General features: G+C 41.3%; 3 protein-coding genes across 3 annotated transcripts; 1 reads left to right on the top strand and 2 right to left on the bottom strand.

Moving 5' to 3' along the window:
• Positions 1-19,500: 19,500 nt before the first annotated feature.
• EIF4E (eukaryotic translation initiation factor 4E) lies at positions 19,501-45,610 on the bottom strand. Its single transcript, XM_075709830.1, has 7 exons — positions 45,512-45,610; positions 36,059-36,165; positions 33,801-33,896; positions 31,668-31,731; positions 29,596-29,709; positions 26,875-27,014; positions 19,501-24,820 (listed from the first exon to the last, which is right to left on the bottom strand). The coding sequence occupies exons 1-7, from the start codon at positions 45,527-45,529 to the stop codon at positions 24,706-24,708; spliced, it is 654 nt and encodes a 217-aa protein (XP_075565945.1). The 5' UTR covers positions 45,530-45,610; the 3' UTR covers positions 19,501-24,705.
• Positions 45,611-56,695: 11,085 nt separating this feature from the next.
• METAP1 (methionyl aminopeptidase 1) lies at positions 56,696-84,250 on the top strand. Its single transcript, XM_075709824.1, has 11 exons — positions 56,696-56,809; positions 67,629-67,680; positions 70,000-70,112; positions 71,440-71,500; positions 72,679-72,770; positions 73,440-73,523; positions 75,052-75,190; positions 78,604-78,735; positions 81,289-81,432; positions 83,830-83,895; positions 84,065-84,250. Exons 1-11 carry the CDS (start codon positions 56,696-56,698, stop codon positions 84,223-84,225), a joined length of 1,158 nt encoding a protein of 385 aa, XP_075565939.1. The 3' UTR covers positions 84,226-84,250.
• Positions 84,251-89,173: 4,923 nt separating this feature from the next.
• LOC104030471 (alcohol dehydrogenase class-3) lies at positions 89,174-101,371 on the bottom strand. The gene is made up of 9 exons (XM_075709825.1): positions 101,360-101,371; positions 96,755-96,856; positions 95,654-95,795; positions 94,936-95,023; positions 93,908-94,127; positions 93,066-93,326; positions 92,176-92,311; positions 91,109-91,247; positions 89,174-89,210 (listed from the first exon to the last, which is right to left on the bottom strand). Exons 1-9 carry the CDS (start codon positions 101,369-101,371, stop codon positions 89,186-89,188), a joined length of 1,125 nt encoding a protein of 374 aa, XP_075565940.1. The 3' UTR covers positions 89,174-89,185.
• Between the last annotated feature and the right edge of the window lie 11,625 nt (positions 101,372-112,996).

The following is a 112,996-nucleotide window of genomic DNA, read 5'->3' as shown; positions in this document are numbered from 1 at the left end:
AGCAAAACAAGTAAAGTAATTTTAATTTTAAAATGTACCTCTCTGTTGTTTTGAACTCAAGGATACAAATATATCTATAAAGACACAATGCGGACCTAGTAAGTACAAATAATGGATGTGAAAATGTGAAGAAGAGACTGATAAGGGAAAAAAAGTGATCTCTTCAAGAAACAGATACATACTCCTTTTTCCTCTTCTCTGCTCTCAGGGAGAACATCTGCCTTTTGAAGTAGGCCTCCTTGCTATATATAATGTATCAATCTGCAGCCATCAGGAAAGTTGACATTTTTCTCCCAGAAGTATTAACCTTTTTGAAAAGACTGACTGTCAGCAAAATAATTTTTCTTAAAGGAAAGCTAATTTTGCTCAGGACAGACATTTCTGCCCCAAATCACAGTGACATAAATGGCAGTGTCTAAGTTTTACAAATTTTATGTCACCAAATTCACCAGATATGTGATTCCGCCAGATTCACAAAATATGTGGCTGCTGTCATGACTTCTCAGGACTTTATTATGCTATACCCCAGTCTGAGTGATGAACTGTCAAATGTGTCACACGTATGCATACACCAATGAAATAAAAGACTCAATGGAAGTTGTATTACACATGTAATGGAATGGAAAAAAGAACAGGAGTGGGGAGCTTTTTCTTTCTGTCTTGGAAAACATCTATCATTTTCTTAGATATTAGCACAGCTCTTTCAGTACGTTTGAAAAGTTTGAAATATTCATCATAAAAGTAAAGTTGCTAAAAGCATCAGCTGTTTAAAAATGTTAAGCTATAACGGGGGTGGCCAGAGAGCTTACAAGGAGCCCATTGTTCTGCTCTGAGCACTGTCACTCTGAGCAGGGAACAAAACCGAGAGCTGGACAAAAAGGAGGTCCAGCCATCTAGTGGTAAATTACGCTGATGTGCAGCCTGCTGAAGTCTCTCTTCCATGGGGATGCTCACAGGCCCTCCATGTGCTCTGTGGAGGGAGAAAGGGACATTTCCCAAATTTCAATAGGTGCAGGACTCAGCAGCAGTGAGACATCGAGGGAGCAAGCTAAAGTGCATAGGACCCTGCAGCCAAACTGGGAGGAAGGTTGGCAGGAGAAGTAACCATATCAAACACAAGGTCAGCTTTTGCTGGGTTGACAAGGAAGAGCCTGCATTCAGTGTTCTACACTAAAGAAGTACACCTGTTTACAGTTGCCTGCTTACAGTGCTTATTCAGACAGTCTTTTTTTCACAATATATCTGTGTCCCTGCAAGCTTGCACTTGCCATCCTGCCTGCACCTGCACAGCTGTATTCAGGGAAAATTTTGGGCAGTTTTCCATAGTTCCATAGCAGAGAACAGCACGTCCAGAGGATATGCACAACAGAATGCCACAATATGCTCAGGTCCCACTTCACACAAGGAAGAGAGATGTGTAAGCCAAATTGTCACAAATGAAACAAGAATGACACAATCAAACAGTTACACAAAGAAACCCTTAATTGGTTTAGTGGTGGACTTGGTAGTCTTAGGTCAATGGTTGGACTTGATGATCTTAACGGTCTTTTCCAACCTAAATGATTCTATGATTCTATGAAAGCCATATACTTAGTCCAAGCTAGGATAAAACACTTATCTACAAAATTTATTGAAAGTGAACTGTTTTATATTTTCTATATAGCTACAAACTAATAGAAAAAGCTTAATCTTGGCAAGGCCTGAAGAGACATCAGAATAGTAAGCTATGAAATACTTCAAGGAAAGAATAAAAACCATACAATGCGTATGCCTGAATACCTCTCAGTATTTGGCCCAGTATGCCAGAGGTCCCATTCCAAAAGTTATCTCAGTGCTTAGACATCCATGTCTCCTTGAAAGCAGTCAGATGCAAGTCCTATGGGACCTAGTATGCAACTTGCTTAAGCACAGAGATGAAGTATCCAGCGGGATAGCCTAAGTGGTCTGGACATTAAATGACCATTAGTTTCAACATGAATTGAACCTCGGTGAAAACATGAAGCCAATTATCTGTTTATCCAACTATAGATGTAAGTGCTTTACTTACAACAACCAAGATTAAAGATACTGCCTCTCTTACATAGTGACAAGCCATTGATTTCCATCTGTGTTTGTTAACCTATGGAGTAACAGCATGATACTAAATTTCCTATTGCTACATTTTACTACAAGCTATTTTGACTGCTACTGAACTCTTGAAATATCAGATTTTGTCCAAAGCACATCCCATTCTTGGCTTACATATACATGAAACTGCATCGCAGGTTGTACTCAACTACAAAACACTGGCCAAAGTACAGTTATGGCATAGCCAGGTAAATATGGAATAATTCTGCAAAACTCCAAATAGTTACTTTGTGCTGTAAGTGAGAATTTTTGTAACTGAAAACAAAGTTTTGTTCCAAGTAATTACTGCAGCATGAACTGATTTTCGCAGACACATTTGTTCTTTATCAGAAAGCATAGTACTGGAGGGAGTACAGAGGATAATGCTTCCCTTGAGGTAGAGGATATCCAAAGTCAGCTCAGTCAGTGTTACTTGCTGACAGCCACTAGCATAGAAATGAAATACAGCTGTTTCCTACTAGAGTGGTATCAGCTACTATATCTCAAACACTCACTTCTACTTGCGTAATGTTTCTGTTACCTACAGTGGATAGCTAAAAAAGCAGGTGGGCATATCTGATTGCTACTTTGAAGTGGTATTTGCCATTGATTCTCCTACCAAAAACTGGAAAGTGGATAGGGATGCAAATTCATCATGAATGTTTTGTCAGAGTTCTGTTCTAAGGAGTGTTTGCCCATGGAGAGGTTGGATCTCCCTATGAGCAATTATGCTCATATTTCATCTGGTCTTTACCAAACATGATCTCTCACCTGGCTAACAGGAAAAATTAACTGCCCAGTGCCTGCAACATTGTGTTCCCTGGTGGAATGGCTGCCTCATGCCATATGGCTTTGCCCTTCTCATTTCACTGTTGGATCACACTTGATATTTGTGTTGAATCCTACACTACAAGACTTTCAGAGCTGTCTGAAACCACAGACTTTAGAAGGAAAATGAGCAGAAAACCTGTGCTTTTTACTTCTCTGTTTTACCCACTGGGAAGCTGAGGCAACAGGTAAACTGTAATGGACTTTCTTACAGAATCTCAGTAAATCAGTGGCCAAGTTTGCTGCCTGTTCCTGTACTCAGCAGTCAGTAAGAGGCTAGGGCAGAATGCTAGACATGAGCATCCCACTTCAAAATCTCAGTCAGCTTTTCCTTTTTTCCAGGTGAACAGGGCCTCATCTTTGGGATGGAGTAGTATCCAAATCTGCATTCCTCTGCCATACGTTTTGGATATTCATTGAAACAGGGTTAGTTTTTAAAGACTTGAAACTGGAATTTAAAAGCTGCTGACTTAAGAAAAAGGAGCCAGGAAGGAGTGCAACAGAGAAGGGATCAATGTTCTTGGGCAAAAAACATGGAAACAGCACCTCCTTCAATTTGTAAAACACCCACTGGGGTCAGGGTGGGGTGGTCTGGCAATGAGTACAAATGTACACAATCCTGCAGCCATTTAGGGCTGTCTGCACTCAGAGCACCGCTGCTGTCTTACTTTCTACCACTCTGCAGGTTGCCTGCTGCGCTCTGCAAACACACTCCTCTCCTGTGGTTATTTTTGAAGCAGCTCCTTAAAACAGATGTCCTCATACGTGTCTCTTCCCCACTACATAAATAACAGTTTGCCTCATGCTCCTGCCATCCTTCTGAACTAAATTAAAAAAAAAAAAAAAAAAGGAGGGGAAAAGAAAAGTATTCCTTCCCACTGGTGATTTCTGTTGCAGCTTTCATGGCACTGTCGCTCTGGGGCATGACCTTCTTAGGGTGAGCTACAAAGGTTTTTTTCTTTCTGACCGTCTGTCTTGCCCTTCCCAGGATTCTTCCCTCTATAGTGCCTTTCCAGCTCTCTCCCACTTTTCCTTCTCTTACCTCTGGAAGCACTGCAAACACTACAAGTCTCATAGAAACCTCCTCTTGAGTAGTGCTACCAAGGAAGGATCCACACATAGCAGTTACAATTTGTCCTCCTTGCATAGTCTTCCTGCAGCTAGCAGTACCATTGCTTGCCACCCATGCATGCCTGTTTTGGGTATCCCAGACTCTTCACTTGAAAGGAATCGTTCTTCTTAATCCCTTTGTCCTTCACTTGTCTTGGCAATACTAACATCCGCATATTCCTAAAGCAGCAAATTAAATGTGTGCAGAATGGGCTAACTTGAGATGCATGGATGCTGATGTGTTCCTGTGAATCTGACAGAACCCAGCCAGTAACACCAACAAGAAACAGCTGATGACATCACTGGAAAGAGCTGAACCAAACTATCATGCTCCCTCTTGGTCTCTCTTTAGAAACAAAGTCTGGCACATCATTGCAAGCTCTCAGAGGACCTGCTCTGCTCTCCCACAAAGCAGCAAGCCCAAACTTGGACTTCTGGCTTCCAAATAACATGCAGAGAGCAGCCTTAGCTACAAGATTATGTAACTTTTAAATGTTTATTTTTAGGTGTTGAGTCTAGGGGAATCAGCCAAGCAATCAATCAGCCTGTCCATTCCAATGATTAAAGTATGTGCTGAGTCATGGAAAAACATACAAAGTAAAATATCCTTGATAGAATATTTGGCCTAAATATCATTATCTGGTATCTTTTATGCACACAGGGACCGATTCTGCTAGCCTTGCTCGCAGAGTAGCCAGGAAGTATCCTTACAGGTTTAAAGAGAACCGATCAATAAGGTCCTTTTCATGAGCAGAGGAAGCAAGCACAAGCCAGTGGAGGTAAAGGCAGAGGAGTTACATAGGCCTACGAACTTTGAGCCCACACATGAAATCCCAGCTCCAAGCAAATCAATAGGAGTTCCGCGATTTTGGCTGGGGGTGGAGAGGTTTTACCACACACCTCATTGGGCAGCATTCCTACCAAAGTACGAAACAAAAGCAATCTGCAGAGCCAAGGGCTTAGAACAAGAGAAGAATATTTTCCTCTGTAGCCAAGGCCCTATGTACAATCACCAATTACACCACTGGAAGCTAAAACAAGAGAGTAGAGTCTACAAAATGCAACATCGCAGAGACAGTCCTGGTGGTGTAATAGCATTCCTGAATGGCTGTTGGAGCTCTGTTGTCAAACAAGGCCTCTGGAATGTCAAACAAGGTTTCAACAATTGCTAATGCCACTCAGTTGTATTTGCTTCTTTCTAGGTGACTGAAAAATTATCAGACTCTCTGCTTCCACTCCTCCTCTTTGCCTGATGTCTCTGAGAGCAAGGTCCTACAATCTTGGGTATCTGCAGAAGCTTTGTTACTGGAGGCATGGGGATTATAAACGGACTATAATGTAGGGACAGGGTTTAAATTGGACTCATAAGGTTCAGAACTTCTTTTTCTGTTTCTTTTTTATTTTTTACCGTGTAGTCTCTTTCTCTTCACAGCTGTGCTCCCCCTAATGCTAGAAAAAGAAAATAGCCTTCTACCATTCAGTGCTGTCTAAGAGGAGATTCAAAGATCCTTCACACACAGACAGGCCTTCCACACCCTGTGGAGGTTTTTAGCCTTACATTACATCTCCCAGCATGACTTGGCCAACAGAAGAAACTGAGAATGTGAGCATTGCCTGCTAGGCACAGCTCTGTGCTGCACTGTAAACTATTACACAATTGCTGTTTTAACATGGAAAATGGATCTCAGTTGTGATTTCAGGAAGAAGTCATTGGCCAACTGCTCAATAGTGGGAAAGGGAAAACTTCAGCTGCTGCTCTGCCAAAAAAAAACCCCCAAAAAACCCCAAAACAACACCACCCACCCCCACCCCCCCCGAAACCAAATCCAAACCCAGTGTGACACAAGCCTGGAGATACACACTGAAGTTACACTATAGGGTTTCAGATAGTAGGCATGTTAAAAAACGCCCCTACCCCACACCCAAACACAAAACCAAACTAAAACAATTTAGTTAGAAGACAAAAAGTAAGATCAAACATCCACAGCCCCACAGAGCAGCTGTGTTGGGGCACACACAGGCTCCAGCCTCCTTTCGCTGGCACGCAGAGCCCATGGGTAGTGATACGAATATGGTTACACAGAGCTAAAAGGACACACTGACAAAGGGTCAGGTCATATAACAAGATGACGTTTCCTCTTCATGGGCTTGTGGGGTAGGGGTGAGATCGTAGTGCAAGTCTTCAGCAGGACCAAGAAACGCTCAGTCTAGCTGCGGTACAGCATCTTCTGTCAGAAACATGGAAACTCTTAGCACATCAGTGGGGGAGTGAAGGAAACGAAGGCAGCGAAGGCCTCTCAGTGTCCCTACCCACTGCAATGGGCAGGGGCTTAAAATCTCCAACAGACCTGTTTCAATTATGACTCAAATAAATAGCTCGCTGTCAGCGCAGTATAGGAGAAGGGAGGAGAGCGCCAACAGGACATTCTATTTAGGGGAATAGGTTGGGGATGGCAGACAGTAGCACGGGACACCTGCTGTTACTGGTCCTCCACCAGCTCTAGGACATGCTTTCCCATCCCCACTGGGATGACACCTCTCTCTCCCTCCCTGCCACCGCAGCCCAGACAGCCCACAGAGCCATCCTGGCAGCTGGGAGGCTAGGCCAGAAAAACCCATCCAGGGTGGACATGACACCATGCCTCTGGCAATGGAAAGAGCTTGCTGCACATCATTTCTCTCTTCACCCTGCCACAAAAGGCTGAGCCACCTCCTCCAGTACACCTTTGAGCCCTACTGCCACCAGCTGAGAGAAAAAAAACTAGTGGTGTTTTAGTTAATTTTAAACCAGTGAAAGCTGATGATTGCTTACTAGCCTAATCCATGCCTGCCCTCTAAATACAAAGGGAAAAAATCTGTATGTTTTCCTTTATATAGCAAAGAAGAGTGGACTAGGATGAGAATCTCTTCAGGAATTATGAGTCAGAGGACTTGATGAGAGCTGTCCAGTTTGATCCTTTTTCTTTCAAACTACCATTGCAAGCAGGAGTTGAAATTCTGCTGCACTAAAGCTCTCAGCACAGTGTGGTCAGCTGTGTGCTATCAACACTCCCATCCTGCAGGCTCACTCACACATTAAAAAAAAAAATATTCCTGCATGTCAGAAGCAGTAAACTTCAAAAGCAGCAGCAGCAGCCAATGAAAAAAATCATGGAAACTTAGGTGCCCACAACAGCTGGAACAAAGGTTTAGCAATACATGCCATGCTGACTGCATCAAACTGCATCAAAAAAAGTACATGGGCAACAGATGTACTGAGACACTAAATCCTCTTTTCTTCACATTTAGGTGTATTAACTGTTTGAGTAAGGGCTTCCTCCCACCTACCTATTTTCTATCTCCCTTAATGCATGGCATTCTGCCACCCAGAGAGCAAAATACATTCACCTCCTTCTTCGGGTCACAGAACAACTCCAGCCATGCTTGAAGCTAAGCAGTCTCCCAGCTGCCGCCACTTGAGTCTCACATCAGTTGAAGCTGATTTAAAAACAGCAGACCTCAAAGCCATGTCAAGCAAAACTGATCCGTTCCTCCTGCAAAAATTACACAGGGAAAGGCAAGGGCAGGCAATAACAGTCCACAGAGCTTCTGAAAGAATTTGGCATGAGGAGCAGAGCTGTACTGAAATGAAAGCAATGCAAGGAGGCTGCTAGGTTGCCCACATCCCCTGGAGACGGGAAGGTAGCAGCTTCATCTGCAACCATTACCTGTCTTAGAAATCTGGCAATAGAGCCAGAGAGAAAAGAGCAATACCTGCACTCTGATTCTTCTCTCTCTCTGCAGATGGCAAATACTCAATTTTTAAGACTGCTTTTATGCCTTCCTGTGCTTCATCACAGCAAATATTTGCAGGACACAGTGCTTCTCTGTTTGACCTGTTCTGTCTCCTCCTTAGTCCCAGATTCTCCCTTCAGTCTCTTCTGCTTTGTAGTCTTTGCTTTTCTATTTTCATGGTTTGCTGAGAGGATGAAGGTGTTGCTCTCCTTACCTCCCTGCAGTGGTGAAACCTGACAGATTAAACCTAAAGCCATAGCTTCTCTATTGCTGTCACTGTAATGAGAAAATAGATCTCTGCTCTTCTTCTCAGGGTTTTCATTAGAGATGCATACCAGATAAACTTGTCCCACCAGTACAAAGTTGAATGACAGTCTTAAAATACTTGAGTCCCATCAAATTTAATCTACAATACAATTTTAAAATAGCATGAGTACTAGCAAAATGGCACCAGCATGACCTCATAGGTCTATATAATCCCTAAATGAAAAAGCTTATATTAATCCTACAAAATCAGTTTCTGATACAGATTGAACAGAATTAACAGAACCAGCAGCTCCATGCATACAGCTGCACTCAGTCCTCTGATGCCTCATACAAGGGGCGGACACCTTTTCTAGTACAGGCAAGGTCTTTATGAGTAACCCTTTGATAAGCATCACCCACAGTGCTCTGGAAGGAGATTGGTATCATTCAGTTTGTTGCAAAGAGCCATGGAGAGTTTCTTGCAGGCTTGCAAACCAAAGTAGGGATTCTGATGAGAATGAAATAATGAGCATCTGGGACTTGATGACATACATTGACAGCAGGAAAACTGCAGATGGACACCACCATCAGTAACAAGATGCTATAAATGTTCGTAAGGGCTTTTCTTTAAGGGTAGTCCTATGCCAGAGCAGTACTAGTCTGCCACCGAGAGCCTTGCTCCCCTACAGACATCAGCATCTTCTAATTGCCTTCAGTGCAGTTGCTTTATCCCTATCAGCAGGGCCCACAAAATTGTTTTCAGAGCAGCAGGCCAGTCAGGTTATCTGGCAGCCTTAAAACTGTCTCTTTCTGACAAATACCACATGTTCTGCTCTAGCAGCAGACTAACCCTTACTTGAAACAGTAAAACAAGCCTAGTGGTAAATAAAGCTAAAGTCAGATCCAATTAATATATCCAAAGGGAAGCCTGGTCATGCCAGGCAGCCAGGTGAGTTTGAAACCTGGACTTCCACAAAATAATACTGACAGCAGCTACAGATCAGATCGGTTATCTGCTGTACAGCCCCAGACTGGCAGGAGCCACGTGTACTGTAAAAGTGGGCCTTGTCTTTGGTTGTGAGAAAAGGTGTGATTTTACTTTATATCACCTAAGGCAAGATAACTAATGCAAGGTAGGCGAGAGAGCAAGCCAGATGTATTTTTAACAAGAGCTAACAGGATGAAACAACTGATCGGCACCATGCAGTGCTTAGTCCAGTGTGACTCATACCAAAAGTGCAAACAGCTCTATCCTTGATAGGATATGAGCTATCACACGCTAATAACATCTTTTTTCCCCTAACCAAATGTGTATCCATAAAGTCAGAGAACAGGAAGCACATCCTTCCCCTCTTGGGCAAACCCACCTAAAGACATGGAACATCTGTCACTGTGTAACTTTTTCATGGAGCCATTTCCTATGGCAGATGTACATTTGCAGAAGGCCATCCTGTGACAGATACCACAAACAATTGCTTGAGGGTTAAAAAAAAATAAAAACCACTTTTGTCTTGAGATTTCATGTCCTTTTTCCATTGGCTTTTCATAGGCATGACTGAGTTTTAACCTGACTGGTCGCAACAAGAAAACAAGCCTATCCATTCACAGTACACTCACATTTAAGTAGTACATTATATGTGTTCCCAGAGTCCCTTAGCAGCAACAGCAGCCTCCAGTACAATAATTCCTAATCACATTTAGGGAAAATTACAGAGCAACAACAAGCCATGCACTTTGGGCACAATCCCTGAAGTCAATGAAGATTTGTTTACACCTGCAAGTGATATCTGACAAAGGAACAGTTCAGATTGTTTTAATAAGATGTTATGCATAGAGTCAAAAAGCCAAAGCCCTCCTTATAGTACCAGAAACCTAAGGATCAGAAGCCAAATCCTTTCCCTTATTTGTCAGTTCAGAGGCTAGCACAGCAGGTTCAGCAACAAGCACGACTGAGCACCAGTAGTGCCTGCAGGACTTCTTCAGTTTTACTTCCTTGCTTAAAAAGATGCCTTGTTCCACTTTGAACCTTTGTTAAAGCTAACCAGGCTGAGCTGTTAGCATGACTCAGCAGCAGTCACTTCTAGTTTTCACATTTAGCTTTTGAGTCTCATGCGCACAGTTTACTGCTACATTACAGGTCTCTCAAGAAACTTTATCGAAGATGAAGACACTAAACACAGCCTATGCATTACACCTAGGTCCATAACACAGCTACTTCAATTGAATATGAGGACTGAAATGAAATGCAAACTTGGTGTATCTATAAATGTTACAGTCTTCCTCCCCCTCCCCCCAAGGAAAGTAGATTACAGCTGGAATTTTCTGTTATTTGAGCTTGTCTTCTATCACTTCTTGAAAGATTTGTATTCCCTTACCCTTGGAATGTGAAAAATGTATATTAAAGAAGCTATTATGTGGAATGGCTGGTATTTTTGTAAGCTTAAGAAAAGTTTTATTAATAGATTACAGTAAAGATATGTGAAAGAATTTTATGGAGGCAAGATGAGGGATATTCATGAAACTTAGTAGTAAAACTTGGGCACAAATAAAGCACAATTGGTTTTGGAAGTATTTCTATCTTCAAATAAATTTGTCTATGAAGGAGTTAAGGTTTGCAGGAGGCAACGGAATACATCGAAGTCTGATAAGACATTTCTTTGGCAGAGAAGAATTAACAGTTCAACATAGGGGAGTTGTAGCAATTACCCCAGCGTGAGGCTTTTACTCCTTTGCAGACACAGACTCTCTCAAACATGGAAACTATGCACCTGAAATTCAGGCTCCAGTAACAGGTCAGATTCCCTAAAAAGTAAAATGAATATATATGCAAAAGCAAGGGGTTTGTACATATTACTATTTAGCATTAATAGTAGTTCCTTTTTGCAAGCTTCACCATTAATTAATTTATTCTAGAACAATCAAAGAAAAAAAGACCCTTCCCCTCAAGCAGATCCAGTTTTTACTCTTGTGAATTCACGCTTCTGCTGTATTTCCAGGTCTGCCATTCTGTCATCCAGGATAGGCAAGATCTTAATTAGTGACTTAAAGAGCAAACAGAAAAGAAAAACAAAAATAATCAGGACATCCTCAAACATCTTTCTCACTTCAGCCTTTCTTCATATAGCACAAAGTAAACAAAACAAGATCCAGCTGACAGCATTTCTTCCTTTGAAGGTCAGCTTTAAAAGAAAGAGCTACTGCAGCTACCTCAAAAGCCTGTGAAGTATTTTTTATGGAGGAGGGAGCCTGAACTCTGGAAGAGGGCAGCATGAAGACACAGGCATGTGCTCACCCAGGGAGCCGCCCCTGAGGAAATATGCCTCATGCTTCAAAGTGAACCTTCCCTGCACCCAGGCCCAGGTCATGTTGGTGCAGTTCCCAGTCTGCAGAGGCCAGAGACAGAAGAACATCTAAAGCTCCCTTCACTGTGACAGAGAAAGATGAGTTTACACGATGAGTCATCTCTCTCCCATACCTCTTCTCTTTGACAACAGAGTTGAGCCAGCCAACACTGACTTTCCATGGCAAAATACCTGACACGAAGAAATTAAGTTGGCTTTATTTATGGCTGTTTCATTTATTAGGTCACAAGGTGTGACAGGTGCACTCAACCCCTTAACCAAACCAGCAGTAGTTTGGTACAGGCTCCAAAGGAGGCAAAGGCCTGAGCCATAGCCAGGCCAAGAACTCCTCTAGTTTCAATCTGTTCTCCGAAAACCCACAAAGGAGCAGAGTGACACAGTGAGCATCGATGCATATGAGCTTGGAATACCGATCAAGCGATTAACACATGAATAGCAGGTGGTTTTTCCAAGACTCATTTATCAAGGAACAAAGAAAGTTGTGGGTACAAGGAGTCTCATGCCTACCTTTCCATCGCATGTGACTTGACTATGAGCCAACCACTTTATTCCATAAATATGACAGCCTGAGTGAGCTGCCTTTGAGCTCTCCCTGCTAGGCAGCATGCTTGCATAGCAGTGATCTCCCCTTGAGCTGGGATGCCTCTCAAGGTTGCCTCTCAAGGCAGAGAGACCTTTTACCAACAGCAGATCTTTGGATAAGTCTAATTGGAGCTCTCTCTGAACTGCAGCTGGACTGCATGCCAGCTGACTCTTCCCTTGAGCAGGGACACCTCTCAAGGTTTGAAATGCCTTACCTGAGACTAAGAGATCCTTCCTTGCCCAAGGTGGAGAGATCTCCTACTCACAACAGATCCTCGGTAAGTGAAACATTACTAATCCATGTAGCTATTAAGTATTAATTACTATAAACTTTGTATAGATAATTCCATTAGACATAAACCCTTGTCCAAGTCTGAGACTAAGATTGGACCTAGTAGCAGCTAAGCCCCATCAGGAGTTTAGAAAGCAAGGGGGTCCACTCAACCTTGTGACTCAACAGGAGAGTCTTCCTTACCCCTTTGTCTCCAGTCTGTGTGAGTCTGTGTGAATCTGACTCGATTCTAACTCAATTTTCCTTTGTGTGTTTCTTCCATGCAGCAATTAATAAAGTGAACCTTGCCATCAAACTTATTGAACCTTGGTAAACATCTGGTAAACTTTGTTAAATTCTGCCAAATTTATCAAGCCCTGTCAAAATAGTATTTTACCTCAATAAAACATATTGCTGCTTCTCTTGAGTGAAGTGCCTTCCACTCATTTACAACACAAAGTTCCCAAAGTAATCAAGAACCCATGGGGCTGTTTGAAAATAGCTAACATAACAGGCACAAGCAGAGGCAAGAAGGTTCCTTTGTAGGTATACACCATTTGAATTTGCTTATTTTTAGCTGAAAGAGGACTTACAGCAGCAGCAAAGTGAAAAGCACATAGTAACTATGGACAGCTCTGCCAAGTGAAGTCTGGACTCAATGATCCAACTATTACCAGCATCAAAAAATAAGGCCTGCATTTGAAACAAACCTAGTGATCTTTATGAGGTGAGGTGGACTTGGAGGGGGGCAGCTGGTACTATTTTGTAAAAGTGCTGCTAATTATCAGAGAGTTGCTTCTTCTAACTCAAAATCAGATTTTCTGCTTCTGTAATTCCATTTGTTTTAAGGCTCAGTCTGCTACATGACAAGACTTTTATTTATATATATATTTTTATATATATAAATATTTATACTGTAACCATATCCTTTGCATTGTCCTAGGTGAAAGAAATTAAGTTGTTAACCAGATTTCCTGTACTCAGCGACTGAACAACCCAACAGAAGGGGAGATGCAAACTAAGCTGTAAAGAGGATTGGTAGAGAGAACATAGTTTAAAAAAAAGCAAAGATTAATATCTCCACCTTCTTTGGCTAAGTGGTAGTTCTGGCATATCTGCCACCAGGCTGAACTGGAAGGGGAGGCTCAATCTGAGATAGGTTTGTTTGTGGGAAGCTACTATGGAGGATGAAACAGATGGAAGCGCCATCTCGCAATGCATCGCTATGCTGAGAATATCTAAGACCAACGCTATAGATTTGTTCAGAAAGGGACTCACCAAATTAATGGAGACAGATCAATCAGTACCTATTAAACATGATGGTCTAGGTGCAGGGGTTTTTGCCAAAAGCTGACAAGGTGTCCCAGAGGAAAGATAACACTACAGGTCTTTAGTTTCTTAAGCTGTTTTCAAATCATCTGTCATTAGCCACTGTTGGAAACAGCACACAAAGTTAGGTCAATATTTTAACCAAATCAGTAGATAGGACAACTCCTTTGCTCTCAGCCCCAAGTTTAAAATAAGCATGGTCAAGAATACAGGATGTGCCAAAGGTAGGCAAACAGCAGAGCTCCTGGCTCCCACATGAGCCAGAATAGCAATTTTTGGCATGGAACACCTAAGTAATAAAGGGTTTTTTTTTTTTTGTAGCTCTACTAGCAGTAATGAAAGCCCTGTGTTTGGGGGATTTTTTGTTTTTTAAAATGTCTCCAAAGAATAAACAGGCCCTGGATTTCAACACATGGAAAAGTGAAGCGTATCCTCTTTTTCGTGACATTTTAGTCTCTGGAACGTGAGTTTAATGAGAGAAAACTCCTGTCAGCCCAGTCCAGTGTTATAGTTACACATAGTTCATTTTTCCTACTTACACCACAACCCATAGTAATAGGTAACAAAAATATCATGTTATTGTCCTCTTGAAGGGAAAGCAACAGTCACATCAAACTGAATGCTGAAAACTGATACCAACACTTTCAAAAACATCTACCATGGTTTAAGAGTTACCTTTCTAATCAGGACAGCTACAGTGAACTGCTGTAACTATGGCATTCCCGCCTCTTTGGACTGTGGCAAGGCACAAGAACATTTTCTGTAACAGTTATTTTCCTCTGGCGCATCTCACACTGCTAGATAAAAGAAACAAGCTCTCTAAAGGGCTCCATGCAAAAGCCACCTCATGCCACATCCCCCTGCAGCTGAAGTCTATTGATTTTTCCAAATGTGGTGTTGAAGTCCCTCTTGCTGGGGCAGGTATGAACAGCTGTACAGGAAAACACAGTGAAGGTTTTATGTGATCCTAAACACATGACAGAAACACAATACCGACTGTTGGGAAAAGGCAAGGCCCTGTTGGTTTCCACCTTGCTTCGCCTGTGCGTTTTAGCAGAGTTCCATTTGGGATACGCTGCCTACTGCCGTAGTGCGAAACATCTACCTCCACATGTTTATCACCTGAAATTTTCTACATTAATATTTTATTACTGCTTGCAGGCAGATGATAGCTGGAGGCCAGCAGCTGGAAAAAGTGCTCTTGCAAGTATTTGAATTAGTGTCCTGTTATTTCAGCCAGGAAGGAGGTGGGAACAGGCCCAGCTGTGAAGCCTTTCCACAGCATATCTGGAAATGATACACACACCTGGTGAAGCTCTCAACTATTCCTTTGTGCAAGATCCACAGCCTGCTGCAGGGAAATACATGGCCACATTCCCTCAGCAGCTCAGCTCCGCTTTGTGCATGGAAGGGAAGATGCCCAAAAGCCAGGGATGGCACTGGAGTCAGAGAGGGAGTTTGCAGTCCAGCTGGACTGGAGCTGTTCTAACCCATGCCACTGGCATACCATCTCCCTGAGGGAACACATCATCCTGCTAGATCTGCCTAGTATCTGCCAGTTTTGTACCACTGGGGAGTTCCTTTATCCAGGGCAAAATTCTTAATCCACACTCTCTTATCCCTACCCCTTTTTATAGCTCTACAGCAAAATCTAGATCACAATAGACTGTTCCCACATTGCTTAATGACAAAGCACAAAAAGAACTTTGCTGAAACAAAAAAAAACCCCAACAGGCTGAGTTTTTTAAACTGTTAACAACTGTGCTAAGAACAGAACATATGAAATGAACTTGAAGCCACAGGGTGAAGTTACTGGAAAACAAGAACTCAGTTAACTGTCAGTGTTCACTGATATTTGCAAAAAAAATCACTAGGTCTCCCTAAATGACCACACAAAAGTTTTAAGTAGCAGCTTATTGAATTGCTTCCCCTTCTACAAGATTTCAAAAACTCAATTGAATTCTCCCTCTGTAATATATCACAAGGACACAGATAGAAGACAGGGAAGCCCATGGATTCCATTTTTTACCCCAGCACTCCTCACACAAACGTGAAGACCTGGATGGACTGAGGCAGACTATGAGGAAGTCACAGAAACTTGTTTTTCTCTGCCTTTCCTACTTTCATGTCACCCAAGAGCCATCTGCTAACACTTGAGGAACACATTGCACCAATGCTGGGGCAAGCTCTGTCAGAGAGCAAAAGCCTTTTCTTTCCTGGTTGAGTACTGATGTTTACACAGGGACTTCACTGCACAGAACTGCAAGCTCTCCCCCCCTCCATTTAGTCTTCTGCAGTTAAAAGGTCTTTACAGTCAATTGTCTCAAGCTCAAGGGAGAGCTCAGACTACAACCTGGAAATACGAACTGCCCTGTCCAACAAAACCGTATCACAAACTCTGATCCCTGTCTGCTTTAGTAAGGGAGCAGCATGGGGCAAATCAGAAAAACCTGAAACACTGCATTAAGGTAAGCAACTGATAAAACCCTTATGTGCGCAATAGCCACCTCACAGAGCAGCTGCTGTATCAAACAGATTTGATGCTGATTGAGGACAAGTTGTAAAACTTGTTCAATCTCTATCATGTCTGATTTCAGGTTCAGCATCTGCCCAAGGCCCAGGGAAATGCTTTGGCTCAGCTGCCTTCAATTTGTCTTCATCACCATCATTAGTACTTGTTTCCTTGCTGGAATTAATGTTGGGATGATACTCACTGAATACTCTGGCACAAAAACTACAGTATGAGTCATCCATCCACTAATGCCATTACAAGGTATGGAACAGCTCACACATGCTATGCCTCTGAGCTGTTTTCAACCCTTACGTCCAGTAAAGGACTTTTTATTGCTTACAGACCAGCAGCTGTATTTTAACTAAGCAAAAGACTACCTGAAGTGCACAGCAAAGGCAGCCGGGAAAAGCCCAGTGCATGAGGCACTCTGGCTGGCGTGAACACGCTCTACACGCAGCTCCCCTTGTGCAAGACAGCGCTGTGCTGCTGCCCATCTCAAACAGCTCTTTCGCTACTTTAGCAAGATTGCACCAGTTGTAAAAGCACAGCCTATACTAGCCTCTGAAACATGCAGAGCAAGGCATGAAATGTTTCCTTGGAAGGTTAATGTTCTGAGGTATTTAGGCTCAGACCTGTAGAAAAGAGGAATTATAACGTTTAGGAGAAAACCTGTAGATTTATTAGTATTTTGGGTTGATCTCTTCGATCCAGCAGGAGCTGTTCCACTGCCTCAGCAGCTCAGTCACTGCTGACTACCAGTTTCACTGTCCTTCGGCACATTCCTGTGAGCCTCTGCTCCTCCTCTCTCTGCAGCTGGCCACCCCTCCAAGAATATATTCATGGATGCAACGGAAAGGGTATCACAGCTATGTGCATTCTCCATGTCACAGGTCAGTTTGGGGGAAAAAACCCTAAATAGATGCACCAGGCAGCTAGGAATCTCTTCTCTCTTCCTTTCCAAGCAAGCCAAGCCCAGCCTGCATGCAGGTGCATTAGCCAGCATGCTGTTCAAGAACTGCTCAAACATTTTAGTGCTCTGGTGTTGCCAATACAATTGTCATTGAGCACAGCTCAACAATGCTGGGGAAATCCTTAGAAGCTGTTATAAAATACTCAAAAATAGAGCCTCTCAAAACTGACACACCATAGGGAAGAAACCATGCTTTTTAAGCCAGAAGTATCCTCAAGCACAGTTAAGTGTCTGTACAAACCTTACAAACGCTAGGCCCAGCACCGCAAGGCACAGCAGCCGGGAAGGGGACAGCCAGCAAATGATCTCACTGCAAACAGCTCACACAGCCCAAGCATTTTATTCCCTTCCTGACACATGCCAATTCTGCTGCAAAATCCAGTAACTGCCTCCTTTTAGCAGGCAGGCAGGCAGACCTAGGCTACAGCTGAAGCTCGCCAACATTATAATGGAGGTATAGATGCTACAGCATTTCAGAAAAGCCAGATCTCTGTTCTTCAAACCTAGAGAAACTAGAAAAAAAAAGACAAGTAGTAGGACTGAGTTGCCTCAAGATAATTTGACTAGCGATGACCCTAAACCATACACTTCAGTGCAATTCAGATGTAGCCTCAAGAGCATAAATGAGGAAAGGTTGTTGGGGTTGTGTTCAGTTAGGAATTAATCATGTTCTGGCAGAACACCTAGAATGTCACATGAATACTCATCCTGGATTGTCTCACAATACCAAAAACCATGCCAGTGACAGGGTTAGTGCAGTAACACCAGGTGCACCAGAACCAGGAGCACGTTTTTTACACTGATTAATACAAGAATGGTCAGAGCAGATCACCTCAGAGGGTAGAACTGAAAACCTCATCTCTCAGTCCTGGACCTTACTGGAGATAACTGACAGCACCCATTAGCAAAAGCTTACAAAACACAACCAGCTTCCAGCTGAGAGATGCATCTTAATCATGGTATCCCCTCAGCAAGGAAGGGCCACCACTCCCACCACCTGGAGAGGCCCACTGCACACAGAGCTGCACAGCTGCGGAGGGATGTCTGAACAGCACCACACCTATGAGGAAACAACAGCCAAGCAAAAGCATCAAAACCCTTAGAAAAAGCCATTCTTCATTTTTCATCATTTTCACATTTCACACAAATGTGAAAGAACCATCTGCTGCTTAAGAAGCCATCTATATCCAAACAGGTTGGGTGGGTTTTTTTTGCAATACAGTCCAAAAACAGTTCACTGGTGATGCAGCTGATGACCAGTCTGCACCACTATTACAAACTCCCAGAACATTGGTAAATCCCCAGTTTAACGAAGGAAAAATGAGACAAATCCATATGACCTAAAGTCACATTTGCAAACTTTAGAGAATGTTAATTTGAGGATTTGGGGCTACTTTTGCAATAGTTAAAGGAATACCAGTTCCTTGCAACAAAGGGAATTGACCTTAAAATCACATTGCTTTTCAGCTCAACCTGTCAGTGCTTGAATCTCACCTTCAATTATTATTTCTCCCCAAAATACCTTTTAACAACCCTCATGGCCTTAGAAAATCAAATCTCAGTTCTGCCCTTTATCCCCACCTCACCCCCACCCCCCCAGTTTGTGTGTACAGGGCAGATACACCTCCACTGACAAATTAAGAAGGACTTAAGAGGCCTTTTTAAGCTTTTTTTTTTTTTTACCCAACCAATCTGGAATGCATCTGTCCCCAGATGGCAGCCTGCAGATATTTCTCCCTTGCCTTTAAGGAATTAACTTAAGGATGAATTTTCCAGGTCCAAGGAAACTCTGAAGCAGCATTTCCACCTCTGGAAGTCAGCAGTCACCATTTCCTCGCTACGCAGGAGCACTCCCATTTCAAACATGAGATGAACTCAGGCCATGTAGTGAAATCAGTTCACAGCAGAGTCAAACATCTACTCTTGTATCCAAAAAATCTCCCGTATTAAGTGTACAGCTGTGCAGTAACAACTTAGAGACAGTTTCTTTCTGGCCTTAAAGCCCTTAATGGAGAGCATAAGCAGACTAAAACCCCTCCTGCAAGTTCAAGGTACTGTCTCCAGCTGTCTAACATCAATGGGGTGGCACAACTGGAACACAGGAGCTCCTATTAGATCACCTGCAATTTCCTGCGACCTGGTACCACTATACAAACATATTTAGACTACTCTTTCCTACTGGGGAAACTATGGTAAACAAGGGAAGAGCAGTCAGCAGTATTTTTGCAATCACATAAGTTTTGTTGAGAACAAGGCTGATCTGTGGATGAGCCACAGAAGCTACACACCAACTCCAAACTGAAGAGTGAACACACATTTCAAAGCAGTACCTTACTCATTTATCTTTGATTTGCATTTCTCTACACCCCATACAGAGTCAAGAAGCTGAGACATTCGGTTCCTCAGAAGCTTTATTTTCATTCAAGCTACAGAAATAAAGTAGTACCTTCCAATTTCCCGTTATACTTTCTGCGTATTTGTATGGCTCAGGGTGAGATGCACTAGGATAACTACCCTGTACATATGGAGGAAGATAAGGCTCAAAAACTAGCTTCAGTTCAAAGAATGCCAAACCTTACCTATAAGGTTGGCTCCAATTCCTCAATAACATTAATAGGCACAACATAAGGAAAAAAAGATTGATCTAAACTACCTATTGTAAGCAAAATCCAATAATTCATTACAGAAAGTCATCCAAAGAAACCTTTTAGAAATAACAGAAGTTTTCTACTTTGAAAAAAATAGAAAAAATAGATGAGTCATTTTTGCTTTATATATGATATATTCACACACATGCTTTCAAGTATCATTTTCACTATTATCATACTTACATGGCTAGAGATAAAAAAGTGAAAATTCCATAAGCAGATTATTATGCCAAAGAAGTCACACACAGTCTTTATCTGGGTTTAGCAACACCTGGAATTCTCCACAGTATCAGTGACCAAAAAAAAGCAGTGACTAGACTCAGTGTAATTTTTCCCTTCATCAAACATGTTTTAATAAGGCTTGAAAAGTATCAGGCTTTAGAAAAACGGAGATGGGAAAAGCACAGGCAGTCATAAACCCCACAAATTCACAGCTAAGCTTGTCACAGGCTCAGTACTAGCAGGGAATAAAAAAAAATCTGAGTTATGTTTGGTTAGCAGGCAAACTGATACCAACAGACTTCAGCTAGAATGTTTTTACATTTAAGGCATCACACAAAAAAAACCAAGTTAATGCCAGGAAGCATAACAATCATCATGTGCTCAGCCACAATTCACATTTAGCTCTGGACATCAGAACCTGCTTTATTTCAAAATAGGAAGGCTAGTAGGGCATCCCATAGTCTTTTGGAAAAGTGCCAGGCAGCCACCAGCCAAGAGCAGAAGTGACTGTGGTTTTTATCACAGGGGAAGGAATTTAAGTGCTTATTAAAGGCTTTGCTGCAGTGCCAGAGCTGGACGCCTGAAAACAAGTTCTGGTAGAATACAAAACTTCAAGAGCTAAAAGGCAGAAAAGTCTGTTGAAGCAGCTACAGTGACAAGTGTCCTGCAAAGATATCAAAATGGAAAGTCTGGACAATTTAACAGCTTCTGGAGCTTTGAAATGATAATGGGGATGTCCAGCAGGTGCACTCGATAGCCAGGACTGGGACTGGTGCCACCCTGCTCGCTAATACGCACTGCACTCCTGCTCTCCAAGTCTAGTTTGGATAGACAGGTATGAAATGTCTCGGAGTGAAACAGGTATAAACTATTCCCTTACTGGTGATGTCATTTTCATTTGTCTGTTTCTTGCCCAATACGAGAAGGCACAAATTCCGCATAAAAAAAAATTGTTTTAAGACCTAACTAAAACCTACTCACACAAAAAAATTGCAGAAACCATTGACTGTTCTTAAGAGGGCAAAGTCATCTAAAAGTTAAGTGCTAGCCAGTCTGAAAGCTCTATGGGTTTTAACTAGTAAGCTCAACTGTTTGGTTTAGTACTTCAGTGCAGGATGTTCTTAAAATTAGTTGTAAAACCATTAGGCCCAGACTCAAAAGTAAAGCTTCTTGGAAACAAGGGAGGTCACATATATCAAAGGGAAGGATCCATGTCACTTTACCAGGCTGAAATGCAATGCTTTTTTGCTTTTAGTAAGGGTCCCATGGAGTCCAGAATATTTTTTCCAAGCATTTCTGCAGGAAAAGATTCCATTAGGAGGGATGGAAGTTTTGAGTTCAGTCCAAGCTTTGCTAAAAGCTACTATGCCAAGTTCCCAGAATTTGGGTAACATTGACAATTAAGTTTCCTGAGCTAGAGACAGCCTGAAACACAAGACAGTGACAGTGCAGCAGGACAAACAGCAAGTGACAATGAAAAGCATTGCACAGCCTGAGACTTACAGTATACCCAGAAGCTGTTAATTCACAAATATTCCTAATCTTTTACCCCTTCTTCCCAGGCTATATTTTGGCACAGTCTTACACCTCTTCAAACAGAGCAAGTTTCTGCTTTCTTTCCTTGCTCTGCTGGTTTTGTACCATATAAAACCACTTCTGAACAGATGCTTCAGACATTTATTCTTTAGTCTTCTCAGGCTTACTGAAACCACATTGACAATGGCTACCCATTTAGCTGGAAGCTTAATGACACCGAGTGTTTTGTACCAAAACTAGATACTTAAATTTAAACGTTTACTACTTTTTCCTCTTATGAGCCTGTGGCTGTTTTAATACACAGAATGGAGAGCTCTCAGCTTCCTCCCGTAGTATAAGAATACAAACTACACCATTATCATCAGAAGAATGTTAGTATACAGCACAAAGTGATTTGCAAGTTGGAGAAAACTAAGTTCATGGCCACTTGCTTATTCTAGCAATGAATTAAAGGCATAGGTTATATATTTGATAAAGCAAGTACGTCATTTAATTCTCACTCAATCTTCTAGAAACATAGCAATTGTTATGTGAAGAGCCTCAAAAAAAATCAACCTACTGGAAATTTTCATATTACAGTGCAAGTCAGTTGGCCGCTTAAACAGGCTCAGGCTCAAAAACCTGAGACCATAAAAAAGCCCGAGACCATTAAAAAACCCTATCAATCACCTTTCCGGATGAACAAGATGCTGCAACCCTGAACAATATTCCAGTCAATCTTGTAGTGAAATTAAAGAAAACCGATACCAATACTATATACATCGCACAACAGCACTCAGTTTAATCTCAATGCTCTTCACAAAAGGGCAGCACTACCTATGTTTCCAAATTACACTCAGTTTAGTGAGCCTTGCCCCATTGCTCCCAAATTACATGCAGACAATCTAATGTTACCACTCAGAAAACTGATTCATATTTACCTTCCCGTGCATACGAGCATTACTGGTTTATTCAGAAATATCAAAGCCTTTATAAACACTACTCAGCTTGAGGCTGATGATATAGAACAGAAATAGTTTAGAGAAATTTAGTTCAAAAAGCTTACTTTAATTGCAAAGATGATTAGCTAAAGCAGTAAGCTGGAAAACAGGCAGGGACTGCTATATTCTAGTACGAACGGCCTTACTAAACAAACCCGACTCGCTTTGCACGCCTGCAGAATCAGGGCAGGCAACCAGTTACACCAGAGTCTACAGAAACCAGCATCCAAACAGCCCAATAGCTCTCTCCACATCCAACATCCATCCTGGTTAATGACCAACACTGATGGCATAGTGTCATTAGATATAGATGCCTACTGTGTTTCCATTAAACAGACGTAAGGATAATCCAGAAGTTAATGTAATACCTTTTTGGTATAGTCTGACACGCTATTTACAACACAGATTTCTTATCAAATGTGCAAGAAAGTGTTCAAGTCTATCTCAGCACATAGAAACACCTCAGTGCCTTAATCAGGCAGGTTTAAAAGCCTGATTCAACTGAAGCTTCACTGACACAGTGACTGAACTCGCTTTACGGAGTTATCACAAAGATCAAAACCCCAATAAGCATCTGCCTTTAAGTTTAACTGAAGAAAGGCTATATAGCCCTGGCAAGGTCTTAAAGTACATCACACTAAAAAGTAAGAAATTATCAATAAAGCATTGATTTTGCTGCATGCTCTATTAAGAGTGGAAAGAAAAAGCCTCTCACTTGTGCTCCAAACACAGAGTTAACTCAATGGCCTTCAAAACTTTCCCCTAATTCTGCAAGTCAAGCAAACTTACAGCTCCCACAGCAACTTTCAAGCCAAAGAAAGTTTCATTTCATTTTAAGACATACATAATAGCAGACTACCTAGATCCTCATATACTTTTATTTTGTAGCCATGTCTCCAGCGCATTTTACTTGTACTTCATATAGCAATTATATACTTAAGGTAGAATCACTCACTTCAGCGCTTTTAGTGTAGTTCCTACCTGAAACTAGACAGCTTTCTATGTACCCTTGAATTTCTTGGTTGGCATAAATCAAAGTCAAAAGAGAAACACCACAAACCATGATCAATTAGTCCAACCACTACGAAAAAACAGTAGCCACATCAATATAATTTCACTTTGATTTAGGGTGCTATCTAATAGATTTATTAAAAGTTTCAACAGACTATAGCTCCAGACTTTATCTTTCTTGGAAGACACTACAATAGAAGCCACAGTAGAGACTGCCTTGTCACAAGAAGTACAAATACTTGCTGTATAGATGGAGAAATAAAAGGACAAATCTAGTTGTCTAAAAGACAATTCACTGTACACATTTTATTTACAGTTTTGTACACTGTCTTAATATGAATGGGACCGCTTTTCTACTTGAGCCATTTTAACCAAAGCAAAATAACCTAAGTAATACAAAGTGTTAAAATACAGCATAAGATACAAAAACAGACATACTATTTCTAGTAAGGAATGTAAATTATGGTGTTACATTAAAAAAATCCACAATTATGTTTAGGAAATCACACAAACAGATCACTGATTTGACTGAAATGCATAAATTTGTGGCAAAGCTTTGATGTTACCAAAAAAACCAAAAAATTACCAAAGAATGCACAAAATTAATGTTTATTCCACCTTTGTCATATTCCCAGATTCTTCACCAAATGTTACATGAGCAAAAACAACTGAAATCAAAATATCACTAATGTTATCAAATAGGGAAAACAAATAAATTAATCTAGCAGCCATCAGCATAGGTTACAGCACAGATGATGCTGTATAAAAAAATTGCTAGAAAACTGTATGCACCATACTCTTTTCCAAACCAGCAAAATGTTACTGCATACAATGCAAGTGTAACACAGAGTAATTTCCTGTGGGTACAGAAATGCAACTTCTTTTCTGAATACTGTGGATAAACAAATGGGGTTTTTCGTAATAGTAATGTTTCTACCAAGCTATTACAGAGTGGGCCAGGAAAACATTTATGGATTCAGGGGGGCGAAGTGTACTAAAATTATGATTGGTAATGGTTACTTCAGCCAAAACAGAAAAAAATTGAACACAGAAGTACAAGACAAAGGCGAATGAGACTTCTCACAAATCTTAGCAACACTTAGATGGAAATCAAATTTAAATGTAGTCCACTCTGCTTCTGAAGAGGCTTTGGTTCAGCTCCCAAATCTCGATTGCTTGACGCAGTCTCCTATGAAAGAATACTCAGAAGGTGTCTTCTTAAACAACAAACCTATTTTTAGTGGTGGAGCCGCTCTTAGTAGCTGTGTCTGCATGGGACTGATAACCAATCACTATCTTTGGAGGAAGTCCTAATCTTTCCTTGTATACTCTCCTGGAAAAAAGAAATAGAACAGTTTAAGCAAAGCCCTTAGGAAGGAATTAGTAACAGGACACCTGCTTTTAAGATCTGCTGACATCTTCATAAAAGATAGTTGCCTATTTAGGAACAGTTTCTAAAGTATGAATAAAGGACTTGAAACAGGATTTCTCTAGCTTACTGCATCTAAAATCAGCTTATAGTTCTGTATGAAAAATTACTTACCGTATAAAATAGGACGAGCTCTTGCCAAAAAATAATTTAACAGGCCTACACAAATGTAGAACACAGGGATTCTACTGCATTCATGTGAATATCATTAATATCAACAAGCTATATTCCCACATAGAGAAACAAAACAGCTATGAAGAAGTCATGGTCCACAATTCCAGAACTACCGAGATGATAAAGTCACCTGAACCAAATAAAACAGCAGCTCCCTGGAGCAGTCAGTTTTTATCACCACACACATCTCAGTTGCACAGACTTGCTACCTTTTCTTTAAATACTGATAGAAGCAGCAGCAGCACCACCACCCCGCTCCCCAATTCATTATGGTACTGGTCATGGGCAGCTACCCAACAGGAGCTTTAAGAAAAACCAGCTTGGATTTTACAACTTGAGAAAGAAGCAGCAGTACCCCCCTTACACACACACAGGGCTCCTTAGCATCAAGTACGAGTGAGGTACAAGCCACTAATGGCACTCTGCTGCAAGCTCTGACTAAACTACAGAACAAGCCTGTTCAACTGCAGTTTGTTAACAAACAAAACTAAAGGTTTTTTTAACTTACCCTAATCATAATGGAGCAGTTTACAGGACCATAGCTTACCCCAATTTCAACTGTTAAATAAAAGCTTGATGTGTTGTCTTTGGAGTTATAGCAACATGACAGCAGGTAGTCAACAACTTACCTTAGTCATTGTGTCAGTTTGCAAAATCGTAACTTTTTTAGTTAGCTGTCTAATGGAGTCACCTTAGTTCCTTAGTTAATGGTTAATACCATTCTAAAAATGTACTCCGATGCCTACTAGGTTTGATGTAAAGTTAGTTTCTACTAGCAGAATATGTGTACCACATCTGTGCATATTTTTAAACACTTACCTTTCCAGTCTGAACATGATTGTATAATAAAATTGTTAGTGTAAGGCAGACCCCACCAGATTCATAAAGACCCAAATGAGGAATGTGTCAAGAGAGCCACCCAGTAAGTCAAAAATGTTAGCAAGCTACTATGACTGACAGTTAAAGTTTGGCCTAAGACAGATGTGCTAAGCTGGGAAGATAGCCTATGCAAACCAAAGAAAAATACTTAAGTGGCCTACAATGATAGAATTAACAGCAGGTAATTTTGAAGCATCAATATACAGCAGAGGGAATCCACTAGCTTTAGCAATGCTTGCTAAATAGCAGAGCACAACATGCATTTTCCATAGTAGAGAAACATGATAATGTGAGATGACTATTATTGCTCACTGGAATGAAGACTACAACATGCTATTACACCTGTCAAATAATCCAGGAAACTCCTCATTATTTTGATTTGCACTTAAACAGAGACAAAAACATAGGAAAACATCTGCAGAGTTTCACAGCACATCACTGTCCAGCTTTTTCAAATAGAAAGACATCCTTGTGAGCTTAAGATTTACAATGACTTTCTTCTCTTATTTGTAAGCATCACTTCCCTGAGAAAAATCGTACTGATACTCTACCATTACTGGCTACCCACCTTTACAAACTGGTATGCTGCAACAGAGTCTACACTATCTACAGGTATTAACGACAATGCCTCATTGTGGAATGAAAAACTTCTGCCAAGATTTGTGTTCAATTCTTCATTATTTCTAAACCACAGCTAAGGTAGTGCAGCAGTGCAAAGAAGTTAGGAACATAAGCCCATACAAAAAACTACACAATTACACAAATAATCTGGCACTGAGTTACTTGAACTTGGGATACAGCTCTGCACAGACTACATTTGCCTGAAGTGCATTCTCTGTTGAGTTTGCTGGCTTTAAATGCATTGCTACACTTCATACATTCAAGACACCGATCACATTACTTACCCTATATGCGTAACAGCATCCCTGTTTTCACATTCAGTTGTCCATATTGCTATTTTATCACCCTTAGTTCTAACATTAACAACAGCACCACATACATCATCACTGTAGTCATCAAACGACTCCCCAATAAGGCACAGCAGCTACAAAACAAAGATTAACCATTAAAAGCGGCAGTTCAAAGTCAGAATCCTGCTCCATAGGCAAACACTCAGCATACACAAAGGACTTTGAGGAATAATACATGTTACTGCTTATAGCCACTTGCCATACAGAAATAATTTTCTGTTTATTGCAGTATCTTCTTGAAGTTCCAAATGTTACAAGCGAACATACCTTACTACAACTGAGTTTATCTTCCTCCTATTTTGAGTTTTCCATCTCTCCTACTGTCCCAGCAGCTGTAAGTTCTGACACAGTTGATGATTTACATAGTTTTGACTCCCACTCCATCCTCCCAATCCAAAACCAGGTAAGAATTAAAGGAGTTTATCCTTCTTTCTAACCTATGTTTAACACAGGTAGACAAATATGAAATTTTAAGTGTTTATATTCATTACCTAGGAAGAACCTGTGAAGAACTATTTGGGCAATGTCAGCTATGTGAGGTCCAACTTCAGTTCTGAAGTATATCAATTCAGAGGGCAAATCAGACTGCAACTTAGATGGAAAGTGCTATCTAATGAAGTGTTACTTCCTATCAGCACACTCAGGAAGCTTTAGAGTTCCCACAGACTCGAAAGCGGGAATCAGTCATCCAGAACAGCGTGTAATGCAAGTGCAACAATGCAAGTGTACAAGTAATACAAGATTCTCCCCCACAGGTGGAGCTTGGAATTGGCAAAGATGTACGGTACACTTCAGGAACATCAGACTGAGTTAGGTCACATTCCTGTACAATATGCTAACTGTGAAAGTGATTTTTAAAATTCTACAACTTGCAACTTGTAAAACAAGCAATTTGTAGATATACAAACCCAAGAATTTCTTGTGGTTAAGACAGGCTAATCTAGTCCATGCTGAATTAAAAATCCTTCTGCACACTGAAACGCTGGTCTCCAAATGGACGCTTGTTTACTTCACATCTGCAGTATGTTAAATACACTGCCATTATATTAATTTTCCAGAATCACTTATAACATTTGGAAATTCAACACACTTGCAACTTTTTGAACAAAGCAGGTCTTTCAGTACCCATGAGAGCTGCAAGGGCTGACTTCATCAAGGAAATACAAAAAGGACAAAGTGTGCTACCGAATAAATCAAGTATAACTACACATACTTTAAATGTTACATGTGCATCTAATTGCAGGATGCACACATTCACTGAGTAATGAAAGCCATAAATATTTAAGCCACAAACATTGAAAATATTTATCAATAGCCTTAGTACATATACATGCAAAGATGACCATGCTCAATAAACACTACAGTCAAGTACATTCGTCATGAATGCTGCACAACAGGGGAAAAAAGTCTTCTCAAATGAAGTTTGGTTTATGGTTAAGAATGGTAAAGATCATTAGATTACAATAAAAATTTGTTCCAAAGGGGAGTGATAACAGAAAAGGTTTTGATTTTTATTGGAGAAAGTTGGTTACAAATAATTACTGGAATTAGAAACAACAGTGTTGTTTTAGAGCACATATCACCTGAATATTTGGGCTCTGTGCCACTGCTTGCTGCTAAACAAAAAGCAGAGCCCTCTAGCCTTAAGTCTACATAGACTATCTACATGTTTCCCATCCATATGTAATGGTTATTAGGAGTCAGAAGAAACCATATAGGCACTCAAGGGGAGAGGCCAAATGCACACAGCAAGACGTTTACTTACTCATGTGCAGTCAAATTGCCTAGTAGTATAATGCTCATCATCCTTTCTTCAAATCACTACTACAGTGGCGAGAAAGATCCTAACAGCTCTGGTATTTTGGACACCTCTGCTTTGATCCTAAAAGCCATTTCTCCCTTTCAAAGGGGCACAATACTACTTGCCTCTCACACGAGCAGGGAAAAAAGAACAGAGATTTGGTAAGATTGCTTTGCATTGTACTGCCTGCAATCCACGCCCCTAAAACCCAGATCACACTAGTTTCTTTTAGGCCATTTTGAGTCAGTTCCTAGACAGTGCAGTTGTATCCCCTTCTACAACACATTTACTGCAACCCACATAATCTCTAGAAGTGTATCTACCATTCAAAAAATCTATTCCAAAAAGATAACAGCAATGGAAAAAAGTATTTTTATAGTGCACAGAAGATTGTGCTATTACTTGCCTATCCTAGCGTTAAGTACAGAAAGAACAAAAATAAATCTGAAACTCCCTTGTTTCAGCACAACCGAGACCTGAAAACCATTCTCTTGTAAGAGTATTGGTAAAGCAAATTGTTACACTTAAGCAGTTAAATTTGGGAGTCTCATTCAAAGTATTATTTTCCCAGTAGCTCGACAGCTGTTCTGTACATTCCATAGGAAAAGGTTAATTTGTCCTGTAGAATTATCTCTATTGCTGCCTGTTATAAGAAAGTATTCAACAGAATACAGATACATTGAGCATTAGTATTGAAAAATCATGTTTCAAATACAGCCTGTCAATAAAAACTTACAGGACACTGTGCTGCCAGGAAGTTAGAAGTCTAGTGTGGCATACAGAAAGAACACACCAGTTAAAATAATACAAATGCAAGATTCTTCAGTTGCAACTTGTAAGGCCATAGTGCTTACTGTCTCTAGCCAGAAGCGATCAAGGTCACTTCGTCTCTGCTGTTTGTTTAGTGTAATTAGCCATCGTCCTCCTCGCTTGTTTTTTTCATCTTCCCACATGGGTTCAATCCCATCCTGCAAAGAACAGCCAGAAGTTAAACCAGACTCAAGGTATACTTTTTCCTAAAGAATAACCAAAAGGCCCATGGTAACTGAAAGAGCAACTTAAGAAAAAGTATACAGTTTAAGGTACATCCCTGTCCAGAAATACTGTCTCATACCAATACCAAAGTTCCAAAACAGCTTAAAATGTGCACTTTCTCTAATGAATTTTTATTTCTACAGAAGAATCACAGCCCTAGTAAAAGTCTTGGCTACACAACATTACATAAAAAAAACCTGTGGGAACAGGCAAAGTCAAACATCCACTTTTCCCCATATGAAACCAGATAAAATTAGCAGCTACATTCTGGAGTCCTTATTTTAAGTCTTGGACTCATTGCAACATTGGCCAAGTGCTTCGCTTATGCATAAAGATTACTTCACTGAAACAGACACCCTTGGCAGTCTATCTCAATGACTTCCTGCATGCACACGGTGAGAATAAGAGGGTTTTAATTGCCAGGGTCACAAAAATCAACACACCATTTAGAAGTAAGTTGCATTCTGATTCATGCTTTACCAATGGCCCTGCACCAAATTAAATGACTCTGGATGTGCTGATCCAGCAAAGCAGCCAGCTGCCACTCCCATATCCAGCAACTACACTGCACTTCAGGAAAGTCAGTCATTAAAAAAAGCAGGTAACTGTCTAGACACAGAAATTTGGTTAAGAGATGTCTATTAGGAGAGCTGTGCTACAGAACTTTGGCTGAAAACTAATTAAGTGTTCAACATGCAGGATGGAGTGGTGTCAGCTCAGTTTAAATTTAACACCCTCACTGGCAGCTGCAGAGCTCAAACTGCTTCACCACCTTTAAGAGGCACTCTTTGAGGTCACGATTGAAGGACAACAGCAGGAGATTGCTCAGAAGCCTGCAACAGTTGCCAATTCTGTACCTGTTCCATGCATTTAATTAAATTATTGCTGACTGAGGATATGCAAACACAGAACAGACACACATACTTACAACACAAATTTAGGATTCATGCAAAAAATACATGCATGATCCATAGATATCCTAACCTCTGAAGGGCCTACAGCTTCTTAAAATTTACTAGTAAGGTTTCTCAGTCACCTAAAATACTGTTACCTTCCCAAACCTGAACTGTGTACATCACTGCCTCTTCACTACCTAAAGCTGCTGAGGTTTACAAACTATGCACACAGTCTACTGAGGAGTCCCAGCTAGTAGCTATGTTTTATAACCAAAGGAGGAACCAGGCACAAGTAATGAGGGGATTATTTACGTATTTGAATCCAGAAAGGAAGACTGTACATTAGAAGCACTTCAGAGAGGTTAGGGATTTAGAGCTGCAGTTCAGATCTCCACTCCAGCCAAGGCAGGACTGCATGTACGGTTTTCTCATCAGCATCTCCTATTCACCAGACTGAACGCTTCCTCAAGCATACTTTAAGTGTCAGTGTTGTGTACAATTTTCTATTTCATACATAAGTAATACAGCACATAACTGGTGGTGTAAAAATTAATTACAGGAGCACTGTGCATCTGGCTAGTAGTGCTCATACAGAATACTGGAGAACATTGCATCCTCCCACAGAAATCAGATGTTTTAACTCATATCCTGTCACACCAAATGACAGAGCTGGAAAATCTTTCATATTATAAAAATTATTGAGACTTAAAATTATTTGCACAAGCATCTCAAACATAAAATGAAGATAAACGTGGCAAAAGATTAAAATGTACTCTCTGTCAATGTGTTAAAGCAAGTACTTGCATTTTCAGAACTAGTGACAGCCTGATTTTCAGAACGCATGTGTTTGGGACTTCCCCTCAAAATTAACACCTTTAGGACATTCCCAACCATGTTCCTAAATATCTGAAGTGAAATATTCAGACAGTGTCTTGCTCAGTCAGGAAACCATCCATCAATATCCATAACTGAAGAAAAAACATTAGCAAACATACCTTAAAGAGCGAGTAGTCACAACCGGGCATTAAATTACTAGAGAGCTGGATATGGTTGTATAAACTATTGGAGGGGGAAAAAAGCAGAATTAAAAACTACGCATTATTTTAAGGTACAAAATTCTTAAAGAATTTAAGATATATGACCGAATAAAATACAAAAATTAAAAAGCATTAAAGTTATTTCAGAAGCAACCCTATTTCCTAAGTATTTTTCAGCAGTATAGAAGCATTAGCTTTAAGATGTTCTGGGGTTAAAGAAGTAGAATGGAAACTGGTTTATGAACACTTACTGGATTCCTATACAACAGTATTTTCCAGAAATACCAATGTTTCTTTTAAACCTAGTTCTAACAAAGTTATTAGAAACATGTAACTCACTGAACTTTCATGGCAACAAGTTCTACATGTGTGTGTATTCTGTACATATACATACATGGAGTAAGAATAAGTGTTTATTTCTAAAAGGCTACTCTCTCTGCAGAGAGAGATTTTAGGAAAAATATTCAACTTTGCTATATAATACAATGCTCTAGGGATGAAGGCTGTAGGCCTGAATTCAAACTGAAGTAAGGACTCAAAAGGCAAGAACAGATGACTGAAACAACAAAATATAAAACATGTACTCCAAATTACAACTATGCAATTCAGAGAAAAAAAAAAATCAGAGGAGTACATACTGTCTCCTCCTCTAGCAAGAAGACAGATGCTTTTTTTTTCCTGCACTGTTAAGGCCTGACTTCATAAAAAGGCCTGCACATACCACAATAACCTGCAGTCCCAAGACCAACTAACATTCAGGCATGGTCCAGCACCAAAAAGGAAATTAATTACTGTGATGTTCTAACGATTAGAAATCAGGCACAGGAATTTACAGTTACAGATTTACCAGCTTCCCTCCTTTAAGTTTACCTTAACCTTAATATTTTCTCCCCAGAACACCACACCTATTTCTCCCACTCCGACTACAATGGAGGAATAACTTCTCAATTGCTTGTGACTGATTTTATACCTTGACTGCAGACGTCTAGATTAAGCGCTTCTTTTAATTACCCAGACTATCTTGGTTATAGGAGCTCAAAAAACTTACCCTTAACCAACTTTAACAGTGAACTTCAAACAATTTAGCCTCCCATCACATACCCCAAGACTGCAAACTACTGTTCAGTCAACCACCAGTCACCCCCATAGTAGGAATGGGAAAGCTGGTTACAAGCACAGAATCCTATTCCCCTCTGACAACCGCACTGATAAATCCTTGTTCAACATTTTCAGTATCTTAATTTCTTTCCTGTTGGTGCTAATGGGTCACTGATGGGTCTCATTATTCCACTAAGAGACACCATCTCTTCCTTACTGATCACATCCAAAAGAACCCTACCATTCAATGTAGCATGAAACACTAAGAAAGATCAAATATATAATGCATTTTTTTCACCCTCAATTTCATGCCACTTCCATCTTCTCCGTATTTCATCATTACAGCAGGCAAAATCTTACAGGCCAGCTACCTGAATTTGACTGAAGCAAGTGTTTGGAAAGCACAGGCCTACCTTCAAGGGCTGTGTTCTTGCTGTTTGAGCCCAACTGCTTTTGCAGACCTTCAATTTAGAATTAAGGTAGTTTCTTCTGTAACCTCTAATGAACCTCTTTGAAGAATGCCATTAATCTGCATCAATTTCCCAAGTACTATGCTCCAGATTCAGGCACTCTTGAACATCTGAAGTGAGCCAGCTGTCTGAGAATTTAATCAACTAGCAAAATTTGGGGCCAGTGACAATCAGTTGGCTACAAGAATTTACAAATTCATGTTCCTATGAGATAGCTATTGCACAAATACATTTTCTACATGTATGTCATACACATATGAATATGAGCAGTGTTGCAGCGTTAACAGCAAGACAATGTGCGTTTAAAGTATGAAAAAATTCTCCAATCACGTTTTCTTCAAAGGTTACATTCTACCACATTCTGAAGAATAGGGTAGACCTCACCTGCCATTTTGCAAACATTTCAGATTACACCCAAAAATTTGCAGTTAATGGGGTACTTATGTTTTTTTTTTTTTACTTCGGCATAAGCTTTGCCAACATATGTCAGGATTATTATGCAGATTGAAAAATCTTTACTTACGCCCAAAAATCTTCAACAGTATCAAACTTTGAGATAAGACGAAGATTTGCTTGCCAAGTTTTGCTCTTGTCATTTTTAAAAAACCAGAGTGCCCATCTAAAGGAAAAGAAAATAATAGCATCTAGAAATTAAAGTATATTAAAAATATAATTCATTGTTTGTATTATTACATCCAAACTAATTGCAAACCTTAAGATTATCAGCAGGGAAGTCACTTTTCATCAATAAGCTGTATGAGAAACTCAGTTCTTAAGTCCAGCTCTTTGCAGATCAACAATATTTGTGTTCCTATTACAAGAATCATGGCAGATTTGATCAATCCGTTTAGGTAAATATTTTAAATAGTTCTGGAACATTTCTAAGACTCTAAGCCTCTAATTCTCAGATGTTTCTCCTTGCTGCCACTGCTAAACTGCAATCCCTTACCGAAAATAACCGATTAGTCTAAAATACCACCAACTATTCAACCTAGGAGCACAGCTCCCTTTCCAGTAATTTCCCTGTAAATGTTACAAAAGCTAATTATATCATACCAAAGCTATACATAACATGCAACTTTCCCAAGCACTCACATACTAGGAGAGCACAAATTTTAAAAAGGAAGCTGCATTAAGCTTATTAATGGTAACAATCTCAAAAAACCCACCAACTTTAACTGTTTCAAGTTTTTAAATCTGCATACATAAAGACAAGACTAAATGAAAAATTTTCCATCCCATTTTCTTCTTCATTATCTCAGCTGAGTACAAACCTACAAACACGTATTACACATTGAACCTTTCACACAAAGATGCTCTTTCTGGATCTAAAAAGCATAATTTAAAATGCTGGAACAGGAAACCTGATGAGGCATTTAACAAAACAGGCTTATTTTTCATTCTGATAGTTTCAGGAGCATTGAAATCACTCAGGTTAGCACTAGCTTCTCACAGCAGAGTACTTTAAGTCACCAGGTGTCAATCTATTGTTTTGAGACCTTTCCTGACATTTTAAACCTTGTTTTAAAAGTTTAGTATTTTCCAGTAGTAGCACCCCTACCACTTGTAAAGGAGTGTCAACATCAACTTAATCAAGGTTTTTAGAGGAAAAAGAGGAAGGATGGAAGTTGAGAGACAACAAGGGAAAATGGGATGCACACTGCATAGCACTACAGGGCAGCATGGTCTTCCACACTCGCTCAAGATTTAGAAAGAAAGGTGCCGCTTGGTAGAAGGTTCACTTTGGGGCAGCACCTACCTACCAACATTAAGTACTGAGCACTCCACATCAGCTCTTCAGCTTACCTGGAGAAAATGACTGCCTAGCTGCTCTTTTTGAAGTATATGTATTGCTCCTGGAGTAACTTTCGTGCACATTGAAAGGAATTCAACCTGTAAGCCTATAACATCTTCACTGCAGAAAGATAGTTCAAGTTGAGGTTTTCAAGTACAAAGCTGCTTAGTAAAGTCCGCATTTTCTCTATAGCTCAGTAAAAAGCTGAGTAGCAGCTTTTAAAGCTTTTAAGACATGCCTGGTTTTGCACACCAAACACCAAATTTAGCAAGAGGGATTTGATTTTTCAGTAACTTAACTATACTTGTAACTACTGTTCCATGTTTTTCTTGTTAAACAAGAAAATTTAAGTGCCCTACAGTTTTTTCTTAGCAACACATTGGTACAAATGCGCACGCTTGCACTTTACAGGGTTTCTTCTGCTGTGCCTCCTACAGACAATGAAAACGATATTACTGTAGACACCAACCACTCATATGATCAAGTCTAATAAGCTCTTTGGCCAATTAACACAGCTTCTACTACTTTCAGTTCCAAATAGGAGAAAAAAAAATGGTAAGATACGAAGGAGTAAGCTTCTAATAAGAAATGAGACTTCTTTACCACTGGGACCTTAATTGCCCAAAGTACAAGGCAGAATGGAAGGCTTTCCAGTTCTGCTTGGCAGCAACTTCGTGTCAGTCTCTTAAAACACACCAAGGAAAAGCAACAAAAGCTCTGCTTGCCTCCAACTAAAAGCAAAGCCATGCTCTTTCCAATTACCTGGCTGCATTATGAAAATCTGTAAAGATAACACTACACAAAAAGGCTCTAAATTACAATAGGATCAGATTCTATTTCCTGTGCAACCTTGCTGCAAGTATCCCCAAAAAAACTGTGAACTCTCAATATGCTGCTAGAAAACAGAAGGCAAACACGAGAACTGTAAAGCCATAGGCATTCTTCTATCTTTGGCAAAATTACAATCGTGCTTCTGTACTATTTACCTGTTTTGTAGTGGATGCTTAATATACTGTTCAGGGCTGGCAACCTCCTGACTAGGTGCTGGCTCGGTTTTCTCCTCTTCTGAAGGCTGAGGGTTGGGAGTGGTTTCCTGTTTGAAGAAAGGAGTTATTAATACGTTCCTTCTCAATTTTTATTGAAGTCATTTTGTTCTTTGAAGTAACTTTAAGACGACTGAAGCCAAGAGTTCCTCTAATTCATCTTGGATTAGGGGCCCAAATCACATCATGGAAGCACAATCCACATCCCTCTATTCTTCAACCTCTGAACAGGTCCTACAATAAATACTAACTGCACGAATCCACATTCTGCTGTTCAGTGATTTGCTTCCTGTGTCAACTGTTTCCAAAATGGTTTACTTAACATGCTTGTCTTATTTTGAAAGAGTTCTGAGAGTTATTTCAGAAATACACAAGATGCTATGTTACCTAGAACATGCACATCTAAAAATTAATTTCCAGAATAATAATTTCAGAAGGATTTTTTTTAATCAGTTTCTGACAAAGCATCATTGGAAACAGTTGTACAGGCCCTGTTTATTTAGAAAAACCTGTTATTACAAGTAGGACACATGCCTACAATTCTCAGATCTGAAATCAGCTATTACAAGCAGCTAGAAACCAAACCAGTAAGTAGTTATCTTTGTATTTGCAACGTCACTACTAACAAAGCTTCAGGCACCAAACAGCAGAATTTAAACACATATCAGTTCTCAAATTTCAAACTGAAATAAATGTAATTACACATTTACCACAGATTAGACTGATTTCAAGTATTTTTTCAAATCTCTAGAGACAGCGCTAGACATGTCAAATATACTTTTAACACTAAGAAGTGAAATAATATATCCCCTTCAAATGCAAACCCCCTCAAGCTTGTCATTCAGTTCAAGAAGCTACTGTGTCAGGTTTGAAATTCTAATGCCATTCCTTCAAACCAGGGAACACAAAGCTTTATTGTGAGGCCGAGTGTCCCCACCAGTTACCACCATCTCTCCCTGATCTGCAATTCGTGCTAGAATATTATGGAGACAAGGAATGAGGACTAGAGCTTATTCCCGACAACTAACACAAAAATGCTTGTACAGCTGACCCCATGAAAGAAAAAGCACTTCAGTAAGACAAATACTAACTACGGCAGACTCAAAGACTCTAGACATTCCTAAATGCAACAATACAAAAGCAGTACTTAAAAACTAATTTAAACTTTGTGGTCTTAAGAGACCAAAGCAATGTAGGGGTGGATTAAGTAATGGTAAAACACCTAATTAATGGAACAGTTTACTCTAGACTTCCATGTTACTCAGTTTATCATCACCAAAGCTGCTGAAAAGTGGAATGGATTTGAAGTGATAACACAAACACACACTGCTTAACCTTCAGAGTCCCAACTGGCCAACTCTTCTGATCAGTCTTAGGGATTTTCTTTTCATTATCAATATATTTAGCATTACTAAGCATGATATTATGTTTTACTTCAGAGAAGTTACACCTTTAGCCTTGAAAATAGTTAAGTATGCTTTAGTTTAACAGCTCACATAGAAAAAATCTCAGTGCAAAAGCTGATTTACATCACATTTAAGAATGCTTTCATACGCTCCCATGTTCACAGTGAAAAAGACTGAAACGTGAAGGCTAGCAGGGCAGTGACAACTAGGATAGTGCTTTGATTTACACAGTACAAGGGGCAGGTAGGACAATTTCCTGCCTCTTAATAAAACTAAATGCTTTCTGAGAATTCCCTAATGGGGAACATCACCGACCAACCCACCGAAGCACAGTGTTGAACAATCTGTCAAGTCTCCTTCAGCGTAATGCTATAAAAAGCTAAACAGATCTTCCAAAAGCTTAGTAAGTGCTTCAAATTCTATCTAGAATAAAATTTCTAGTGCTAGTCTCATGAGCACACAAGAAAAATCTTGTTGATATTTTGGAAGTAAACTAAGCACTAGGTTTTGTGATAAAGCTTGCTTTCATTCACAGTACTCTGCAGTTGTGGTATCTAATTATTTACAATTGATCTAGAAATGCTATTACACTAAAGATTTTTACATCAGACTCACTCTTGACAAATGCAGAGTATCTTCCAGAAATAATTTCAGTTGAGAATCTCATTCACATTTGCTCAGCAAATAGCTTTCAATATACAAAGAGCTAATCCTAAAGTCTACCTAGCCAGTCCTCCAGAAGTATCGTAACTATACAAACTGAAGTATCAATACAAAACTACTAAGTACATGCAGGGCTATGCCACTTCATAACTTCTAATACAAGACAACATCAGAAAGGATTAAGGTAGCACCTCCAGGCAATTAAAAAATGCAATGAGCCTCAATACCTGCCCAGTATACCGATGGTCACCCTTCACATAACTACGTGAAATTCCATTTCTGGACAAATTGAAGACACCTGAATCAGCACAAACATTTAGTTAAGTCACCACAATAACGAGTCCCTCAAGATATTTTGAAAGCTACCTAGCATTAATGAAACTCAGACTAACCATTATTTCAAGTTCCTGTCCAAAACAGTACATGACAACTCGCCTCCAAGGCCCAGCTAACTATGATCTTGACCCAGGATTATGCCACTCCCCTCAAAAACTAACCCAGCCAGAAGAGATTTCTTTTTTTCCCCCAGCACCAGGCTGCCCATCAAGGACAGGTACAGCTGTACATATCAGAATAAACCTGGGGAATGTGTAAAGTTGGAAGCAGAGCTTTCTACCACAAAACAGTTTTCTGGCTGGTCTCAGACAGAAGCCTAAAGCAGCTTGTTTTCACTACCTTTTATTTTCCACTGCCATCAAGGAAAATAGAAGGAGGACCGCTTTCATTTTTGGCTGATTAATCATATCAGCTCCCATTTCCTTTAATTTTACCTTTATCCCACTATACTGACCACAAAGCTAAAGTATTTGTACAGCAAAGTACTATTCATTATTAAATACAATGTAAGTTCACTAATTGGCATTCAAAACCCATTTCTTGTATCCAACCTCTTTCCAGCTACTGAAATTCTACCCCAAACCACAAGGATGCAGGTTTTAAAAGATTCTATAAATACAGTATGAATTAAAGTGATATTATACACATTTTAGCAATTCACACCATGAAATCTTGCCATTGCTACACAATTAACTTACTGAAGTCAGACTGTCTCCACGAGCAGTTTCTAGAATACTAAATTTAAAATCCTTCATAATACTTTACTATTGCTCATAACTAATGCATTCTTTAACCTAAAATTGACTTTGCGTCTACTATTAAACTAAGCCACCACCGGGTTTGCTGCTTTTAAATAGATGTAATAAAATAGGGTAGTATTACCAGATAAACTGGAAAGCTTCATACGGTCAATCCTACTCCTCATACACAAGACAGCACGTAATTAAAAGTGACATTTATTCACTACCCACATGTTTTTTTGATGTAGGAATCAGCTTGCAGGAGTCCATGAAGCATTTGCCTACTCAGCATTTGATGACCGTGCATATCTGCACGTTACCTGGATTCTGACACTTGCAGATTTAATTGGTGTTATTTATTCTTTCTCCACAGCACATAATGACCAACATATCAAAGGGAGGTGTGCATGTCACCGGGACAGGAAACAAATAGCACTTACAGTAAAAACTGCTTAATCAGGTTTGTCTATTGAAGAGAACAACTAGCCTGACTAGGTTTCACCAACTGTTTTCAGGTGCTGCCCAGACCACTCTTGTGTCATCTAATCATCTACAGAAGTTGTTGAGGAAGTCCAGTTGGGAGAGCACAACATTTATGTCCCAAAATGGCATAACCTAGCACTATCATGCATTCTTGGTGAAAGTTAAGAGAATCGCTTAGTGGAATCAATTAGCTTCCAAAGTTATTTTGGTTTAATGCAAGAAAAGTTTCATTTGAGAGCTTCCACTTTCTTGTTTAGGGTTTCCACCAGAAGGAGAAAACGGTTATCAGATGTCTAGGGAAAAAGCATGTCAACTATCTGCTGGTCCTTATGCTTGTTGCAGATAACTGCCACTACACTACAGTTAGGGTAACAATTCACAAGGCACAAAATCAAGAGCCATTTATTCCAAAATATTCTGGACAAAAAAGGACTTAAGCCCACCCACAAGCAAGTACTATGTGTTGTAAGAAAACAAACCAAATGATGATCTGATATGCAACTCTGAGGAATGAATATAGAGGTAAAAATCATACATAGCATGTGTAATACCAACTGGAAGAGAGGTACCAATAGCCACCCGTTACCAATTAAACAGTGTTAAATAGCTTTCCAGACACCAGGACAGAGAAAAATTTTCTAGGCCCGACACAACAAGGCCTAATACACAGCAGCCATCCTAACTGCATACATTATTACTTAGATCACCACAGATTTTTAGAAAGGCATTCACTATTAGAACACAAACATGGAACACGATTTTAAATGAGTGACATCCCACCGAATTGGAACAGAAGTGCAACACATGTACAGGAGGACAGGAACCAAAGACTGAGGTAGAAGAGTCACACACTTCCTCCATGGTCAGAGGAACACACTGATTTGTTGTTTTAGGAAATATAATCTCAGGTTTTAAAAGAAGCAAAGAATATTTACAGCCCTTTTGACTTGTGAAAAATGAGTCACATATGCTTCGAAGTACCCACCAGATTTTCAACATTTAACTCACAACCTTAAAACTAGAATTAGCAAGCAAGTTACAAAGTATATTGCAATACTTCAGTATCTTTGTGTTTTTTTCCAGCTACCTAAGCAGGCTGCCCTGTGCTACCACTCCTCACCCCAGTTTGCAGTCTGCTGCTGCCTTTGCTGCTGGAACATGAAATCTACCCATGGGTAAGATGGCTTTCCACATCTAACATTCTGTTAGTCCTAAGGCACTCGGACAAGAAAACCAGTATTTCCCAAAACTGCTGAGGAGAACAGTTCAGATGGCTCAAGGGACAAAACACCTCTAATCTCCCCGCAGACTTCTACAACATAGACACAAAAGCACTCCAAATTACTGCATGTATATTGAGCCACTCGTACAACCAAGCATAGACTTTTACATCAGCTGAAAAAATTAATACACACACAATCTTCAGAAAAGAATTTATCACAAAATTGTATAATGTATGGATACTCAAGAGGTCAGTCTTCAGTATTTTATATCTTTTTGGTTGAAAATACTCCTGGTATGCCCAATTATTGTAAAGCATGTAATGTACACAAGCTACTTTGATAAGCAGCACTGAACATGAGAAAAACTGACCACTATTTAAAAGATTATTAATTTAAACAACTGCTCTGCACATTTAGGGAGAAAAAAAAAAAGACTTAAACAGTTAAATTTTTTCTCCCTTACATCCACCATGTAAGAATCAAGGACAACTGCTGCTTTCAGGCAGCTAACAACACTTACATAGCACACTTAAATCTGTAGATCACACACTTAGTATCTTCATAATGTGAACATTTTGAAGAGGAATAGTTTTAGGATTTTAAGAAATTAGTGACTGCTGTAAGTTTCTAGGTTAAAAATAGTCTCTAAGCTTATGTTTAACCTTGACTTTAGAATATTTCAAAAGCAAAAGACAAATTTGTTTGAGGAGTTACATTAATTCACTTTTAGAACCTGTATTTCTCTTTCACAATGCAGGCTCCCTACCAACATCCCTCATTTGATTCTTCCCTCAATCCCCTCAAAATTCACACTGATCTTTACAAAGCTGCCAAAAGGGTCACATTTTCTCATCAGAATTTCCCACATACCTCCACACCTGCAGGTAGTATCAGTAAATGAAACATAACTTGGTCTCATATGCTGTTTTTATGCATTACCCTGAAATAAGCTTGACATTTTATACACTGCGTGAAATGTAATTTTTTAAAATTGCTTTCAGAAAATGTTTATCTCAAAAAATTTACAAGTTGTCCAACATCTCTCTCCTCTCAGAGGAAGCTTTGTATTCAGCCAGAAATGTAGTTTACAATTCAAAAGTTTATGATAGACCTTCTCAATTATTAAACAGCATGCGAGACACATTTATCCTGCATCATTTCAGAAAAAATGCAATAAGCAAGCAACAGTGTTCACAATACTACAGCTGAATACCATACTGATTTCAACCACAGCAGGTCACCAATTATATTACAACAGAAATACTTACTAATAGGAGTAAGTCTACAGTTGAACACAGCCTGCACTTAGTTTACACGCTGTCTGTCAATAACACAAAAGAAATACCTATCCGCCTACCTTGAATTTTAGGAGCTGTTTTGAACTTTCCAGAATTTCAAGGCCGTACACCACTATGTTTATAACCCCTTGAGATAATACTGTTTCATTTAAAGAAAGTTTTGAGTCCTACTGATTGATGATCAGCTGTTCAAACAGGCATTTTTCAAATTATATGTAACTGAAGTTTCACCCATGTACTTTAAAATGTGGAGTTAAACTCACAATTGCATTTGTGCACGTGTAACAATAACTGTCATGAAGCAAAAGAAAAAAGAACCATGATGCCTGTTTCCAGTTTGAACGATGAGGGATCAGATGCTCACGGGTGAGTTAACTTCTATGTGATTTATACACATCTAGAAGTTACAGGCTTTGTGTGGCTACATTTTAAAGTCACCTTTGGTAAACTACTGTTTACTAAAGCATTACTATTGGTTTTGTTGTTGACTTTGTGGACTTTTGCACAGTGTTATCTGATCACATTCAATCCTCAAAGTCTACAATATGAGCACACTCTAACAGGACACACTTCTGCATATTCTCACAAATGAATCTAGAATAGTCTTAAAAGAAAAACAATCTGGATAGCACAAGAAAAACTAACAGTTTTAACCTGTCAGTGTTGCAGAGGCTTAAGTTTTCCCCACAGTGGAGAAGTAAACCACTGTGCAACAGGTCTATATTTACTTAGAATAAGCTTGCTTTTCTTAGCAACTTCCATGGGACTCTTTACAGTACTCTAAAATCAAGTTTCAGTATTCCTAAAGAGTTTCAAACATTTTTTCCAGCCTCTTAATACAACTTAAAACATACATCGCATTTGAGAGCATGGAAGTACTAGAAGCATCACTGATTTTAGTAGGAGCCTACATTAAAGAAAAAAAGACACATTCAGTAGTGTTTTGCATTTCCTGAGACATTTTCACACTTGGGAAGCATCACAGATGACATCTCTACAAACTAGGTCCAGATTTTGAAGGTCAACAACAGAAAGGCTTCCCTATGATCAAAAGGTAATCCAATCCCTAACCACACATACAATTAAATTGTTCAACTGAAAAGCATGTAGGACTTCCACATTAAGCATCTATGACGTCCATCACTACGCAAGTCTAACTTTAAGCTTAGCTAAGAGAAGCGTGAGCCACCTAAATGGACAATAAACAAAAATTTTATTATTTAAATAAATTTGAAAATAAGCAAGCATAGCTGAATCAGTATTTGCTTCCTGAAGTTAAACATATTTCAACTACGGCACAACACTCAACAGCAGCATTACTTGAACTGTTGTGAGTGCTGCCCTGTCTTCCACTTGTACTGGGCTCAGCACAACTGTTTGTCACTGCATGGTGAACTGGATCTGGGAAACCAATCTTGCTGGGAAATGGCATGGCAAAATCAATTTGTTTATTTTCAGCTAAATTAAGCCCCAGATCTAGCTCAACATACAACCCCACACTTATGCAAGAACAATGGAAAGAATGGTGCAGAGACAGGCTTATGCCAGCACCACGGCCAAGAAAGCCACAAACCCATGCCTTCATAGAGCCATTTCAACTTCCAATGGCCATCAGTATTAGAAATTATTTATCACAACCCCTACAAAGTTCTGCAGTCATCACAAAACACCAAGCTGACAGGAAGAAGCTCTCACCTTCAGACATGAGGGCTGCAGCGTAGAAAGATCGGCTTTTATATAGGAAAACAAGTGTTTAACACTGCGGCTGGAGAACACAGGAAGGGTGCTGCTGGTGGTCCAGCTCACTGTCTTAACAACTGACATTCTTCCTGTTCAGAACTTCTAGTCAAGCAATTTATAAATGCTGACCAATTTCAATCTCTGCCTTGTAAGTAAAGGTGGGGTTTTTTGTTCATGGAACGAAATCCTAAGAGAAGGATCAGTGTCCCTTACACAAAAGGGTAAAATTAACCTTTATTCAAAACCAGTAATTTTCAAACTTACACACTTTTTGTCTACATGTTACAAAGCCTCTCCAAAGCACACACTGGCTATTTACTCATAGTTGGTGAGCAGCAGCAAGAAGCTAACCTTCCTTAAGTTTCTCATTTTCTTGAGACCCTAATACACAGTCTCCTGCTGTCCACTCCTCATGACACACAAGCATGTGGGATTAGAATAACAACTACACTTGGACCACTTCCAGCTGCTTCAGTTCCTTACGGGAGCACAGGCTGGGAGAATGTTTATAAAATAGAGCATAATACCATAAACACAGCTCAATAGCTAGAGAAAGAAAAAAGCACTTCATTAACATGAAAACTGTAAAAAAAAAAGCTTGAATAAAAACATCGGTTTGATCCAGAACGATGACATAACCGGAAAAAGGCAATTTCGTTTGCCACAGGCCTCGAGTCTTACCAGTCTCACCGTCTGCCCGTTTCGGCTGCCGAACTGCCGAGCAGCGCACCTGGAACTTACAGATCCTCACCCGGGATGGCGAGCCGGCGCCTCCGAATCGCAAGGCCTCTCGCCGCAAGCTCGGCGCCCGCCTCGCCTCTAGACCTTCCCCGCTCCCCGCCTGCCGGGAGGGCGCTCGCCGGCCGGCGAGCAAGAGCCGCCCCCTCGGTGACCGGCACGTCTAGCAACCCACCGGCCTCTCCGGGCGGAAAGCAACATGGCCACCCCCACCGCGCCACATGCGCCGAGCGCGGCGAAGAGCCGCCCGCCAGGCGGCCGGGCCGGCTCGCCGCCGCCCAGCGCTGCTCCTCGCCGCGCCTTCCGGCCCCGGCGTCCCCCCCTCGCCGCAGCGCCGCGGGGGCGGCCGGGCCGGGCCGGGCGGCGGGGGCCGCGGGCGGGGCGCGGCACAATGGGCGCCGCCGGCCCGCAGGCCTCGCTGCCTCCCGCCCGCCGGGCCCTGCCCGCGCCCCTCTCCCGCCCGCCCCGGCCCGGCGCCCCCCGCAGCCTCCAGGCGGGCGGCGGCACAGCCCGCGGGCCCCCGCCTCCCCCCTCCCCTCCCCGGCCGGCGCCTCCCGCTCCCCCTCCCCCCCGCTCCCGGCCCCCCGCCTGCCTGCGTGCGCTCCTCGCCGGCCTCGCCGCCCGCGCCCCGGCGCCCATCCGCCTCCCGCCCGCCCGCCCGGCGGCCCGCCGCCCCCTCGCCCGCCGCGGCCCGAGGATGAGGCGGCGGCGGCGGCAGGGCGAGGGAGGGGAGCGAAAGAAGGGCGGGAGCAGGGAATGAAACACTCACCGGTTCCACCGTCGCCATCTTAGATCGATCTGATCGCAGAAGCGCTGCGGGGAGGGGAAGGGGCGGATAAAAAACCCAGGTTCAAACCCGGTTGGCCGCCCGGCGGTCACGTGAGCCCGGCGGCCGTTGGGAGGGGGAGGGGAGGCGCCGGCCCGCGAGCCCCGGGCGGGGCGCGGGGCCTGCCGGGAGCTGTAGTCCGCCAGCGGGGGGAGCCCCGCCCCCGCGCCGTCACGTGGGCAGGCGGCGGGCAGCGCCCCCTGGCGGCCGCGGCGGGCGGCGCGGCCGGCCCCCGCCCCCCCCCCGGGGGTGCCGTATGGGAGCCTATGGAGGCGCGCGGAGCGCACCCGCTGCCTGACAGCCCCGGCGTTTCCCCTGTCACGGGCACGGGGCCCGTTCCCTCTGTCCGCGCCGGAGGGGGCGGCTCGAGAGGGGTGGTTTCGGCTGCCTCCTGCCCCCCCCCCGGGGAGGGGAAAAACCCCGGGCGCCTGAGCAGCGATTTCAAGGGCCGCGTCGCTCACCGCAGACGAGCCCAGCGTCTCAGGTGGTGCGCTTTATTTGCTCCGTTTAACTTGGCGGTTTGCCGATTCCACGTTTAATTGACCCAGACTGGACGGAGACACGGCCGGTGATCGAGACTCACCAGGCAAAAAGAGGAGAAACCTGCTCCCTCTCAAACCTCCCGGCCAGGAGGCAACGGCAGCTTGGTGTCGGGAGCGTCGGCGCGCCCGAAGCGTGAGGCCTGCCGGTGTCTGGGTGCCGCCAGGCGCCTTGCAGCGAGGTACGGAGCGGCAGTGAACGAAGCTGGCGGGTGGGATCCGCCTTCCCTGCGCGGGGAACCAGGAGTTCGTAGGATAAAAGTGAGAGGCGCTTCCCATCTCTTCCCCTCGCTGTCCCCACTCTGCGGGAAGGCATCCGTCAGCAGAGGTAGAATCATAGAATCATAGAATCGTTTAGGTTGGAAAAGACCTTTAAGATCATCCAGTCCAACCATTAACCTACACTACCAAGTCCACCCTAAACCAATCAAGGGCAGACTAGACTAAACCATGTCCCGAAGTGCCACATCTACCCGTTTCTTGAACACAAGAAACGCTCCGGTAGACCCAGCCCATTTAAGACCTCCTTTTTCCTGTGAAAGGATGCAAACATGGGAACCCACTCGACCTTCAGACACCACGTCCGACTTCCCAGGCCCATCAACAGAGCTTATTTGGGGTGTGTGGGAGAAGGGAAGGGAGAGGTGCTCTCCAGCCAAGGAAGGATCAGACAGGTTTGACGATTAAGTGTGCTGAAGCTTTGAACGTTACGAGCAAACTTCCAAGCCCTGGACACCTGGTCCGATCACCTACAGCAGGGCCTTGGTCAAAGTGTGCTGCAGATGCCTCCTTAGCTCACATGCCCCGATTTCCTTCTTGTAGCACGGGGAGCAGAAGGTGGTAATGCTCAGCCAGACCTCTTCCCAGCACGGAAATGCAGCGCAGCCTGGTTGGGACGCAGGCACCCAAATGGGGCGCAGGCTGGGCCGGCACAGGCATACAGCACTGCCAGCCGAGCGCTTCGGCTGTTGCCAAACAAGGCACCGAAGTTCACAACTGTTAGGCATACCTCCCTGTCTGGCACAGAACAGACTCTCCCCAATAATTCAGAGCATCAAGAAGTGTACTTAGCTCTAAGGACATGTCTGTACAAGGGCTGCATGGGCACTGCGTCGCTTAAAGACGGCTGCAGACGCTGTCAGCTCCCACCCTCCTGAGCACATGGCACGCTGCACTCCTAAGCAGCTCACCTGGGCACACTGTCCTCTAGCCAAATGTCTACCGCTTGGTGAGCCACGGAACATTTTGGGTTTTATCTGCCGTCATGCCTGCACACGAACTGCCATGCAGATGTGTCTTCTTCCCTTGGTCGGGATGTGTCTGAAATAGAGGCAGGCTTACATTCAGCATTTGCGTGCCAGTAACAACTCTAGAGCTGGTTTACTAAAAAGTGTTGTTTCTGGGAGAGTAATCATGTCTGTTCCTATTTGCTCAGAAGATACTATCTCAAAATACAGAATCCCAAAAGGTGGAGCTCTCTCAAAGAGAGGAAAAGACATAGATAGAAGGGCTGCCATTTTAAAACCAAGAGGCCTTAACACTTGACACTGCTGATGTTCTGCTCCACTTTTTTAAGCTGACTCAGTTTCTTTCCACCACCAGTTAGAATTATATTTCTGACCATAATAACAACTACAGGGGTTGCAGCAGCTACATTTTCCCTAGCCCCTGGCCCTCAATTAAATGAATTAGAAGTTCTGAGAAATTTATTCCAGCTGCTATGGAAGAAAACGATCGCTTTGCTGTGTGCAAATAGCAGGGTGCAGCCCTGCAGAAATCAAGCACAAAAGGAGACCTACCACAGCTGAAATTTTTGATGGTCCCACATGAGATCGGAAGGCTGTAAAGGATATCTGAATTGCCACAGCACTCCAAATTTACAAAAAGGGTCTAAAAACTTAAATGGAGCTATTTTAAAAAATAAGATCTTTAAGCAGTATAGTGAATCTGATGTTTTAGACTGCTATTCATGAGCAAAAATTACACCTGATCAGATGAACAGTAGAAATGCAGCAGTACAAGAGGGGTAACAGTACGTTTGAGCTCTAAGCAGGTTCCATGAGAAAAGGCTGTAGCAGTGCAGAATTCCTGCGAGCCTCAGGAGAGAGGCATTTCATTTTCCTTCAGAAACTTTCCTGTCACAGAAAGTCTGGTAGGGGATCTGCACACATCCGTTCTGCTTTACCTGCTAAGGAGTTCGTTAGCAAGCCGGGTGTTTTCAGGCCTTGAGACTAGGTTCATTCCTGCACATTCATGCAGTATCCCCTCTTCAGGGTGACCTCGAAATGGAGGCACAGCATGAGGAACAGAGAGTTTGTAATGATGGTGGTTAAAATGCTTACAATTCCCCCTAGAAATCTGTCTTTTAAAGCTCTCTTCCTTCAAATCACTTTCCAGAGTCAGGACAGTATTGCTCATCTCATGACAGAAGGGAAGTAAGAAGTTACATTCCTGAGAACAGAGGAAGTTAAGGGAGGTGACAGAGGGATTGAGATGCACCTTTATTCAGCACTCAGTCTTAAGGTATCTAAGGAAAGTGTTGGGAAGAGGTGAGCGAAACAGCTGTTTAAGGGAGAATTGTATTATTGGAAATAAATATTCCAGATGCTTCAGACAGGTATGCATTCCCTTATCTGCTCCAAGCAGATCAGTTACCCCTTGGAAATGCAACTTCTATGCCACTTTTCTCCACGTGTAGGTTGACTCGTCAGGGAATTCAGCACATCTGTAAGGCAGAATTTCTCTCTACAAAAGTCATGTTGACTCTTCCAAGTAGATCGTATTTATCCAGGTGTCCATTAGTTCTATTGCCCACCGTAGTTTCTACTGATTTGTAAAGGAGAGCGAGCAGACTGCCTGTCCCAGCCCGTCAGGCACCCTGTCTTCCATGGAACTCTTTTTAAAAACTGACATCCCATTTGCCGTCCTGCAGACACCGGGTATCGGTACGCTTTTAAAACTGTAGTTGCACAACACCTGTTAGCAATTCCCATCTGGTCCGAGTGGTTTCTTAAGTGTCCATTTCACCAGTTTCATCCATTCTCTCTTCAAAATCCCTTCCGTTTCCAGGATATCCACTGGTGAACACTGACTCAAGTAGTTTATGAACTTCTGTGCAACGGTCCTGTTTTCTTTGAGTACTCCTGTTAATACCATGGTTATCAATTAGTCCAGCAGACTTCAGGAAGGCTTCCTGTTCCTAAGGATTGAAGAAAGATTATTAGCTTTGATCCCTTTGGGGGGACCCAATCTAACTGTTTTCTTACATTTAATCTGCAGGAATATGTGGGGTTTTTTCTATTTATTTTTTCCAATTCAGTATTACCTCACCTTTTTTTTTAAAGAAAGCTTCTTGTTTCTAATAACCTCGTTTAGCCTGTTGTTTACCTGTGCCGTCTCCCTTTTGCCCATTCTCCCCATTCTAGGGGTAACATTTGTACAATCTACATACAAGCAACAAAGTCTCCTGTTCCTGCTGTATTTTCTGCCCTCGCTGATCAACTTTATCTTCCTTGGCAGTTCACTATTAGTAAACCAGACGAAATATTGGGTTGGTTAATTATGGAACAAGTCAGTAATTATTTGTACTCCTCTAAGATCTCCCTCTTTAGGCTTGACATGTTAACCCATGCAGATACTATTTGATTTCTAGTAAGTTTGTTAATTGGATTTGATTTAAACCCAGCTTTTCCAAAAACAAAATGGTTTTAAGGGGAGGTGAACTTCCTGTCACTCTGAAATCTGGCCGACAGATGAAAATGTTGCCTGGCTCAGTAACTCCTAGGGGGGCTGTGGTACTGTGAGACTGTTACTGGAAGAATGTTTATAGAGGTGCAAGTAAACCCACATCCACAGATACGCTGTGCCAGCAGAAAAAGTATCAGGAAGGGCTTATGGTACTCAGGCAAATAGCTTTGCTTCAGGACTTCAGGGTTTTTATAGGACCCCAGACAGGGGATGGATATGTGAATGTTTTAATAAAAAGTATCTATTGCTGGCAGTATCAGTACACAATCCCAAAGCGAGGCCACAGTCTCCAAGCCAAGAGAGTGGTGCAGGGTATCGTATTTGTTGTTTCTTTACTACTAGGAGATAGAAGAAAGCTACCTTCTATTACATTTGTTTGTAAATCACTGAATGGCCATTGGTTATAATCAAAATGTATTGGAACAGTAAATTTTCTGCTGTATTTTTTCTGCCATGAAGTTAATTTTAGTGTTATGATTTGATTTTTAACAAAGGCAGAGGGCTCAATAAAGCAATGTTTTATCTGCCATGTGACATCTCTAAAGTAAAACACAACAACTATACATTTATGTTTAACCTTTTATAATGGTTTTATAAAATAAATACTGAAAAAAAAGTCACAATAAAAGAATGGGGACATGTCTTCCCCATGATAAAACAGAAATTAAGAAAGAAAATATTTCTCCCTATGCTGTATAATGTTAAATCATGTTATGATGGCAAAATAAGAACATGATCTATTAAACTTGTACATTCAGAAAATACGTCAATACATGCATTATTTTTTGTCTGGTGACATACTCTTCGTTTTATCTATTTTATAAAATTTGGTTCCTTGTAATTCTTTACAGACTGTTTAATGTGAATACAGTAATTAATAAGTCTTCCTATTTATTTGCCTAATATGCTGCCAGATGGCTCTGATATTCCATTTTACTTGTTTGGCAACCACACACATTCTCTGACTGCCTGTTTTAATCCTGCCTTAAGTCTCTTAACATAAACAAAGATAATCCATCCAGAATCCTCTTCCTCTCTGATCATTTTATCTTCAGCTTCTTCTGCGTTTAACTTTGTATTTTATTCTCAATGAACCAAATGTACAGACCTATGTTTTATAGCTTTGAATGTCATTTTACTGAGAAGAACTGTGAATGAGTGTTAACCACCAAATGATACTGAAAGTCATACAGCATTTGGCTATTTCATTTTCCTTATGCAATACAGGCATAACAGCATAATACCCTGTAAGACAGGTATGCTTACTAACAATGTTTAATAAGATAGACGAATATAGTACATCTGAGTTCAGAACATGGCCTACCTTATTACCACGCAAATAGAAAGTAAGCATGCATTGTGATTTGGTACATGCTTTGCTTTGATTTGTGAGTTACAGAGGCACAGAGCCTCTAAAGATGACACCAGAAGTTATCCAACAACTTATAATAGCAATGAGAAGATTATGAGCTACTGTAATCTTTTCTTCGAGTCACAGACACACATAAGCAAGACCCTCAGAAGTGATGTGGCTGCCTTGCAAGTGACATAATCTTCAAACTAGAAGAAAAATCAAGATAGAAGGCACAGAGGTACCATAGATACATCCACAAAATCACATCTTTTGAAGTTCTAGTGGAAAAAAAGGGAAGGTCTGAAGTAAAGAAATGTTGAGTATCTCTTCTTCAGTAATCCTCGCACACTTTAGAGCTCTATTGGTTTTCAGTGTGAATTTAAGTAGTTGTTCGGAACATCTGTTTCATTCCGTAAAGTGTGGCATCAAAGTCAGAGGTGTGCAAGTATAAGCTCTGATGGATCTGCATACCTGTATCTCACTGATTTGAGTGGAATGGAGCAGATCACTCACAATCGGCAATATAACACTTTTAGAATCATTGTGGTTTATGCGATTAAAAATCAGACCATCTTAGTTTGATTTTGAAACCTGAAAATAAAAAGAATTTTTAGTGTCTCATACCATTGCCCATGATATCTAAAGTGGAAACAAAACACTGTTAGTATTTTACTACTATTAAGTCTATTTTTTTATGGCCTTGACTCTGATGACAAAAACTGGGTGAAATCCCTGTTGATATCAGTAACATATTCAATTCAATTCCATTGAATTCATGGGGCCAGAACTTCAGGACTTTTGTTGTGGTTCCATAGCAAAGAATAAAAACTTTTACCACCTCTATACATGTTCATGGATTCTTTCAAATATTACAAGTGGTAGAGTTTCTCTCTTTAAAGCTTGCAACTTATTGGTTAAATAGGAATGCTTTTTATAAAATACCATTTTGTTTAAAAAGATGCAGCTTGTTTTCCTTTGTTCTTGTCCCACAATAAGCAACCAGCTTCAGCTTCATATGCATATACTGGAAAACACTAAGATTCTTGGATACCAGGAGAGTGTTCCTGAATTCGGAGAGAACCGTTCTTAAATCATAGCAGAAATTTTGATCCACTGTATTAACACATATGCTGCAAGAGGCAGCACAGCTTGAACAAGCAAAACAAAACAAAAGAATGTGCAGGGTCTTCCTTTCCACCACAAATAGAGAAAGCACGCTTGGAATTAGCTTTGAATAAGCCTGCTCCAGTCTGAACTGTGGCTGTAGTGGGCCTTTCAGCAGTTTAGTTCGTATCTCTACCAATGGAAGGAGTAAGAGTGATGCAGGGGCTTACAATATATTGCAACCTCTTTTGACTTACAGAATTGGACAAACTTTGAAATCCCACTTCATTTTGCTTTAAAGTGGAGACAGGTATTTCTTTAATGCAACTCTGTTCATTTACAAAGGACGCTTATAAAATCTTCTTTTTTCCTCTGGCCATAGTATGACGATTTTGCTTTCACCGTATGTTTGTCTTTTCTGCTGGGTGCTGTTTACTACAAAGGCTCTCCTTCACTCTTATTTTTTAAGATCATGCTACGTATTTATTTCTGGCCATCTTTGAGACATTTGTCTAGGTGTGCATTTGTGATGGTTTTGCAGTTTCTCTTTTTTACATGCACATACAGACACACATAACCTACATAACTGTTGCATTTGGTATGAGAATCTCAGTAAGTGCCTGTACCATCTGGTCAAGCCATGATAGCGCGCATTTGCATGTGGTCTAGCTCCTGGGTGGTATTTTTGCATTGTTTCAGCTATCGCTAAACAAAGAGGCATTTAATTGTGTCTTCAATGAGCCCGAACAGAAGACAGCTACTATACCCAAGAGCGTCACTGGGAAAGTGCAATTCCCCAACCCCCACTGCTGCAATGTGCAGAAGCAAAGTGAGGAGGGGGAATGTGAGCTAAGGCACTCTCCTAATTAAGTAATGTCAAATTCAGTGACCATTTTCTTCCTAACTAGCAGCTGTCTTAGCTGCCAGCTGCTCTAGCTTTTTTGCAGCAGCTATCTGACCCATGAGACATTGCTGGCCTCTCCTTCTGCCCTTGTTTGCTAACCTCACGTGCTCCCAGCCTTGCATCACCTGGGAGAAGTTGGGAGGACAGCAGGAATACAGCATTGACATAAATCAAAGATCATGAATAGGCTACAAAATTTCTGACTCATGCGCCTCTGTGTGCATTTGCCTGTGACACGGGGGGACAGGCAGCTAGAAAGTGACATGAAAAGCCTGACAGAGAAAAAAGAGCTCTACTCAGGGAAGGTCATAGCAAAGGTCAGTGAACTTCCCTGGTAAGAATGAGTGTGCCACCAGATAATGGGAAATGGCAGTGGCTGGACCTCCAGGAGGCATGAATCGGTTCACTTAGCAAATCAGAAAATCAAGGCCAAAGTGGAAAACAAAAGCACTCAAATACCACAGAATCCACATAACTTTTGCTATGGGGATGATAATATAGGGCTGTTTGAAAGTAAAAACTATCACAACAACAACAAAAAAAATCTTCGGTCAGATCTTTCAGAGTTTTTTATTTTAGGTTGATCCACAAATACATTCTGTGTTCTGTCCAAAGACTGAGGAGGACAAGTAAGCAAATTTGTTAATTCCTCAATTAGGGGGCTCACTGTTCTTTAAATTACATATATTTTTAAATTGTTTAATTAATATATGCATCCTTTGCTTTTCCAAGTAATCAGGGAAACGGCATGCTTTTATTCTGCACTTCAGAAACGCAGCAAATAAATGAAACTGAGTAACAGAAGGAACCCTGTCTACTAGTTAGAATGGGAGTCCTCTTTTTTTCTTACCTGCATCATTGTCAACCACTATAAAATGAGCACAAACATATACCGACATTGTCCCAGTAAGGATACTGAAAGACACAAATAGGAACAAATTGCAAAGTTAGACATGAAATTAAATGTGAATTAAACACTCATAAAATTTAGTCAAGTATCCTAAATTATTATCGATGATTATACTGAAATCTCAACAAGAAGCAGACGATGACATTTGAGCAGAAGACAGTGGGCTAGATCAACCGGTACACTTCAGGTTTTTTATACGATGTCAGTGACACCAAGCACTTGTAGACCCTGCTTAACCAGGTAAATGATGTCTACAGCTCCTTAGGGTTCTTTAAATGGCACGAGGCAGCAACTAAAGTGTTTGAAGGTACCTGTCCTGTGTTGCTTCATAGCTTCACTTGTTGGTTACTTAGAAGAGGAGCACTGATTTTTCAGGGGCTGTACACAATTCAATACCTGCTAGCAACATGGATCATTTAAGAGTGATTCTGCCTGTCCAGTAACATTTTGCTTTAAGAAGGTTAAACCAACCCTTTAATAATGACTTGCATTTGGAATATGTAAAATCAGTGTCTGTGAATGTGTCCTTTAAACATATTTCACGGTGTTGGTGGGGAATGGGCTGCCTGTCTTCAGAATTTGGACTTAAATGTCGCAGCATGAGCTGCATGAATCAATACATAGCTATTTTCATTCGTTGAAGAAAAGAATAGTTATAATCTTTGTATTTTATAAGCATCCTAGAAACATTTCCTCATTCACTCTCATAGTATTCTCTTTCCACAAACAACAGGCGGCTACAAGTATTATCAATACTAGAGAAATGAAGGTAAGAACTGTCAGAAAGACGGGTGTCCACCTGCAGTTACACTTCAGTAATAGCACAGCATCAAACTCCTTCAGTTGTTTGGCCATGCTAGTGAAAGTGTTTATCGCACAACAAACCGGGATCAGATACTTTGTTATCTGTCACCTTGGCCCCCCTCATCAGCTGGGCTACTTAGTCACTTTTTACCAATTACATTGTCATAAGATAGCCTAAGATGTTTATATTGAACGTACTTATTCTGACAGGAGAATAGGATGTATGCTTTTGTGTTCTGGAGTTAGTAAGTGGAAATTTTCACTTAACCTCTAAGCCTAGGAGACATACACATATTTTTTACTTAAAGGTGGGGCCAGAAGACCACAGGGAATAGAATACAATTGCAGAAAACACTGAACTTGTAGTTTGGATTTTGAATCACACTCTCCAGGGAGTTATCTGGATGCCAGGAAATGAAGAGAGTATTTTGTGTACTAAGATCAGAATAAGGATTGGTGTAGTTTCATTGAAGTCAATGACACTGAAGCAGGAAGAGAGAACCTGATCCTGCAAAGTTTTGACTGAAATCATAGGCTGTGCCTGCCAGCTAGTGGGAAGACAAGATTTAAACCGAGATTTAAACAAGGAGCGGGATCCCAGCATTCATGGCTGGATCCCAGCATTCATGGCTGGATCTAGCAAATATGCGCTGTGAAGTCTTTTGCAGCTATTCTCCTACTCAACAGGCATCTCTGCATGCTCTTTTTAAAAGCAACTTCCTCTTGACTTATGAACCAGTAAGAAGTGTCTTGCAGCAATATTTAGAGATATTTTAGTACATACTGACAATAGCTTTGGCATCAATACTCAGAGAACATAAGCACAGTTAGCTTTATAGGCATGGGTGGTATCTTTTTCGAGATCAACTCATGTAAATGGGAGAAATAAAATGTATGTATTAGTCACACTTATTTTGATGACAGATAATTGGTATCTAATCTTTCTCTTTCCAGGAAGAAAACCAGCATCCTTCCTGGTTGATGATGAGCACGCCACCAGGAATCTGCAGCCTATTTTTCTATTTTTAGTTACTGCCTTACCGAATATCGAATTTGTGATGGGTTTTTTATCCCCCCCCTCGAAATGAGAGCTCAAAATAGAGCAAAAGCGTTATTGTAAGCTCCAGAGACAGCCCTACAGACCGACACCGCACACTGCAACAAAGTCGACATGCTTGAAAAATTCGGGATATAGCCTCGCCGATGAAAAAACACGAGGAGCGAAGACAACCAACTTCTTTCTTCCTGGCAGGTGTAAACGCAACGCAGTCAGCTCCAGCGCCCATCTCAAGCGAAACCAGGCAAAACACCCCGCCGCCGCACGTCAGGATCTTGCTAAGTAAGGGCAAGGAGAAGGGAAAAGAAGATGTTAAACGCTTTTCAGGGATCAGCTGCCCGACAGCGTGCCAAAGGGCCGACGGCAGGGGATGGGGAATAAGGAGTTTGGCTTCTTACCTCGTAGCGGCCGGGGTTATCCCGTCAGCAGGTCGACACCGTGCCCGGCTCTCCTCCCTGCTCTCTCTGGGAAGTTACGGCTCCTGAGGGGAACCTGAGGCGCGGGCGCCGCTTCCTCGCGTCTGCGCGGAGGAAATGGCGGGCGGGGAGAGGCGAGGAGGGGAGGAGCGGCGCGAAGCGGCCCCTCAGGGCCGCTTCGCGCCGCTCCTCCCCTCCTCGCCTCTCCCCGCCCGCCCTCAGCCGGCGGCACCTCCGGGCGGCGGCTCCTCCCCCGCCGCTCGCCGCGCCGCGCCTGTGGCAGCCCGGCAGCATGGCGGCGGTGGAGACCCGCGTCTGCGAGACGGCCGGCTGCAGCAGCGAGGCCAAGCTGCAGTGCCCGACCTGCCTCAAGCTGGGCATCCAGGGTTCCTACTTCTGCTCTCAGGTGAGGCCCCCCCGCGTTGCCGCCTCCCGCTGCCTTATCGCTGCATCCAGGCTCGCCCCTGGGAGCCCGCCTGTCCCCACGCTGCGGGCCGGGTTTTTCTCTGGCGGGCGGCTCGGAGCGCTGGCGTGCTCCGGGCAGCGCTCTCCTTTCGTGGGGAGGAAAGACGGGCGGGGTGGCGGGGACCGTAGCGCGATTTCCAGTCAGCAAATGGGACCGGTGTGCGACCGCCGGGCCGGGCTCCGGGCGGGCGGTGAGGCGGCGGAGCCAGCTCCCCTTCCCCTGCCGCCGGCCGCCCGGGCCCGGCCCTTGGTGCCCGGCTTTTACCTCCCAGCCCGGGGGGTCCCTGCGGGCTTTGCGGAGGAGGGTCCGCAGTTTGTCCCCGCAGAAAGTTCCCCCGCACGGGGGAGGAGTTGGAGCCCGGGGGGTGCCGGGCCGGCGGCCACGGGTGGGGCGGGAGCCCCCCTGCTTCTCCTGCTAGGGGTAATGCGGGACTCGGTTGCTAAAGAGCAGCCGTAGCGTTCCTGAGAGGGTGCAGGGTTTGGTTTTTTTTTCTCTGCCTGAAGGTTTGGGTGGTGTTCCCCCGCCAAAATAAGGGCTGAGTGGGACAAAATGAGACGTGCTCATCAAATTCCAGCGTGTGCATTTCTGTGTCTGCATCAGCTCTGGCTCTGGAGTTGCTTGGCTTTGATAAACACCGGGAGACTTGTTGCTCTGAAGACAGATTTTCTGTTTCCTTTGAATAGGAGCTTTTGGGAAAATGATTTGGTGCTCTTCCCCCCCTCCCCCCCCCCCCCCCCTTTTTTTTTTTCTTCTTAAATGTCTTTGGATATTTTACTTTAAAGGTACCAAATGGAGATTCAGGTTAGGCCAGTTGTCATACAACCATCAACTCCCGTTGAACACACTCTGTAGGCCTCAGCTATTCTCACTTATTACCACAGTGGTAACATAGTTTGGTCCTTAAGTCCTTTATTTAAATAGCAAGTACTGTCTGATGGCTGTTGAGTGGTTTTTTTGTTTGGTGTTTTCTTTTTCTTTTTTTTAATAACTTTAACATGCACGGTAAAACACATAGCCTAATCCTTTGAACTTTTTGTATGTGTAACTTCTGTCAATATCAGTGAGGAAGTATGTGTTTAATTCAGAGATTAATGGTGAACATCAGTGTCAGAATTATAATTCAGAGTAAAATCATTCAAGTTCTGTCGATAAATGTAACAAAATCATTCAGTCATATCAGCTAGATCAACTAACTAATTGGACAAATTTTTTTCTGAGTCAGGATGTAAACTGATAGCAATGGTTTGCATAGGATGAGGGGAAAACTTCCCACGTGCGTGTGACACACCCGCTATGCGGTTTCTGGTACTTTCCCCTGAAGTCTCCGGTGCCAGATGCTGGGAGTCAATGCTAAATTAGATCGACTGCAACTCAAAATCGTTCTTACGACTGTGTATCTCTAGTTCCCATGTGGTGCTTGTGGCTGGTTTGTAGGGTTTGCTCTGCATTTTACTACCTGTTTTAACATGTCTGATGTAAAACTCATCATAAATACATCTTCAGCATATACAAGTATTAGTTGGTGATGACAAAACCATGTGTTAACAGACCAAACAAGCCTATGTGAGGAGTTCTAGTAACATCTTCACTCCCCTCTGTCCCGTCCCCGACTCAGCTAATTTTATATAGGGTGCAGAGATTCTTGTTATCTATATATTAGGTTTAATTCTTTTGAAATATCTGCTGCTGTTGTAAGGTAAAAGGGGAATTAGCAGAAATATTTATTAGCTTGTTAAAATAGGCTGCTGGATAACTGACTACATGCTTGTAAAGCTGTCCTGCCTAGAAAATAAAATACTGAACTGGGAATCCCAGTCATCTTACTTCTGAGTGACTTTCGGTGCATTGTTCCTCCTCGCTGTCCTGATCAGTAAGGTAGGTAAGCATAGTTATTCCCCACATGTAAGGTGCTTTGAAGGTTTTGGGGCAATACGTGTTACAAAAGAGAGAAGGAAATTTATGGCAGCCTGTTTTCAAGACGTGCGAAAAACGTCAGTGCACTGAGAGGAGTCCCCGTGTTCAGCCTGCAGCAAGGACCTCCAGCCCCCCTTGGTACCTTCTGTGGGAGCCAACACGGGCTGCCCTGAGGTTCCAGTCTGCCCATCTTCTGGTGTGTGTGCGATGGAGGAGACTCACTGCAGTGCTCCGCTGCTGTCTTGTGAGCACGGGCAGGAGGGTAGGTGAGGTGCCGCTGACAACTTGTCTGTCTGTTCAACTAAGCACGTGATAGGCAAAGGAGTCTTAAAAGCCGAGAAATTTTCTCTGAACTTCAGCAGGTCTCAGCTGACAGTACTGAATTGGTTAGCATTTGCAAAACTTTTCCAAAGTTCTCTCTCTGGTGTTTTTCCTTCTGTTGTGGTATTACACGCATAAATAACTGTTAGATAAGCTAGTGAGTGGACCTAGGGTGTTACTCCACCTCACAGCACAGCCTGCATTATAGCTGGCACAGTCCTATTGCCTCTCTCCAAGGATGAAGGTTTCTACCCCTTCCATTAAGCTGGCCCTCGTTCTTTGGTGAGCTACTTCTGGGGTTTTTCGGGTTTTCTTTTAATGGAGGAAAAGCAGTTGCATTAAATTTTCTGCTAGTTTGGCTCCCCAAAACTGTGCACTGCAGGTTCAGAAAACACTAGTGCTTTAGGAGCATGCTGCCAAAAGAGCAGGCTTGCCTGTGGTGGCCTGATTTGGCATAGCCATAAAGTCAGCCTGTCCTTGTTGAATGCCACGGTATTAGCTATGGTATGCAGGTGCTTACTCTGGGCTGAGGGCAGGATGGGGGTGGCAAGCTACCTGGTGTCTCTTTGAGAGTTAAGAGCATCTGTACGGACATGCACGCTAGGTTAATTAATTTGCTTGGAAGCCTGCGATGCATTGTTCATACAGCCAAAACTCCAATCAGAGCTAAAACCAAACTTGTAGGAGTTTATTTTCTCCAATGCTAAGAATAAACAATAGAAAAGTGTGAACTACTGTGGAAAGGTAACCAGTATGGAGCAATGTGTTTGGACTGTAAATAGTAACATACAATTTGTTAAGAAAAACGAATGCAGGCGGTATAGGACTGAGAATCTCAGTGTAATAAGGAGATTGAAGAAACATTATTTTTTGTCACTGCACACAGAGAATCAAAGTGAACTTTTCAGGTAGATTGTATCAAGACAGTGATTTCCCCAGTGGATTTATCATTTGTGTTTCTCCCTTTCTCGAGAAAGGGCATTATTCTGGTCTTTTTTTTTTTTTTTTTTTTCCCCCTTTCTGTGTCAAAAAGTATGCCTCAACAACGTGCCCTGAAAATGCTTACTCTGAAGTAATTTGACATCCTCTGAAATTTCTTTGCGCCAATGCTGTTTCGTGTCTGAGTGTTGCGCACCTTGGTAACCGGGTGTTGCGCACCTTGGTAACTGGGTACAGCTGTTGAATAACAGCTGTGCTTGTGGTTGGGAAGCAGTCCAAGGCAGCCCAGTTCTGGCCTAGCAGGGAAGTTTTGAGCTGGTAATGGAAATGGGGTAAAGATGGCTTTTAGCAGTGGAGGAGCTCAGAGGTGGTGTGTTGAACCCCAGCATTATTTTTTCTTTCACTCTAAGGTGTAACGAGAGGGAATATTCTGTTGAGGGAATATGTCTGCTGTTAACCTTTAATAATTGTTTAGCCTGGAGAAAAGGAGGCTGAGGGGGAGACCTTATCACTCTCTACAACTACCTGAAAGGAGGTTGTAGCAAGGTGGGTGTCAGTCTCTTTTTCCAAGTAGCAAGCGATAGGACAAGACGAAACAGCCTCAAGTTGCACTAGGGGAGGTTTAGATTGGATATTAGGAAAAATTTCTTCATGGAAAGGGGTGTCAAGCAACTGGACCAGGCTGCCCAGGGAACTGGCTGAGTCACCATCCCTGGAGGTATTTAAAAGACATGTAGAGGTGGTGCTTAGGGACGTGGTTTAGTGGTGGACTTGGCAGTATTAGGTTAGGGGTTGGACTCAATGATCTTAAAGGTCCTTTCCAACCTAAATGATTCTATCATTCTATGATTTAGGGTAGTAAATTGGGTACTGTCACTGCCAGCTACCTTCTCTCACTGTCTTGCTTTCTCTTTTGTAGAGAGTTACTACAGTGTTGTGTGTGTTTATCATCTTAGACTGAATTACTGTATCTCACTGTACCTTCTGAATGTGGAAATAACACAGATGCCCAGCATCACATTTCAAGTGTGTTGTTCCTCTTACTAAGATGAATTTGCTGTTGTGAAATCTGCCTTTATAGATACATGTCACTTGTGTGTAAATTACATGTAGTATACATAAAGAGTTTGTGTTTAAATACAGAAACAATTTACATTTCTTCTATGCCTTTTACAAGCTGCTGAATGATAAACAGAGGGAAAGTAGTAACTGTTCTTTGAGGTGTCCAGTTACCACTTTTGTATGAGCCTTCTAACAGTAAATTGATCTCTTATTAATAATTTCGTGTTACTTTCATGAAAACTTCTCCTCTCATACTATTTATATCTGTATAAGTGTCTCGGATGAAACAGAGTAGCCTGAGGTTTTCTGTGGTGTGGACTGGATGCTGCTGTGGGGGCATTTCTCCAGCCAAATTCAGAAATATCTATTTCTAGCCACATATGGAAACATGCTCTTATTTATAAAGTCAGTGGCCTGGGCTGCGTTTTTTTTTCTTGGAGAGGTGGAGGCTACAGATCGCTATCAGAATAGTAGTCCTGACTTACTCAAGGAGAACGGTTTTCCCTTCCTGCTTTGTGTGCCTGTGTGCCAGTCCCAAAGAGGCCCAGGTATATCAAGTGATCTGGTTATAGGGTCAAAAGTGAGGACCGTGACATGGTGAAGCTGCTGCGCGTGAGCAGTGGCTGGACGTGTTTTAGGTGTTTGAAGGGAAATGATTTCTCTGAACTGTATGGTAGGCAGCAGCATCTCTCTCGCAATGGTGGGTACCCACTGATGGGGCTCTTTCCATTTGGGGTGACAGGAAATAAACACTGCTCTGTTTTCTCAGTGGGTTTGTATGCTGGTTTACTCCTTTCTGGGAGGCACGTTTTCACTGATACTCAGACCTGGGCCCTCGATAGCTTTGGATACTCAAGGTCACAGTAATTTGTGAAAAACTGTGGTCCTGAAGAGTGGTGGTGTCCCATCTCCCCCTTTGCTGTTTCCTTTCACCTTCAGTGTGTTGGGTGTGGGGAGCGGGGAGTGGTAGACCTGGATGAAACTATTTTTTGTCCTCTCTCGTGTCAGACCATGGGACATAAGTGCCATTATTTCATTCTTGGTTCACTGTTCTTTGCTGTGCCTAAAATAGGCTAGAACCTGCTGCTTGGATCCAACTGCAACACATATGGGTTTCTTTCTGTATAAATGGCACTTTGCAGATACCATCTTCTAGAAGATCTTTTGACAGATTTCCTTCACCAGGAAGCTGACATTTTTAATTGCCTATAAATCACCTTAAATAGCTGTGTCTGTGTTAAATGCCTGGTTATTGTTGAGGCACAAACGCTGAGTCCTCATAACTTTCTAAAAGTAAAACTTCAGACTCCTGTAGGCAGGCTTTCTGAGCTAGCATTCAATATACCAAAAGGATGGTCCAGTTTGAATTTCTCTGGTCTGTTGTTCCTTCGCTACTCTCAAAAATTGCTTGTATATGTCTGTAAATCTGAAGAGTAGCAAAATGCAGTCCCTTCCTCAAAGGACGGGCTCTGTCATGTGGGACCCAGGGGTCTCTGGGTGAGATCAAGCTTTAGATGAGGGAGATGGACAACGTTGCTGATACTGAGGTGCTGCATGTGGGTGCTTCCCTTCGATTTGAATCTGAAAACGCATATTCAGCTCCTCTGAAAAACTGACTAATCATTTATGCTGCTTAGGCTAGTTTGGGAATTTTGTACTGAGTTTTTCAGGCCAGAGGCTGTCTCTGTGCGCTTGTTGCTGCACCTAGAAGAATAAGGTTCAGCATGCTAAAAAGAGGCAACTGTTTTATTTTAACATCAAATGTATTAATAATTATATTCCTCAACATACTTGTATTTATGGATAAAATGTACAGTTAATATGTATTGTATCAAATATGTATATCACCAATAACCTGATATTTTTCTTAAGCTAAATGCTGTACTAAAGCTTTTTCATCTTCCATTTTGCATACCTTCAAGGTGGTTTGGTTAAAAACGAGTTCTCATTAAGCAAAACCATGTGATCTCAGATTAAGCCCAAGACAATTTTACATTCCAAAGGACACTTTTAAATTCTATTAAAAAAATTGCTCAGAATATTTTTAAATACAGTGTACTGCCTGGCAGTGTTTCCTAAATGTTTGCCCATTACAATTCAGGGTATAATGAGATGCAAAGAGACAGCCAGTCTGTCCCCACAGTCTTGATTCCAGCTGTCGTCGTCTTTTTTTTTTTTTCCTCCTTTTCTTTTTTTCTTTTTCTGTGGAATAGGTATTTTTGGAGATTCATTACAGTGGCTCTAAACGATGAGCACAGTGGACGGAGAGGGGTAATTTTGTGGAAGTTGGGCATGAGTTGGAGTTTTCATAACTGTACAGTGGGGCAGGTTTTGCATACCTGCTGATCGGTGTATTTACAGTGTCAAATGCCAGATTGTATAAAGCAGCAGTACCCAAAGGTGAAGGGGAGCCTGAAGAAGAGTATCAGCCTGGAAATCGCTGAGGGAGAGTTGGCAGAGCTAACTTGAAATGAGCTGCTACATTGCAAAGGCGGTTCAGAAACACAGTCAATGAGTATGTCTTGAATTCTGTGTTGTGGTGCCTCCGTAACTTCCTGTACTTGGGTAGCTTATTTAAAGCTAGTTTGGTTATGTCTGTGCTATATAGAGGTTTGCAGGGTAGTTATATCCTAATCTTGGTTGATTTAGCACCGTTTTCTCCTCTGGAATTTGCAGTTGGCTGTGCTTTTCTACCTCTTAATCAGGTTGTATGGATATATGAACCGAAAGAATAAGCAGCGCCCTGTTACTACTGTAAAGATGATGATAAACATAGGAAAAAAAAAAATCCTTGCTAAGTACCTCAATAACTGTTTAAAGGGTTTTGTTTTGTTTCTGTTTTTTCTTTCAATGGCTGATTAAAAAAAAAAAGCCTAAGGTGTTTGGTAGCGATCATTCTGTTCATAGTGAAAATGCACTCTACTGTAAAACAAGTTCTGCCATGCTGCATGATTCTGCCAATATTTCAACCAGTAAATAGATGTTGGACTGAGTCCTTATGGTAAAAATCATTTACAGAAATAACATGGCTTCCACAAGGTGATCTAAGAGGAATCTTTCTAGATCATAGTGCTGATTGTGCCTTTGGTTACCTTTTGGTAAATGCACAGGTTCTGGGGAACACTGGGTTGAGCTTGTCTCTAAACACAGAATCAGTGGGATTGGCTTAAGAATGGCTTGAAGCCAGAAATGTTGTTGAAGTTTTAAATATGTTGATGGCCTCTGTCTAAAAATCACAATTGTATTTTTCTTGCTGATAGAATAGTTGTACCTGAGATTGCTCTAAACAAATTGAGGATTACATCTCTGCCCCCTGCCTTTTTTTTGTCATACATTTGGCCTCTCTTCTTGTACAGTCCTCTTCAGTGTTTCCAAGTCTGTCTTGATTGCTATATAAAAAATGCATGCAATAAAAAGAAAAATGCTTTAGGTGAGAAGGGTGGGGATATTAATATCAGACATACTAATGGATAGTGTAGTGCTTGAAATGAAATCCAGGAAGCCTTCCAAGAAACTTGAAGCCAAATTCATATTATTCCTGTGTACTTTTTCCCTGAAGCTAAATAATGTTTTCAAATATAGCCATGCAAGGTCATGTGTTCCTTTTTTAACCATATTGGGGAAAAAGAAAAATCTTCAATTTCTTCATTTTAAGATTAAAAATCACCCTTGATATTTTTTTCCTCTGGATTTTGTTTATTTAATCGTTGAAAATTTTCTGTCCTGGTCTGTATATGGCATAGGAACATGGAAGAATCATTAGAGGCAGGAATGATAATAGGAAGATTGAAGTAAATGTCTCAGCAGAAGGCAGAGAGGAGAAGGCTCAGCAGAGAAGGCTCATCGAAAAGCAGAATTTTCTCCAGAAAATTCTCCAGAAAGTGGCCCAGATGGAGAGAAAGAGTGGCTTTCTTCCATGGCTTGTCAGGAAGCCTGCTGTATAGAAGGTGAGGGTGTTTGCAGTATGCAGTGGTACATCAGTAGTGCTTTGTTGCCAGAGCTATGATTGTCCAACCTGTGAGATGACAACTGCCATATTTTTATCTGGAATTGCCAAGGCAGAGCTCTGCAGGCATGTGCAATGTAGTGCTTGTGCAGTCAGTTGTTGAATATAAATAGTTTGTGTGTACCCGGTAAGTCCGGTGCTTACAGGAAGCATATGACTGATCCTACACAAAATACATGGGTGGTAGGTGGATGTTGCAGCATATCCTTTGAGTGCCTTCCAAAAGTGTCAGACCGAGACAGAGATATTAATTGATTGTACACTGCATGTGTAACAGCCTGTGCTTAACAAAAATGCTTCGGACTTGCTGTGTGTACTTGTTGCAGTTGATTGATGTGCATATAGTGCACGTGTCTGGGATGTTCCGGTGTACAGCAGCTTGTTTGGAGCTATGCTGTAGTAGTTCTGATGGAGCTGTCGTTCCTCTGGAAATAGAGGGCAAGTAAAATCTGGGAAACATGTTTGGGAGAACTCAGACATATGGCAGCCTTATGCAGGATCCTCTTAGGCTGTTTAGAGCTGCAGGAAATAAAAAGCCAAAATGGAGCCTGTCAGGTTATGATGCTGCCAGTGGTGCGGTGTTTGCCTGGTGTTTTCTGGTTATGGGCCAGCAAAGAGGAAAGACTGTTGGCATCGGAGAAAGGAATGGCATTGGAGAATACACCCCAAAATTTCATGGGGAAGGAGAGAATGAACTACAACCAGTAATTGCCACAGCTGATGTATGTCTTCATTCCCCAAATGCTCCTTTATATCCCAAGAAGTGGATTCTGGATTTGCAGACTTGGTAGCTGCTCTAAGTCCTTAGTTGTGTAATCCTTCTGCTTCAGAACAGAGGCCTGGTGTTTAAAAGGAGATTAGAACTATACTGGTGTTTTGAGTGTCCTTGAAATAGGGTTTTTAGCTTTTTTATTTTTTCTTAAAATAGGCCTTCATTAAACCCTGCTCCTTTTCTCCCAGGTCTCCAACAGGAAACAGATAATAATGCAGCGCAAAGGTCTGCGTATGCAGCAGGTTATACAGGTGTGACAGTAAAACCTTCCGCTGCTTGTTCAAAAAGCCGTTCTCTCTGGTAATCTAAAGCATTGGCTTCAAAGCCTCTTGTTGCCCAGACCATTACGTAGCACCATGGCATGTCAAGTGCCAGTCCAGAGAATGTGGCAGCTTCAAGTATATGGCATAGGAGAAGACAACAAACAACTGGTTTTGGTAATGTGGGAAGTAGCACACAACAGGGTCTCTTTGAATGTAGGCATACTTGTGTACCACTTTACTGTGGTCTTGTGGATATAATTTGATAACTACTGGTTGCAAGACTAATGAGAAAATGGAGAAAAGATGGCTCTACAGGAGTACATGGTTAAGACTGCTCAATAGCAACCGTGAAGCAGGGATAGAATGGTGTATGCGGGGCTCAAGTTTACAGATCTGTCTCACACTGGTTGAGTGTTGTATACATTAGGTTGAATCTGTTATTGGCTCTGGATGGTAGTTTTACAATGATGATTCAGCATTAGTATTGTCTTTCCTTATAAAGGAAAACAGTTTGCTTCCTGCCTCTTTCTTCAGAAATTCAACTGTTACTGTAAATGATTGGAATTAGCTGTTTCCTAATGGTTGTTTTGAGTGCACATAGCTATTGAATTAGACTTGCTGCTACAAAACCAAATAATTTCCTAATTAGCACCTTAAAGGATCACCTTTAATGCTGTCTTCTGCAGCTTTTCTACTTAAATCTCTCCTTTTTTCATGTCTTTCCTTCATCTTAGTCTTTCTTTATTCTCCAGCTGCTAGCCATTTCCATCTGCCCCTTTGCTGATTCATTGTTTGTCACATGAACTGCTCTATTTGTGCTTGGGAAGAAGAGAAAAAGACGAACTCCTCCTTCACAGTCACTCTTGTCTTGATTTCCATTTCAACTTTATTTTTTTTCATTTACTATTTCCATTCAGTAGCCCTCAGTTCCCCCCCCCCTCCCCCCCCCCGCCCTTAAATCTATTTCATTTGTTCCCCTGTGATCGTGCTGATTGGCCTCTTGCTTTCCTATGCTGGGGAAGGAGGCAGAAAGGACGCAACTAGCAGGAGGAGATGATGGCTTCTTGTAGAAGCCAAGGGAGGACCATCCTGCCCACTGCAATGCTGTAAGATCTGGTATGGAGATAGACTCTGTGTTTCAGCCAACCAGGAGCAACCGTGGAGTTTAGTTACTCATTAAAACGATAAGGGGACAATATTTAGCAGATAGGATTAGATCAGTGTGTTTCACTGTGATGGGTGTGTATGTTTGGCTATGCTTTCTGTCTATTCTGGCTCATAAGCTGTTGAATGTAGTATTTTTTATTGTTGAGACTAGCAGTTACAGTAGCATTTACTGCATGTTGCTGCAAGGGTTAATAAAAGTCAGTCTTCTAGTTTTCTTTTAAAATACAGTTGCTTCTCTATTTTGTGGGGAATGCATGTCTGTTCAGGATAATGCTACTTAAAACATATATATATATATTTTGTTTGCAATTCTAGGAATGCTTTAAGGGAAGCTGGGCCACTCACAAGTTATTACACAAGAAAGCAAGTAAGTACATTTTTTTTTTTAATCCATTTTAATATTGTTTTGAATTTGTTTTGTCCTGTGCAGCCAGCTCTAGGTGGCCCTGCTTGAGCAGGGGGTTGGACCAGATGACCTCCAGAGGTCCCTTCCAACCTCAACTGTTATGTGTTTCTGCGTTTAAGAATGGTACGGATTTTTCCAAGATATCTGGCACTGAATTCTGCATATGTGGAATTTTGTCTAGTTCCTGGTAATCTAAAGATCTATGTAAAATCTCAGAGACAGTGGTACAGAAATCTATGTTTCTGTACCCTTTTCTATTTGTATGAAGTATTCCTTGAGCTACATTGCCAGGTATATGAACAGAGAAAGAGGGATGCTGAAATTAAGGGTAAGGAGAATAATAAACCATTATTATAAGGCATTACCAGGCTTGTTCCCTCATAGCATTTTGATGTCTAATGTAGTAAAAGGCAGTAAAGTGGGAAAGGTTCTTGTGAAGTCTTTGTGGTTAGACACTTGCTGGAATGCAAGCGAGCCAGTCAGAGTGCAGCTGTTCTGTACATTTGGGGTACCCCTTTGGAAAAAAAAGAAAATGCTTTTGTGCACTGATGCAGCCATTGATAAGAGGATGTATCATTGCTAGGATTTTGCTGAGTCGGAGGTAATAAGAATATCTGTATGCCTTAGTTACAGCTGGTAGCTCTGTCACAGAAATACTAGTAGACTGGTAGATTCTCCCTTACTGGAGTACTAAAAATAATCCACGAGTTTAAAGCCAAACAAACAAAAAGAGAGAACAGACCCCAGTTCTGCCCTGCTTGCCTCTTCCCCTCCATCCTCCTGCCCATCTTCATCAAGCTGTGCTTAAAGCGGAGGTGGGATTAAAAAGTAAGTGGCATGGCAGAAATTCAAATCCTCAAGTAATTTACCTCCTCCTTTCCTAAAACCAAATAAAACTCCTTTTTCCATGATAAATGTTGCACGGTTCCTAGGTTGGAGTAGCACAGACAATTATAAATGTTTTCCTTCTTTCTGCCTTCGCAGTATAGGGGTCTCATAGTTCACACTTGCATTCTCTATCCTATTACTTTGTACCTGCATGGATATGGAACTGTCTTTGTTAGTAGTTCTAGTAATCCTCTGGTGCAGTCTTCTAATGCTGTTTGTTATCCGACAGCAATTTTTTTTATGATTCTACTAAATCCATGATCTTGTTGGCTTCCTGGATAACTGCTGAGCCCAAGCTGAGCTGGCTTGGTAGCTTCTGATAGCCCTCAAGACCTCAATGCATCAAACTACTGAAGCATCTCAAGGGAATCCAAAATATTGCTTTGTTAAAACGTTGGATTTTTAAATTATTATTTCTCAGTGGTTCATCTAAACTGAATGTCATGTGAGCAGATGGCTCAGATGTCAGCCACAGAGACTCTGAGGAACTCACGTTAGGGCTTGCTATGGCAGACCTTTTGCCATCTCTTCGTTCTTGTGAGATATAAAAAGAGAAAACAAACTTAAGTTATCAGGTTATGAGTTAAAGATTAATGCTACTGTGTTCTTTCTTAACCCTTGTCTCCTCTTTCCAAGTAAGTATTTTTCCTTTTGGTAATGCTTACAGTCTACTTGCTTCAATCCTTTACGTAAACATCTTCAATCTGCTCTGTTAGGACTGTGTTGTTGAAGTCAGTCACTGGACCACATCGGACATGAATTTCACAAGGTTGAGAGAACTCAGAACCTTCAGCAGATTGAGACCATCTTGTAAGGTGCACACACTGCCTGTCCTGAAATGCAGAAGTGGCAGCACCCGCACTCTCTCCATCCGATCTGGAGGGGAAGCAGGCTCCATATATTGAAACTAACAGTCGGATACCCTCCTTCCCACCCCAGGTCGTTTCTGTCACTGAGTGCTAAGAGAAATCACAGAAAAGGAACATTCATCTACAGCGCAAGAGTGTTAGTTGAAGGGATAATGAGTGTTTCTGTAGAAATACCCTTTTTCCCAAGAATGAAAACAAGCACAGAACTACGTTTTAGAACTACAAATGAAGAGCAACTTAATCACTGCACTTCATTTGTGCATTCAGTACTGCTGTCCTGGCATTCACCAGTTTGCTATTGAATAAAGATAGAGTTGGCAGGATGTGAATTTTGAATGTGAAAAACCTAAGGGCAATACAAAATGATAACTGCTACTTTCATATATCAGTATCTAAAACACCAGAAAGAGTCAAATCTAGACTTAACGTACTTCTAAGTCTGGACCCCACAGTTCTTACTCCTAGTAGGACTGATTTTGCTGCTGCAATTTTTTTTTTTTTTTTTTTTTTTTGTCTTTTTCAGAAGATGAAAAAGCTAAGCGTGAAGTTTCTTCTTGGACCCTGGAAGGTGACGTTAACACAAATCCCTGGTCTGGTTATCGATATACTGGTAAACTCAGGCCACACTATCCACTGGTAAGCAATAGGTGCCACTCTGTACTCCAGCACTGCTACATTCTGTAGTAACTAATGGACCAGTCCTGACCTCATTACCTCCCACGTTTTAGCTGAGAGAGGAAAGCTTCTTGAACAATCTGAACCTGATGGCAAAGACATGTATGACTGTGTCTTTATTGTGGTTCATTTTGATTTAACTTGATCGATCTCTGGTATATTTAAAATGAAGGAAGTGCCTGAGGTAACATGCATCAGTAACAGGCTTAAGCTCATACCTTTCAGCTGTGCATTTTGACATTTGTTCTGAAAAAAGCTGCTGCTAGTTCAGATGATGTCTTCTCCTAGCTGCTCCAGTAATGGAGCAGTCTGTTTCAGAAAAACTCAGGTGAATTAATTTAGAATTTAAATAAATGGTTTTATATTATTTTATGGAAATGGTTTGAAATAACCTGGTGAGTAAGCTGGTGAACAGCTTTGCTGAAGGAATAGAGGTTCTAGTAATCTCCAGCGCTGGAATGGTGAAGAATAACTGAGGTCAGTAACATCTTCAGCTGTGAAAGGTGGGTTTAGAAGACGACCTCAGTGTAGCTGTATTTTTAAATTGGCTCATGTTTGTACATGGAATAAGCCAAAGTCTTTACAGGAATAATGGCATTTTATTTACATGTGTCTTTTCTAATTGGCCTGTGCTAGAAATGCTGCCCCTGTGGCATCCTCTCTGTAGTCTTCTCCATCTGTTACAGGCTCATCAGAGAACAGGTTAACAAAGCCTGAGCCCGCGTGTGTGTGTTAGTGTCATTGGAGAAGGAGTGTTTTGGATATGTCGCCAGCCAAGTAATTTAGTAGTGTTATCGCTGAACATTTGCTTTTTTGTCTTCTGACTGCTGTAGGATTGATGCAAATGAAACTATAATAAAAAGTGCTAATGAGTAGGGTGATGATTAGAAATAACAATCTTGCTAATAGACACTAATAACCAGCGAGAGGAAGGATGTATTTGGAACCAGTGCATTTGCAGTCTGGAAGGCAGCAGAAAAAACACTACAGTGTAACAGGGATACTATGTTATAAAACCAATTTCATTTACTTGACTCACAAAAGTTTGATTTTTACAAAGCTGTGAAATTGGCTATTGGAGGTGGTGTAATATGAAGGCAATAAAAAGTAACAGGAGAATCTTTGAGAAATTAAAATTGGAACTGTTTTGGAGCGTTTGCATACTTCACAACTTTTTCTAAGTAGACTTAGCCATATTTCACTGTATTTAATTTTGCTGCATGAATCTCTGTTTTTGTAACCATAATAAGTATTCTTGCAACCTAACCTTTGACTATGATTTATTTAGACGCCAACAAGACCTGTGCCAAGTTATATTCAGAGACCGGATTATGCTGATCACCCGCTAGGTAACTTGAAACAAATCACAATTATGGAGTGTTATGTTTGCTTTCTATTTATCTTTTAATTGAAAGAGCCTTTAAAGCATGAAGAAGGTGCTAGAGAAGGGAACCTCTTCTTTTATCTGTCCTCACTCTACCTCTTCTTCCCCCACATTAACTTACTGATCTTTCAGAAATAATGGTTACAAGTATTTTTTGGAAATTCAAAGTTTGTAATGTGTTATCTTTCAAAGGCATTCAGGGAAGAAAAGAAAAAAAACCCATGCAAGTCCTAGTCCTGTGGTTAACTTCATAACGAACAGCAATAACTTGGCTGTCACAGGTGAATTTTGCGAAGTCATTCTCAGTGACATCAGTGTATCTGTTGGAAATGTGTTACAAAATACCAAAACCAAACAGAACTGCAGTAAGCAACCCCCAAAAGAAAACTGATATATCAGTTCCAGCTATTTTTGGACACAGAGGGAATACATTCAAAATTACTTCCTCATTAGTTTGTTTTCGTATTTTCCCCTTTTTATATCGGTATTGGTGCTTTGCATTTCCCAAAAAAGCTGCTATAAAGTCTTTAGAATTATTTTTGAATCTTCAGCCATTCTTTAGTTATTCTTTACAGAATGTAAATATTTAAACAACACAAAATACTGTCTTTTAGGGGGTCATTCAACTATAAAACTGAGCTTGCACAGAACTTGGTAGGAATTTACATGTTTTCATCAGCTGATTATTGCAATAGCATAACTAGAGATATTCACAAGCTTGTATAATCCTTTATGGCTCTTTTAGAATATTACTTATTATCTCCAAAGCAGCTAAATAAAAAAGGAAAAAAGACTTTTCTATGGATAAAATAATTTCCTTGTAAATCTGATTTTTTTTTTTTTAAGGTTGTGTTTTGACTAACTGGACATGATGGTTTGATGTAGTAAGTGAATGGGCATCCTAAGCATATGTGGGTATTATGCTATTGTGGAAGGCTTATGAATTCAGATTAATCTGGATAATGATGATAATGCTGTGACTTGGTGGGTTCGTTACTTTAGTCTGTGGTGAGAAAGTACATCCTTTTATGGCCATTGGTAAGCTAAGTAAGTTCCTTGATTGGACTCGTGTTGCAATCACTCTATATAACATGGTGTTTTTTTTTTTCTTTTTTTTTTCTCCTCACCCTTTTTTCTTTTCAGGAATGTCTGAATCAGAACAGGCTTTAAAAGGAACGTCTCAAATAAAAATACTCTCATCTGAGGATATAGAAGGGATGCAAGTAGTGTGTAGGGTAAGGGGATATTGGTTTTCGTTACAAAGTGTCTTTATTCTTTAAAAATCTATAGTGGTTTTACGAGTTTGTGACAGCACATTTGAGAGTACAAACTTCCAAGCCCCTTTTGAGCACTGAAAAATAGTTTGGGAAATTTGGTATTTTCTTGCTTTTTCTTTCCTTGTGACTCCCAATTCACAGTAAACTATTTGCAATCAGAAAGATGACTTTTATCTGTTTTCTGGCTTTGTTGTTACTAGTGAGATAATCTCTGGCTGAAACATTGTTACTGTTAAGAATATATTTTATAGTGCATAAATAAGAACAGAAGTTTTTCTTCTAGGGTTAGTACTAAGTAAAAACTAAAACAGAGCCCCATCCCTAACAATTTTTGAAAAAGAGCTGTTCAATTGTAATCTCTTCCTTGTGTATAAAGTCAAACTTTGAAATGTATTTAGGTGGTCTGATTTAAGTTTATGGTATTCAAGGAAATTGTGGTCCAAATCTTAACTGGGGTATTTTCAAATCTCACAAAGGTGGCTTAGTAATATAACCTATTGAAGTCTTTCTAAAGCCCAAGTCTACCCAGCTTTCCTAGCAATCTCGGTGCAGCTGTAGAAAATGGGTTGCTAATCTAGGGAGTAGTCCTGGTCTTATTTTAAATCGATACTTTTCTTTTGTTTGCAGCTTGCTAGAGAAGTACTGGATGTTGCTGCCATGATGGTGAAAGCAGGTGTTACTACTGAAGAAATTGATCACGCTGTCCATTTAGTAAGGTTATTTTATTCTTCTGGTGTTTATAAGTGCTTTCTTCTATCTTTTTATTTTTGAATGATAGTTGTGTGGTTTTCTTTGTTGTTGCATGAATTCCTTTTCTTTATTTTGGACTGTTTCCCAATTTGAAGCTAGTGGGTAGTGCAGATGTTACAGTGCAATGGTAGATTCAAAATGAGTTAGGAACTCCTGAGCCTCTCTATGTACCAGCTTCTTCCATGATTTCCACCTTCAGATTCCCTCTAAGTTTCTTCACCTGTTTTCTCGGTTAACTTCATCTAATTTTCTTTCTTCTAAACACTTTTTGCTCCACAGATACCATTATATAAAGAACATCATATGTACGCCATGGAGTTTTTTGTGCTCTGTGTTGTTGGTTAAGACGTACAGAGGAGAAAGTTTAATTATTTATGACTGGGAATCAGAACTGAGGAGTCTGAGAGAGAACTGAAACAAGATGTTTGATGCAGTCAGGCAAACTAAAGACACAATCCAGCGAAGTATTTGAAATACATGTTCAAGTATTTTCCTGGCTTAACTATTCAAAGATACTTGAATTGTGTAATTTTTATTTTTCTTTGTTGTCTTCTCTATAAGGCATGTAAACTGATAATTGAGGATACTTGTGTGCACTGTGGGGAAGGCAATGATTTTGGTACAGTTAAGTTTGTTAGAGGGCTTTCTGGCTGTTGTTCTTTCCATCTGCATTTGCAATGGTTGAGCCAAGATTGTAAGGAACTTACTCAGGTTTGATTAGGCCAGAGGTTTCTGTTGAACTGCATTAAACACTAAATTATTTGTTTATGCATAATGTCTAATAAGAAAAACTAGTAGTGAAGACGGTGTTATCCCTCCTCAGCAGTTTTTGGAAACTTTTGCATGGCAGATAGGGATATTGGTCAGTATCAACAAATTGGTACTTTGCAGTTTTAAAACAGTATTATTTTTTAAAATAAAGTTAACACGGTATTACTTTTCCAGAGTTGCTCAGTATGTCACATGGTGTGTATATGTGTATATATATATGTAAGTACATATAAAACGTATGTGTCAGTTCTACAAAAATCCCAAAAAGGTTGTTAAAGTGAGTGTAAAGAAGCAGCTTAAGGTTTTAAAGCTAGGGGTGAAAGAATGGTGCTAAATGTTATCTTTGTCTAGCTTGTGTGTTTTGCAAAAATACTTAAAGTCTTAGACTAGGTGCTTAAAAACAGTCATTGAAAATGGCTGTTTTTTTAACTGAATACATGTTGTTTGTCCTGCATTGTTTTAAACCTGAATATTTCAGCTTTGGTAGTTGAACATAAAAATGAGTAGAAACAAAATTTAAAGTAGCTTTACTTTCTTCCTGGTAAGAAATGCAAAGCATAACAAAATACTGTAATGCCAAAAAATGCTTGAAGAATCTTACTTTCAAGAGTCACTGCTTTTCAACATGTCATTCTTACTGTAAAGCTGTTGTGCATACATTTTTTTTCTTTGTACAAAACTTACTAATGTAAAGTGTAAATTGTATTTTCTAAATTAGGCTTGTATTGCAAGGAATTGCTATCCTTCCCCTCTGAATTATTATAATTTCCCTAAGTCGTGTTGTACATCAGTGAATGAAGTGATCTGTCATGGAATTCCTGACAGGAGGCCATTGCAGGAGGGAGACATTGTTAATGGTAAGTGCTTTGAAAATTAACCTTCAACATTTCTACCTTCTATCCAGTTAAACCATGCAGTAGGGTGAGGTTTCACTAGCAGGCAACATGATTGGAATAGGTTCTTAAGAGAGGCTTTTGTTCTCATTTACCAGTTAACCTCTGCTCTTTACATATGTAAATTAATGACTTCATTTAATAAAATCATTTCAAAAGTTTGGCCCACTTTAAGAGCTTTATAATTCTTCTACCCTGGTCTGTGCATTAGTATAGTGCCTGGGTATTCCACTTGTGGGCTAGGTTCCAGTTGTTCCAGACTCTATAAATAGTGAATAAAATGTATATTGAATTATTCAACTGGATTAGCTCAGTGTGAATTCTTAATTAGATAGCTCTAGATCCTTAAGATTTTGCTACAGACATGACTGTTATGATGACTGTAAAGGATCCTAGTGGTGAGGCATTGTATAGGTGCATATTAAAAAACATACCCTTTTTTTGAGCATCTCGCAGCCTAACGGTACCAGCTGCTTTTTGTTCATGGTACTCAAGGTACTTACGCCTTCTTGGGTGGTGAGGGATACTTTTATAAATTACTTGACCATTTTTTGTCTTCTCATTAATTTCTTCTTGGTTTGGCAGTAAAAATTAATGACATTTGTTTTGTACAAACATTTGCACATTTGTTTATTGCATTGGTTTCCTTTTCTCTTATCCATAAGTAAATACCCAGCATATCCTAAGGTTTGGCCTACCTCTAGAAGCAGGTTGGAATCCTTTCAGATTGCCAGATATTTGATATATATTAACATGCAATAATAGCTACTAAGTCTACAGCTCAGTGCTGTGGGTACCAGCCTTCTCAGAACAAGCCTCACGATTGCTGCCCCTTTCTAGGTCAGGTTTCGTCTGGCTGGTAGCTCTGAGCTGTAGTGTGCATGTAACCATTTGGCCAAAGCTCCTTTATCTGTTTTTAATTGATGCCTTTGCACAGGTCTCTATTGTTGCCAGGTTTTCTGGCATTGCTGGAGTCCAAACGAAGGAGCCCTGTTAAGCTTACTAGGTTGGCTTCATCTACACGGTGCCTTACCTCTCCACTATTTGCTTGCCAAGGCTGTACCTCAGCACTGCAAAACACCTTTTATAAGACAGTTTAGTCATACCTTTGTTCACATCCCTGCCCTGACTGCACTTGCCCAGGCTTTGAGCCTTCTGCTTTGTTTTGATGAGGAAGAACTGGTTACTCTTTTGTGGCTGAGTGGGTCTTGTTACAAAATGGTCCACATTTTGTGGATTGAACATGCATTCCCCATGTGCTTAAAAGGCTTCCAAGTCTTGTAGGCTTCCTTTTGGTAAGGTAGTGGCTCAAAAGTCTCTTTAAAAGAAGGAACAAAACAGGGTGCAAAGGAGGAGATAGAAAAAGTACTTTGGAGGGAATGTGCCCAGTGAACAGTAGAGGGAAGTGCCCATCTTTCTCTTTCTTTAAAGCTTTTTAGCCTGCTGGAAGCAAAAGGTGGCCATGTCAGAGTCCAAAACAGGTTTTTAGAATCATAGGAAAATGTCATCCAGAAGGTACTGGCAGGTGATGTCTAGTGTAATCCCCTGCTCCATGCAGGGCATCATAACATTTTGTTATCATATTGCTCCGTGGGAGCAGATTCTTAAACAAAGCTGATGTCTTTGCAAAGTGAGATGGTCTGGCCAAATTGGCAGCATCAAGAGAAAGTCTTGTAATCACATGGCCTATAGAGTTAGCTTTGCAGCAAGTAGTCTAGACACCGTGCTAAGGAGCTCTGATACACAGTTCACAAGAAACTTGCCTGGATAAGTTACCAGGGTGCTGGTTTCTATACAGTCTGTTGTTATGTTACTAGGTATGTATACTAGTCAAAATGTTCCAGTATGCCCACGCAGTCATGCAGTGAGTCCAGTGTAACCCTGCACATGCATGCATCCACAACAGGCGGTATTGTTTTCGTGGGGTGTTAATGTCATTCTTAAATGTTTGTCAGCAGTACAGATGTACTGTTGACATCAATGGTTTTTCCCCTACATTTTTCTATCAAGGTTCTACTGGTCTCTCTAGGCAGCTCATATATCATATTCCTAAAGTAGTTATTGCTCAGTACAGTTTCCTTCACGGCTATTTACCTGTGAGGGGGTCTGCGTGTGGATTTCTTCATGAATAGCAGTTCAATAACTATTCTCTGGTTTTGGTACTCCAGCAGCTATTAGACCTGCCAGACTACTGACAGAGTCTGTTAAACACGAAAGTACCCATTCTACCACAGGAAGTCAACTTGATGTGCAAATCTAGAATATTTTGCATGTGTTTACTATATATAATGACTATCTGATGGCAGGTTTTAATTTTTTACTCATATGCTATGAGAGGCAGGATAGCAGAATAGATGACAGTTATGTCTAAACTGGTAGGCTTTTTCCTATGTTTTGTAAAAGGACTGTTTGCAACAAGCATCTTGTATGGATGTTCTTAATCCAAAAAAGTGTATCTTTTTTTGGAATGAGTTAAACTAAAAAATATTCCCCCCTCTCCCCCCCATTAGAACTACGTATGCTGCTATTTTTCAAGAACGTGTTGTATCACTTTAAGTTTACAACCAACTTTATACACAAAGCAAACAAGTTAGAGCTTTGCTGCAACATAATTCTAAACTCCTATTGTATGTTCTTCTAAACCTCGGTTGTTTAAGCATACCCTTCTCATTCTTGCTGTTTGCCTGATGCTGAATGTTTAAATTCTTCAATTTGGAAGAAAAAAGTTTTACGCCATTTGGTGTATTTTTCTTAGTCAGGAATATTAATAGAAAGTTGCTGTGTATTTAATGTTCAAGAAATTTTACCTTTTTGGCTGGAAGCAATGGGTTTTGGCATTACAATTTTTGCAAAGGTGTGACATTAAATGTGCATCGAAATTACTGAAGTTAAAATATAGGTTAAAACACAATTACATTTTTAAAATTTAATTTCCCCCTGTTAGTGCTGGAATTAATTCTAAGAAAATATTTTAATCAGGTAGATCACCATGGAGCAAAGAGCTTCTCTTTCCTGTTTTTATATTTACCTACAAAACCAATCATAAGCTTGCTGTGTCTGTGTTACATTGTTGTGTGGTTTTTTTTCTCTTCCCTTTTTTTAAAATTATTAAATCAAACTGTTGACCAGTGAAACACTGTCTTATTAATTAATTCTATAGAATCTACAGGATAAGCATGAGAGAATTGATTTCTGCTGGAAGAGTTTACATCTGGAATTCTTCCAAAGTACTTTTATAACGTCACAATTACAATACTACGTTTTTACATGTGTGTGTTGTCCTTTCATGAATCAAGAGATAAGAAGTGAGAAATAGTGCTATTAATATTACAATAATATTACATGTAATATTACAATATGTCTGGTATTCTTTGCAGTGGATATTACTGTCTATCGTAATGGCTACCATGGAGATCTGAACGAGACATTTTATGTTGGAGAAGTTGATGAGGGTGCAAGGAGGCTCGTCCAAACAACTTATGAGTGCCTAATGCAAGCCATCGATGCAGGTAAACCCTTTGGCTAGGGCCTGAAGCATTATGGTTTTGGTTCTCCAACATGAGTGCTCATATTTGCTAATGCCCGGGAGTAACTCCGTTGTAGAACACAGAAGCCTTAGTGTGTGTCACCAGCAGATGATGTATATTGTATAATACGGTGATTCTTCAAATGGCACAGTTCTGTGGGTGGTGGTTGCAACTTTTATTTGAAATGTGGGTTGACAAGGAAAATGTAATTGATGCTGAGCTGATCCACACATGATATTTATGTGGAAACAGCCTTTTCGGACTATTAGTTGATGAATAAGACATCCTTGATCTGAGTAGTTTAGAGAACGTGAAGAACAAAGTGTGTTTTGGAAAACCAAAGTATGGCTTCCTACTTTTATAATTTGTATGGTGTTGCACAATGAACTGATAAGGTAAAACACTGTTGGAACACTTAAGCATGTCTCTTTACCCCTGCCAAACCTGATGGTTATTTCATAAAGCTAATTATGAGCTCTTGATTTTCAGCTGTGGGAGTGTTCCAGAGAAGACAGATCCATATCCTTCAGTAGCCATAGAACTTTAATTATGTTGCTTAGATATAAGTCAGGACAGCTTCATTGAGACATACAATGAGATAGAAAGGTAGCTAGAGAATGTCACGTTCAACTTAATTCACAAAGGAATATACTAAGTTCTCTTAGACAGAGAAAAGCAAACCAAAAATTTCCCAAGTCCCTGGATATACTTGTATTGTCTGTATCTTTTATACCCTGCAGCTTCTTAAAATCCCCAATAAAATTTACTCACTTCATGGCCTCTTAAGGCTGAAGTTTAAGGGGCTATATATGATGGCTTTAAACTTGCTTTTAATCAGAAGTAAATGAAAAAAAAAATATAATGAACTTACTTTGGTTAATAATTGGGAGATAGCTAGCCAAGCTGAAAAGACAAAAATCCATGTGAACAATGTCTTGCGTATCCATTGTGTGATCAGGAAAATACTGCAGAGTTGAGCTGTGAAGAATATAGATTACCTGTTTGTGGGATTACTATCCTGAAATGACCACTTTGGTTTTTAGACCTAAATCAGAATAATGCTTATCTTTGCTCTTGTATTTTATTTTTATAGCAAATGTTATATGTGTTGTCTCTTATCTTAGATATCCTGGCTTTGATGTATAAACTATGACAGAAATTCACCTTTGTGTTCATTATAATGAGATTTAAATTCTCAGGGTAACTTTTCTTTACTGACTTTTTAGACGCTCTAGCAGGTTTTAATGGGTTTTAGACATTCCCTGTTAGTAGGAATTCTGGCAGCAACTGTCTCAGCTGTTAAAAAGGGTTGCCTCTCCCCTGTTTAAATCATCTTAATTTCTTGGCGTTGGATCAGCAGAGCTCTAACTAGGAGAGATGTAGGAGAGAGAAAAACAGAGGGCTCCTTGCTGCCTTGAGATGAGTTGCTTGGTATTGCCAGGCCTGAAGGTCACAAGTATTTAGCACAAACCCAACAGATTAACTTTTCCTCTCTTCCTCACCATGCCTTTTTTTTTTGTATTTTGGGAAAAGCATGCACATTCCAGTAATCTAAATTTCTTGTTATTTTCTGTAAATTCCGCTTACTGATTTAAGTTGTAGTTGTTTACATTAGCAGAGAATTGAACTAAATGGCTTGCTTCACGTAAAGTTTAGCTATGTATGTGAACTCTGCTTAAGATGACTTCATATAACCACACAACATCTGGCTCCTGAAGGAACAGCATATATTCAGGGAGTTGTGAATGATCTTGAAATAGCATTTACATTCTTTTTTCTTTTTAGTGGCTCAAGGTTGCTTTTGGTATGCATCTTCATTAACTGATGGATGAGGCGTTGTTGCTTTTATACTATTATTACTCCGTTGTCTAAGTGCTCAAAGTGAATTTTTCACGCCATTTTCATCTATTTCAAACGCTTTCACTTTTAAGCCTTCCTAAAAGGATTGTCAAAAAAGTTAGTCTGGCATATGAACATTCTTATTTGCTGTAGTGTTGCCACTAAACATCTTGTTTAAGAGTAGAGATACCTATTTTGTCTTTCTTTTCCCCTTCTTGGTCCTTGACATATAACCATTTTTCCTCTTTGTGTGCACTTTTCACATAGTAGTAGAGAGCTAAGTGTATATTAAAATACAGTTCATACATTCATTGAAAGAAGCACTGCAACTCTGGGTTTGAGAAGTTACCAAGTACTTTGAAAGTCTTTTCTTGTCTTTAATTTCAAACTTCAACATCCTTTTAATATATGAGCACTTACATCCACGAAAGGAAGAAAGTAGTGTTCTTGTGAAGAAGTTGTTTTCTTCTTTCTCTCTCATTTTCTCTTTTGTACGAGACTGTTTCCTCCCTCTCTCCTGTTACTGCATTCACTTACATACTTGGTGGATAAAGTGATCATAGGAAGTTGCATATAGAACAGATGGCTGTACAAGCCATGAGTGCTACAGAGATAGTAGCCAGAATGCTGTTTGATGGTTGGTTATGTTGAAAGAAAACTATATAAATTTCCATCTGTATCTTTTTAATTTTGCAGTAAAACCTGGTGTTCGGTATAGAGAACTGGGAAACATTATTCAGAAACACGCTCAAGCAAATGGATTTTCAGTGGTTCGGAGCTACTGTGGGCATGGAATCCATAAACTTTTCCATACGGCCCCTAATGTGCCACATTATGCCAGTGAGTATTCATTCCCTTTGGGTTGTCCTGTAGACAAGAAGTAGTTTGCAATAAATGCACCCAATTTACTTCTTGCTTATATTCTAATAAAGTAGCATGTTGCCTGACAGCCATCAAGTTAGCATTTTTGCACTTGTGAAATAATTTTTTTTTTTTAAACTCTGGACCATAGCATGCTTTGTGAACCTCAAAGTGAATATATTACATACTGAGACAATCTGTGCCTACACTAATGGTTAGTGTTAGCTCTCATCTGTACTGGGTAAGCGCTCAATGTTTTTGCCTGAATTTCCAACTAGTCCCTTAGACATCCTTGTCTGACATGAATGGGCAAATGTTTCTATCCTTAGAAGGTCTAAGCAAAAACTTACTGCCATTTCCAGATGTAAATAAAAGGCTTTTTGAATGCTATAGATGGGTGTTATGCCTGAAGCTGGATCCTGTTATGTTTCACTTTTCTTTGAGTGTTGCGATCTGGTGTTCCTAGAAACTTCTTTGTAGCGTGTGGCAGAGGAGGAATGACACTTCCCCCAGCAGGTTCTGAGCTTTAGTTTTTGGAAATGGCAATTTTTGCCAGTAGGACTAAGAAACAGTATCCACAGAGGCAAAGGATAGAAGCTTTAGTGCCAGCGGACAGCTAAGCATAGAATAAATACTACGAAGTAGTGATAAACAGTTCATACCCACTTCAGCTGCAAAGCTCCCCTGATAGGACATTTATTTCCTTAGACCTGACAGATGCATCCATCTTCCCATTGCCTAACGAGCTTTAACACAGGTTATAGTTACAGATTATAATCCAGCAATCCCTGACTTTTCATGTCGTCATTTCCCTAAACTGTTTCGGGTTTGGTGGGTTTTTTTTTTTTTTGAACAGAGAAAATCTATTAATCACAGGGTAGAAGGGTATCAATTCCTGCTATCTACTTTTTGTCATGTAAAATGAAGAAAATCTGGATTCTTTGGAGGTGGAGGCATTTTATACCAATTAAAATGCAATCCAAGAAAAAGGAAATTTCTATCTTTCCTGGCTGTTGGGAACTGTGAACTTTTTAAATTTTTCTTTTTTTAATTGAGCCAGAATGTCTGTGCCCTAAAAGGAAGATGCTGGGTTTTTTTCTGGTATTTTTAAAATACAGATTCACCAGAAAAGCAAAGTGGAAAGACCTGAGGGACTTAAAGCCTCTTGGAGGGGAAAAAAAAAAGAAAAGCTGCTGCTTATTTCTGGCTTACTATAAAAGGATTTTTAAAAGCAAAAAGCTCATTTTTATAAGCCTTTAAATTATTTAACAAAATCATGAAAACTACAGGGAATAAAGGACAAAATTTGTTCAGATGCAGAAGACCAGAAACTTAAATGTAAGTGTTGAGTGCAAGAAATACCAGCAGTTGATGGAGATAGAGGCAAGACCTTTTCAGTAAAAAAAAGTTCTGGTTGCTGTTGTGTCCACTTGATGTCTGAGATTTTTAAAGCATCTAGGTGATTTAGAGAATTTAATAAAGTTACGCAATTAGAGTAGGCTGGGGGATGGGGAATCCGTAGGTAAGAATTGATGCAAAATGTCTACAGCAGTAAAGCAGCTTGGAGCTAACGGTTCCTGTGCAGTACTGGAGCTTGTTCCAGCTCTCACATGCTAGGCTGAGTCAGATCTAAGCTGCAGTGCCATCAAGGTGAAACAGGGCAGAGGAAAAGGGCTGGAGCCTTTCTTCAGTCAAACTACACTCCTGGAGATGTGCTGTGCATCAGTTCATGTGCCTCCACATAAACATTTTTGGTGTATATAACATCAAAAAGTTCCCGTATTATTGTCCTGGATGCCTTGAAAGTCTCTGCCTTTTTATGTTAGCTAAAAAAATATGGCATTATCACCCTGACACTACTATGACCCCATTACCCAGAGTAATGAGGGGGGCAATGTGTCTTTCATAAATGGAATCACAGGGTTACTTAACCGCTATCATATTTTGACAATTTATTGGAGCTAATGGTTCAGTGGAAACGAATTAAGAGGTTTCAAGCCTTCTCTGAATATCTTAAGTACTTCTTATTTTTATTGATTTTTTTTAATGATGTTTTTCATCATAGAAATCTGCAGAAATTCCTGCATTGCATTTGTTCAGTGTTTTTATAGAACTGGAGTTGAGCTCCAGTTGTTGGAGAGAAAGACAGCAATTAATTTTAAGCTCCTTGAGTAAATATTGCAGTGTTGGAGGATGGAGAGAAGGAAAGAAATAAGGGAAATCTTAATGTAGAATTAAAAAAGGACAAGCGAACGGGTCATCTCTGGAGGGCTTTTCTGACTTTACAGTACTCCTGCTGTATTTTCTAGGACAAGGATTCATTAATTTACTAAGATGGGATCCCTTTTTCTAACTTGCATGTTTATTTTATTGCAGAAAATAAGGCAGTTGGAGTCATGAAGCCAGGTCATGTATTTACAATTGAACCAATGATCTGTGAAGGTGAGCAATTTAGCAATAGAGTAAAATGGTTACTCTTGTTTACTATTAAGTAGTGATGGAATAAGATGCTGGTTCTATTCTCTATAGTTGATAGATTTTTTCATTTCTCTTTGGGGAACTGATACCTGTTACTTAAAAATAGTCAAAAGGTCATAATTTATGTTTTTAGGTGGTTGGCAAGATGAAACATGGCCTGATGGTTGGACTGCGGTCACAAGAGATGGAAAGCGATCTGCCCAGTTTGAACACACACTTCTGGTCACCGATACAGGCTGTGAGATCTTGACCCGGCGGCTGGATAGTATTCGTCCCCATTTCATGTCCCAGTGATATGACAGTCTAGACTGAGCAGGTGGATCTGAATGATACTTTTTTTTTTTTTGTCTCTGTACTATGCATTTTTTTAAGAGTACAGAATAGAGAGATTTCATCATTTACTTTGTTCTCAGTGATTGTAGATAAGAGGAATATCTTGAAGAACCTGACCCAGTGTCTGGAAAAGCAGAGAATAATTTAAAGAATTTCCTGCTTTCCTCCTACCTACAACACTCATGCTATATTTTTCTTTTTTTTTTTCAATTATCTTTTTAGCACCTTTCTTCCAATTAGGCCCACAATTGCTTCTGTTGCTGTCATGGTATTAGTTAGAAAAGTGTGGGTAACCTTTCCCACTGGGACTTGATATTTTGGGATCCAGGTTTTTTTCACCACTTCAGTGTGCCCTGTCTCTCTCGGTATGTGAGCGGCACCTGAGATTTTAAGCATTTGTAGTTCCAAAGACTTGCTCCTGCTTCTGCAGATACTGTTCTAATGGGCTGGGCCTTGTTTGTTTATCAGTTAAGGGGACAGAAGGGAGACAGACATGCATGTTGCCTAGAGTAGGCTACCCTTACCTTTAATTCTGTCCCCATCTCTCTGCTGATGGCCTCTGTGGTGATTGTGACTGTAGGTGACACACTGTGTTAATGGCAGGGCTTGTTTCTCTTGCTGGAGATTTGATAGTATGGGCTTCCTACAGGGAAAACTAATAAATTCTGTCTTATATGCAGCTGCTTGGAATAAGCTGCTTCTTGGCGAAGCAGTATTTGCAGGCAGTCTCCTGCTCCAAAAGCTTGGTGAAGCTGATGTATCAGACTTGCCTAGGTAAAGGAATGAAACAAGAACCAAAAAGATCCCATGATTCATGGGATCCCTGCATGTGTTAACTGTGGGGTGTTTTTTAAAGGTACATCCACAGTAGCTGTGGGGCATTGGATTTGCAAGACTTACAGTGAAAATGAGTAGATCTCTCAAAACAAGTCTGAGTGTGAGAAAATGAAACACCTTCAATGCTGTATTCATTTTCTTTTGGTAATTTTTAAACAGGTCATTTTTTCCCCCTCAGTTAAGTGAGTTTCATGCTTTTGGAAAGTCTTCGGGGGGCAGCTATGAAAACTGATCTTTTTTCCTCAGACTGGGTATAGACTGGGTAATGTAGTATATATACCCCTTTATCTTCTGTTAATGGGTCATGATGAGCTGGAAACTGTCATGTAAGGAGTGTGGATTGATTAAGCCTCTCTTCTCTCTACCCTTTCTTTTCCCATGCCCACTCCCTTTCCATCATCTTTGGTCTCTGCTGAGGGAATTTATTTTTTCTTCTGAATTGTAATGAAAAAATTTTCAGACCCCATTGCAGACTTAGTCTTACACCACTGTAATGCAAGAAATAGTTAAACCAATGCAGACATTAAATCATACAATCATGGGCATAAAATACACCTTTTACAAGGTGTCTGGTGAATTTGTTGCCACATTGGACCCAAGCATATGAGGTACGGCATACCCTTGGCTCCCCTTGGCACTGCAGAATTTAGGTGGGGGAAAGGGGTTAGTGCTTCATAGAACTGGACTCGTGTACTACCAAATACCAAATTTACCAGAAAATGTCTTCTCTGCCCTGAGTGCCTCAGACCTCTGTTGCTGTAAGAGTATCATTGCGATGTTTTCATTACCTTTATTATTATTTTTAATTATGCAGTAAAGTGACCTGAAATGATGCATATAGAGTGTGTGTGCGTGCGTTATGCGTGTGTGTGTATAGATTTTAACAAAACAGACTGTAGTACTTGAGTGGAATTACCTGTGTTGAATGAGATGTAATGTATCAAGGAGATGACTGTCCTGGAGGTTTGCCCACCATATCATTCACTTGAATGGTTACAACGGTCTTGCCTTTTCTATATGTGTGTGTATGATGGGGGGGAGGGCTTCATTTTTGGTCTATAAAATAAAAGTTGCAGCTGCTTTTAACAGAAGTAACTTTTTTTTTTTGTGATCCAAAATGAGATATAGCATTCTCAATTATATCCAGGTGTGCCTGCACTAGTGCAAGCCCTACTGGTAGATGCATGCAACCAGTTAAAAATCACCCTTAAACTGGCACGTGCCACTTGAATACCTCTTTGTTGTTGCACCAATACAACCAAATTTGACACTGCATGTTCTTAATATAGGTAATATATGATGCTATGCATTTATGCCTATAAATCGAAATCACATCATGGGAAGTGTTTATACTGAGTTCGTACTACTACAGTATTTTTAAACAAGTGGAAAGCTTAGTCAGCATCTACACCAGTTCTTTCAACATGAGATAGCACATCAGCCTGGAGAACAAAACTTATTTAATAAAAATATTGTGAAAGGCTATTTTTTCACCTGTGTAGCTGTAACTTTGCTTGAACATGACATATTAGACTTGTGCTGACTGGGATTTGGGAAATGATTTATTTTTGATTCTTAGAGAAGTTGCTATCCACTTTAAAAAAAAAAAAACAAAGCAAAAACTTAAAAATTTCATTAGAAAGTAGATTTAGAAATTGTATACGCTTTTGCCAAAAACACAATCCTGCAAGTAGTTCTGAAAAACCCTCTTATTTTCCCTTTACTATCATATAAAAGAGTGTGGAAACTCTTCATGCTGTTTCTGCAAATTGGCATGAATATTTAGGAGAGAAGATTTGATAGCTAATGTTGAATAAAAGTAACAGCATGAAGAGAGGGGACAAGCTGCATCTTTTCCATGACAGCCAGCGGAGCACATACTCATTTCATGCACAGTCATTTGGTGGAAACTTTTCGTCCATTGAAGTCCTTACAGTTGTCAAGATGGTACAGTTCAATACACTACCTTGATCACCAAGAATGGGGTACAAGCTCTTGTGTTTAGGGGTCCCTTTGTTAGCTGAGCAACTTCAAAGAGACTACGTCAAACATGCTCCATTCAGTCAACTGCTTTGCAGGACAAAGTAGTCTGAAACCTCTGCTACATCAATTCTTCAGGCTGGGAAGAAGCTGTAAGTCTTTGACCTGAGTGCTCTGGTATCACAAGATCTCTTTGTTGTTGACTTACCCTGATATTAAAAGACTAGCTTTCCATAAACACTCTAAGATGCAGATTCTCTAAAGTAATAATGTAATGCAGACAACATGATTGTATGGTCTTGATCTAGTCTGTGCAGCCTAAGGAAACAACTGTTACAGTGTATTTTAAATCTTAGATCCAGTTGGGGGGTCATTTTGCTAAGATGTTGAGCTAATATTCTATTGATACGATCCTGTAGTTACAGAGTACTCTCGCTGGAATGGCTTGACAGCGAGTTTTCTACTGAATTCTCTTATGTTCAGCCAGTGTTTCTGGAGCTACATGGTACTGAGAATCACTTCAGTGCTGTGTTGGAGGGCTCACTTTCCTGGTAGAAATTCACTTCTTATTTCTTCCAGATGCTCAAAATTGAATTCTTATGATGTTCACAGGAGTTACCTTTGTTGTTTACCCTATCTGAAATTAAGTTAGAAATGCAGCTACCTCAACTATTTTCAGAATGTTCTAGGGATATCTTTCCAGTGACAAATGGAAAAAATGTAATTATCACAGCTGTATAACAAGTGTCGTGGGGTAAAGCAGTTGTTAGTGGTGAGAGGGTATTTCTTCTAGTAAGATTACTGTTTGCATTCAGAGTTCCCTGTCAGAGTTCTCTGTAACAGTTGTTTTGACGAGGCTCCCCTAAAACATGAAACTTCTCTCTTAATCAGTGTCCCTGGTTCACCAAAAAGCACTGACTTTTTATGTATATAACTTTTCTTTAACTGGGTAGCCTTTCTGCCTCTGCTTTGCAGTGTTTTCTACTGTTCCTCTGTGTTTTTCTGGACTTGTGGCACTGCTTCCAGGTTTCAATTCAAGGAAATTTTATCCAGTCAGATCACTTCAACTGGAGTTAAGAAAAAAACCCCTGCGACTCCAAAATTAAGACTTAACCCCTCCCCCTCCAACAAACAAAAAAATCCCACAAAACCCTGAAGCCTTCATCACACGTTCCCCTGCACCTCTCAAGAGCAGACCATTGCTCTAATAGTAATGTTAGTTCCCTGCTTCAATGGCGTGATTCTGTTTCTGACTAAACAGAGGTAACAAGCCCATGTTGTTTGTTTTTGCAGTGCTGGCTGCAAAGGCTGCTTCAATTGCCAGTAAGTTTAAGGAAATGGCAAAACTGTGCTACTGAAGTCTTGCAGGACACCACTAGGGCAAATGACTAGAGTAGTCTATGCTGTCATCTTTACAACAGGCCTGCCCACAGCTACTGTAATGAGCCAAATGGGAAATCCATATTCTGCCTTATTTTCAAAGTGAACATGGGTACACCTGGACACTTAGGTCATACATCCAACCATACTCTGCTCTACGGTTGGCTTTAAGGTACAGCTGGATGGCACATCCTTTGTAGTCCTAGAATAGCCTCAGAAGCGAGTTCTTGCCATTCTCTTGGTACAGTTACAGCACATCAATGTTGCTTCTCAACCCAGCTGTGCTTATTAGCAAACTGTCTAGTGTGATCAATCCCACATCACTTGCTACTGACTCTGAAGAATGCTCTTCTGTCATGTACACACATGGTGTAAGATCACTAGAGGAGACAGTAAGACACAGCAATCGTAGTCACAGTCTTAATGCTTAATAATTCCAACACTGTGTTTAGAAATAAGCTTTTATTAAGTAGATTGAGTTAGGCACTATTGAATGTGAAGAACAAGTACAGAAATAGAAGTTCCACAACCAGTGCTAATTATATAATGCTATTCAGTGGTCACTGATTTTTTGTTATTTAATATTCAAAATGCTCACCCTAAAATACATCATCTTCCTAGTCCCAGTGAGTTTTCATTTGCTTGATTGTACCCTCTACCAGAAATTCCATTATAAAAGGACAGTTACCATGTTGCTGGCCAACTGGAAGGTCCACGTTTGGCTCTAAAGCTTTAGGACAGTTCGAATGCTTAAAATGGAAAAGAAAAAGAAAAAAAGCAGTTACCACTAAGTCCGTTTTCTCCCCTTCTCTCCCCTTCCTTTCATTGCTGACACATACCTTAACTTCTATCTCTCGTAAGAATGAAGTTATGCTTATGCCTATAATATTTATTTAAAATCCTCATTAAAAATGGGTTAGTAATGCTTTTTATCTTTGCGTTTCTTCTAGTCTCTCCCCCAGTAAGATATACTCAAAATGGAAGTTTTTTCAAACTACGTGAGTGTCAGTTTTCAGTAGCTAGCCAAGAATATTGATCAGGAACATTTACAGGCATTCCCTCTTTTGGCTGCTTGGAGAATTTTAAGTAACTTTAATTATTAGTTTCATAGGACATGCTCATGTAGGAATAAAGCATTGAACTGATACAAAAGTTTGTAACTGGAAAAGGGGACCAACTGCTGGATTAAATTGGCATAGATGCAATGTTTCCAATTGTAAAAAGTACAAATGTAGTTACTGTTAACTGACTTATCCAAAATAGGCGTACATATGAGATAAAGTAGATGTATATAACTTTCTCAAAAGCAATAACTAATACATCAGTATGGATTGAGATCAAATACAAAGACCATGCTGGCTGCTTGAGATAATTCTGGTAACTATCCGCCTGCAGATGAACCTAAATATGGATAAAGAGAGTTGCCTGCATTAGTGCAAATATTCAGGAAAAGATTTTCTTTTTTACTAGAACATCTCTCCAATTTTTCCTCTTGTCCACCTGCTGATTCTTCCCTTCATTCAAAACACATTCTTAAAAAGTACATGACCTAGTCTTCTAAGTAAGCTGGTTTCTACTCTTAGAGGCACTGGTAGTTATCTCGTTAAGAGTCTCTGAATTTCTAACAAATTACAGAACATCTCATTAAAACTCATTTAGAAGAGGCCTGCTCTTGAAAAGACACAGCAGGACAAGCTGTAACACATCTCAGGCTAAAACTGTCTAATCCTTTCCCTTTTTCTGCGTTAGATTTTAACCTGCAGATACAAGTTCTGCCACAGTATCCCCATGATGGTCCCCCTTTTCCCGCAAGCACATCCATGCCCATATCTGTACAGGGCTTTACAAGGATCACCCAGTATATCCTCTGCTAAGAATACCCTACTTTGCACTGCTTTTGCAGGTTTATCACTACTTGCAAAATACTGTTAGAAGGGCAGCAAGGCTCATCACACATCCAGCAGGTTTTTTTACCAGCAAACAGGATCACTTCAATATGTAGTGGAGTTGGGCCTCACTAGGAAGTTTAATACAGCTATGGCCTAAGTCTGCAGTATGGACAGTCCAAACTGCCATTCGTCTTAATAAAGGCAGAAACTGCTGTATGTTAAGAACTACAAACCCATTCTATGAATGTTCTACCCCTGTTCAAACTAGAGAAGAAAAAAATTTTAAAATGTAGCATATTAAAAGATCATTCCAAGTGATTGATTGTGCTGGTAATCTATCCTAAATAGTTTGAAAATATATTGAAATCTACTATTTAATTAAAATAGAGTAATAGCTTAGTGACTTGTAAAAATGTATTATTAATGTGAACTCCCCTTCAGTCTCTTTACATTTCTTTTTCTGAGGAAGAATGCTTTAGCAATGTTGGAAGCCTAAGACTGACTTGTCCCCTTTATCAGCTTTACAAACTTGTGTATTTCCCTTATACATTGTTGCTGGCTTTTTACTCTCTGCCTGTGTCTTGGCAGGTGTATAGAAGCTCAGAGAAAGTATATTTGTTTATCTCAGAATGAATGTGTGTGGTATATGTCAGCCTTTATCCTCCCTGTTTAAAACATGACAGTGGGCAGGGAACCTCTATTTTGACAGTGTCTCATCAAGAAATGTCTTGTACATCTTTCAATATTATGAACGTTACCTCTTTCCTGTATGCATCAGCTCAAAAGCCTCATTGATTTTGTCAAAAGGCAGGGTGTGAGTCACAAATTCATCAACCTTGATCTTTTTGGACATGTAGTCAGTCACCAGTTGCGGTACACTGTCTACGCTCTTCCAGCCTGAAAGACAGAAAGCATGCATTTGTTTTTCCCCTTTCCACCCACCTCAGAAAACAGAGAGGAAGAAAAAAAGTGCCCTTACACAGGCACTCGTGTGATAAATAGGAAAAGGAACTGAGATCGGTGACATGTTTGTCCCTCCTGCTCTAGGCAGGCAGTAGGTAAGGAATGCAACCTCTTGGTTGCTAGACAGCTAGGTCTGGCAAGAGCCCATATTATCCAAGCACGTAACTGCACTAACCTTTCACTAGGTATTTCAGCATTCAACATAACAGCAGCCCTCACCTAGGAAAGCATGCACAAGGCATCTCTATCAGCCCCTCTACGTATCTTTATAACCCAACCAGGTTTTGTATTACTTGGAAAAAGGACGGTGCAACAACATCATTTGGATACTGCCATGAACTTCAGCAATTACTGAATCCCCAGGTTATCCGTAGCTGTAATAGTCTCCACATGTTTTTGGTTTGACAGCAGAAAGTATGTATCAAGCATTTGTTGCTTTTTATTTTAAAGCTCTTTATAGCACATTCCTATGTTAGCCTCACAACTGGCTTAGTGATTAAGCAACACAAACATGTTTATGTGAGTTCCCATCTCCCCAAAGACTAGGTCCTTTCACTGCACCAAACTAAACCAAACCTTCACCTGGTGATAAAGCAATCCCTCTATACCACTCCTTTAGTACTGAATAGCACATAGTTATATTCTCTCTTCAAAATATGTGAGTTATCATACCAATGTGTTTATTTCTAGCCTGTCTGTAGGAATATCAGATTTAAAAAGTCTTTATCTTAAAAGTCAACACAGCATTTATGAATAGCCTGTCAGTAGTACATTTCTTGCACAAGCAAAAGCAAGGCGTTATGTTCTTCCCAGCTTTAACCCATAGTAAGTTATTTTTATCCCCATACCAAAAGAGAGTTACCTCCAAACGCGGTCCCTTTCCATGTCCGCCCAGTTACTAGCTGGAATGGCCGTGTGGAGATCTCCTGACCAGCAGCAGCTACTCCGACTATCACACTGACTCCCCAGCCTTTGTGGCAGGCTTCCAAGGCAGCCCTCTTCACAGATGGATGGGACAAAGCAGAGCGTTTATTACTAATGCTTATGCTGCCTAGACTGGCATGGGTCGCACTTCCTTTCCCCCAGTTAGTAAGTCACCACATTAATATTTAAGGAACAATAAATACACTGAAAATTACATTAAATTTTCCATCGGTTCAGACTCCTTATACTGTTAAAGATTTACTTTGCTCTTTTTATATCCCATCTGGCTTCCAGAGAAATCACTCTGAAATCCCACTGGGAGCTGGAATAAACTGTAATCAGAGACAATGTAGACCATGTTACTGGCAGTTAGGAATGCTGTTGTAATTGTTGAAAACCTAGCCTTACATTCAGTAATACTTTGGCATTTCCAAAGTTTAAATTCATTATTTGAAGAATTAGGGAAATACTGAGTGGTCCTTGAGATTTTACTGTTCATTGTACAATATATTTTATGTGGGGTTTGTTATTTTCAAATGTCAGCATAAGAAAACTCAGGATTTCAATGAACTCCCATTAAGGAAAAAAATTTGTAAATTGTAAGTGCCATTTTCAACCTAAGAAGTAGCATCTGCTTTCATTACATAATTAGGATTGGATATAAATTGGCCTTTTTAGTCATAGCAGTTATCATTACTATTTAAAAAATAGATGAGTATGGCATGTTTTCTGTAACAAGAAAGCAGCTCATTTTGCTGTTTAGCTAAACAGCTAAGTGGCAGCTAGCTATCCCCTCCCTCTACGTACTACTGTTATGCACACACTCACCATGACTCCAACATTGCCAATGCATTCAAATGAGTAGTCTACACCACCATCGGTCATCTCAACCAGCACCTCCTGTATGGGCTTCTTGAAGTCTTGAGGGCTAATGCACTCAGTAGCTCCAAACTCTTTGGCTTTGGCGTACTTATCCTTGTTAAGGTCGACGCCAATGATCCGGGATGCTCCTGCTGTTTTACAGCCCATAATAACTGCCAGCCCAACTCCTCCTAAACCAAAGACGGCACATGTAGAGCCAGGTTCCACCTAGGAATAAGAAAAGAGCCATGAGCAACACAGATAAAATCCATCCTTCCGCATGAGTGGGAAACACAGGTTAAGAAGTCTGTAATGAAGGAAACATGGAAGCAAACATATATGGCTATGAGACTTTGTCACTTAGATAAGGGAAACTATACAGAAATTTCATCCAAAAGCTCTTCAGGTACTAAAATTTTCCTTTTGCCCAAAGACTCAGCTCCCATAACTTGCCCTAGACTCATGCACACTCACCTACAAGCTCTGTCTCACCCTGAGCTTCAAACTATCATAATGACTTGCAGCAAGATTTAAGATGAATTGGAAAAGGAATTTTTATATAGCTGGTATCAAAAGGGATGCAGAATATCCTACCTGGATTTCCTCTAAAGGGCATCAGGTTTTTCTAATCTGATCTGGCCTTTATGGAGAAGTTAGAAATTCTTAGCTAAACTTCATCAGTTGAAGAGGAAGAAGAAACAGAAATTTGGTACATCGTGTTTACAGTCCTAACCTAGTCCCTAAGCTATCTGTGTACTTTGGCTCAGATACAGTTACAGAGAACAGCCAGAGGCAACCACAGCCTTTACCTTAGCGGTGTTAACAGCAGCCCCGTAGCCAGTAGAAATGCCACAACCCAGCAGGCACACTTTATCGAGAGGTGCTGCAGCATCTATCTTGGCTAGTGAGATATCGGCCACCACAGTATACTCTGAGAAGGTGCTAGTCCCCATGAAGTGGTAAATCTGCTTTCCTTTGCAGGTGAATCTGCTGGTACCATCAGGCATGAGTCCTTTCCCTTGAGTAATTCTTAAGGCAAAGACAGGGAAGTACAGTCAGAGTCTTAAGCAGTAAATTCTCTCACCAGACAGTATCCGCTAAGTAGCACAGAGATGCAGTTGCATACTTGCACCATTATTTTTTTATTCATTCCAAGAAACCCAGGAGTTCACAGAAATCATATGCCAAACGCCTAAAACTTCACGCCGTTAATTCCTCCATGGAAGCACTGAAAGAAATGGAGTTTATCAACGTGTTGACCTTGTTAGCTACCAATGCTAACTGCTGGTGCCATGGTGCCACACCCCCGTCTTCACCTCCTTCAGGACACTTCCTTGAATAGCATCTGTCAGTTATGTCACTGGGGTTTTTGTTTGGGTTTGGGAGACTTTTTTTTCAGAATGGGAGCTGGAAATTTACCTGGGAAGCAGGTGTTAAGGAAAGAAGAGCTTTCTGTATAATTCTGTACCACTTGACAGCGTTGGTGTTGACTCCCAAGAGCTAAATTCCCTGAAGCGCTTCCCTTAAGTATAGATTAAATACGGAGTCAGAGCATTTCTGTTTTCAGAGCTGTGGACACAAGCTAGCAGTTTATACCTTCACATACATGAAAACAGAGAAACAGATTTATTTAAGGGCAAAAAAGAAAAGAAATTTTAAGGAAGAATGGAAAATAGTGCATAACTGCCTCCCTAAAACACGTACTTTCCAAGTCATTAAATGATGCATCAAGAGATTTATTCTTCAAAGATAACTCCTGTCGATTACTTTTGATAACTAGAGCAGGTATACATTGAACAAATACTATACTGAGTGTCAAAATAAAAAGCACACAGACCTTATCTTTTGGCACAGATTTGTTTTAGGATTCTTGCAGAACTTGCACTCTCCACATTGGGGGATGTATAGAGGGATAACAGTGTCCCCTAAGAAAAAAAAGAAAATATTCTGTGGCTAGTTATCAAGTCAAGCAAGGCACTAGGAAAAAAATGAAGTTATTCAATTTTCATGGCTTTTATGTGAGCTTGTCTTCACTTAAAACCTTCTTTGTGTGTTAAAAACCATTTACTGTATAGAGTAGCATTGTTTATAGAGAGTGCGAGATAAAACTCTTTCCTCATGTCTGAGCAGACAGCTGATCAGAAGTTCGTCATTCCAGAACAAATAGGAATGTTACTGTAAAATATAATAATGCCAAATCTACAGTGAACATCATGATTAAACATTTTTAAGCCCTTTAATTAAACAAACAGGTAACAACTATCATCTGGGAAAAAAAAAAACAAACCCCAACCCAACCCTCTTCTAACTATATTCATGCAATTTCAAGAAAGAAATTGGTATGCTGGGCTCTCTGAAGCATTAAACCAAGAGCACATTGAATAGATTGGTGTTGCATCTCACAGACAAGAGAAATCTACACAGGCATACACCCCAGAATAAGACGTTGTATTAACTCCTGCAATACAGCATTTCAGTGGCCCAATTTGACAGTTCACCTTGTAGTAAAGTAACACTTTTAAGGAAGGAAGAAAACTTGTAAGATATTTTCTTACCCGGCTTTACTTTAGTTACTCCTTCCCCAACACTCTCTACAATTCCTGCTCCTTCATGACCCAAGATCACAGGGAAACATCCTTCGGGATCAGCACCACTCAGAGTATAGGCATCAGTGTGACACACAGCGGTGGCAACTATCTGTGAAGAAAGATATCATCTGAGGTGCCCTGAAGAACAGAATAGTAGCACAGACCTAAATATTTCCCTTTGGTCAGAAATTCAGAACGATTGCCAGGACAAACTTGCCAATCCTGGCAGCGTTTGTGATACGGCCAACGTACTTTCACTCCTGGCAAGGCACAGGAGTGCCAAGGCAAGGCACTTTTTCGTACTTTGAAAAAGCGAAGTCATGATAGTACCTCTTTTCTCATTTCCATCAATTAAATTCTGACGTTGAAACGGGTAGAAGATGACATCTGGTTTCCTAAAGCTAGCAAGTCATCTCAAAGGTGTACTCCAAGTCATCTCAAAGTAGGTTGGCATCTCAGATCTGAAGTAAATTAGTCTCTCAAAGGTAAAATGACCAGAAAGACCACACAGAACTCTCAGTACTGTATAAATCCAGTTTAAGACTTAAGCACCATGCAGAGACCCTTTCCACAGGGATATATGTCACCTTAATGTATACTTTTTTGCAGATATGGACTACTGGAAAGTCCTGATCAAATCAGAAACTTGGGTACAGGGAATCCAAGAGACCAATCACAGCTCAGCAGCCAGTAACTTATGGCCTGACTGAAGTAAAATCCAGTGTGTTACACAGCTCCAACAGGTCACAAGCTGCTGCCCTTTGAACAAGATCAAAGGTGTTCATAGCTCAGATGTTTTTTGGGAGCTTAGCCTGTAACAACTGGAACTGATCCCCAAGACTAGCCACGATCTCCAGACAAGACCGTGAAGTGAGACCAGTAGAAATTAAGTGTTTTTCATGCACAGAAGATCTAAATACCATAATTTTCGTCTTTGTAAAGCCAGCTGAGATACAAATAAACTAACACTATCCATTCAACATTTCTTCTGTTGGTAAACAAACTGTTCACATTTAATACTTAGTCTCCCAAAATGCAATGCATACAGGTAACAATTGATTTAATTACCTTGATACGAACTTCATGAGCTTTTGGTGGAGCAACCTCCACCTCCTCGAGAGAGAGAGGTTTACCTGCCTCCCAGGCAACAGCAGCCTTGCATTTAATAACCTAAAAGACAACAACAACAAACAAAGAGGACATCTGTTGTATGGTTCATTTAAAACAATTCTTGTTCAGCCAAGTGAGAAAATGAGAGAAACACTATTGGCTTTTGGAAAGAATCCCAGATCTGAAATTCATAATTGCAACACAAATGTTTAATTGCCCTACGTTTGCTTTCAGGAAGCTAAATAATAATGAGTAAAAAAAGATCTGGAATTTGGATATCATTCTCTTATTGAGCAAAAAATATAATAAACCCAGGAGTGCTTAGGAGATACTCAAATACTGCAGTGAAATGAGCAATAGGAATGGAAAGATTCCATAATAAAAATGGTGATTTAAAATAAGAGACCGGCGTTCATTTGAGATGTGTTCCTCGAGCACAGAGTATTCAAAGTTAAAAAAGTTCAGAAAGCAAACTGGAGGTCACATAAGGGTGAATTTCTGGTTCCTGATAAGGATGGCTTCTGAATACGATTTTGGCAAGGAGATGCACGTGCATGCAGCTGACATGCCAAGCCCTCCAGTGATGCATAGGGACCAGAGAGACTTTGCTATATGGTTACTGTCAGCGAGTTATTGTGCACTAACACCTCTGCAGAGCCTGCGTGGACTACTGTTAGCACGTCTTCATTCACTGCTTTCAGCACCGTGACAAATCCTGCTCTGCAACCATACCTACATGTCCCAGGAAGCTTTTCAAGCCAAGTGGTGCAGAGCCTGCATGAAAGAGCAGGATCTGTGGATATGTAAACCCAATCCTATCAACAGGTACATATGCGCAACTGACTGAGGAAATTAGCAGGCTTTACAGCCATACAATCCAGGGCAGCTTCAAGTGCTGCAAGGGTTAGCATCTGGAGTACCCTTAGATGTCAGTTTTACAAAGCACGACTCCGGGTCTGTCCTTCAGGAAAAATCGGCAAGGTATTCAAATAATCTGAATTTTGCTTTCTGACAGACACAACATCTTTTGGCAAATGTGATATGCAATAGCTTCCTGCAGGACACACAGACGAGTTGTGAAATCAAATTCAAGACCTAATCTACATAAAACCCAATGAGGAATGCTGTCGCAGACTAGACTGCTTTGGAACAGATCCCTTTGCAATCTACTCCAGAATAGCGTCCGTGTATTTTGGAATAATTCAGTTATACCAGAAGACTTGCACTGATTTTCTTCCATGCAAACAAGGTCTAAGCCATTGCTATGACAGCTGGAAATACGAAGCATTTCATAGCAGGCACTATAAACCAATAGAAAAAAAAAAGACATTTTGTGCATTCAAACTAGCTGTGGTGCTCCCGTGGAATCACTGAAAGGGGATTAATGCAAATTCCCAACACCAGACATACAGTCATCCAGCCTTTTTGAAATTTCACTGTCTGGAAGAAATAACAGCGCCAAGACCACTTGTTGAGCTTGCCACATCTGATTGATCACCTGCATGTACAGGAGAAAATAATGGGTAGTTTATGACTTTCTGTAGTATTTTTGTTGTACAATAACCAGTATTGGACTTTGCCAATAACAGTTCACGCCCTTGCTGTACCTGCACTAGCAGAACTGCAGATGTTTACCTTGGCTTAAACTTGCTAAAATAAATACTACCAACCCTAAAAGGGCTGAAGCTTTGTAACAGAAAATACATACCCAGTCCTACAGCTGGCAGGGGCCTAGATTGGACAGAAAGACCCTTAACCCAGAACCGTGAATTCCCCTTGCCCTGCTTTTTATTACCAGGGTAAATATTATAAAAATGCACCAAATGTGACACAGTAACTAACTGTGGACTCGCAGTATGAGCATTCAGTCACGATCTCTAAATGTACCAAAGATTTTGCCAGAAAATCTAAATTCAAGGCACAAAGTGCGAGAGGAGCCATCATTCGGTAAATCATTTACTGCTTTTCAATCCATCCCTCATCCTCCCCTCATGAAGTCACCTGTTCTTGCACAGGAGACCGGGCATTCCTAAAATCTGAATTTCCACATGAATTGCCCTTAGTTAAGGGCAGAATTAAAGAGGGGAGAAAAATCTCCTTACAGGATAAATTCTGATCTTCCTAAAACTAACGTTACACATCTAGAAGCATATTTTGAAATAATAACTTCTGATTCAGAAACTTTAAAATTGCAGTCAGCTTGTACAGCCATACAGGTCCCTGGACTATTCAGAGTGGGCATCAGAAAAGCCCCATCTTCTGCCCTTTCAACATTCAAAGCCTTCTGCTGTTGCTTTGCTGAAACTCTTGAAGACAACAACTGGGAAAACAACTCCAACTTTCACCCGTCCTTCATTTTCTCTATTAATCTATTAGCACAGGAACGCAACTCTTGAGTTGCTTGTGGCTACATACAGGACCAGCCACCTTACTCAAGACGAAACCGAGCTCTCGGCAGCGACAGAAGCTGCCCTGTCCTCTCCGAAATCGCTGCTGGCCCGGACCAGCCTTCGGCGCCCGGACAAGTGAGACCACCCAACCTGCTCAGACCAGGGCACCGAACAGCTGCACAGAAATTAAAGCAGTATGAAGTAAGCTTGGACGATCACAGCGTTTTGAAAGCAATGCGGCAAACTTGCCAGGCGATGGTTTTGAGAGCAAGCAGGGTCCAGGGGCTATTGAAAATGGACCGGCACTGCTGCCAGAGAGAAGCCTCACGGATCGCGCTGGCTGCAGGATGGCATCTTCCCAAACACGCACCTATTCCTTCTTCTCCCGCTCAACAGCCACGGGAAGAAAACGCACAGGGTGAGCTGTGCTGAACTATTTCCCCCAACCCGCCCATCTCAGCTGACAGGACGGCTCCTTTATTGCCTTGTGGCAACTAAATGTGCCCTGAGGAGCCAACACCTTCCCGGCCCCGTGCGCGAAGCCAGCCGTTTTTTCCCCTTCCTTCAAGCTCACTGAGCTGCATCCGTCCAAATCTCGTAGGAAGCCACGCCAAGCTCAAAGCCTTCTGCTTGCTCTTCCATCGCCGAGAATAAGGAACGGTCTAAGCACAGGAGAACCCTCAGATGCAGAAAACGCGCAGGACGGTTGATTATTACACACGGCGGGGAGCAACGCATGTATTTTTGCTCCTAATCCTGCGACTGCGTGTATTCTTGCTCCTAGTCCTGCGATTGCGTGCGGTTTTGCTCCTAGTCCTGTGACTGCGTGCGGTTTTGCTCCTAGTCCTGCGACTGCGTGCAGTTTTGCTCCTAGTCCTGCGACTGCGTGTATTTTTGCTCCTAGTCCTGCGACTGCGTGCGGTTTTGCTCCTACTCCTGCGAATGCGTGCAGTTTTGCTCCTAGTCCTGCGAATGTGTGCAGTTTTGCTCCTAGTCCTGCGACTGCGTGCATTTTTGCTCCTAGTCCTGTGACTGCATGTGGTTTTGCTCCTAGTCCTGCGACTGCGTGCGGTTTTGCTCCTAGTCCTGCGAATGCGTGTGGTTTTGCTCCTAGTCCTGTGAATGCGTGTATTTTTGCTCCTAGTCCTGCGACTGCGTGTATTTTTGCTCCTAGTCCTGCGACTGCGTGTATTTTTGCTCCTAGTCCTGCGACTGCGTGCGGTTTTGCTCCTAGTCCTGTGACTGCGTGCGGTTTTGCTCCTAGTCCTGCAAATGCGGTTTTGCTCCTAGTCCTGCAAATGCGGTTTTGCTCCTAGTCCTGCGACTGCGTGTATTTTTGCTCCTAGTCCTGCGACTGCGTGTATTCTTGCTCCTAGTCCTGTGAATGCGTGTATTCTTGCTCCTAGTCCTGTGAATGCGTGTATTTTTGCTCCTACTCCTGCGAATGCGTGCATTTTTGCTCCTAGTCCTGCGACTGCGTGCATTTTTGCTCCTAGTCCTGCGACTGCGTGCATTTTTGCTCCTAGTCCTGCGACTGCGTGTATTTTTGCTCCTAGTCCTGCGACTGCGTGCAGTTTTGCTCCTAGTCCTGCGACTGCGTGTGGTTTTGCTCCTAGTCCTGCGATTGCGTGCGGTTTTGCTCCCAGTCCTGCGATTGCGTGCGGTTTTGCTCCTAGTCCTGCGACTGCATGCAGTTTTGCTCCTAGTCCTGCGACTGTGTGCATTTTTGCTCCTAGTCCTGCGACTGCGTGCATTTTTGCTCCTAGTCTTGCAAATGCGTGTGGTTTTGCTCCTAGTCCTGCGAATGCTTACAGCGGGAGCCTCCCACGCGTAAGTAACGGCGCTGATTTCACCCCCACCCCTCACACTGGCGGGGGACAGGGCTAAGGAGACCGGACCGGGCCGACCCCCGCACCCCCCATTTTTCCGCTCGCCCTCGGCAGCGGGCGGGGCGGGAGGGAACAAATTCGCCGAGAGCCGCAAAGCCCCGGGGAAAGCCTCCCAAGCACGTCCGGTCAACCAAGGCCGTGGCGGGGCAGGTCGCCAAAACACTCGCCCACCTCAGCATTTCCCCCCCGCTGCCGCCGCGCCGCCCCCCCCCCTCCCCCCTCGGGGAACACGCCACCCCGGCCGCCCCCCGCGGAAGGAACGCGCGCGCGAGCAGCCGCCTCACCCCGCTGGCCATGGCGCGTGCGGCGGAAGGCGAATGAAGTCCCGTCTCGCCCGCGCTGGCGCCGGGAGGGGGGGGGGGGGGGGGGGGGGGCAGCGCGCATGCGCGCTGCCGCCCCCCCCCCTCCCTGCGCCAGCGCGGGCGAGGCGCGACGACGCCATCATTTGATCTCTCTGAAGAACCTTCTCCAGTGTTGCTGTGTACTATTGGAAGCCCCTGGAGATGGTGAGTGGTTTTGCAACTTTCTGTTCTCAGCACCAAGCAAGTAAATCAAGTTACCACCACGCTGTGCTCTTGCCCGAACTGTCTGTGCTTTTTGCCGTGCGTGTTTCAGGTTTATAGAGGAAAGTTCTGCGGGTGAGGGCTCCTGAGGCTACTGTGTTTTTTACACCGGGTTGGTTTTGGTGTGTTGTTCTAGCAGATGTTACGTGCTACTCAGAAACGTCAGTTTGGGTTGAGAAAAGAGGTGGCCTTGGAAGCGCTGTGAGCCTGTGGGAGAGAGGCCTGGCAGTTGCGACTTTGCTTCAAGGATGTTCTCTGTTCCATGTGGCAAGTGGGGGGGGAAAAGCCCAAAACAACTAGGGATCTGCGTTATCTTTTTTTTTTTTTTTTTCTTTTTTTCCTTAGTTTGACTTTGAAGTCCAGGAAGACGCAGGGCAAGAAGTCCCCCTGCAAGCTTGGCAGCCAGTATACGCTGACGGAAGATGCGAGTGATCTGCCAGGGCGCTCGTGCTGGGGGCAGCCTGAGTGCCGGCGAGCAGAAACTGGCCGCATGCCAGCGTCAGAACTAGGAGGTGAATGGTTAGGCGCTGTGACCGCTGGCTGCAGCCGCACACGCTGGCGAACAGATTGGCGAGGCGTCGGGAGGCTGGAGGGGACTGACGTGCCTACCCGCAGGCGGAACTGAAACGCCTTCGCGCAAACGCTGCCTGGCTTAGTTAGTTTCCCCAAACAGAAATGGTGTGAGATTGACCCAGAGGTAATTTTTCTGCCGTTAATAAAAATGTCCCAAATTAAACGAATGTAATTTAAGTAGTTTTGATCGATATTTTTCATTAGAACAACCCCATTTCATTAGAACAATCCCCATGGGATAACCTGTGCACAGGTTTCAGCTGTGGATGCTTGAGTGTAGCAGTCTTTTTGTGGGGCATTGCTCTCAAAACCATCCTTTTGAATTCTGATTTAAGCTTTCGTACATTTTCCTATGAAATACTGGAAGGCAATACTTACATAGCTTTCAAAAAAATTAGAAATTCTTGTCATTCTTCAAACCAGCATCAGTTTATTTTTGTAAGGTACAAATACAGCTGGTTGAAAAATGGAAACATTTAAAAAAACAAAATTGTTTTCATTTAAAGTGTTCCAAGCTGGTTGATGTTTCTTTGGATAATTCTTAGTTAATTACAATATTCTGGTTTTGTAAATACAAATATAAATTCAAAGTATTATCCAGTTTTTCAAGAAGTGGTTGGTTCCAAAAGAAAAGCTTTAGGAATAATTTCACTAATTAATCCTAGTATTCACTAATTAATCCTAGTATAATACTAAAGTAAACTGAAGTAAAATAACTTTTTGAAACAAAGGCCCATGTTAATTGGATGTGTTCAAAATAAATATGAAAGTGACCATGACACTTTTGCAGTAGAGACATGTGAGGCTGGGATACTGAAAGATTTTTATGTTAGATATGGAAATAAGTCGTTTGGGGAGTTTTGTGATTAAAAGATTTGGTCTCTTCTCCCAAGTTTGGTCTTTTCTCCCAAGTAGCTAGCGATAGGACAAGAGGATATGGGCTCAAGCTGGATCAGGGGAGGTTTAGATTGGATATTAGGAAAAATTTCTTTACTGAAAGGGTAGTCAAGCATTGGAACAGGCTACCCAGAGAGCTGGTGGAGTCACCATCCCTGGAAGTGTTCAAAAAACGAGTAGATGGGGCACTTTGGGACATGGTTTAGTGGGCATGGTGGTGTTGGGTTGATGATTGGACTGATGATCTTAAAGGTCCTTTCCAATCTTAATGATTCCTAGTTTTTACTTTCATTAAAAAATAATCCAGCCACCAAGCCAGGGAACATGAAATTATTACTCTACCCTTAACTGGTCTAGTGGTGGACTTAGTAGTGTTGGATTAATGGTTGGACTGGATGATCTTACAGGTCTGCTGCAAGAGAGGCCGTTAATAGTATTCTGGTGATAAAAAAGATAAGATGATAAAAATCATGTGCATTTCTATTGAAACACATGTGTTTACCAAAACAGGTATTCTGATGTACAACAGAAGACTTTCTTTGTCTTGCATTAGTATGCAAAACCCAAAGGATGTGAAGAAAGCCGGAACAAAAATAACTACATTCCTATAATTCTTACCAAAATTAAAACAAAGCAAGACCCTTCCTGCATTTATTAAACCCTATAGAGCAGAAAATCTCTGAGCGAGTTTATTAGAAAGGATGTTTTCAAGAGATAACCAGCCTTTATTGCAACTGTTTAATTATGTTCAAAGCAAATTTATGCTGTGTTTGTTATGGAATACAGCTCCTATGTCAGTTTGTGCAAACTTTGGGTAATATGACTTGGGTAATATTATTCGTTTAGTACTGGCATAAAGCTGTTAGTAGTGTTGTTACTGACATGTCTTTGAAATATTGACCCTTTTGCTGAGAAAAAGGAGTGTTACCTCCAAGTAAAACAAAAATGAAGGTAACTGAGTATCTCTAAGGTACAGGTCAAAATATGAAAATGAGAATTCTGAAAAAAAAAATTATTAGCCCATGTCATAATACTTGCGAAGAATTATATAAGGAAAGTAGGGAAGGTTGTACTTGCAATTATCAAATGCGTGTAATTTCCCACTGAAATTGGTGACCATTTTTATATTCTGTGCAACTTGTGTACAAAGCTAAAAGCATCCTTATGTTTATGCCATGTTTTATCTGTGCTGTAAGACCATGTTGTACCATCACATGATACTGCTTTCTTTAAAGACTTTATTTTTTCCCGGTATATGGTGAGACTTGATCAGAATATGTGCTGATTGATCAGGAATTTAATTGACACTGCCTCATCTTGTTCTTTAAACTATGTGATCCAAATTAGGACTATAATTGACTGCTTACTGTCTGTAACAACCAATAGCAAATATCCAAAACCAAGCAGTCGTAAGTGTTCCAGCAGAAAATCCAATTCAAGTAAAAAGCTGCTACAATTTGACTTGTTTGCTGCAGAACAGAATCCAGATCAATGGCTTAGACATTAATCATGTAGCAAGTGTATTTTTAAATACAAATTTTGGTGAGAGTATCTTAGTATAGCTAAATAAGTCAGTGAGCAATTGCTCTTAATGCTTTTCTTCTTAATTGTGTTCCTTATGAAGCATTGCTCATATGGCAAGGTGCCTGGGTGCTCTCAGTTAGAGCAACTGCCGCCTCTGGAGAAAGCCATTTGCATTAGAAGTGTTCATGCAAAGGGCATATTCACAGGTATAAAACTTCAGTGGTTGTTGACAGAAGAGTTGCTTCTGCTGATTATCTAGATTGTTGCTAGGCTTCTCTTTACCTTGGGCTTTGTAAAACTTTAATCACACAGCAAATACAGAAGGAAGGAAGGAAATGAGGAGAAATAAATATGTGCTTAGTATATTTCCATTCTGCACTCACAGGAATCAGCAAAGACCTTCACTGCGACACATGTGCCCCAGAGATGTGTCATCCTGCACAGCTGTTTAGGCAGGATAGGATCAACGGAGCAGTGCCTGGAACAGCAGGAGATCCCTATGTGAGTGTTGTGCACCAAGTGGTGTGCCTGAGGGGCTGGATAGATTTCTTATATGAAATGCTTTATTTGAGTGTACGATGCAATTGCAAGAAATCTGAGTCTGTTCCTTTGTTGCTGTAGGAACTGTATCCTGTAGCCCTTATCGTAAACCTGTCATGTTCTGTATTAAAAATAGGGGGGTTTACTGCCATTAAGATTATTTACAATAGTTTGATCTGATTAGTCTTCTTTTAATTTCTAGGCTACTTTTCCCCACTTGTTCCTGTGCAAACAATGCCAGTTACTGCAAAAAGTTTTTTCCCTGTTTAGTGTTTATACCCTTAATTTATTTTTGGAAGGTAGCCATATCCTTTTACCCTCCCTTTTGTTACACTGGGTAAGCCACAAGCTTACAGTTTCTTTTATCACTATAGCTTTCTTTTCTTTGGCCCTGCTAGTAGCATGCCTTTGCATCTCTTCCAGTTTGAATTCATTGTCCTTGAACATGGTTATCCAGAATTTCCGTACTTATTGTTCATCACGGTAATTTAGTCTCAAATAACTGAAAACTGAAGCTAACATGTCTGTGCAAGAGATAAATTACTGAAACATTTCTGTTGTTTGGCTGCTTTATGTAATAACTAACCTAGCTAAGTGAGCTGCTTTGTGTAATTACTGTATTCTGTGTATTTATCGTATTAGCTGTAACTGGTTAATTTCTACAATACGCACCTTCACGCTTCATTAAACCCATGGAAGAAGGTGTTTTGATACCAATGACCATGGACCAAAGTCTGATCTCACACCAGGCTAATAGCATGGCTAAGGCTAGAATCTGGCATTATAGGAAAAGAATAATGCTTCAGTAAAATGTTGTGGTTCATAGTTTTTCCAGAGTAATTGAAAAATGTACTTGCAGTGTGAGTTTCTCTTTATTTCTCTTGGAGTCACTTCAAATACTGGATGCCAAAGTGTCTAAAATAAAAACTAAAGGGAAATTGCTATTTCTTAGGTAAAAGACATGCTGTCCTTTGTCTCATTGGTTTCAACAAGAGGAAGTGCAAAGTCCTGTACCTGGGGAGGAGGAACCCTATGCAACAGTACATGCTGGGGGCCACCCAACTGGAAAGCATCTTTACAGAAAAAGACCTGGGGGTCCTGGCGGACACCACGTCAAACATGAGTCAGCAATGTGCCCCTGCGGCAAAGGCAGCTAACGGTGTCCTGCGCTGCATTAGACACCGTATTGCCAGCAGGTTGAGGGAGGGAATCCTTCCCCTCTACTCAGCACTGGTGAGGCCACACCTGGAGTGCTGGGTCCAGTTCTGGGGCTCCCCAGTACAAGAGGGACGTGGACATACAGGAGAGAGTCCACCAAAGGGCCATGGAGATGATTAGCAGCCTGGAGCATTCCATGAGGAAAGGCTGGGACTGTTCAGCCTGGAGAAGAGAAGGCTCAGGGGGATCTCATCCATGTGTACAAATACCTGGAGGGAGGGTGCAAAGAGGACAGAGCCAGGCTCTTTTCAGTGGTGCCCAGCGACAGGACCACAGGCAATGGGCACACACTGAAACACAGGAGGGACTGCCTGAATGTGGTACGGTTGGAGCCATATCTGCAGTCCTGTCAGGAGCTACAACACGAGCCATCCATGCACCGTATAGGTAATTTGGATATAATTTGCTTCAGTTTCCATACTAACATTGTTAGTGCTGCCTGGTGGTGGTGCTGGGTAAACAAGGGAATTTTTTCTGTCTCTGGGAGATGTTTTTCTTCCTTGGAGCATGAAACCTGTGTTTCCGGCCAGGCTTGCCAAGTTGTGTATTTCATAATAGGCATGGCAAAGGGAATCTGCTGACTGTTCTACAGGGGAAAAATGTGTTATATACAAATAAAATGTAAACGATGCTACTGAGAGCTGTACTCATTGTAGCAGGCAGTTCCAAGGATTTCCATTGTAAAATAGATGAGGTGGCTGCTTCTGTGGTACTGTTCTATAAATAATTTCTGTGAAACAGAGATACTGTGTACACATGTAATTATTGACTTCTTGCTTATGACTTGGATGCCCCAAGCAGGCTTCTCTTCTCCTGTAGGATACTCTGAAAGGAATTTATGAGAACTAGGAGCTCTCACAAACAGAGATGCTCTAGGCAGTATTTTGAGGTCGTCTTGAGTCTGATGTTGTGAGCACTCCCTAGCTCTAAAGGCAGAGCAGGAGGAATGGGGGATAGAGGTCCTAGAAGTTCATATTAAGAAAGAAAAGACAGGGTCAAGCAGCAGTGCTAATTATGAGGCATGGGAGGGGTGTCAACGCCAAAAGAGTTGGAAGATAAAGTCCATCAAGTTTTCTCAACCAGATATTGCTTCTGACACGTGATTTTGCTGTGGAAGGGTGTTTTCTACACATGCACGTGGATGGAAACAACTTGCATTCTGTCTCTGTGTACAGTATACTCATAGCCAGGCATGTTTCCAAATCTGACAATGAAGTAACTAAGTTGTTCCAGACAATGTTTCTACCACCATGTATGATGGTGCAAAATTAAGACATGCTTTCCACATACTTAAATATAGATATACACAATATGTATGTACTATACATGTGTGTATATATATATAAATATATCCATGCTGCAACTTCACCAAAGTCCCTACTGGCTGCTCAGAGTCAGCATAGTTACGGTAAATGATTTGCCAATCCAAAAAGGCTTTGTTTTTCCTTTTCTTTAATAGCCTATTGGTTTATAAAGCATGACAAAAATTAGCAAGTTGATTATTTGATCTACGATTTCCAAGCCTCTAGGAGGAAATCATCATTTCTTCTCTACATGTGCACAGAGAAATTCAGATACCCTGACTTGTTTCACGGAAGGAATCTGTTTCCTTTCTTCAGTGGACAGAGGTATTACCTTTGCTCCTTCATATCACCCTCCAGTTTCAGAGAAGAATATTATGCATGGGGAGCAATAGTTTTAAAATCCTTGACTGTGCTAAAGGGATTGGAAAGTCAGTAACAAAATTGCTAGATGATCTCCAGAACACCAAATTATTGTTGAGCAATCTGCAGTACTCTAGTCATTAAGTTGTAGCTGAGCAACAGATTCCCTGAGAAGAGACTGACAATTTGCAGTGTTGCTGTAGAACAGGCACCCAATGTGATGGGTGTTGTCTGCAGTGAGTTGTTTTTTTTTCCCAGTCTCGCCTGTAACTGCAGGCTCCTGACGGTCCCTGTGGGAGCCATGACAGAAGTCTTTCTGGAAAAATATTGTTTGAATGCTTCACTGTCCAATCTATATTGAACCTTTTGCCACTTATCACTAATCCAGTGAACTAGAAATTAAACATTGGAGAGAGGATCACTGGATTAAAAAAGTACTGGGTGAGATACAATGGCCAAGTTTTCTCCGGCTGCTGAAGCTGATGCTTCTTCAGTGACATCTGGGTTTTTTTGCTGAGGAACTTTGAGATTGCAGCAAAGTATAAGATTATGCTGGAAAAATTCATTGATCTTGTATTTCCGGACAGTATTTTAGTGGAACTATTAAAAAAAATAAATTCAAGTATATTCCACAAGGGGACATAACATGCAACAATCTTTCCATTTAGGTTGAAAATGGAATAGTGGAAAAAGTATTTCTCCTTTTGTATTTTACTAGGCAAATTTGAGAAATTCAGTCTACAGTATATTGGCTAAAACAAAAAATAGATCAACATCCTATTATGAAGTGTATTTCGTGTTTTCCTCTCCCTAAAGCTGTTGGGCACAATCCATAAGTAGAGTCCACTCTACTACATGATTTTCATGGTGGAGTAGAGTACACTCATTAACAGTGCAGACAGCAGGAGGGTACAGGCACACTGAAAGAGAAGATTAGAAAATGATCCTGACAGTCTGGGGGAATGCTTTTAAAGAACTGGGATGCAATTGAATGTAGTGGTCAGCATAGGATGGCAACTGACAAGTCAAAAGCAGTTTTGTAGAAAAAAAATGTCGGCAAAGAATAGTGGATGACAAAGTGAATGTGAGTTAGTGATACCCTGCTATTTGGGGGTAGAGGAAAGGCAAACATAGTGGCTGTGGAAACAGGAATACACTTGATGAGAAGTAATGCTTCACGGTGGGAAGGGCGAGGGTAGACAAAGTAACAGTCTTCAGGAACATAAAAAGTAGCTATAAAGTTGAGCAGAAGATTAAGTCTCTCTGAGGAGATTGACAGTATGATACAGTTTGAAATGGTAATGGAATAGATCATCATTGGAGGCCTTTGAGCACAAGTTATCTCTCAGGAATGAATGAGAGAGTTGATCCTGCACTGGGAAAAAAGCTAATCTACACAGTCTCTCAAGAACCACCTGAGCTCTGTTTTCAGATGAGTTCATTACTTCAATAGTCTTGTTTTGTTATTTTATGCACAGCAGATTGTAGTTCTTAAAAAGACTTGTAGGATGTTAAAAAAACCACACATTTGATCAGCATCATAAGAGATTTATTTGCTTATCATTTCGTTGATGTGAATGATATTGCTAGAAGTGCACATCACCGTCAGTTTCTCTAAAGTGGTGGTGTAAATGACAACAATCTTATGATGTATTGGATTTTTTATGGGAACTAGGTTGTATTTAAAATATTGATATCCCCTGCTGGAGTATTTGACATGGTTATCATAACATTTGTGTAAGTTGGAGCTCAGCGTATTCAACTTAAATGCCAAAGGATTATTCAGATAATATACTACATTTACGTAGTGCTAGTTTACATGGTTCTAGAAGCAAAGATTGATTGACATTTGTGTTCGTGTTACTTCTACAATGTGAAAGTCCTGGAAAAGGAACACTTGATGAGAAATGGTGTGTGATTGTCATCTCTCAAGTGTAAGAAAATAGTAGAGAGTCACAAATACTCAAACAGAAAATGAAAATATTTGAAGTGATGGTCTGTTCAGAGCTGGGTGCTCTCTACATTCACGTCTAACTACGTAAGCATCAGTAGAGAACAACATTTGATACTCTCATGCTTCATGTATATGTTATGGAGCAAACCCATTTGTTTTCTTTTGATTTTTGCAGTTTTATATATGGGCTTGTTGCCCATATAAACTGTTTGCTAGGACAGAGTAGTAAATATTTTTCTGGGTTAAAATATACCTTGCATAAATCTACTGGTGTTTTATTGATGGTAGTTTTAGACTGCTGAGTCTGCATTTATATTCTAGAAGACATGGTCTTTTTTTTATTTCAAAGAAACTGAGCAGTAGAATTGATTCAAATAGAATTGTAGCTGAAACAGATAAGCTAAATAATGGAAACCACTCCAAAGAGCAATGTGTCCTTCCCATTGCTACTCTGGAAAGAAATGCCACACATTAAAATATTGAAATGTACATGGTTGTTATGTGTAATTTGGCAACCAGCTAGAATGACTAGACTTATCATATACTCAACTTTAAGCTGCTGCCAAGGAGAGACTGATAAAAGGAACAGAAGGATGATGGATGAAGCGGTTGAAAATAGAGATGATATGGTTAAATGCCAGTAAAGAGAATCACTTTTTCCTAGTCACACATGTGAACTTGACCCCAGCATGTCAGAAATGCCATAAATTGATTATATGTATGGCATTATATGTATTATATAATTTGAAATTTTGCATAGTCTTAGAAAAAGCAATGAGAACTCTTTTCAACTTAAAAAGCTTTGCTCAGGTGGTGTATCCTTCCTCTCTTTAGCCTTCTGTTCTCTCCGTACCTCTCTGCTCCATGCTTCCCTTTTTCTTCACCCTTAACTGCTTAGCTCAGCACTGAAAGCCAGTTCATCCTTCTGCCAGTCCCTGGCCCATTCCTGGGACTGCTCTGCAAGAATTTGTGTTCTCTGTAATGAAAGTAAGTTTCCACATGCCTAATTCAGCCTTGAGGACGTTCATGATCCCACCAGCTCTAGTCTAAAAGGAAATGATAGACTAGAAAAGACCTGTCCACTAGAAAGGATTCTTCCTTCCGTGTGATGCAGGCGCAGGGGGGAAATTCTGAGCTCTGCGCAGCCACATCCACTTTGAGAGCTCAGCCCTGGGCATGAGTTTGTGTGTGTGTGTCCTACCTGGTTTCACAGAGGTCACTCCTTCTCCAGTGCTTTCCATGATCCCAGCTCCTTCGTGGCCTCGGATAACTGAGAAATCCACATTAGGAAACAACCAACCAAAATGTGGTCATCTGTGCGATAGATATCTTGTGGCGCAGTGTGAAGTGTGAAATGGAAAGATGAAGTGACCAGTCTGTAGGGGGTAAGGCTTGTGTTTTCCCTGGGAGCGTGGACCTGGAAAAACCCACCTGCCTTGTGCCTGTGGGAGAGGGCTCTGGAGGCGACGCTGGGGCAGCAGGGCCGAGCTGCTGCAGCGCAGGAGAGGCTGCAGGCCCTGCTGGGGTGGTGTCCTCCCGACAGCACTCCGTGCTGATGCCCTGCCCGGCCTTTGGCTGGTCTGGGCTAAGGGGAAGGTGAAGACGGCTCTGGCCCCTCTGCTGTTTGCCACGTGCCTACCAAGTGAGTTCCAAGCTGGCTTTTGGTAGGTGGCATGGAGAAGATCCCTGAAGGAGAGAGGCTCTGGTGTACTGGGCAGATTTGACAGCAACGCGTGCGCTTCTGTATCTTCAGGCCAGAAGGCCAGCACTTCTAGTGCCAGTGGAAACGCGTGTTAAGAGCTTTGCTGTCGGTCTGGTAAGATACTGGGCTGAAGGGACCTCAGAGGGGCTAAGGAGCGGTCCCCGTCTGCCTGGCAATGGGATAATTTTTTCCCTTGCCAAAGGGATGATTTGTGTGTGGCATCTCCCAAGCCCTGAGCCGATCACCCCAGAGCTGGTTTGACGTCAGCAGAATTCAGCTCGAAAGGGGCTTTGCTGAGGAAAAGGTTGAATGCAAGAGAGGAGTGGCTGCAAGACTGCACCCCTGAAGAGCAGTGTTTCCCTGCCAAAGCGGGAGCGCAGAGCGGGGCTGAGCAGCAGGGTGTTTGCGAGGGCAGTGCGGTTCAGTATGTTCATTCCTGAGCTGCTGGGCAGGACAGGAGAGGAGTGCACTACCTAATGCAGGTTCTGACACGTGCAGTTGTATGAAAGCAGAAGCTCGTGTAATTCACAGGGGTTTGTTTGGGAGGGTTACAGGAGTAAGGTCTGAGGAAAGAGGGCGCGCAGTCGAGGTGCGCAGGCTGAGCCATTTGCAGAATGTTTCCGCAAGAGCCGGGCACCTCGGAAAGGAAGGTGGGAAAGGAGTCGTCCTTACTTTTCCAGAAGTGGCCATAGTGGTCTTAGGAGAGGTGTTGCAGTTGCTGCAGCAGGCTGGAGGGAAGCTGCCGCCCGTCCGGCCGAAGCCCCGTGTTGCGAAATGGCCCAGCCGTGGAGCCGGAGCAGTGCTGGGCAGCCGCCGGCCGCAGCTGAAGGGGAGGCAGGGAGCGTGGAGAGAGCCCTGGCGTGGGACCGTCACCGTCGAGCAGGGAGCGGTGGTTACTCTGTGCCGATGCCGCACGCTGAGGAGCACAGCGAGTGTTGAGCGGAGGAGCTGGATCGCGTCGGGGAGCTGCCAAGGGGCGGCAGTCACGCTCCGCAGGCAGGGAGCAGAGGTCCTCCGGGGAGGCTTTTATTGGTGGCTCTGCCAGGAAGGCACAGAGAGGTCGGTGAGATTTTTGTGCTCTGGTTGCTTCCATCAGGTGTGGAGGGAGGAGATTGGCTCCTCGGGGTCCCCTTGTTGCCAAGGGGTAGCATTTGACCTGGCAGCGGTTCATGCCAAGGTGTTTGCGAAAGGATTAAATATTAAAAAAAAGAAAAAAGAAAGAAAAAAAAAGAAGGCAGTTAAAAAAACATGGTATGGTGGACAAACAGGCATGCCCTTTTGGAGTG

This window comes from Pelecanus crispus, chromosome 4 (assembly GCF_030463565.1).
Source record: "Pelecanus crispus isolate bPelCri1 chromosome 4, bPelCri1.pri, whole genome shotgun sequence".
In the NCBI taxonomy this organism is placed as follows: Eukaryota; Metazoa; Chordata; class Aves; order Pelecaniformes; family Pelecanidae; genus Pelecanus; species Pelecanus crispus.
The sequence above is the reverse complement of the archived record's forward strand: the minus strand, read 5'-3'. Positions and strand labels throughout refer to the sequence as shown.

Bases quoted from the DNA above. Each gene is read 5' to 3' on its own strand.
- EIF4E (XM_075709830.1), bottom strand. The intron at 29,710-31,667 runs GTATGTTTGCTA...TGTTCTTTGCAG, and splicing joins GTGACTACTCGCTCTTTAAG to GATGGGATTGAACCCATGTG. The intron at 24,821-26,874 runs GTAAGTAATGTG...TCTTTTTTCCAG, and splicing joins GATGCTGTTACGCATATAGG to GAGAGTATACAAGGAAAGAT.
- METAP1 (XM_075709824.1), top strand. From the start codon at position 56,696: ATGGCGGCGGTGGAGACCCGCGTCTGCGAGACGGCCGGCTGCAGCAGC. The intron at 67,681-69,999 runs GTAAGTACATTT...TGTCTTTTTCAG, and splicing joins GTTATTACACAAGAAAGCAA to AAGATGAAAAAGCTAAGCGT. The intron at 75,191-78,603 runs GTAAGTGCTTTG...TATTCTTTGCAG, and splicing joins GGAGGGAGACATTGTTAATG to TGGATATTACTGTCTATCGT.
- LOC104030471 (XM_075709825.1), bottom strand. The intron at 95,796-96,754 runs GTAATTAAATCA...CTTTCTTCACAG, and splicing joins CTCATGAAGTTCGTATCAAG to ATAGTTGCCACCGCTGTGTG. The intron at 92,312-93,065 runs GTGAGTGTGTGC...CCATCTGTGAAG, and splicing joins TTGGCAATGTTGGAGTCATG to AGGGCTGCCTTGGAAGCCTG.